Raw genomic sequence first — 133,540 nt, 5'->3', positions numbered from 1 at the left:
TGCCAGGCGGAGGGATGTGCTCCTCTTGAAAGTTTTCCCTACTTTAACTATTTCCTGCTGTTTTGATTCAATTCTTTCTCTCTGTCCAATTTCTTATATCCCCCATAAGTCGATTGCGCCCTGCTACGTGCCAGGAGCCTTTCCAGGAAGGAACTGGAGACACACGGGTGCCTGTCATTGTGTTCATAGACCACACAGAGTGAAAAATGCATAGTGTGTTAAGTAGTCATAACTGCTATAGAGAAAAATATATCCAAAGAGAATTAAAAAATATGGGAGGCTAGTAATTTTCAATGTTAATTAGGTGAGTAAGGGAGGGTTTCACTGACAGGGTGACTGCATTCAAGATGTGATAAGGTGAAGGAGTCCTGTCCACACATATGAGGTGGGGGGTGAGAGACCTTTCAAGAACAGAAACAAAATGGAGAAACCCTGGGCTGTGCCTAAAGTGCTATGCCTGGCCATTTGACGAACAGGCAGACCTTTGTGGCTACAGCAGAGTGAAGGGAGGAAGAAGAGTAGCTGATTGACATGGAAGGCAATAGTGGTATATCAAACAGGGCTTTGTGCCACTGGGAGGACATCAGCCTATCCTCTGAAGATGAGAACCATTCTGGGGTTTTGAACTGGGCAGTGACATATTCTGACTTACAAGTTAACAGGGTCCCTCTGACTGCTAGGTAAGAATAGACAGCAAGGAGGAAGCAGGGAGCCTTGAAGAACAAAAGGAGGGGCCTCCCCAATAAATAGAACAATTATTGATGAAATTCATATGGATGCACCAAAAAACCGCAATAGCCAAAGCTCTTCTGAAAAAAAAAAGAAGGGAATGGAGGCATCACACTCCCAGACTTCAAACTATACTACAAAGCCATAATCATCAAAACTGCATGGTATTGGAACAAGAACAGACATACAGACAAATGGAATCGAATAGAAAATCCAGAAATAAACCCACGGATTTATGGTCAATTAATATTTGACAGGGCCTCCCCGGTGGCGCAGCGGTTGAGCGCTGGGTTGGAAGCTGCCCGCGGCCTCTGCGGCGCCGGTTCGATCCCCGGCTGCTCCCAGGCCACTGGAGGAGGGTCCCACATGGCGCGCAGACCTCTCCTGCCGCCCGCTGCTCCCCTCAGCAGTGTACTTCGGTCCTTCTGTCTGCTCTGCTCCCCGCTCTGGCTCTGGTGAATTCTCTCACCCTCCCACGCTTCTGACTGTACCCAGTGCATGTATAAACAAAACAAACAAACAAACCAGCAAACAAATAAAGCATGCCTCTATAAAAAAAAAAATTAAAAAAAACAAAAACAAAAACAATTAATATTTGACAAAGGAGCAAAGAATATGCACTGGAGCAAAGAAAGTTTGTGCAATAAATGGTGCTAGGAAAACTGGGTCGCTACATGCAAAAGAATAAAGATTGACCACTACCTCACACCATGCACAAAAACCAACTCAAAATGGATTAAAGAACTAGACATAAGACCTGAAACCATAAAATACATAGAAGAAAATATAGGCGAAACACTACATGACATGCACCTCAAAGACATCTTTACAGACACATCACCCAAAGCAGTGATAGTGAAGGCAAATATAAACAGCTGGGACTACATCAAATTAAAGGGCTTCTGCACAGCAAAAGAGACAATAACCAAAACAAAGAGAAACCCCACTGACTGGGAGAAAATTTTTGCACACAACACTAACAATAAAGACTGATCACAAAAATCTACAAAGAGCTGATGAGACTCAACAAAAACAATGAAAATAATCCAGTCAAAAAATGGGCAGAAGAGCTAAAAAGAAACTTCTCGGAAGAAGAAATGCAAATGGCCAACAGGTAGATGAAAAAATGTTCAACATCACCTGTATTCAGGGAAATGCAAATCAAAACTACCATGAGATACCATCTTACACCAGTGAGAATGGCATATATTAAAAAAAACTAGCAACAACAAATGTTGGCGTGGTTGTAGAGAAAAAGGAACTCTCCTGCACTGCTGGTGGGAGTGCAAACTGGTCCAACCACTATGGAGAGCTGTGTGGAGATTTCTTGACCTACTAAACATAGAGCTTCCATATGATCCAGCAATTCCACTCCTAGGTATTTACCCAAAGGACACAGAAACATTAATTCCAAAGACCACCTGCACCCCTATGTTTATAGCAGCACTATTTACAGTAGCTAAGCTATGGAAGCAACCCAAATGCCCAAAAATAGATGACTGGATCAAGAAGATGTGGTACATTTACACAATGGAATATTACTCAGCAATCAAAAAAGATAAACACATGCAGTTTGCAGCAACATGGATGGAGTTAGAAGGGATCATGCTCAGTGAAATAAGTCAGAAAGAAAAAGAAAAATACCAGATGGTCTCACTCATAGCAGGAATTTAGAAAATCTAAATAAGAGACCAGGAAAAAGACTAATCAATACAAAGTAAAAATCAAAATCAACAAGCAACTATAAACCAGATACACACTGGGTGGGGGGGGCAGAGAAAGGAAGGACTAGAGTCAAAATAAGGGGGGAGGTGCAATTGTATGGGGAATATAACCAAAATGAAAATGCATACATTGTGCAAAGATGAAAAAAGATGTAAGAATTATATAAAATAAAATATTTAAATTAAAAAATAAATAAATAAAGTGTTTCGATTCTGGGTCCCCCTGGTGGCGCAGGCGGTTGAGCGCAGCGCTGTGAAGCTGTCCACAGCCTCTGCAGCGCGGGTTTTATCCTGGCCGGCGAACGAGAATTCCATATGGTGTGGCAGACGTCTCTGTCTCGCCAGCTGCTCCCCTCGGCAGTGTAATTCAGTAGATCTACCTGTTCTGCTCCCTGCTCTGTCTCTGGTGAATCCTCTCACCCTCCCCTGCATCTGGCCTGTACCCCGGTTCTTGTATGCATGAATAAATAAATCTTTTGAAAAAATAGTGTTTCGGTTCTACATATATTCTGAAGAACTTAAAAGGAATTGTTAATGGATAGAAAATAAGATGTGTGAGAACAGTTAAGAATGATGCTAATAGTTTTTGCCTTATTGATTCTAGATACAGTATCCAAGTATTCACTACATTATTCTTTCACCATTTCTGTATGTTTGAAGATTTTCAAATTAAAAAAAAAAAAAGTTTCCTTGCCCAAGGCAACATGCTAGGAAGTTGCCTAACAGGGATTTTAACCTTGCATATCTATCTCCCCATCCTTTTCTCTGTAGGCCTGTATGTCAAAACCTGTGCTAGAAAGTTTTGGGTGGTTTGAACAGGGAAATGGTATCTTTTATGCTTTTAAAAGATCTTTCTGGACAATGTATAGAACAGGTATCAGCAAAATAATGTACCAAATAGGACAGTTCTACTTTTGGATAGCAGGGAAAATCTGTGCTCCTCATAGCAATTTCATGCTTATTTAACTATTCCTCTCATTTGTGCATCATCTTCTAGAAGAAAGTTCCTTGACTGCATGACTGTGGTCTCCTTTACTCACTATTATAGTTAACAAAATGGTGAATTGCCTTTAGTTGGACTCAAAGAAACATTTTTATTTTATTTTTTTAAAGATTTATTTATTTTTATACAGGCCAGATGTGCGGGAGGGTGAGAGGATTCACCAGAAACAGAGCGGGGAACAGAACAGGCAGACTTAGGAAATACGCTGCTGAGGGGAACAGCAGGTGAGACAAGGAGAGGTCTGCCGCGCCATGTGGGATTCTCACTGGCTGGTGGGGATCGAACCCGCACTGCAGAGGCTGCCAACAACTTCACAGTGTGACGCTCAACTACCTGTGCCACCAGGGAAGCCCGAAACAGATATGTTTAAAAGGTGATTTGGCAGTATGTATCACAATGTAAAATGAGCATAATAGTTAACTCACCAATTCCATTCCAAGGAATATAACTCAAAGCATTTTCACATATATGCAAACAGAAGTCCATCCAGGGGTGTTCACTGCCATATTTGTAATGGTGACAAATTGGAAACAGATGACCAGCAAAAGGAGAAATGGTCAATTAGATGACAATACATTCATAATAGGAAATGCTGAAATAGGGTTCAATACTATGGAAAGAGAACAGGCTTTGGAGAGAGCCAGAATGAGAATCTTACCTTTACTACTTTCTAACATTATGACCTTGGGCAATTATCAAAAACCCTTTGGGCAAAACCTGTCTTAATTTGCTCATTTGTGAACTGGGGCTAAGAATAGCAACTTCTACTAAATGAAAAAAAATCAGAATTATATATATATAGATTATAAATGACTCTTTTTTTTTTTTTAAAGATTTTTTTTTTTTTTAATAGAGGCATGTTTTATTTATTTATTTATTTGTTTGTTTGTTTTGTTTATACATGCACCGGGTACAGTCAGAAGCGCGGGAGGGTGAGAGAATTCACCAGAGCCAGAGTGGGTTGCAGAACAGACAGAAGGACCGAAGTACACTGCTGAGGGGAGCAGCGGGCGGCAGAGGTCTGCGCGCCATGCGGGACCCTCCTCCGGTGGCCAGGGAGCAGCCGGGGATCGAACCGGCGCCCCAGAGGCCGCGAACAGCTTCGCAACCCAGCGCTCAACCGCTGCGCCACCGGGGAGGCCCTATAAATGACTCTTAATGAAAAGTTTGTGTAAAAGTGCGTATAGCTGTAAATAAAGATATGCATGTACATGTAAAGAGAAGGTCCTAGAAGAATGTGCAATAAACTCTGGGCAATGAGTAGAGAGCTGCAGTGAGTTCATGGGAAATTCACATGTTGCTATCTATATTGTTCTATATTAAATATTTTTTACATTTATTTATATTTAATATGTTCTATATTTAATTTTTACTTCAATGTATCATATTAATTGTATAGTTAATACAGTTGTATAATTACTACAGGTAAAAAGGAGTAAGATAAAGGATATATGTATGAGATAAATCTACTGTGACAAGATTTTTTTCCCGATTACCATATCAACATAGGTCCCACTAGATATACATTTTTTTTAACATTTTATTTATTTATTTATTTATTCATTAAAGATGTTTATTTATTTATATAAGCACTGGGCACAGTCAGAAGCGCGGGAGGTGAGAATTCACCAGGGTCAGAGCAGAGAGCAGCAGAGCAGGCAGACTGATGCACACGGCTGAGGGGAGCAGCGGGCACCATGTGGGACCCTCACCGGTGGTGGGGGATCAAACCAGCGCCGCAGAGGCTGCGGGTAGCTTGCAACCCAGCGCTTAACCACTGCGCCACTGGGGAGGCCCTACACATTTTTTACAAGGTGAAATGCAGTTAGTATTCCCTGAGCAAGAGTGGGACTTCATTTCCTCCCCTTGAACCTGAGAGAACCTTTGTAGCTGCTTAGACCAATAAAACGTGGTAGAAGTAAAACTGTTTGATTTTAAGCCTAGGTCATAAAAAGAGATAGTTTCCACTTGACTCAAAGACACATGCTTGGAACCCAGCCACCATGTTACTAGGCCACATGAAGAGGTCATCTGTATGCGTATTCTGGCTAACAGTGCCAGCTAAGCTCCAAGCTGACAGCCACCATCAGATGTATGAGTAACTCTTCCCATGATTCCTGTTTTCAGCCTTTGAGTCTTTTAGCTGAGTGTAGACAGCAAGGAGCTGAGATACAGTATTCCTACTGTGGTCAGCTTGAATCCCACAGAAACCGCTGAAAAACTTCACATTTTATATTTATACATATAAGATGTATATATACTTTGAAAATGGGATAGTTTATATTGTTTCACTTGCCACTTAAGAATATATCACAGGGCCTCCTCTGGTGGCGCAGTGGTTGAGCGCTGGGCTGCGAGGCTACCCGCAGCCTCTACAGTGCCGGTTGGTTCCCCGGCCGCCGGCGAGGGTCCCACAAAAAAATAAAAAATTTAAAAAATAAGAATATATCACAAATACCTTTCCTTGTCAAGAGATGCCTTAACACAGCAGCATTTTTTTTTTAAGATTTATTTTATTCATGCATACAAGAACCAGGTACAAGCCAGATGCGCGGGAGGGTGGGAGGATTCACCAGAGACAGAGGGGGATGGGGGAAGAACAGGCAGACTGACTAAAATACACTGCTGAGGGGAGCAGCGGGAGAGACAGGAGAGTTCTGCTGCGCCAAGTGGGGATCTCCGCGTCAGGCAGGTATCCAACCCGCGCTTCCTGGAGAGGTTGCGGCCAGCTTCATAGCGCTGTGCTCAACAGCCTGCGCCACCAGGGGAGGCCCACACAGCAGCATTTTTTATGGCTTGATCACATATTACATACTAAAACGAAACCTTACTTTTGGACATTTGGAATGCAGCAAACTTCTTCCTATTAGAATCATCGTTCCAGGGTCTCCCTGGTGGCGCAGGCGGTTGAGCGCCGCACTGTGAAGCTGGCCGCAGCCTCTGCAGCGCCAGTTCGATCCTGGCCGGCCAGCGAGGGTCCCACGCGGAGCGGCAGTGCTCTCCTGTCTCGCCCGCTGCTCCCCTCAGCAGTATATTTAAGTCACTCTGTCTGTTCTGTTCCCCACTCTGTCTGTTCTGTTCCCCACTCTGTCTGTGGTGAATCCTCTCACCCTCCCGCACATCTAGCCTGTACCCCAGTTCTTGTATAAATAAATAAAAAAAAATCTTTAAAAAAAAAATCATCGTTCCAAAAAACATATGTGAACATGTTTTTATCCACAGTCTTACAAGTTTTGGCTTGATTTTAAAATGTTTTCTAGAAATTGCCACTGAAGATAGTATTATCCTCAGTACAATACATGTTTGATAGCGTAATATTGAAAGTAAGTAGGATCTATGCCCTTAGGAAACTCACCTTTGGGGGAGGGGAAGACAGGTGAACAAATAAACATTAACACATGGCATTCCAATATACTGCACTTGCATTCTTGTACTTGATGTGTCTTCATTCTCTAACTTGCAAATCCACTAATTCTATAGAAGACTGTTTCCCTTTTATTAATTGGAGAGAATTTATTATATGTAAACTAAAGTGAGAGCTTCTAATTGATATTTATTTCACTTGCCAAAAAATACATTTTGGGTCTTTTGCTAACATAGAGAGATGTTTTACCCAAAGAAGTTAAATAAGTACACTGGATTACAGTATACTTTTAAGTTGCTAATATATAAAATTTGTGACCCTACAATATATTACTTGGTACTACTAATTTCACTCCAAATTAACTTGGGGCTTTATAGCATTTGATTGCACCTGATTTAGATATATGCTGAGTGAAAATGATGCTGAAAATCATGTAATATACACAAATACATGCAAGAAGCAAAAACTAAATGAGAGCCTGCCACACACAAGATATCTTGAACATAAGTACATAAACAACTTGTGTGTAGGTGGAAATGGTTTGGGTTATCTATGGGCTTGCACAGGGAGTCAGGAGGCTTCCTGACATCACCGACATCACACAAGTCATTTCAACTGCTGTGCAGCAGCAACTTGAGTAAGTCCCCGTGGCTCGCTCTATGCATACTTGACAAAACGTCTTAGAAGGTACTGGAAATCACAATGGTATTCCCTGTAGTGTTTGAAGAAACTGCAGCAAGGCAGTTATATTCAACCTTGTCCAGTGAAGGAGAAATGGGCGGCGAAGCTGGTCGCGGAGAGGGAAGTAAACGTCCGGCGTGGTGGCCCAACAGGCTACAGCCTTCGAGCGCAGGCAGATATTCTCGGCGTTTGGATCCGACCACCCAGTCAGCGGCGGGGAAACAAGCCTTTATCCACTCCTCAATCGTCAGGCGGTCTTCTCCGTGCCCGACATTCGGGTACAGAGGAATGAGGAGTCCACGGAAAACACTGGTTGAAAATTCCGGTTAAAAACGTCCCGGCGGGCGGAGCTGGCAGGAGGAAGCCGGAAGAGCTGCCCTGCACACCGCCACAAACCCTCTCCTCGGCGGCCTGCCGCGACAGTCGGGGCTGGCCGTGCTCCGGTCAGATTCAGGGTTGGCGCATTGGGTTGCACAGCAGCTGCCACCTAAGAGCGCCACTACTCAGCGATTGTGCGACCCGGGCGACCGCGGGCCGACCCCGGGCCGGAAATGACGCAACAGCGCCGAGCACTTCCGGAGTGCGGAGACGGCTCCTCCGGGCGAAGCAACGCGGGCCTTGACCGGCGTCGGCCCGCAACCTCTGCCGCCGCTGCACCTGGGTCCGATCTCTGGCCCGGCCCGACCCGGACTGGCCCACCCGGGCTCAGCGGCCGCCGGGTCGCGACTCCCGGTGAGTGCTCGGCGCGAGTCCGGGCCTTGTTTACCCTGGCGGGCCGGGGGAGGGAGTGGGTTCTCCGCGCGCCTCCTAGCCGGGCCGGGGCTCCGCCTTCATCGCCGCCCGCGAGGCCCGGGGTTCCCCGGCCACCCGTAGTCGGTCTCGGGTCTCACCGTCGTCCCAGGCGCGGAGAGGCAGCTAAAGGCTGCGGTCGGTGCGGGCTGGCACCCGGCGTCTCTCCTTTCCCCCTCCACCCGCTGCCTTTTCAGCTCGCGGAGAGGTCGGAGGCCAGAGCCTCTGACCGACTGGCGCCGGCGCATCTAGGCCCTTCGCTGCCGGGTACGCCTGGGGAACGCACCGCCTTTGGGACTCCCCACTCGAGTCATCTTTGGGAGCTCTCAAAGTGCCGCCCGCGCGGTTAGTTAACGCCCGCTTGTGGAGGGTCCCCCAGCGCGTGGGCTCCAGGTCCTCGAGGTTATCCCGACACTTCGCAAAGGACTTGGGGCCCGGGAGCTGCGCTGCTGCCTCGTCGGACGTTGTGCTAGTTGCGAGACAGTAGGCAGCATTCTCTGATGACTTCACTTCAGTGGTGATCGTTGCTCTGGCCCATAGAACTCTGTGCCACAATGGACATATTCTGTACTTTGCTGTTAAGTAGGGCAGCCACCTGCCACACGTCGAGCATTTGACTTGTGACTGAAAAAACAAATTTTAAACTTTATATAACTTTTTAAATTAAGTTTTAAATTCACAAGTCGAGAGTGGCTACCATGTTAGATAGGACAGAAAGGATATGGAAACTGAGTTGCTGATTTATGTTTATGGTTAGGTAGTTTTCTGAGACGATCAGTATCATTCATTAGTGGAGTAAATAAACATCATCGTAATTAAATGTCTGTGTTTTGCCGTTAATCAGTTTTAAGCCGAGAAATCTTCAGCTTGGGTCCTTTACCTCAGGGTGGGTTCTTCTGAACAAGTGATTTTGGCTCTGGAGAAAGGTGATTTCTGTTATTCCTTTCCTGTCTAGGATGTAGGAATGACGTTTAACATTTAAAGAAAATCAAGGCATTGCCGTCATTTCTTCTAATCAGGCAATAACATACCGGCCCTTTGGAGCAGTGTCCACACTTTTTCAAGTAGAATAGAGATACTTCGAAAAGATTAAATACTAAGTATTTATTAAAATCTAATCCACAGCACCCAGTAAGTACAGTATTTTAATTTTTGGATGGGAGGCTGAAGTTCTCCCTTGCTTCTTGAATATTTTTTTGTTGAGAAAGCCTGTGTCTGTGGTCAGCTGCTTAACCCAAATCCTCAGGAGAAATCCTTAGAATATGAAAAACATACCCATTCTTGTGATTCTGGGCATAGCTAGCTGTGTGGATAGTATCAGGTTCTTGGGGTGGAGAGGAAGGAGTTGTTGGGGAGTTATGAATTCCCAGAGGAGATGGATCTGGTGGAAATATGACTGGACTCTACTGGTTCCCAGCAGCTTGGTTCTCGGTAAGTTACATAACCTATTTTGAACTCTAATTTCCTCTTTTGTTGAGGGATTGATAGCCACTTTGTAAGGTTGTGAAGGTTTAATGAGAAATCTATCTTGAAATTGGCTCTTGTTGAATGACAACTATTTTTTTTTAAGATGTATTTATTTATGCATATAAGAACTGGGGTATAAGCCAGAGGTGCGGGGTTGGGGTGATGTTGAGAGGATTCACCAGAGAGAGTGGGGAGCAGAACAGGCAAATGTACTGAAATACACTGCTGAGGGGAACAGCAGGGCAGAAAGGAGAGGTCTGCTTGACCATGTGGGTTGTTCCCTTGCTGGGGATCGAACTTGCGCTGCAGTGGCTGGCAGTAGCTTGATAGTGCTGTCTTTAACCCCTGTGCATATTATTGGTAATGCTATTTTGTAGATGAGAGCAACATTCATAGATTCTGTTTGCCCATGAAACAGTGTCTTAAATTAACAAACAGTTAAAAGAAAAAAGGTTTAAAATAATCAATTACTCTTTTACTATTTTGAAAATAATTTTCTACAATTATTGCTTGAGCTTTAATTTTCATTTAGTTTATATTTGCCTGTCTGTTTTCAAGTATTTTTTTAAAGATTTATTTATTTATGCATACAAGAATTGGAGTACAGGCCAGAGGTGTGGAAGGTGAGAGAATTCACCAGAGACAGAGTGAGGAACAGAACAGGCAGACTGACTGAAATATACTGCTGAGGGTAGCAGCGGGCAAGACAGGAGAGGTCTGGCATGCCATGTGGGTATCTCCCCAGCCGGCAGGGATCGAACTCGAGCTGCAGAGGCTGCAGAAAGCTTCCCAGCGCTGCGCTCAATCGCCTGTGCCACCAGGGAGGTTGGGTATCCATTTCTATTATCACACTCTATCTAGTACCCTAGGTTAAATTATTGTCACCTGTTTAGTTTGAATACTTTCTTGTTTTAGGGTGCTACTTGTGAATATAATTTTGACATGGATTTCTATGGGACTTACAGTGATGTTGTATTGCTGCTTATAATTTAAAAATGCTGCTTCTTTTTCAAAATTTATAAAAGCAGGGCTCCCATTTCAAAATACATAAATAGATATCTTTCTTTTCATTTTAGATGGAAATCATATGACGTAGAATATTTGGGTGACATCTTCCTGAAAGATTTCCAAGAATAACAGGTATTTTTTTTTTTAATTTAAAGATAATTTTTTCTCCTGAAGGAAAGTTACTTAAGTTCATTTGTGATTAAATGGTTCTACCAAACAAAACAATTTCTGAGAAGTCCAACTGAAAATATATTGCTGTGACCTCACTAACATGACTTTTTTAAAATTTGAGCATTTATAGTTGACATCAAATTTGGATTCAGTGATATTTTTATTATATCATTTTACAGTGGCTCTGTAATCCTTTATTCTAGTTGCATATTTAGTACATACTATTTATCTTTATTTTAATGTTTTAAAGAAAGCAATTATCTTTTTCAAATAAACTTATATTTATTGTTGTGTTTAATGCAGGTTTGTTTCTGTAATTTTTTTCCCCACACCATTCAATCCAAATATTCTTAATTTCTAAGGTCCTGTTAATTTTTAGATTTAAGTCACTATTTGATACTGTTCTTGCAAATTATCACTTGAAATAGTACTTATACAGAGAAGTAAATGGGTACTTGTGAAATCTCTGAGATGAAGTTAGGACCTTTTGACTATTTTGCTTCCTCAGCTAGTGTTCTCTTTTCATGTATATGTAATTGAGTAGCACTTTGATCTGTGAATATTTTTCAGTAGCTGGATCCATTTAAACACTTGTTTCTTCAGCTTAAATAGATTCTGGTTTTCCTTAGCCTTGATCCTGCTAAGGCCAAATAGCTGTAGTTTTCTGTTTGGTCAATTTCTTTTACCTCTAAGTACTCCTTTTAAAAAATGATCAGTACCACCCTTTCAAACTGAAAAATCAGTTAACTTTTCAGATTCTAGGCGAAGAATATTGAAGTGCTCTGTGGCTTTTCTTTTTTCTTCACTAACTACACACTGTTTTCTAGATATTTGAGGGTAATGTCTGTGAAACAGTGGATTCTTTTCCTAGATGTTATATTGGGAAGACTAATGTCCCTATTTTTGAACAGTTTTACCACTCTGGGGCATGATGAGCAAAGAGATTTTAAACTTTGGTAAATAAGCCTTTAGGTTACTTTCCCAGTGGGCGGCTATGGGGATTTGCTTCTTTCTTAAGGACTCTGACAGGAAGGACATGTCCATGGAATTTTTTTTCAAAGATTTATTTATTTATGCATACAAGAGCTGGGGTGTAGGGCAGAGGTACAGGGGTGTGAGGATTCACCAGAGACAGAGTGGGGAGCTGAACAGGCAGATCTACTGAAATACACTGCGGAGGGAAGCAGCATTGCAAGATAGGAGAGGTCTGCTGTGCCATGTGGGTCAGCTCCCTGGCCTGGTATCTAACTTATGCTGCAGTGGCTGCGGATCGCTTCATAGTGTTAAGACTTAGCCCCTTGCCACCAGGGCCACCAGGGAGGCCCAGTCCATGGAATTTGATTCCTTGAGGTGGACCAGACAACCTTATTCTTTCATGCCAGCCTCTTTGTGTGTAGTTAACCATTGTCAGCCACTTCTACCACTCCAGAAAAGGATTTCACTTTGATAAGCCTGGGCAGAGATGATGATGAAGTTTCTTAAATGAGACCAGAGTTAGAATAGACAATAGTGGAGGTATCCTTGATTCCTGAATAGCTTATATTATAATTTCTCATAGTGAAAGTAACACTTACTTTTTTCTTTTCCTTCCTTAGAAGACAAAAACACTAATGCATTTGAAAAAGTGGTAATATTTGGGGAGAGGGGAAAAAACTGCTTTCTTGATCTGCAACTTGACTGGATGCTAAGATGTCTGTGGACATGAATAGCCAGGGATCTGACAGCAATGAAGAGGACTATGATCCAAATTGTGAGGAGGAGGAGGAGGAGGAAGAGGATGAGGACCCTGGGGACATAGAGGACTATTATGTGGGAGTAGCCAGCGATGTGGAACAGCAGGGTGCTGATGCCTTTGACCCTGAGGAGTACCAGTTTACCTGCTTGACCTACAAGGAGTCCGAGAGTGCCCTCAACGAGCATATGACCAGCTTAGCCTCTGTCCTAAAGGTGAGCAGTGCTATCACTTCCCCATGTAACCTTCCCAATTTAAATGTAAATGTAAATACAAGCTGTTGTTAACTAATGTCTCCTCTAGACTACTGAATGGCCCTGTAACTTGAAACCAAATTTAAGAATAAGTTGTACCATTTGGACATTTTTTTTTTTTTTAAGATTTATTTATTTATGCATACAAGAGCTGGGGCACGGGCCAGAGATGCAGGGGAGTGAGAGGATTCACCAGAGACAGAGTGGGGAACAAAACACAGGCAGAATGACAGAAATACACTGCTGAGGGGAGTAGCTGGCGAGACAGAAGAGGTCTTCTTCGCCATGTGGGTTTCTCCCTGGCCGGCAGGGGATTGAACTCATGCTGCAGACGCTGTGGATTGCTTCATAGTGCGGTGCTTAACCCCTTGCACCACCAGGGAGGCCCATTTGGACATATTTGATACATCTTCTTTGTTTTCTAATATATGTGTATCTAAGGCCTTCAGATTCCCAAATTGCTAAAAATTAGAAAGGAGGGATGGGGTGATTTCAGAAAAGAGAGATCAGAAGTATATAGAACAGAACTGCGTAAATTAGCACTTGTTTCAGAAAGTGGGTCTTAAGGAACTTTATGAGGTAAGATACGACAAGCATCAGAATCACCATCTTCTGCACAACCATGTGTGACTGGTAAATGTCCTGAGAGTACCCAGATCCCCCTGGTTCTTCCTGAATAATCATAGCCGTTCAGGGCTAATGAACTCATTTGTTTTATTTTTTTATTTTTTTTTTTTAATTAATTTATTTGTTTGTTTGTTTGTTTATACATGCACTGGGTACAGTCAGAAGCGCGGGAGGGTGAGAGAATTCACCAGAGCCAGAGCGGGGAGCAGAACAGGCAGAAGGACCGAAGTACACTGCTGAGGGGAGCAGCGGGCGGCAGGAGAGGTCTGCGCGCCATGTGGGACCCTCCTCCGGTGGGCGGGGAGCAGCCGGGGATCGAACCGGCGCCGCAGAGGCTGCAGGGAGCTTCACAACCCAGCGCTCAACCGCTGCGCCACCGGGGAGGCCCATGAACTCATTTGTTTTATACATTGATAACTAATACCTAGTGTTGAGAGGAATTTTAGTAATAAGAATAAAGTAAGTTCACAGAACTTGTATTTCACTGATTTTGGAGGGTGTTTATAATGGAAATTTTAAAGAATTAACAAAGTTGGACATTCCAGTAAGAATCCTATTTTTAATACTTTAGTGTACTTTTCAATGTCTTGCACCTCAGGCCAGTTATTGTCCTCACTATATATATATTTTTTCTACTATGTAGTATTATACTAGTGCAGAGTATATATACTCACACAATATGCTATGTGCGGTGAATATTTTTACAGTCATTTAGACAGTTTCCCAGCATGTTTCGTTCTCTTCTAACTCTGGCCATTATGTGAAAGTGGGGACATTCCTTTTACTGATTTCAATAAAAAAGACCTTCCTTCAGAAACCATTTGGATTTTTTCTGTTCAAATCGAAGGTCAGGGGCACATAGACATTATTTCAACAAATAATTTTCTTGTTGGTGTTTAAAGGGAAATAACTAAGGTGTTCCATGAATGATTTCTACAAAATTTGCTTTATTTACAGTTTAGGAATTTGTTTTTCCAGGTGGTCAGCAAAGGCTAACTAATACCTTGACTTTAGATCTACTCAAGCCTTTATTAGCTGGAAGTTGAAAGCTCAAACTTTTTTTTGTGACTCCTTGAAGTGACTGCAGACTTCCTCTCATGTGCTCAGTAGAACACTGAAAAATGGAGATCCTGTGGAATTTCTGGGTTTGGGATTTGTATACGATAATAAAGTAAAATCACTGGGACCCCTGCCTCCAGAGGGCATTTCCCTGTTAGAAGAGGCATCAGATCTCCTCACCATACATACCTTCCTCTGTGTAGTCAGTTTTTTTAATTTTAACTATTTGTCAGGTTGTTATTTAGAAGTAGAAGAGGAACTATCAAGTGTGTAAAATGTATTGGACAGTATTGATTGATTCAATTAATCAGAATGTTTCCATCTCTGCATAGGAATTCTCAGTTTGTCAAGCCCTCTGTGCTGACTTTCTACCTGCTGGAGAGAGTTCAGTGATCCAGGCACCTGTCTGTTCTTTTTTCAGAAGCTGTGTTAAAATATATGTAATAAAAAATTTACCATTCTAACTTATTAGACTGATACAGGGTCAGCCCTCCTCATCTCTCAGTGTCCTCGGGGCTCCTTCAAAGTATAGTCTAGCTTGTGTCTTCTCTGAACCTTGTCAAGACATCCTAGAACACAGTGTTTGTGCCCTCTTTTGGTTTCAGTGCTCAAACATATCCCATGAATTCTAGATCATATATGGCAGTCTTCTGACTAGTTTGTTGTTTTATCTTTTCAAGTTTTTTTGCATAATCTCTCCCAACAATATTGTCACTTCTTGGAGGGTAGAAACTACTTCATGCCTTATTTCCTCCATCGTTCTGATCATAGCGTTTCATATAGTAGGTATGGAATATTTGATTGGATACTTGATGTTAGTGGCTGATGCTGCTGGTGTGGCTAGATTCCCTAGTCCTTGATGTGTACCTCCTTCTCTACTGTCCTTATTCTGACCCTGATTATCATGATAGAGCAAAAAGAACTTGGAGGTGAAGGAGTAAAGAGATGGGAGAAAGTTGAAACGCAAGGAAAAGATTAAAGAGAAAATGGGGCAAAGAGCAAAATAATCCACAAAAATGTAGATAATGGTGGAAGATATCTTTTTACCCCTTCCTTAGACCTCTCTGAGTAGCATGTTAACACCATTCTTTTTCTGGTCTAGGCACAAGGATCTTGGCTTTTTGTTGCTACATATAAAGATCTCAGGAATTTGACCAAGAGGTTCGAGTACATTAGAAGTAATCACACACAATCTTCCTTTTCCAGGATGATTAAAAACTAACATTGTGTCTAGTTTTGTAATTTTTTGAGATGGGAGGTAATAAATGAAGTTCTGAATTTACAGAATGGTATTTACAGGTACTATAGGCTGCTTTGAAAGTGGAGATTACAAAAAAAAAAAAAAAGTGGAGATCAATAGTCATCACCCAGGTCACTCGTGATTTCCCACATTGGTCTGTTTGTACAACTCTGTGACATATTGAGATACTTAATTTAATATGACTTGGGTGCTATGTGGCTAGTAGAAAATATAACATTAATGCCTAAAGTTACATAGCCTTCTGAACAGCTGTCTGGACAACGCTTGAAGAGTGACTTGAATTTTCACTGATACTTAGGTCTTTGTTACCTGTTTTGTTTTGTGCTGGCCGTTGCCTATCGATAAGTCATAGTCTAACATAAAGTTAAAATCTTTTATTGCCTTTTGGAATGTATTGCTTTTGGGAAGAAGACTCTTAGGTATAAATATCCCAGTTGTCTGGGACACTGCCTTATGGTTTAGTAAAGGGTCCCTGGTGTCCAGCGGGTAACTTCCAGTATGTGTTCAGGAACCAATTCATAAAGTAAGATCATTAATTGAGAAAATCAAATCAAGGGTTAAGGGAGACAATAGAGTCCATGCTTGTCTGTTATTGCAGGAAACAACTATTGTTCAGATAATGGTGAAACACAAGCATTGTTTTAAAAATGAGCTATCATCCTACACAAATGGGAGTTGCTGCCAAGTTGGGCATATGTTGTAGAAAGGGAAAAATCTCTGAGAAAAAAGTATTCTTTGTGATTGTGTATGAATTTTTTAAAAGATTTATTTATTTATGCATATAAGAACTGGGGTACAGGCCAGAGGTGTAGGGTGTGAGAGGATTCACCAGAGACAGAGTGGGGAACAGAAAGGGTGGATTGACTGAAATACACTGCTGAGGGGAGCAGCAGGTAAGTCAGGAGAAGTCTGCTGCACCATGTGGGTCACCTCGCTGGCCAGGTATCCAACTTGTGCTGCAGTGGCGGCGGATAGCTCCACAGTGCTGCGGCTTAACCCCTTGCACCACTAGAAAGACCCCCGTGTATGAATCTTTAAAGAAACAAAACTAACTTTTTAATAAACTGTATTTTGTATGACACACAGAATATTTTTACTGTTGTTACAGAGGAGAGGCCCTTTCTAGTCATAACATGCATTTTTATTGCAAAATGTACAGTAGTTAGCCAAGAAGAATTTTGTCACCCAGTGAATCCTATTACGACTTGCATAAACTTATGAGGCATTTGCTGTCACACTGCTTAGGAGGACTCAGCCATGATAGAGTCCCAGACAGAGCCCATCGGCTTTCATTGGTGATGTGCTAGAGGTTTCCCTTATCATGTGCTCCTTCTCTCAGAAGCATGTAGGATTGTAGATAGGAGAGGTAGAATGTTGTTCAGGGCTCTACCCAATTGCTTAAGAGGGGAGGAAAAGACAATTGTTACCTCAGTTTGAAGGAAAAAATCTTGGGTTAGAGCTAGTCCCTGGAGCTATCTGAACTTTATATTGCCATAGGAGAACCTTAAAGATGGTGTAAAACAGTGTCAGTAACAGAGGACAGGACCCACAGTGGATAAGCATGGAGGAGGGAAAGTTACCTCCTGGGCTAGAGTCGGAGACTTAAGATGTATAGGTAAAAAGGAATAAAATGTGGAAGATTATGAGATAACTTTTCTACTTGAACAAAGGAATAGATTTCTAAAATTTCTTCAACACTGAACCGTGCTGCTTGGTTCTCAAGGCTGGTGTTTCCCAGGTAGAATTGGGGAACTATGCTGGTTATTTTGAGTGTTTTTTACTACAGTTCCTCTTGCTTATGAATTGCTGTGTTAAATGCAGTACAGCAGGGAAAATGTCCCCTAGAACACTCTATTCTGGCACCCATTTGCTTGAATTTGTTTTACAATATGATGTTTACTATTTAGCAAAATGTAACTGGAAGATCTCTTAAGATTCTTTTGTGGATCATTTTTCCCCTGTAGGGATGAACCATGAGTTTTTTACGGCTCCTGTCTCTTTATGTGCAGAAGTCTTTATAATCCTGGGTTCAGAGCAGCCTGTTTCTATGCATTTGTTACTTGTCATATGCTCAGTTGATGCTCTTAACACGGAAGACCTTATATTTAGCTTTTCACTTAAGTGACACCAAGTTTCTGGAAAATACTTTAATTTTACTTATCAAATCAACTTTCTTGTATTCTGGTACAGTGAATTTTAAGCCCATTTTATTTTTATGTATTCAGTAAGTAAAGGTCTGGTTTTTTGTTAATACTCATGGGGAAGTCTGTCAAAGCTGGGCCTAGCAAAACTGAGTGTGTACTGAGCAGCCTTCTATTTTTATGAGCTGATGTCAGGTTTCTTTGCATGCCTTTATATTCGTAGAATCTAGGGAGAATTCCTGTATTTCAAATGATTGTTGTTAGTGGGTGTGTTGACATATCTCATGATGCTTTAGTCTGAAAAGCTGATGTATTTTACTAATGTATAAATATATTTTTAAAGGCAAATGAGAAGTGTTCAGAGTGACATTGAGAATTGCCTAAGTACAAATAGTGCTAGAGTCATCTCTATCTTGCCAGCTTAGAAAGGTTATTGCCATCGTTGACTTTGTATGCTCACTGTGTACCTGGCACCACATATAACATGCTCATCAGCTTCCAGAAAAGAAACTCTTCATTCGATTCAGGGCCAACTTTCATTCTAGTTTTTTTGTTTTGTTTTCTTACTACCTTAGGAACCACATAAACTGTGTAATCAAGGAGTAATTCTAATCCTGAATTTATTTATATTTAACTTTCTAACATTAAGATGTTATAATAGTATTGTTTTAAAGATTTTATTTATTTATACAAGAACTGGGGTACAGGTCAGAGGCACCGGAGGGTGGGAGAATTCACCAGAGACACAGCAGAGAGCAGAACAGGCAGACGGACCAAAGACATTGCTGAGGGGAGCGGTGGACGAGGCAGGAGAGGTTTGCCATGCCATGTGGGTTTCTCCCTGGCTGGCTGGGAATCGAACCTGCACTGCAGAGGGTATGGACAGCTTCACAGCGCCGCATTCAACCTGCTGCGCCACCAGGGAGGCCCCTGTTATAATAGTATTTTTTTTAAAGATTTATTTACTTATGCATACAAGTACTGGGGTACAGGCCAGAGGTGTGGGGAGAGAGGATTCACCAGAGACAGAGTGGGGAACAGAAAAATTGGACTGACTGAAATATACTGCTGAGGGGAACAGCGGGTGAGTCAGAAGAGGTCTGCTGCGCCATGTGTGTCACCTCCCTGGCTGGGAATTGAACTCGTGCTCCAGTGGCTGTGGATAGCTTCATGCTGAGTCTTAACCCCTTGCGCCACCAGGGAGCCCCAAGATGTTATAATAGTATTAGAAAATATCATTGTTTATAATTCAGTTAACCTAAAATAAAAGTTTTCCTTTTTGCTTATTCCTTTGGGTCTTACCCATATTCATATTCATTACTGTGTTGTGATTCATTCATTCATTCTCGAATGTTTATTGAGCACCTGCTATGTGCTAGGCACTAGAAAAATAGCTATTTACAAAATAGAAAAAGATCCCTGGTCTAGTCAACATTTCATGTATTTATACATTTTGCGTTTTTCATGCATATTTCAAATACTTTTTCTTGTTTTTACTGCATTCTCATAAATTACTTTTCTTTTTTCAAAGATTTATTTATGTATGCATACAAGAGCTGGGGTACAGGCCAGAGGTGCAGGGGGTGAGAGGATTCACCAGAGGCAGAGTGGGGAACAGGCAGATTGACTGAAATACACTGCTGAGGGGAGCAGCAGGCAAGTCAAGAGAGGTCTGCTGTACCATGTGTGTAGCTCCCTGGCTGGGGATTGAACTCATGCTGCAGTGGCTGCGGATTGCTTCATAGGTTGCACCTTAACCCCTTGCGCCACCAGGGAGGCCCTCATAAATTACTTTAAATGGCTCCGTAGTACATCATCTTGATCTTGAACCATCTTTTGCTCAGGCCACCCCTTTGGGCAATTGGGTGAGTACTTGATGGCTATGGTGATACTGCTATGAGCATTTTCATGGATGTGGCCTTTGTTTCTATTGGGCATTGGTCATAACCTGGGTTAGTGGTCATATGATTGGGTTTCTGTCCCTTTTCTGCCATAGAATGTGAAGTTTGGCAAGTTCCTCAACATTTCTAAGCTTTAGTTTTCACATAAATAAAATAATGACGATAGCTTCCTTCACAGTATTGACTGAGATGGTAAATGTGAAGTGCCTAGAATAGGACCAAACAAATATGACTTAGTCATAGTAGAGCCAAATAGTGAGAATCCTGTTTACACACTGTTTGCTATGGCTACTTTTTAATTTTTTTAACATAACCTCAAGATTTTACTGTGTTCATAATAAACAAAAAATGGAAATTAGAACTGGATCACTTGGACCTTTCTCTTCTTACCTCCTCCCAGCTCAAAACATTTCCATCTCTTAATTAGTCAGCATTCTTTTAGATCTGCAGTTGGGTCAACACATTTAAGCCTCAGCACACTTCTGTAGTTTTAGACTTTTTCTGGAAAAAAATTGGCTTAGTCTGCCCACTCCAGAGCCATTGTGCTTCCTGTCATAACATTGCTTTTTCTGAGCACACAGAATCCTTGACCTTATTGTGATGCGTCACTTTGTGAGATTGATTTTCTGCACTTATTACAGAAAGTCTGGTAGGTTTTAGGAATGTTCATCATACTTGTGAAAGCATTATAGACACAGAAAGCGCTGTGTGGATCCTTGGACACATTCAGGATTGTACATCTTGAGTCATAGGAGTGGAGCCACATCAGGAAAAGTTCTGGGTGACATACTGCTAACTGATGCTTCTGAATGTGCATGTGGTAGGTGGGTCATATACTTTGGATTCTTTTGCATTCATCCAGAGCCAGTGGTGCCCTTCTCTTGGGACTCGCTGATAAGTAAAAATAATACAAAATGAAATTTGAACTGGAACCAGGAAAGGTTACAGGGGAATAAAGCTGGTCCGTTTTTTTTTTTTTTTTTAAAGGTTTATTTAATCATACAAGAACGGGGGTACAGGCCAGAGGTGTGGGGGGTGAGAGAATTCACCAGAGAGAGTGGAGAACAGAACAGGCAGATCCACTGAACTACACTGCTGAGCGGAGCAGCGGGTGAGACAGGAGAGGTCTGCTGCGCCATGTGGGTTGCTCCCTGGCCAGAGATCAAACTGCGGTTTGCTTCACAGGTTGTGTCTTAACCTCTGCGCCACCAGGGAGGCCCCACTGGTCTGTTTTACATTTGTGGTGGTGTTCATGAATGATCTTGTGCCTTCATGACAGACTGCTTAATGAAGTGCTTAGTTGATTTTAGGGTCCTTGTTATTGAGGTACTGTCTCATTTTTCTTTAACTTTGTCAAGTCTGTTCCATCTCTCTCTTTCTCTCACTCTGTCTTTGCCCCTCTGCCCCAAAGAGGAAAGAGTGGTAGTGAAAAATTTGAGGAAGGTACAGAATGAGACAGCAGGAAACTTCTCTGTTTGTTCTTCCTGAAATTTGTCTCACTGTGGCTTTATCTCTTAAACCGACACAAATTGTCAGAATCTGAAACTTATTTTATGTTCCATTTTCTTTAAACTATCATGAACCTTTACAGACATAAAATGGTTTTACTGTGATAACAACAAGTTATCAACCATAAATAGAGAAAATATAGGCAAGATGAGCAAGGTTTGTCTGGAGATTTCAACAGAAGAACAGAGCTGTCCTTATAATTTAAACTGGTCTCTATCTGGGAAAGTTGCTATCTTACTAGCAGTTTCTTTATGGGCTAGTACATATTCTACTCCCTTATTTCTTTTGTTGGCCCATAATTTAGGCTTTTATTGATTTCTTCGATGCTGTCACCATCATTTTCCAAAGTCCCTCTATAGCTAACCTCCTTTTATGAGAAATAGCTCCAATGCCATCATATTTGGCTTCCTGGATTCTCATAAGTGGTGATACCGCCATCTACTTTCACCCACTTCTCCCATGAAGTGTCCTGCCTGATTCCAAGGCAGAGTTGGACACTCTTGGCCTCTGTACTACTTTGTGCAAAATTCTTAGTAAATGCTTATGTTGATTGGAAATTGGTTGGTTGTAAGCCAGGACTTGAATTCTTTCACATAGAGTTCTACATTTTTTGTTGTTTGGATAACAGTACCTAGCAAAAAATACTTTTGATATATTTTGTTCTCAGTAAGTGCTGCAAAAGTTGAGAGTTTAACACCAAAGCTCTAATTCTGTATGTCCCCAGTTGTAGTTAGGTGACCGTTGTCAAAGGAATTCCATGAAGTCAGTTAACTTCTAAGTAGAATTAGTATATTCATAGCAGATACATTGTTCCCATCTTGGGGTATATGTCAGAATTAGTTTTGACAATTCTGATGCAAAAGTCTGAACTTCATGGAAGATTCAGAGGTAAGGCCTAGATATTTTATATTATATTTACGTGGAAGTACCAAAAAATTGTGTAATGATTGAGGTTATCATAGTGAGAGAGTAGCGTGTCCTTTCTTTGGCTGCTGCAAGAATGTGTCCTGGTTTTGTAACCAGGGTGTGAGTAGGATATAAATTGCCCAGCTGCACTTACAAGTTGGCTAGGTTTCCAGTAGCATGGATGTTTAAGTCTACTTCATATTTCACTGATTATCAAGATAAAATAGAGTTCTTATGTCCATTTTGATGAGTAGCTGTAAAATGACTAATTGTATCACCAACTATAACGTTGTGGAGTTTACAATACTGTAGTAAAACATGTCAAATCTTTTTTTGCTTGCTGATTAACCTTGGCTTCTAATTGAAGATGGTTGGCTACCCTCATATAACCTTTCTCTCATGTCCATTTGTTTTTATTTTGTTGTCAGATGTCTGTAGCAGCTTTATTTGCAATAGCCAAAAACTGGAAACAACCCAAAGATCCACAAACGAATGAGCAAATAAATAGTAGCATACCCTTAGAATACATACTTCTCAGAAATATATAAATAATGAACAGCTTGTATAAGCTTCGTGGATAAATCTCAAAATAAGTACTCCACATGAGGGGAAAATAGTAAATATGATTTTAATCATAAAGTTTTATATGATTATATAAAAATTTTAGAAAATGCTAGCTAATCTTTTTATTTATGTATGTATGTATGTATGTATGGATTTTTAAAGATTTATTTATTTATACAAGCACTGGGTACAGTCAGAAGCGCAGGAGGGTGAGAGAATTCACCAGAGCCAGAGCGGGAAATAGAACAGGCAGACTGATGAAACACACTGCTGTGGGGAGCAGCGGGCATGGCAGGAGAGGTCTGTCGTGCCATGTGGGACCCTCACCAGTGGCCGGGGATCGAACAGGTGCTGAAGAGGCTGCGGGCAGCTTTGCAACCGAGTGCTCAACCGCTGTGCCACCAGGGGAGACCCATAATCTTTTGTAAAAGGAAGTGAATTAATGGTTGTGAAGGGCTGGAGAGGGAAGATTATTATTTAAGAGCATGAAGTAAATATAAGGGTCTTCCTTCATTTAAGTACCCTGAAAATGAAAATAAAGATATATGTAAGTTATAAATTGGTAATAACAAAGGGGATGGGGAAGGGCTTGGCATGTTGGGACATTGCACGTGGAAGCTAGTTTGTTCTGAAGATTTTACAAGGACTGAAAGAGATAAATGTGCTGCAAATGGGAAAGATTAATTAGGTCTGTATGTAGAACAGTCAACCCTACCCCCAGAAGGTCTCTTGGTAAAATAATCTGCTTATTTTTTAAAAATAGAACAGCCTGGGTGGAAATAGGGCCTTTACAAGTGTGAGGGTTGACTGACCTCATTTGTCATTTTTGGGGTTCTGGATCTTGAGTAATAACTGTCTCTGATTGATCACCCTGAAGAAAGCCCTGTCAGTTGACAAGTTCTGTCCATGTACACAGAATAAGAATTTGTTTTCCCAAACCCACTGCTTTAAGAAATTATAGTAGTCTTATAAAATAAACCATTTTTAAGTATGCAGTCTAGTGGCATTTAGTATATTTACATTGTTGTGCTGTCATTATCGCCATCTAGGTTCAAAACATTTATTACCTTAGAAGTAAACTTGATGCCCATTAAGCATTTACTCTTCCCCCACCCCACCTACCCCTCGAAACCACAAATGTGTATAATATGTGACCTTTTATATCTTCCTGCTGTTATTTAGCATAGTGTTTTTAAATTTCTCTAAGTTGTAGCACATATCAGTACTTTTTTTGGTAACTTTTTTTTTTTTTTAAAGATTCATTTTATTTATTTATACAAGCACTGGGTGCAGTCAGAAGCGCGGGAGGGTGAGAGAATTCGCCAGAGCGGGGAGCAGAGCAGGCAGAAGGACTGAAGTACACGGCAGGAGAGGTCTGCGCGCCATGTGGGACCCTCCTCCGGTGGCCGGGGAGCAGCCAGGGTGCTGCAGAGGCTGCGGGCAGCTTTGCAACCCAGCACTCAACCACTGCGCCACCGGGGAGGCCCCCCCTTTTTTTTTGTGGGACCCTCACCGGTAGCCTGGGACCGAACCAGCGCTGCAGAGGCTGCGGGCAGCTTCGCAACCCAGTGCTCAACCGCTGCGCCACCAGGGGAGACCCTCGGTAACTTTTTTTTTTTTTAAAGATTTATTTATTTATTTATACAAGCACTGGGTACAGTCAGAAGCGCGGGTGGGTGAGAGAATTCACCAGAGCCAGAGCGGGGAACAGAACAGGCAGACTGACGAAGTTCACTGCTGAGGGGAGCAGCGGGCGGCAGGAGAGGTCTGTGCGCCATGTGGGACCCTCGCCCTGCAGCCGGGGATCGAACTGACACTGCAGAGGCTGCCGGCAGCTTCGCAGCCCAGCGTTCAACCGCTGCGCCACCAGGGAGGCCCTAGGTAACCATTTTTTAATGTGAATGGCTAACCAGGAATCACCTGACATTCGAGGAAAACATGCAAAAATGAAAGAGAAACAGAAAAATTGACCTTAGCTGAAACAGATCAATACATAATTTTATTTTTAAAAGTGTACTACTTAGAGCTCATGACATTGGCATCCATAAAACGAGATACCATCAGAAAGAAACAATCAGAAAATGAAAAAGAGATTATGAAAGTGAATTATAAGTTTGCCAAGTTAAAAAAAACTCTGTAGATAGATAAAGGGGGAAAAAAATCAAGCTCTCTTAATATAAAGCCGAAGCACAGGCAAAAAAAAAATATATATATATATATATATATATCACAAAAAAGAGATATAGAGGATCAATTTAGAGATCCAACATTTCTGGAATTTCTAGGAAATAAGAACAAAAAATTGAAGAGAGGAAAATCTTAAAAAGCATATGACAATGAGAATTTCTTGTAACTAAAAAGAGGGGGCAGTCTTCATATTGACAGTCTACCCTTTCCCAAAACAATAAAGATGCACTGCTGGAATTATTACTGTGAAGTTTCAGAAAAACAGGATTGAGAGAAAATCCTAACAATTTTCATGAAGATATACTGGGTTTTCTTGGGGAAAAATAAAAGGAAATCAGCTGTCTCATCACTAGTAGTGACAACTAGAAGACAATGAAGCAATTGTCTTTAAAATCCTGAGGAAAAATAGTTTTAAACATAGAATTCTGTCATTGCACAATGAATGCATATTCAGGTGTATAATGACATCCAAAACTTACTCCCTTATACCTTTTCTGAAGTAGTTACTTGAAGATGAAAATCAAAAAAAGAGGAAAATAAGGAATTTAAGAAATGGATGCGCTATAACCTAGTGGTCCAATGAAGAGTCCTATGTACCCTGTACAATAGGCTTAGAAAGCTGTCAACCCAAATTTGAATAGAATTTTGGTGGGATTCAAGGAAAAATTTCTTTATAGGAATAGGGTAGGTTCTAAACTAGAGGGAGAATGAAGAAGCTAGAAATTTGTTGGGATATGGTGAAGAAACCATAGAGCTGCTTACAAAGAGCAGGTGAATTTAAATTCCCATACAAAGCAGAAAAACAGAAAAAAATCAAAAGCCAAATATAAAGCAAACATATGGCACAAGTATAAGTAATTGGTGGCAACTGAATAATATGTATGTGCCTAATATGTTAATATTCTCCAGTGTCCAACGGCAGTGACATTGGAACCATAGGGAAGTAAATGCAATCCTGTCCTGTAAACAGTAATCTTAGAGTTATAAAGGTAATTGATAGAGAAACTGAAAATAGTGATTTAAATAAAAGTTGGGACTTGGAAACGAGGGATGTAGGAGATGGCTTAAGTAAGCTGAGTCTGGTGGAGCATTATGAACATACTCAGTATTGTTGGTAACAACCAGAAGAACCTAGACAAATGACTCATACAGATTTCTGCTGGATAGGAAGACTAGTGGGTGGGGAGCAGGGAGATTGGTGGCGGCGGAATGGAATGGAATGGTGGTTGGTGTTCCTTTCCATCAAAGTACTTTTTCCAAGCCATTTGATTATTTTGTTGACTGGTAAATGGGATAGGTCAAGAATTTGCTGATCCCTATAAACAAATGTTTCCTGAGTGTCTGCTGCTATTTTAACTTTCAGGTAGATGTTAGGAAATATGGGGGGAAAATAGTTTGATTTCTGTTGTAACAGAGATCTCTTTTCCTTTGGATTTTGTCCACTCCTTTTATAAAATGATGAGAAAGGAGGTATAAATAAACAAAACCTTTTCACTTCTTCATATTTCTTAAAAATTTAGTGAATTTTCATATCCACTAAAAGTACCACTTTATCTTGCTCTGAAAAACTGAAGTGACTTCTCCAGATGCCAGCCTGAACCCCTTCCTGTTGCTCCTCTCTCCCCCTAATCCCTTTGCCTGGTTTTTATCTCCTCACACCTCCTGTCAGCATCTCTGACTTTTCTGTACTCCTCAGAAGACCTCTTACCGCTCTCTCCTTTTCACTTTTTTAAACCTTCCTCAGAGAAACTGTATGTGGCCTCTCCTGCTGGATTGTGCATCCTCTGAGGGTTTGGAAGACCTTAATGCCTCCTTGGGCTCTGGAGTAGGGAGGGTATGGATGTGCAGTGACTTGAGAAGACACTGCAGGAGACAAGCAGAGGGTAGTCTTATCATGCAGAACCTAGTGCTGGCACAGGCACTGTTCTGGTGCTTGAGTATGGCAGAGAAGGAAATTGTATTTTAAAAAAATCTGCCCTCAAGGAACTTCCATTGATGGAGTTTTATATAAACAAAGGTTGCAAAAGCAGGGGTATATGTTTTGAGTGTGCTAAGGCTAGCAGGCAGTAGCTCAGCATTTGAAACATGCTGTTGGGGTCTGTGGCTTTGTCAGTAAGATGTGCTGGTCTGAGTTGTACCCCTGAAGAGAGGGTGGGACCTGGGTGGTACTGTCTAGATGATACTTGATACCACTCTTCCCATGCCTCCTCAAAATAGCATTATTTGAAATCCATCTTGGATAAGATAGGTTTATGACTATAAGAACATGATAGTAAACTTGGCTTTTAGTCTTGCTATGTTGCCCTCTGCATTTCTTTTGGCTGCAGTTAATTAGACCAGACCTTGGTTCACTGAAATGATAATTCATCTCCCTCTATGGCATACCCTTGGAAAACTATTGGAATCCTAGAATGGGCTGTAAACAGCCTTTTGTACTAAGTACTTCCCAGATGATTTTCACTGAAATGCACTCTCTAATATATGCTGACTGGGGTGTGCTTCTCAATGGGGTAGTGGGCAGTACGGGTACAGTAGACCTATTGATGTTGGAGCTAGGTGATCAGTACATGGATTTCATTATAATCTTCACTTTTGTGAAGGTCAAGGAATTATGACATTCATGTTTTCACTTTATTATATTTTTCATAAGTAATTTTTTACTTAGTGAAGTCTTTGGAGGTTTTTTTGGCATTGATTTTAATCATCAGAGACCATAACAGGGTTGAATTAAGGTTAGACTAGAGAAAAATCTTCAAATTTTTATTTTTTTTTCAAGATTTATTTACTTATACACACAAGAACTGGGGTACAGGCCAGCATTTTGGGGGGTGAGAGGACTCACCAGAGACAGAGTGGGGAACAGAACAGGCAGATTGACTGAAATACACTGCTGAGGGGAGCAGCGGGCGAGTCAGGAGAGGTCTGCTGTGCCGTGTGGGTTAGCTCCCTGGCCGGGGATCAAACTCTTGCTGCAGTGGCTGCAGATAACTTCGTAGGTTGCATCTTAACCCCTTGCGCCACCAGAGAGGTCCCAAATTTTTATTTTTTTAATCAGGTTTTTAAAAGCACATATAACGTGGGCTGCTTCAGTTACCATTGGCCTCCCTCATGGAAACCTGAAAAGAAAAACTGAAAGGAAGCAATGTTATGATCAGGTGCTAGAGAGTTGACCTTTTTGAGGCTGGGAATATGTAGGTGTGAAGCATAGGGAAAGTGGTTGCCCAACACTAAAATTAGACTTTAGGAGATAAACCATGAGAAAGGTCAGAGGCCCTCGGGAACCCCACTACCACTGCTGGCTGATTTTGCCCCATCTTAAGCTGGTGTTCATCTACTCCTTTGTACTTGAGCCTTGTTTCTTCCTCTTATCCTTTCATTGCCCTCTCACTTTCCTGCCAAGACTTGAATCCATCCATCTTGATCTCCTTAGGCAGTTTTCCTGTGTCATGTCCCTCTCTGCCCCAGACCCAAGAATCTGGCCCCACAGTTCTTTCCTTTCCTTCATCTCTGCTTTTTAGTGAATGACCACTAGTGTTTGTTAACAAATGTGACTGGACCACGAAGTGGCTTAACACAGGCTGAGGCATGGAGACCCATTCTTGTAGCCTTAAGAGATTTCAGGCAGTTGGCAAGTAAGAATTCTAAATAAAAATTGAAACTACCACCTGTATTTTTTCAGGCCGTTGATGCTCACTGCCATCAGCTGCATCCTCCCTATGGCACTGGTAAGTGTGGGAAGGGCTGGTGACAGTTTTGGTGGGCTGCTGGATTTCTTTTTTCTGGGGGAAAAAATCTGGGTTATTAACTTGTCTTTGAGGGCTGGACAACTTGAACCAGCTATAGGAGGCTAAAAACATGAAGAAGAAGCAGTGGACTATACTAATGGGTTTTCTTGGAAAACCGTTGTCAGGAGCAGAGGCTATTCATGTGTGCCTTGAACCATGTATAAAATTTGCATGTTCTGTATATTATTTTGAATAATAAACATATACTATCCAAGTGCTCTGGGAGGTCAAGTAGTAACTTTTAAATTTCCTGAAACTCTGACATTTTTCCCAATGATAGATGTTGGCTCTGTATTAGGAAGGGTAGTGAATGTCATATGTTCTTAATTTTTCCTTCAGTAGCAGGTATTTTAAGTTCTTTGTGGTCAGGTGATCACATATTGGAATGTTTATTCCAATGATTAATATAAAATTCTGATAGAGACTTGCTTGAATTTGGGGGAAGAGGGAAGGGCTTGGTAGAAACCAGAAACTTGTGGCTGGCACAAACTTCAGGTGGACTTGAGGACCTGCGGTTTCAGATATTATTTTAGCAGTCTGCTTTCTGCTTTGGAACCTAATGAAGGAAATCCACACAATACAGGTGAAACATAGAGCACAAGTCACAATATTGCTAAAGTTAAAACTGATAACCAAATGACTGCTTGAATTTCTTTATCTAAGCTCCTGAAGTCCTGTAGCGGTCTTCTTATAATGAAAGGATCAGAGGCCACACAATTCAAAAAATTTTATCACAGTGGTCTCCCTTCCTGGCCAGTAGTGAGAATGTTTCATTAGGTTAGCTAATGAAATAACTGAAGTTGTAGGCTTACTTGCTGTTAACCATGTCAGGAACTACTTGCTGGCAACAGTGGCTAAAGCATTCATAAATACTTCACTACATGTCTGAGAAAATCTTAGCATCCTTGGCCCGTATCCTGAATTTCCTCTTGGTCCCTATCCCCAGCCCTGCTTATGAAGCAGATAAGTGTAGCACACTAACTACATTCTTTGTTTAAACCTACACATGCATGCACAGAACCAGAAAGAACTCTCCAGGAGCTGTCTAGTCTTTTAGGTATCTGTTCACAAGTGATGATTGAGCACGTTTTGAAGACCTGTGTCAGGGAACTAACTTTTGAAGTCTGCCGCAGACACAGACTATAGAGGATGACAAAAAGTGTTTGCCTATGACCTTTGGAAAATAGTGATTGCCAGCAGCAGAGTCTTTTTTGACATGCTTATAGCTCAGTGCTTCCTGAAATAAAGATCTGGAAACCATCGGAGATTGTAAATGCAATGGCAAAACAAGGCTAAATCAGATTGATAATGAAGGGCACGTCCAGGGTAAATGACAACAGAGGTGAACCCTCAGTGCTTTCAAGCTAGAAAGGATGCTGCTCAGAACTCTTGACTGGTTGTGGGACAGGTTGGAGGGCAAAGGAAAGAGGGGGAAAAGGCAGGGCCTCTGATCTAACCTCATCTTTGACTCTGAAAACCTTTGGGCCACCCTAGACTTACAGGCACTTTGCAATCTGATGAAATTTATATACCTACTTGCCTCCTTTCCCCACTTTTATCAATCACAATCCCTCCTCCAACTCCTAGGAAAAATAAGAGGAATACTTATCTTTGGGGTATACATTCACACTAACCTAGACTTAGACATGTGAGATTGCTCATAGAGGCCAGGGTGTAAGAAGGCAGGCCTGAGAATTGTGCCCTGTGGAACTGTAACACTTAGGGATCTACAGACTGGGAGCAGAGCATCCAGTGGAACACCAAGAAGGACTTAAGCTGGGAGGTGGTTAGAGAGCCAGAGAGTGTTGTGAAGTCATCAGTATTATAGACTTGTGTGGAAACTGTATCTAATTATCCTGAAATTCCTATTATATAATCAGTTAACCTTTTAAAACTGTGAAGGACAGCTTTTCATTTTGAGATGTAAGTAAAGGTCATAGTGAACTATTTGATGCAATAATACGAGAGTTAACCCTTTACTGTGACACTTGTTTATGCAAGTTATGGCCATGTAATTAAATATGGCCGACTTTCCCTACCTAGTGCCTATGAAAAATTTAAAACAGAAAATTTAAAGAATTATACTGTGGGCATCCACCTACCTACCATCCACCTATCTACCATCCACCTACCTACCATCTAGATATACAGTTGCTAACATTTTGCTTCTTTGGCTTTATCATAACTTTTCATCAGTCAATTTTATCTTATTCAGCTTTGTTGAATCATTATTTACATTCCATTCAACTCATTTTCAAGTGTACCATTAGATAAATTTTAGATCCAAACTTCAGAGCATTTTCATTACCCACAAAGTTTTCTTGTGTTAATTTGTAATCAGTTCCCACTCCCAACCCCAGGCAACTACTGATTATCTTTTTGTCTCTATAGTTTCACCTTTTCTAGAAATTTCATATAAGTGAAATTATACAATATGTAATCCTTTGTATGGCTTCTTTCACTCAGCGTAATGGTTTTAGGTTCATCCATGTTATATCTTTTGTCATTACTGCTTTCCTGTTTATTGCCAAATAATAACTTTCTGTTTTATAGATATACCACATTTTGTTCATCCATTCATTCAATTGTTGATGGATATTTGCGTTTCCTTTTTTTTTTTTAAGATAGATTTATTTATTTATAGAATAACTGGGGTGTAGGCCAGAGGTACGGGGGATGAGACGATTTACCAGAGACAGAGTTGGGAGCCAAACAGGTGGATCTAGTGAAATACACTGCTGAGGGGAGCAGTGGGCGAGACAAGAGAGGTCTGCTGTGCCATATGTGCGTTAGCTCCCAGGCGTGGGATCCAACTCACGCAGCAGTGATAGCACTGAGACTTAACGCCTATGCCACCAGGGAGGTCCCCTGTTTCCAATTTTTGACTGTTATAAGAAATATGCTGCTATGACCACTCATGATCAGGGCTTTATATGGACATGTTTTTTCATTTCTCTCAGTTATAGATCTGGGAGTAGATTGCTAGGTCATAGCAATGGTAAGTGTGTGTTTAATGTTTTCAGAAACTGCCAGACTATTCACTGAAGTGACTTTACTGTTTTACATTCCCACTAGCATTAGATAAGTTTTGTAACTTTTTTTTTTTTATAGAGGCATGTTTTATTTATTTATTTTGTTTGTTTGTTTGCTTTGTTTATACATGCACTGGGTACAGTCAGAAGCGCGGGAGGGTGAGAGAATTCACCAGAGCCAGAGCGGGGAGCAGAGCAGGCAGAAGGACTGAAGTACACTGCTGAGGGGAGCAGCGGGCGGCAGGAGAGGTCTGCACGCCATGTGGGACCCTCCTCCGGTGGCTGGGGAGCAGCTGGGGATCGAACCGGCGCCGCAGAGGCCGCGGGCAGCTTCGCAACCCAGCGCTCAACCGCTGCGCCACCGGGGAGGCCCCTGTAACTTTTTTTTTTTATATACATTCCAGTTTCTCTGGCACTTGGCACTGTCTGTCTTTTGGATTATAATCATTCTAGTGAGTGTGAAGTGGTATCTTGTATTTCCCTAATGATTAAGGTTATAATAAATATTTTCTTGTACTTATTTGCTATTCATATATTATTTTTTTTTGGGTCAGGCATCTGTTCAAATCTTTTGCCCATTTTTAAAAACTTGGCTCTTTGCTCATTACGTTGTATGAGTTCTTAATATATTCTGAATCCTTTATCAAATACACGATTTGCAGTTATTTTTTCCACCATCTGTGGTTTGTCTCCTCTGTTTTCTTACTAATGTCTTTTGAAGAGTGTCTAATTTTGATGGGACTTCAGTTTATAAATGTTTTTCTTTCAGAATTGTGCTTTTGGTGTCTTATATAAGAAATCTTTGCCTAAACCAAGGTCACAGAAATTTTCTTCTAGAAGTTTTCAATTTTATTAATTTTTTTCCTAAAGATTTATTTTATTTATGCTTACAAGAACTGGGGTACAGGCCAGAGGTACGGGAGGTGAGAGGATTCACCATAGACAGAGTGGGGAACAGAATAGGCAGACTGCTGAGGGGAGCAGTGGGCAAGACAGGAGAGGTCTGCCTCGCCAAGTGGGTTTCTCCCTGGCTGGCAGGGGATAGAACTCATGCTGCAGTGGCTGTGGATAACTTCACCGTGCTGTGCTTGACCCCTGGCGCCACTAGGGAAGACCGAAGTTTTCAATTTTATATTTAAATTTGTGAACTCTATTGAGTTAATTTTTGTATGGTACAAAGTGTCTACATTCTGTGTTTCATGTCTTTGTTTCATGTGATGGTGTTCAGTTATTCCAGAACCATAAACTGTCCTACACTTGAATTGCTGTGGCATCTTTGTTGAAAATGAACCATGAATGTATGAGGTTACTTTTGAAGTCTGTTTCATTGGTCTGTATGACTGTCCTTAAGTCAGTATGTCCACTGTCTTAATTATTGTAGTTTTAATAGTAAGTCTTGAAGTCAGATAGTGTAACTATTAATTTGTACCAAAAGAAGATCTGTTTTGATTTTAATTTTGATTGTTGTGTTCAGTGAATAGCTGTGTTAACCTGGTATGGTAGCTATAACTATATGTAATAACCATTGGGTGTTTTAAATGTGTCCAGTTGGAATTGGTATGTATTATAATTATATATTTTTGTGATTGGGCTAAATGAAATATATATTAAAATTTTAGCTTTCATTTGTTTGCTGCCATCTAGAAATACATTTGATTTTTATGTATTGATCTTGTACTATAGGATTTTTTTATCTTGTATTTTATTACTACATTAAATTCATTTATTCTAGTAGTAGTATTGTAGATTAGTTTAAAAACTTCTGTGTAAAGAGTCATTTAGGCATAGAGACATTTGCTTCCTTCCCAGTTTTTTATTAGGTCTTTTACTTTGCCTTTTTTCCCTCCTTTCCTTGTTGCCCTACTAGGGCCTCTGATATAATGTTAATTAAGGAAATGGTGAAAGTGGTCATCCCCCCATTTTCCTGATCTTGGATTTATGTTTTTCGTCAGTATAGATGTCCTGTATTAGATTTCACTTTTCTTCCTAATTTGCTGAGAATTTTTATCTTGAAAGAATTTGGATTTTGTCTGATGAGTTTTCTACATCTGTTGAAATGATCATTTGTCACCGCCCTCTCCCCACAAGCCATCCCCTTCTTTTGTTAAGAGGTTTTTGCATGTTAGGTCAGTCTTAACATTCCTGGGATAAACTTTAACTTGATGCATCCTTTTTTTATATTAATGACTTAAAATTTGCTCAAATATTTGGATTGATTTTTGTGTCTATATTCATTTATGTATTTGTTAGATTTGTGTATCAGGGTTATGTTAGTCTTTCTTTTTTTTAAGATTTATTTATGCAGGGCCTCCCCAGTGGTGCAGTGGTTGAGCACTGGGTTGCGAAGCTGCTCGCAGCCTCTGCAGCGGCGCGCATTCAATCCCCGCCGCTGGCAAGGGTCCCACATGGCGCAACAGACCTCTCCTGCTGTGTCCACCGCTCCCCTCAGCAGTGTACTTCGTCAGTCTGTCTGTTCTGGTCTCCCGCTCTGGCTCTGGTGAATTTTCTCACCCTCCCGTGCTTCTGACTGTACCCCCCAGTGCTTGTATAAATAAATAAATAAATCTTTTTTTTAATGGATAAATAAATCCTAAAAAAAATTATTTATGCATACAAGAGCTGAGGTGTAGGCAAGAGGTATGGGGGGTGAGAAGATTCACAAGAGACAGAGTGGGGAGCAGAACAGGTGGTTTGACTGAAATACACTGCTGAGGGGAGCAGCAGGCAAGACAGGAGAAGTCTGCTGTGCCTTGTAGGTTAGCTATGGAGCTCATGCTGCAGTGGCTGTCAATAGCTTGATAGCTGAGACTTTAACCCCTGCACCACCAGGGAGGCCCAATTTTGTGAGAATTTTTGATCATGAATTCAATGTATTAAAAATGGAAGGCTATTCAATTTTTTTTTTTAATTTTGTGTTAGTTTCGGTTAAATATTTTTTTTTTTTTTATAGAGGCATGTTTTTATTTATTTATTTATTTATTTATTTGCTTGCTTGTTTTGTTTATACATGCACTGGGTACAGTCAGAAGCGCGGGAGGGTGAGAGAATTCACCAGAGCCAGAGCGGGGAGCAGAACAGGCAGAAGGACCGAAGTACACTGCTGAGGGGAGCAGCGGGCGGCAGGAGAGGTCTGCGCACCATGTGGGACCCTCCTCGGGTGGCCGGGGAGCAGCCGGGGATCGAACCGGCGCCGCCGAGGCCGCGGGCAGCTTCGCAACCCAGCGCTCAACCGCTGCGCCACCGGGGAGGCCCGGTTAAATATTTTTTCAAGGAACTTTCCAATTTCGCCTAAGATATCAAATTGCTTAGAGTTGTTCATAATTTTCCACTGTTTTCCTTTGAATATGTAAGATTTATAGGATTAATCTTTTACCTGGTTATTGGTAATTTGTATTTTTCAAAGTAATTGTTCTGAAGTTTTTATCAATTTTGTTGACCTTTTAAAAAATCAATTTTTGAATGATTGGTTTTCACTGTTCTATTTCTGTTTTATTTATATTCTTTTCACTTTGAGTATAGTCATCCTTCTAGCTTCTTATCATGAGCCCTTATATCATGATTTTTGGATCTTTCTTTCTTTTCTAGTATAAACGTTTACAATTGTAAATTTCGCCATAGGCATTATATTGGTTGCTATCATGTAACTCAAAACATTTGCTAATTTATCTTGTGACTTCTTTGACACACAGGTTGTATATATGTGTGTTCTTTAATTTCCAAATATTTGCTACAAAGAATGGCATTCTTTTTTTATATATATTTTTGCATCGTTTTTCATTTTTGCACAATGTATGCTTTTTCATCTTGGTTATAGTCCCCATACAACTCCCACCCCCCTTATTGTGACTATAATCCCTCCTACCTTCCTACACTCCCCCCTAGTGTGTCTCTGGCTTATAGTTGCTTGTTGATTTTGACTTTTACTTTATTATAATTAGTCTTTCTCCTGGTCCCTTATTTAGATTTTCTAAATTCCTGCTATGAGTGAGACCATCCAGTATTTTTCTTTTTCTTTCTGGCTTAATTTGCTGAGCATGATCCCTTCCAACTCCATCCATGTTGCTGCAAATTACAAGAGTTTATCTTTATTGGTTGCTGAGTAGTATTCCATTGTGTGCATGTACCACATCTTCTTGATCCTGTCATCTATTTTTGTGCATTTGGGTTGTTTCCATAGCTTAGCTATTGTAAATAGTGCTGCTATAAACATGGGGGTGCAGGTGCCCTTTGGAATTAATGTTTCTGTGTCCTTTGGGTAAATACCTAGGAGTGGAATTGCTGGGTCATAAAGAAGCTCCATCTTTAGCAGGATGAGGAATCTCCACACAGCTCTCCATAGTGGTTGGACCAGTTTGCACTGCCACCAGCAGTGCAGGAGAGTTCCTTTTTCTCCACATCCTCACCAACATTTGTTGTTGCTAGTTTTGCTAGAATTGCTAGTTGCTAGTGTTGCTAGAATCTCCTCCTCTAGAATTGCCATTCTCACTGGCGTAAGGTGGTATCTCATCGTAGTTTTGATTTGCATTTCCCTGATTGCAAGTGATGCTGAACATTTTTTCATGTGCCTGTTGCCTATTCGCCTTTCCTCTTTAGAGAAGGTCTTTTTTAGCTCTTCTGCCCATGGCATTCTTGACAGAGAACAGTAAGGGAACTATATGGACTCCAGGGGGACATGGTGCAAGGGTAGATCCTGATCACTTTTCTACTAAACCTTAAGGTTTGCCTTGTCAGCATCAGAGAACAGTAATGGGTTTTAAACAGGGTGAAATGGATGCTAGCAAGATGTAAGAACTCTGTAAGAATTGTCAGTTACTGTTACTATTGCGTGGAAGCCTCTGGAAATTTATCCTGAGGATTGTGGAGCTGGAGGGATACAGACAGTAGGTACTGGTGTATGAATATAGGATTCTTTTCCCTTGTCCAGTGAGGCTCTTCTGATGGGAATACTTAGGAAATGCAGAATTCCGAATGGTAAGGAAGAGTGAGGCAAAAGAAAAGGCCAAGGATCTTAGCTTGGAAGTGTGATGCCTCCAGAGAGGAAGTAGAAGAGCACATTTAGAGTACCTGAACAGGTTTTATAAGAGACTCATCACATGAGCCCAAGCGGGGTGTTAAGGCAGAGGGAATTTAAGTGTCAGATTCTACCAATAAGATATAAAGCTTGAGAAAAGTTTTTTGAATTTGGCAACAAGTGCATTTATATTGCTTGGTTTATGTGTATAAAGAATACTTTAGTATATCTTCTGTTAGCAATTCTGAACAGATTGAAATTCAGCAATGAAAGTCAATATATTGTCAAATTATGAATCAAATTGAATTAAAATAAGAAATAATCCATGGGTTTTTGACTTCTGATTTTGGTAGTTAGACTATTAAACTTTCTTCTTTTTTTTGTGGGACCCTCGCTGGTGGCTGGGGAATGACTCGGAGCTGCAGAGGCTGCAGGCAGCCTCGCAGCCCAGCACTCAACTGCTGCACCACCAGGGGAGGCCCCTAGGCTATTAAACTTTCTAAAGTATTATATATAAATTATCAAACATGATTCTTGAGAATAGAATGATTGGGAGTGGAGATAGGAAAACATCTTGTTTAATCTATATTTTAATTCATTGTAACGTCTCTTTGTTTTGTTTTCTCAAATTTTATACCTATGTGGTTTGAGGCATTATAACTATTCTTAACTCATAGTCTTATCAATGTTCAAAGTGACTCAAAGATATTACCAGTTTAGGGTTTGCAGTTTCTACAGGTGAGACTAGGCACATTGGAAATAATGACCCATACCCATTGAGAGAGCCCTTCTATGGCCTCTCAGATGGAAAAAATGGTAGGTTGTTTCTTTCTTAATGAGTAGAGACTCAGATTAATCTGGAATTACCTTAGTGCTCTAAATTTTTGGGTAAGAAATTTCCTAGTTTCTTGTTTCTAGTCTTCCACTGGTATTTCCAAAAATAGAGAAAGGACTCATAAATCAACAAGACTTATAATCTTATTATTTTTACCTCACAGGTCTGCAGATTTATCTCAAATATGACAAAGCTATATATGCTTCTTCTTGAGTCATTAGGTTTGTATTGTTAGTTGGTTGGTTTGCTCACTTTTCCAAGGTTGATTACCCATTTTCCTTTTGGAGGTTTGACCTTTTCATTATAAGTCCTTTTTGATAATACATGATACTGACTACTAACCAGTTGTAGTTTCTTGATCAAAACAGTTTGGCAAGAGTTCCTCTTGGCTCTGCTAAAAAGTTTTTTTTTCCTCCATAATTGAACACATACAGAAGAGTGGAAGACTTTGACTTCCTCGGTTGTGAATTGTTGATTCAGAATGGATTGCTGGGCTCCTTGAGCATTGAACACTAATAGGTATTATATTCTTAAGACAAGAATTTTATCTTAAATGTTTTAATGTCCATATCATTTGTCCTGGCCCTCCTGCTGAAGGTGGGTTAAGTATTGGCTGCTCCCCCAATCTGTTGCTGCCCACAAATTACCTGAAGTCACTTCCTCTAGGAAATTGGTGGGGGCTTGGGTGTACTGCCTTATTTTTCCTATGCTCTAAATCAGGGAGGAGATGACCTGCCTGCTTATAATACTTTAAAAAAAAATAAAGATTGATTGATTGATTTAGACAAGAACTGGGGTACAGGCCAGAGGTGCGGGGGGGTGGGGGAGGTGGAGGTGAGAGGATGCACCAGAAACAGAGTGGGAAGCAGAACAGGCAGACTGACTGAAATACACTGTTGAGGGGAGCAGTGGGCCAGTCAGGAGAGGTCTGCTGGCCAGGGATTAAACTCGTGCTGCAGAGGCTGTGGATAGCTTCACAGTCCTGTGCTTAACCCCTTGCACCACCAGGGAGGCCCTGATAATACTTTTTAGCATGAATTCTAGGCACGCCACTTCTGTGCTGCTTTTGCTCAGAGAACCTTTGGAACCTGACTTCCCTAAGGATCTTCCCTGGTGTCCTTTACTGGGTGAAGTGCATTGTTGCATAAGTTAATATCTCAGAATTCTTTCAGGTTTATAATGAATTATTAAGGGAAAGAATCACTGTGTCTATAATATACTATCAATATAATATGGGCAGTTCTGACATTCCCATTTGTGATGTGGGAATCACAGTAGTGCCTCCTGCAGAAGGCTGGTGGGAGGTGTGTACAGCTGAGACATGTGTGCTTACTGTCTTGTATATATTGATATATTGGTGGCTGTTGGCACTAAAAGAATAGATTCATACCACTTGCCTGTTCCTTTTATAAAGTGCTACATGCACCCTTCACATTTTCTTTTCTCCCCAGAATCTCCTCCTCTAGGATATTCTGAGTTACTCATCAGTGGACTTGTGGACTTAGACTGCTGTACATGGCTAGGACTCCTCTGTGTTTTTTTGGGTGGGGAGTGCCTTTACTGAGACCTTTAATAAAATTTTCAGTTTCAACAGAGGGCTGTGTTGTTTTCTATTAACTGCACCTGGTGTGCTAATTCTGAAGGTTTGTTGCTGCTATTGGTAATATTGAGATCAAGGAATCACCAGGTATAGTGTTAAAATTCTGTTTCTTCAGGAAGGTTCTAAAATTCCACAGATTAAAAATGAAATGATCAGTTTGTATTGAGTGTGCTTAATATATATATTGAATTCTGTGTTGAGTTAAATTCTGGATTATGTGGATTGGTGAGAGGCAACCTGACTCCAGTTCTTTAAAACTATCTATGAAAGTAAGGGGAAGTGACTGCTGTACATGGCTAGGACTCCTCTGTGTTTTCCGGGTGGGGAGTGCCTATGCTGAGACCTGGTAGACACTGCGTGGTGAAACATTTAGAAACCAGGACAGAAAGCAGTCGGGTGTAAGGCTGAGTAGGCCTAATTGAGTAAGAGATGACAGAAAAAGTTCCAACAAGGAACTCATCCAAAAATAGTGTCACTATAAAAAAAAAAAAAAAGTGTCACTATCATGTTTTTTAAAAAATATTTGTAATCAAAAGCTACATTCAAGCAGTTCTTAAGTATAAACTAAATGTTTTATTTATTTTCACTTTGTGATAGTGTTCTATTGTGGACAAATAGTTTTGATGCAGTTAGAAGAAATGTCAGCTATATAATTCAAGAGTCCAGGACCTAAAGTCTGTGGGCCTCAGTAAGAAAATATAGCAGTGTTACTTTGGCAGATGTTTCTTACCTTGCAGGGAAGGTAACTGAAGTCTCAGCCCTTACTGAAGTTCTTATTTTCTCCAGATGTACCTGGGTTATAGAACAGAAAGAAACTGCACAGTCTTTGATACTAATTCTGAATTAGGAATGACTTGAGTTCTAAGAACAGGGCTCATGTATTGGTCACTATATATTTTCTCCCCTGCAATTGTATCAGTGTAGCAGGTATGCTGTACCTTACAGGTCCTTGGTAGCTCCTATTGAAAGACTAACTCCACTGAACAGAGTACCGAATCCAGTGTATGATCTCTTCACTCCTAACCACAAGTGCTCTCCTCTTTTCTCCTTGATACAGTAGCACCCTCTTGCTGTGTGGTATTATCTGGGGAAGCCTTATGTAGGCCTCTAGACATATTGAGTGACATACCAGTCTTGACACTCAGGATATTCTGTTTTGTAAGTAGCTTACCTTCCTCCACCCCCATTTACAAAATGCCTCGAATATAACATATACATGCTATCTTGTGATTATCTTCTTTAACCTAACTTGAAATGTGAGCATCTTTCTTTTTCATTGAATTTACTTCTGCAACATCCTTTTCACTGGCTGCATAGTCGTCCATTTCATGGATCTGCCATGCATTATTTATCTAGTTCCTTTCTCTTGGACAATTATTTCTAATTTTTTGCTCTTGTAAATAACACTGTAGTGCACATATCTTTGAACATTACTGAAGAATTTACAAAAGTAGAATTGCTAACTTAAAGCACCTATTAAGGCTCTTTGATAACCATAACCAATTTGCCTTAAATGCCCCCTAAGAGAATATAAGGGCCAGAAAGATTGCCCACAGATTTTTTAATTATTCTTGCAGTAAAAAAAAAAAAAAAAAAAAAGGAGGGAGTTGGGGGAGTCTTGTTTGCAGGGTTTATATAGGAAAATACAAGATTGGACATTTTCTGCAAGTAACAGGTCTAATTAGAGGTGACTTCCCAAGTGTGTTGTCCGACAGCAGCTTGAGAGGTCATGTAGCCTATTCAGGAATCCATAGCTCTTTTGCTTAGTTTAGGCATTGGGTTATTTTCTGTGGATGGGGTGGTTTCAAATCAAACCAATTTATTGGAAGGGTTGTTGAGGAAAACAAAGAGAAAAATCAAGAGATCCATGAAACCCCTGATATTGTAAGAGGAACTTAAAAGAACAAAAAGTAGAACCATGGAAAAGAATTTGGAAATCAAGCCTGGGCCTGGTATAGACACAACTGTATACATTTCTCAAAATGTGGAGTACTCTGTAAGAAACTACAGTTATATATATATTTTTTTCTTTCTCCTTTCTAGGTATCTCATTCAGTTGCTAAACTTATATTAGTTAATTTCCACTGGCAAGTCACAGAGATATTGGACAGGTAAGGTGTTTGGGGGAGGAGAGAAGGCATCTCCCATACATAGCTCCTCTCTGCCCACCACCAGTGATGGAATCTGTCCTTACAATATGTATATTGTGTTTTTAAAACACTGGGTCATGTTGTTTATCCTTTTCCCCTCTCAATATATTGGGAACATTTCCTCATGTTTTCAACATTATAACCCATTTTTAATGCTGGCAAGTATTTCTTCACATAGATATTCTATACTTTTCCCAAACTCCTAATGTTGAACAGGGCATTTAGTGACAATTTGTGTGCCATTGTTAATTTTTAGCTAGTGCCTTTCTAAATAACTCTTGCCATCGTCTCTAGTTATTTCTTTTGTCTACATGAAGTGAGGAATGAAGCATAACATACATATTACCTTCAGAAAAGGTTTGCCAGTTTACTACCCACTTCCAGTACCAGAGCTCTCACCCCTCTGCAAGTCTGGCCTACACCCTAGTTCTTCTACGCAAAAATAAATAAAATCTTAAAAAAAAAATGCTAGTGTGAAAACTAGGAATAAAAAATAATTGAAGAAAGCATCCTGACTAGGTAAAATAAGGAAATCTTGTATATGAAGACACAATTGTTCCCTGCTCAGATTCTTGGTATCCCGGTAATGTATTTTACCTGGGCTTTAGGTAACACTTGTATTGCCACATGGTAATTGTTTTCGTTTAACTGATGTATTGTTGGTTTACATGTGTTTTTTTAAATGAGCTTTTTAAAAAAGATTTTATTTTATTTATTTATGCATGCAAGAACTGGCATGTGGGCCAGAGGTGCAGAGGGGCGGGAGGATTCACCGAAACAGAGTGGGAAGCAGAACAGGCAGATCTACTGAAATACACTGCTTTGAGGGGAGCAGCGGGCAAGACAAGAGAGGTTTGCTTTGCTATATGGGTTAGCTCCCTGGCCGGGGTTCAAAAACTCATGCTGCAGTGGCTGGCGATCGCTTGATAGTACTGAGACTTTTTACCCCTGCACCACCAGGGAGGCCTCAATTTGCATATTTTTATTTTTAAATTTATTTGTCATACCCCTTTCTGGAAAAGGATTAAATTTTTATTATAAAATACTTCCTTTTTAAAAGTAAGTGTGAAACAACTATGAACCAGAGACACACTTTGGGGTGGAGAGGGAGGGATTGGGGTCAAAATCGGGGGGGTTGCAATTGTATGGGGAATATAAAAAAAAAGTAAGTGTGAGGGCCTCCTCAGTGGCGCAGCGTATTGAGCGCAGCGCTGTGAAGCTGTCCACAGCCTCTGCAGCGTGGGTTCGATTTCCGGCCAGCCAGGGAGATTCCCACATGTCACAGCAGACCTCTCCTGTTGTGCCTGCTGCTCCCCTTAGCAGTGCTTTCCGTCTGTCTGCCTCTTCTGCTCCCCACTCTGGTGAATCCTCTCACCTCTGGCACCTCTGGCCTGTACCCCTGCTCTTGTATAAATAAAAAATAAATCTTAAAAAAAAAAGAAAGTGAGGTGGGGGGAAACAGACATAGGTTTTTTGTTGTTTTTTTTTAAAGATTTATTTATACAAGCACTGGGTACAGTCAGAAGTGCAGGAGGGTGAGAGAATTCGCCAGAGCTGGGAGCAGAGCAGGCAGAAGGACCGAAGTACACTGCTGAGGGGAGCAGTGGGCGGCAGGAGAGGTCTGCATGCCATGTGGGACCCTCCTCCAGTGGCCAGGGAGCAGCAGGGAATCGAACCGGAGCTGCAGAGGCTGCGGGCAGCTTCGCAACCCAGCGCTCCACCACTGCGCCACCGGGGAGGCCCCAGACAGACATAGGTTTTAAAGAATAAAGAGAATACCCAATTAGGAAACTCTCTGACCTTCATTCAGAGTTCCATGGTCATGGTCTCTGCTTGACCACAATTCCTCCTTCCTTTCTAACGGGATTGGTATTGATCATTTTCTTATTTATTCTAACTTATGTATCTTTCAGGTTTGTATGCTTTTAGAATTTTATAGACAGACATGGAATCATACTGTATATGTTTTTCAACTTTTTAAATTAACAAGTTTGCATATTTTGATATCCTATCCTCCTGTCAAAAGCCATTTGTGAGTTTTTAGTTTTTTGCTATTATAATAATGTAGCTCTGAAAACTCTTGTATGTAAAACTCCTAGTGTCACATAATTTTTTTAGGGTTAAGGCTAGAAAATAAATTGCTGGCCTATAACTTTACTAGATAATACCAAAGTGTTTTCGAATATGATTGCACCATACTGCATGCCCACCAGTGATGTTTGAATGTTCCTAACACTGTCAGACTCAAAGTTTTGCATTTTGTTGGTGGGTGTAAATGGTACTTGTCTTTTCATTTCAATGTCCCAGATTGTTAAGGAGGTTGAGCCTCTTTTCATATTTAATGGCCATTTGTGCTTCCTCTTCTGTGACATGCTCGTTAATGTCTTTTGCCCATTTTTAAAGTTACTTTATTTATTCAAATACACTTTTAGGAGTTTTTATTTTCTGTTTATCAGTCCTTTGCCAGTTAGGCCTGTGTTGAATTCACTTCAGTTTATAACTTAGTGACTTCACTTTATGGTGTCTTCTGATGAACTGAAATTCTTAAATGTAGCATAATTTGTCAGACTTTTCCTTGTCTTAAATCCTTCCCTATTCCTAAGACATAGAGATATGTGATGTCTATATTTTCAAAAAGGGTTTGAAGTAGATATGGTCCTGCATAAGTATTTTTCTTTACAGTTCAGTGCATTTGAAGTAGGGTTTTATTTTCATACCAGTTGAGAACTAAAAAAATTGAAAGGGAACAAAATATTTGTACCAAGGTAAAAGGAAGCCTGGTTCTATGAGAAGAAAATTAGACACAAAGACACTTCAGTATGACCGCAACACATGTTGATCTATCCTATTTTTGTTCAGAGGCAAAAATGTCTTCACTTTCTGATTCCCTTTATTTTGTTTTGTAGATACAAGTCTAATTCTGCACAACTCCTTGTTGAAGCTCAAGTTCAGCCCAATCCATCAAAACATGTAAGTGTCTCCTGCTTGAGCGAAGCTTCTCCTAATGTACCTGATTCTCGTGTGGTTTACAGTGTTACTGAAAGAGATCTTGTTTTGTTTATTATAGTTTAATATGCCCAAGGTATTTGTTCAACTGTATAACTAATTTCCATTTCCATTGTAGTTTGAAAAATTACCTCATCAATGAGGAGTAAATCACAGCCAGTGAATCAAGGCTCTCTCCAGCTTTGCCTTCCTCTGTGCTAACAGCCTGCACGCCATTCCTGAAGGGTTCCTTGGTGTTCTCAAGCTGGCTTTTTACTGCTTGTGCTTTCCCTGGCCTCTAATTTCCAGAGGCTATCTCTATTTATAGGAATGGAATTCACCTTTATAGACCCAGATGCAAGCTGCCTGTCATAAAACCTGTCTCCTATGATGACTCCTTTCCAAACATCTCTAGTTATATCTTTAACCCTTCACAAATACGTTGCTGTGATTCACTCGTAACTTTTCAATCCCCTATCAGACTATAAGTACCTTAAGAATAGGAACTGTGTCTTACAATGCATGGCAGGTTTCAGTGTACCAAGGAGTTCAACAAATATTTGCTGAATGAACGAGGGTCATGTCAAAAAACTCTCAGGAGGGAGAATTAAGGCTCTGATCACCATATAACGTTTGTAGCCTCTAAGGGGTAAAAGTTTCAGGGACATACTGGATGAATATGAGAACATAGTCTTTTTCCTCAAATTGTTTTTTTGTATTCCTAGGAACTAACAAAAAGCTTGTGTAAACTTGTAGTGGACTTTTCTGTTGGTTTGTAGTTTTGACTGGATTTCTTTGTGAGTTTGTGTACCTTGGAATTCATAATTTAAAGTTACGTGTTCGTATCCTAGAAGAGTTTCTTCCCTAGTAGGACTCTTTCTCATCCTCTAGATCGATTGTATGTCACATCTTTTTGATATGGTAAGGATGAACTTGGTAAAAGCCATATTTTGTGTTTGGGGCATATTGATATGGGAAAACCACTGTCCTTGACAAGTAAAACTGTACTTTGAGCTATTAGAGGCTATTACATGCTCAGCCTGTAAGAACCTTTGTGACCAGGTTTTGAGAGACAACCCTGTGCTGTGCTGAATGGTGGCAATTTACAAAAGAAACTCAGTAGCTATTAAAAGAAGTTGGACTGTATGATTCTGTTGCCAATTCTGAAATCCTGAGCTTTTCAGCCTGACAGTTTTATAAGTCACTGTAAATTCTCATTTCAGCCTTCTCTCTGCCTCTCAGAATCCTAGTGATTCTGTAATCCAGCCCTTCAGGAAGCCTTCCTGATAAATGCTCTGCTTAGAAATCTTAGGACTTGTAGAATCCACGCATTGCAGTGAGTTCTAACACTGTTACAGGGTCAGGATCCTCCCATGCCTGTTATGGCTCTGCCTCTCTCTCCCCAGGTCCCCACAGCCCATCCCCCTCACCATTGTGCAGTGTGTATGCAGTTTGTACGGAAAGAAAACCTACTCTCTTTGGCCTGTCAGCACCAGTTTTGCCGCAGCTGCTGGGAACAGCACTGCTCAGTACTTGTCAAGGACGGCGTGGGTGTTGGTGAGTCTGTTGTAGAATTTGTAAAAAGTTGGCATGAAGTATTTATCTTCAGCTCTGTCCTTTTGGGTACTCAGGTCAACTGAGTGTTTTCTTCTGAGCCTGATTGAGTTTTTTATTTTTAGAACCATTGATTTTCCAAACACATCAGTCTGACCAGTGGCAAGGTTTCCCTAGCCTTCAGCAAAATTAGAATATTAAATCCTATTGTTGGAGCATATATATATATATATATATATATATATATATATATATATATATAAAATAGTGTAAGGGCAAGGCTACTTCTCTTACCTTTTGGGAGAAATGTTCTTTAAACTGCCTACCCTATCTCGTTCTTCAAGTGGCAGCCATAACTCTGAAACACCCAGAGCTTGCTGCTGTTTAGGTAACAGCACAAATCAAATTTGATGATCAGCTACAGGGTATTTATTATACTATGACTTGATAATAATACTAAATCAGCATCCCATTAATTGTATTTGCAAAATTCATTGTGTTGGTGATAATCACTTATATACAATGTCACAAAGCTAAATTGTTAATCAAGAACCCTATAGAATTTTTTAAATGATTTTATTTTTTAGTGGTACTACTTGTGATAAATATATAATTTGGGGTATTGTAGTTGTATCACCGTGAAAATATTAGTTTGTCTTTGAATAAATTGTTCCTTCAGGTGTCCCCATGTGAAATTAATTTGTGATTGAACTCTGGGCAAATAAATTACAGTCTGTCTTCTGGAATACTGATTTCCATTGGGTTGTATTTGTTCAACAGGAGTCTCTTGCATGGCTCAAGACTGCCCACTCCGAACACCAGAGGACTTTGTGTTTCCGTTGCTGCCCAATGAAGAATTGAGAGACAAATACAGGCGCTACCTCTTCAGGGACTATGTGGAGGTATGGCCAGTGTTTATTGTTGTGTCCTCTGTCTTCTTAGGCCTGCTTTCCGTAAGATGCGCACCACAATGACTATAGACTAGACTACCATAGGTGCTGTCATTTGAAGAAAGAGCTCCATGGCTCTAATAAAAATGTTAAATCAGTAGAGTGCTAGTGAAGAACACAGGCGCCCTGGAGTCTGTTGTGTGCATCCCAGGTCTGTTGCTTATCACCATCAACCCCTCTGAGCCTTGGGATTCTTTTATAGAATGGCCAGGCATCCCACCTTACACATAGTTATTTTAGCTATTCTGTGTCAGGGAATGAACACAGATCAGGGGTGATTACTCCTCGTGGCTCATTGGGTATTTCAGAACAGAGAAGGAATATTGCGTCTGGTGCAATTTGGAAATTTATCCAGGATTCCAGCACAGTCACTTTGGGGGTCTTTGCCTCTATTGGACTAGACCTGGTGGTCTAGTGGATGGGGCTTGCTTATTTCATGCAGCATAGTTTCCATCTTTTATGTCTATGCTTATTAGATTGAGTAATAGTTTGGGTCTTCTCGTGCACATGTGGCAGGATAAACAAAGTGCCTTGCTCCTTATATTGTTTGCTGCCTTTGGTAGATGCCTTATCATTGAGCTCCAGAGTCTTCTGCACAGCTGATTGGAATCTTTCTAAAGTCCCTATGCACTTTTTACCTCAGAGATACAGTTCTGTATTACATTTTGTAATTTAACCATACATCATTCTACTGAGTTGCTACATAGTTTAAGGTAAACATTCAAACGTCCTCTTTAGTATCTGGCTAATGTCCAGTCTTCATGGTATCCATCCTGAATTTCTATAGCTTCTTGATACAAATCATCAATTGAAAGAACAGAAGGCATTTAAGCACTCAGGGAGATCTAATTTGGAGGCAACAATTAGGGGATGTCTTCATTGTTTCCTCTTGATGTGTTCACAGAGTCACTACCAGCTCCAGCTATGCCCTGGTGCAGACTGCCCCATGGTTATCCGGGTACAGGAGCCCAGAGCTCGCCGAGTGCAGTGTAATCGGTGCAATGAGGTCTTCTGGTAAGAGTGAGTGTGGGTGCCGAGCAGTCCTGGGCTCGTGCTTTATCCTCCTCCAAAACACCACTGCTGTCCCTCTGAAGGTGGGGTTGGGAGCAACAAGGTCTTTGAGCCAGAAGAGCAGTTCTGCTCCAATCAGAGTTTGTACCTAGCACTGCCTGTTCCGTGAGGTGTTTAATAAAGCTTATTCTGGTGACAAGAGTGGCATAGATTCTTAGTATATATGTTATAGTTAATGCTACTAAAACTGGCTCAGAGTTTGTGTCTGGGTGTCCGTCTACCTATACAGATAATTCACATAATCCTATCTTTGAAAATTTGCAACTTTTGGCATTTTAATCTTTGTTTGGCCTTTCTTGGCTAATTCCTTTAAACTATCGTTCATGAAAGTAGTTACATCTACTTGGGTAAACATTTACCCTTGTTTAGGAAATATGACAGGAATAGTTAATATGTACTGAAGTCGTAGCAGGAAAAGGCACTATCTTTTTTACCTTTCTTCCCACAACTGTGCATGATTGCTACTGTTGTTACCCTTATGTTATAGGTGAGGAAATTGAGTACAAGGTAATGACAGAGCCTAATTGGGTTGTCTGTCCTCATCACACCTCCCTAGAAGATTCACGGTGGGGCTTCAGAGAAACAACATGGAAAATATGTGTGCACTTACGCCTGCCTTTCGTGACTTTGTTGGAAAGATCATAGTTGAGCATCACTAATAGAATTGCTACCCATCTTTTGCAATCCACATTGTGAACTTTCCCCCCTGGGCTATGTATTAGACTAACTGCCTGAGAGCCTTTACTATCTACAAAGAGGTGCTGGCTTGGACAAAAGGGAAATCCAAGCCACAGGAGCCTAAACCAGATGAGTGCTGAGGATTGTTTTGCTTATTTTAAGTTTCAAGTGTCATCAGGTCTATCACACCCCTACATGTTTCACAAATTCTGGTGTTTGTGCTTCCTGTGTGCAGATCTGGCTGGGAGGCAAACTGGGGCTCCCAAAAGTAGATCTCAGTCTTGCCTTGGGTCTGAGCCAAAGTATCCTTTTCAGAGCACCTCACCATGCCCTTTGAGAGACTGGGTTCTGAATTTGAAATCCTTTCAGGGAGGGTTGACAACACATAGATATTTCAAACAGAAGTAATGAATTTGGGTTTATTAAGAGTATGTCTTAGAAGAGCTTAGATTGAAGAGGAGGTCTCACAGTATTTGAGTGTAATTCTGGGTAAGTAAAGATTCCAAAGGCCTTGAGAGGTGACTACCTCTTTGAACAGCTCTAATTCAGGACTTGTTCACTTGGACAGAAGGAAAATGAAAAACATTAGGACCCTGAGTTAACAATTATTTTGAATGTTTTTCTTTTTTGATTTTAAGTTTCAAGTGTCGTCAGATGTATCACGCCCCCACAGACTGCGCCACAATCCGGAAATGGCTCACGAAGTGTGCAGACGACTCTGAAACAGCCAACTACATTAGTGCTCACACTAAAGACGTAAGGACTATATCTTACCTGTCATGGAAATGCCCGCGTTAGTGCTACCCAGGGCCTGGCCTGGGAGATTTGCCATCTGAGAACAGAACACCCAGGGTCCCAAACCCACTGCTGAGGGCTACAAGCCCTTGCTCTGATTTGGTAGACTTTGAAGTGTTTTCTCACAGTATGCATTGGGCGCATTTATTTTCATAAAATGCTGAAATGTCTGGAAAACTTTGGCCCATAGCAGAACTAATTAGGAGGAAAATAGGTTTTATTAAGTGCTTTCAGGCTTTAATCCCCCTGGGAGGGTAGTGGTTGATAGGGTAGCCACACCTAATAAATTGCAAGGTATAATGCAAGTCCAGGCCTGCCCAATTCTCATTGTGAAACTTTCCAGTGGAAAGCATGGTCCACAGTCTGTTGAATTCTGAATGACTCAGTACCCAAGGGTATAATCTGTGCCAGTCATGCACTAAGTTGTTAGACTTTCAAGGACAGCTGTGACCATGACATCATTAAACATAGTCCACATGTGGCAAAGGGAGAACATAGCATCACACTTCTGCATTGCTGCCTGGAATTGCCAGCATCTCAAATGAAAGCCAGTGAACTATAGTGATTGTTTCCTTGCCATCTTCTGGAAACTAAAGTCCAGGCAAGATGGCCAGGACTTAGTCCAGTGTGGCAGCTTGTAACTGCCTTGACATTCCTTCCAAGTAGGCAGGCTTTCTGCTGACTCAGCGTGTGTTTAATCTGAGTAGCCTCCTGGCAGGGACAGATGGTGGAAGACTTAGTGCGGCTCAGCTGGTGGTTGGAGTGTTTCAGAACCAAACATGCTGACCTCATTTCCTTGAATTACTGTTCCAGCCTCAGCGACCTGCCACATTTAAGTGAGATGCTCCTCCCCAGAGGTGCTCGCACGATGAGCTGCTGGGCACGGGTGCCAGGAGCTTTGTGTAATTTGTCTTAGAACCGGCCTGATGGTGCGTGAGCCTAACGGCGCCCTTCTGTCTCCTCAGTGTCCCAAGTGCAACATCTGCATTGAGAAGAATGGAGGCTGCAATCACATGGTGAGCAGAGGCCTGTACCCTTTGCATGTGTGACATGGAACCTTTGGTCAGCGTGCTCTTAACATGTTCTCTTCTGTTTCCCTCTGACAGCAATGCTCAAAGTGTAAACACGGTGAGTCCCAGGCTTGGTGCACAGGAGCCAGTGGCACGGTGTGTTTCTTGTGATTGGGTCTCCGTTGCTTGTTTAGTCAGTACTTTTTAGTGAAATGACAAAGCAGAGGAGAGCCTCAGTCACATATAGTCATGATAAGCAGCATAAAGCAACTATTTATTATTTTTTGATTCCTCCCACTGCCATCTTGCTGACACATATAATCAGAAGTCAAGTTTGGAATGACTCTTAGACCTGATGATCCTCAGTCATCCGAAATGTTAGCTTGCTTTTTAATTTTTGCCAAGGTAGGTAAGTAGCATGGGGCTTATCTATGGTACCTTACATTAGTTTTTAGAGCAGCCAGTACGTGGTCTTACTGGAGGTTATGAAACAATAGTTTTCCTTTGGAGTTATAGTTTCCAGAGGGGGTTTGTTTTGGCTTCTCAAGACCTCCTTCATCGGTTAGAAATAATTACATAGACAGAACCTATTGGTTTTGCTTTCCTTCCCGCCAAATTAAGTGAAGAAACAAAATTCCTTCAAGTAGAAAGTGTATCCAAATAGGTCTCCTATGTAGCTGCTTAGATGCTGACCAGGAGACCATGAGAGTTTCTCCTGGTAAGGGCCTGTCTAATGCTATTCTTGTGTTTTGCAGGGATTCACTCTAGTCAGAGTGGACATGGCAAGTTCTTAGAGGGGAGCACTCTGAAGTGTAGATAGGTCAAGTGTAGTGGCATATTTCCTCATTTCCACTCTCTCTTTCTGTGTATGTGCGAGGGATGGTACCGTTCACTTACACCATCAGGCAGTTTAAAGAGAAATGACAAAGTGAACGTGCCCCAACACCCCAGTGCGTTCCTAGTACCTGAGAAGTCCCCTGTGTTCTTCCCCAGTCAGAGTCTCCCTGTCCCTTGCCACTTTTAGAGTTAATTGCCATCCCTTGCATTGCTGCATAGTTTTACCACCTACATGGACAGCCCTGAGCAGGGACTTCTTATTTAAAACAGTGGTAAGCATAGTGTGGTTGACTCAGGAGAGCGCAGTATTGCCGTTATTCAGTGAAGTTTCCCACAAGAAGAGAAGTAAATGACTGCGTTGGGTCTCTGGGTTTGGCTTTAGCTTCCTTGAGTTCTGCATGGGCCCCTTTTGGGAAGTCAGCCAAGTTATGAGAATAAATTTTGGAAAGTAATGTTTACCACTGTTGGGGTCTCTAGCAGAGACAGAGTATTGCTGTACCAGTGCTGGCTCTCTCTCCTTTCAACCACAGTAGTTGTTTGGATATATGGCATCCTCTGGGGATCTTTATATTTCCCTCTTTGCTTTCTCAGTGTGGAATTAGAGTCATAATTCTGAGTATGAGCTACATGCTGTATGAGTATAAAGCTGTAGATTTTTTAGAAATATACTCTTTTTTTTTTAAACAGGATAAACAACGATGTTGTATTTTATTTTATTTTATTTTTTTAAGATTTATTTATTTATTTATACAAGCACTGGGTACAGTCAGAAGCGCAAGAGGGTGAGAGAATTCACCAGAGCCAGAGCGGGGAGCAGAACAGGCAGAAGGACCGAAGTACACTGCTGAGGGGAGCAGCGGGCAGCAGGAGAGGTCTGCGCGCCATGTGGGACCCTCACCCAATGGCCGGGGACCGAACCGGCGCTGCAGAGGCTGCGGGTAGCTTCGCAACCCAGCGCTCAACCGCTGCACCACCAGGGAGGCCCTAGAAATATACTCTTTAAAAAAAGAAGAAAAAGGGGTAAAGCCATTAATCCCAGATTTATGCACAACAATCTTCCTAGGCCAGATGTTGTAAAGGTTGGGGATTGTCAGGAAAGCAAATGTGTTTTCTGAATGACCAGATGGGTTACAGTTGGACAAGTTCCTGCTTGTCACAGTGGCACTGCCCCAGCAGGCCAGTATCTTTGTTAAATTAAAAAGGTACAACAATAGGTACAAAATGTCTGTGAGAATATCTGTAGACTGAGAACACGAGATTAACAAGGATAGTTACAGGGACAGCAGAATGTAGCAGGGAGGTGAGGTGCACAGCACATTCCCTCTGAAAAGAAGCAGCCTTGGGAAGTTCTGCTCAGGTGACTCCCCAACCCCCGCCCAACTCCTGGAGCAGGATCTGTCTGTCCACTGCTTTGCCGTTGCCTATGCCTTTGCCTATTGTGCGCTTGTCTTGTGGGTATCAATGACTTTCTTTTCTGTGCAGACTTCTGCTGGATGTGTCTAGGAGATTGGAAGACCCATGGCAGTGAGTACTATGAGTGCAGTCGGTACAAAGAGAATCCCGACATTGTCAACCAGAGCCAGCAAGCCCAAGCCAGGGAAGCCCTAAAGAAGTACTTATTCTACTTTGAGAGGGTAAGTGTCCTCTCCTGCAATCCTTCTTAAGGGTGAGTTTCTTCCACTTGGCCTACTGGATTGTAATTGCCAGTGACTGGTAGCCAGAGCCAGTGCATATATACAGAAGTCAAGGAATAGGGCTTCTGCAATGGCCATGGGTGCTGCCTCTATAGATAGGACTTTTGGCCTCCATCGGGAACCAGAGGCAACAAGAAAGGGTGAGGCACTGATCTTGTTTGAACAGTGGAGTAAAGGACCATCACAGTCTTTTCTATCGAATATCATCTTAATATAGTCATGCCTTGCAGCAACATAAAGACTGCCAACAGAGGACTCTCTTATATAGTAGTGTGCCCAAAATTCCTATTGCCCAGTGATGTCATAGTGTTTTATGAAGGCAGCAGCCACACGCATCATGTGTTTGCTCTGCTCCTGATAGCATCATTTTTCCCTTGTGCTTGATTTAATTTTGTTTTCCCTATGCATATAAAATTGACTGATAAATGTTGTATTCACAAGAGGATGAAATCCCCTGACGCATGTCTCAGAACATATCCCCTTCATTTTTTTTAAAGATTTATTTTATTTATTTATGCAAACAAGAACTGGGGTCCAGGCCAGAGTTGTGGGGAGGTGAGAGGATTCACCAGAGACAGAGTGGGGAGCAGAACAGATTGATCTACTGAAATACACTGCTGAGGGGAGCAGTGGGCAAGACAGGAGAGGTCTGCTATGCCATGTAGGTTAGCTCCCTGGCTGGGGATTGAACTCATGCCACAGTGGCTGGTGATAACTTGATAGAACTGAGACTTTAACCTCTGTGCCACCAGGGAGACCCACAGATCCCCATTGTTAAGTGATGCCTGACTATAGTCAGGTTTAGAGTTTATTTCTTCCCAGGGACCCTTTTAGAAACTCACAGAGCATGGCACATTTTCTGAGAATAGTACATCAATGTGTATGTATCTTTGCTTAGTCCTCAGGACTAGTGCCCTTTTGCCTTGAAGGGATAGATTATCTGGCAGGGAGGGACCTCCCTGATATCCTAGGGGTAAAGCTCAGTGCTACCACTGAGAAGGCCCACCAGGATAGCCCAAGGGACAGCCTGAGTTTGTTCCCTGGCCAGGGAGCTAACCCACATGGAGCAGCAGACCTCTTCTGTTTTTTGCCCATTGCTCCCCTCAGCAGTGTATTTCAGTTGATCTGCCTATTCTGCTCCCTACACTCTCTGGTAAATTCTCTCACCCCTGCCCCTCTGGCCTATACCCCAGTTCTTCTACGCAGAAATAAATAAAACCTTAAAAAATAATAATAATAATCTGGCAGGCAGAAAGCTCTTCAGCACAGGGCTAAAGGTGTAGAATGAAGTCTCCCTTCTGCACTCTCCAGGACACACAGTCCCCATTAAGTTATATGAGGCTGTGCCCATTCCCTGCCTGCCAGGATATTTATTCAGCACTGCTGTGTGCACCTCTGTACCTTCTTGGGATTCCTGCAGCTTTCTCTTTCCTCTGTGCCCTGTAGTGGGAAAACCACAACAAGAGCTTGCAGCTGGAGGCACAGACATACCAGCGGATTCATGAGAAAATTCAGGAGAGGGTCATGAATAATCTGGGGACATGGATCGACTGGCAGTACCTACAGAATGCTGCCAAGCTCTTGGCCAAGGTCTGTAACCACCTCACTGTTCTGAGCCGCGGTCCAGTGCCTAGCCCTGTCAGGTCTCTGAGGGTGGGAGGCACTATAGAGGGTAAGGGGATTCAGCCCTGATTCCCTGTGCAGCCCTGCATGCTTCTGCTTATTGTTCCACAATTCCCTGGACTGTCTTCTGTGGGCACAGTCATCTTGTGGGTGTCCAGGGGATTTCCAGGAAGAATATTCCATTGTCTCTCCCTGCAGGGGAAGGAGCTACAGGGAAAACTAGAGCCCTTTTTTTCTTTTGTCCCATCCATGCATCACTCAAAGGAAAATAAGAGATTGTCTTTGGACAAGTATTGAGATAGATGTGTGGACTCTGATGTCCGACTCAAGAGGGAAGAGCCATTGAGGCAGCTGCTGGTAATAAATCAAAGTTTGAAAAAGGAACTGTGGGTTTTCTGTGGCCATTTTTGTTTCTGTTTTCCCCATGTTGTCCCCCAATTCATTCTTTCTTTGGCTTGGCCTCATTTCTTTCAGGCCCATATCTGTAGAACCAGGCTAATTTGCATGGTGGGGTAAGAATTGTAGAAGCCACCAAGATATCTGGCATACATTAATGTCACAAAGGTCCCTTTTTTCCTCCTATTTCAGTGTCGATACACCCTGCAGTACACCTACCCATATGCGTACTACATGGAGTCTGGACCCAGGAAGAAGCTGGTAAGGCAAAGCTATTCTCTACTCTGCCCTCTTAGCTTCAGTGGTGCCCTTGTCTACAGAACTTTGCAGGAGAGCAGGTATCAGACCCTGATTGTGGAGAGCGCAAAAATCAGAATAAAGCTGTCAGTTGTAACGTTTCATTTCTCCTTTAGGCATCTCTAAAATAGATGATATTGGCATTTTGTTTAACAGTCAAGCAGGTATTAAAGTTCCTAAACAAACGCATTTATAGGGCGACTGCTGCAAAGGTCTGTAGCCATCAGAAGGCCAGCACCCATGTTTTGGGAGGATGTCCATGCATGATCCTAAATTATAGAGAGTTGATTTTTTTTCACATCAGTTTATTGTTGGAGCTGTCATTTACTAGACTGGTAAATACCATTTTTTAACAGTTGCATAGATGTTCCTTTATATAATCGTACCATCGTTGAGGATATTGTTTCTAATTTTAACTATTATTACAATAAGACGTTTAGGAACATCTTTGTGTATAAAGCATAAATACACAGAGTATTAAGTTGAATGATTTGTGTATTTTAGGACTCTTGATTGTAGAAGTGCTAAAACACCAGAAATGTTTGCTTCTGAACACTTGAAGTTCTTTGAAGATGCCTTTGTTTTTGCAGCCTCTGTTCCCTGCATGTTGGGAGCATTCTAATCAGTGGCTGTTCTTGGGAGTGGAAGTGGATTTGACCTTGTCATTTGACTGTACTCTTTGGGTAGCCTTTTATTTTTTTTTTTTTTTTTTTTTTTTTTTTTTAAGATTTATTTATTTATTTATACAAGCACTGGGTACAGTCAGAAGCGCGGGAGGGTGAGAGAATTCACCAGAGCCAGAGCGGGGAGCAGAGCAGGCAGAGGGACCGAAGTACACTGCTGAGGGGAGCAGCGGGCGGCAGGAGAGGTCTGCGCGCCATGTGGGACCCTCCTCCAGTGGCCGGGGAGCAGCCGGGGATCGAACCGGCGCTGCAGAGGCCGCGCGCAGTTTCGCAACCCAGCGCTCAACCGCTGCGCCACCAGGGAGGCCCTGGGTAGCCTTTTAAATGGATACTGGCTCTGGGCATAGAGGCTAGCACTGTGCTCTGAGGACAGTTAAGGGTTGTCTGTGGCTCATGCGAGCCTGAGGTGCTGCGTCTGCCCCTCCATCTGCAGGCCCTGCCCCGGCTGCAGCCCCCTCTCCTTTTGACCCTCCTGCTCTACCCATACAGTTTGAATACCAGCAGGCTCAGCTGGAGGCTGAGATTGAGAACCTGTCATGGAAGGTGGAGCGTGCAGACAGCTATGACAGAGGGGTAAGTGCCTGCTACCCTCTTGGACCCTCTAATGCAGGTGAGGGAGAGCTCACATGCTAGGCGGCATGTGGTTTGTTGGCATGTGGACTGGAAACTGCTGCTGAGAAGGGTGGGGAGGGTAGTGCTTTTGGTGCCTCAAAGCTCGTGATGTGGTGGGCATGGCTTTGACTGTTCCCTGTTGTGGTACTTGGCCATGCAAGCAGCCATCTTGCTTCCCTGGTACAGGACTTAGAGAACCAGATGCACATAGCAGAACAGCGGAGGAGAACCCTGTTGAAGGATTTCCATGACACCTAGATTGAATCAAGAATGTGCCGGAGTGAGGAAGATGTGGCTGCGAGGTCTCCCGACTGCCATACTGCATGCTGCAGGCTCTGCCTTTCACGACCCAGGCAACGGCCAGGGCCCCACTCCTGAGAGACACTGGCCACACACCTCTTAGTTGATTTCTGTTTTCTTCTCATCTTTTTGTTTTTTGTTTCTACCAGGGTAGAGGCCATGTTGAATTGGCATCTTTTCAGGACTTTATTCCCCCTGGATGGTTGGGAGGGAGGGAAAGATTTTCTGAATGACTATTAATAGCATTAGATCATTACAACTTATATAATTTTCAATGGTTGTACAATTATACAAAAACGTGGCAAACAAACCATAGAATTACACAGAACCCTTTTTAAAAATAAATTGGCATTGGAGTGTTTTACCCTCTAGCTATTTTACTTAGAACGTAACATATGCCACCCACCTTCCCTGCCTCAGGATGTCTACTGCAAGAGGGCCCCAGCGTGGTCTCTGGTTTCCAGAGTCTCATGTGTTTGGCCACAGCAGGAGTCCCACAGGAAGAGCATGGGTGGCAGATGGCGGGGAATTGAAGTCGCCTATGTAACAGGCATGGCGCCTAGGGAATCGCATCATACTTCCTGCCTGGTCTTTGTAGATGCTTGTGGTCGGGTAGACCCGCCATGCACTGGCAGTCGAGGAGACAGTACAGTGAGCCACAGGACAGGGTCTTGCCTTGACGTGTCGTCGTCCCTGGTGGCATGTGTATTTGTGGGCTCATGTTCATTCTTGAAAGTGAGGTTTACCTGGGTGTCTGGCTCCACAGCATAGCATAGGGGAGCTTGTGGCCCTCCAGACCAGAGGACATGAGTTCAACAGTGTTTCCTTTTGTTTCCTAAGGATAGAGATCCACTTTTAAAGGGAATTGTTCCTCAAAATAAATTTGTTTTATCTTGGTCCCTTCTTTCATGCCAGTGGTGTAACCCTGACCGGGGTCCCATGTGGCCACAGCTGATATTGTCCTGCTCTGTCCTCTGGTGAACTTCAGGGGCAGAGTCCAGCATGGCCCTCCTGAGGGCACTGGTCTTCCTGGCTCAGGGTCCAGGTTTGCACAAGTTGTTTTCCTGTTTCCTGGAATGTATCCAGTGACTGCTGTGGGGGTGGGGTACTCTGCCCACTTTCCTGGTCCAGGCTATTGGAGGACACCACCCTTCGGGTCTGGGAATTTGAGGTCAGGAGGGTGCTTGGTTTGTGCTCTCAACCCCTATACTGGCCAGGGAAGAGGGCGGGTTTTTGCACAAAGGAATGCAAAGGAGCAAGTGTTTTGAGTGTCTACTGCTGTCCTGAACCTAGTCCTGTGGGCCTTTGAAAAGCTACATCTGTGATTCCTGGGGTTTCTCTGGCTTTTGTTCAGTGCCTCCACTCTGAGGCTGACAGAGCTGTCTGTACTTGACAGGGCCTCCTTGATCTCCCGGAAGAGTTGCTAGGGAGATCTATGAATATTATGTTGAAAATTCTTTGATACTCAGACATTTTCACCTCCAGTGAGCGATTCCCCAGGTACCATGTAAGCTGTAAAACTGAATCACTCTTGAAAACAGAGGACACCTGTGGTTCTTGGGGTCATGAGGCTCATGGTTGGCTGCAGGCTCCCTTTACCTCCCCATTGGGTTTTATCTCTTCCTGTCATCTCCAGCAAGGGAGGGGTTGTGGGGTGAATTGGGAAAACAGTTAGGATTGTAGCAGATAAGTCTGGAACTGGATAGTGCAGAGCCAGTTGTGAACGAGGAGAGTACTTGCTGCAGGACCTAGGGCTGGAGTGTGACGCTGTGTTGGCACATGGAAGATCCTCGCATCTGAAGCCTTTACCTCTTCTCTCCATCAAGTCATTTTTGTGTCACTGCCATGACACAGGACCTGAGTTGCAGCCCTGCACTTTAAGTCACACCCTGGGCATCGTTGGGCCTTTTTTGGACTTTACACTTACTACATAGTGCGCTTGATTCATTTGTGGCCCCAGCCACTGGCACTGCAGGAGGTTCTGTGCCCAGACTGCAGCCTGCAGCCCTGACAGAGGTTCCTTTTGTGCCCCCCAGTGGCTGTCCTTTGTTAACATCATCAGGAAGATGAAAAAAATCTGGCAGAATTTTTCTGCCCTACAAAGGATAAAGACAAAGGAAGGCACAGTGTTTTCATGAATTTACGAGATAACTGTTTTTCTTCAAAGAAAAGATTAATAGAGGCAATGTCATCTGCTCAAAGTTGAGTGGTTTATTCAAAATAAACTGAAATTTTCTGATTATAAGCATGTGTGTATAGTCTTTCTTCAGAGGATCCAAGTAGTCTCCTGAGCCAATGCCCCAGGGGGTTCTGGCCAAATAGCACCAAACAAGGGCCTTCCTATTGGCCAGCCTCTCCTCCAGAGGGTTGTGAAGGCCCCTTTGGCTTGACTGCTCTACCTTTCTGGCTTTCTGGGGAGGGGGCTGCTTTGGAGGGAAGTAGAATATCCTGATGCTTTTGGCTGTCCTCTCAGACCCTGGGTGCAGGCCAAACCATTCCTTACCACAAACAGATCCCAAAATTGTGGTAAGGTACTGATCTGAATACAGTCCTTGCTGAAATCCTAAGCCCCTCATTTGAAACACCCCTGGGTCACTTCAAAGCAGATGTGAGAACACAGAGACTATGGAGTATGGCAGTGGGAGGGTTGGGGAGTGAGATGTGACTTCACAGGGGCCCTGAGAGCTATGAAGAGGACTCTAGATAGAAGCTGGTAGTGTCTGCAGTTTAACCCCAAGGCTTGAGGACAGCAAATGGCATTGGGTTTCAGTTGGACTTCCACATTTGCTGTGTCAGGAGTGGCTACACCTTCAATGATTAGCCCAGGGGTGAAGCCTTCAAAGCTATGGGCAGCATGCACAGGGCAGTCATAGAGGTTCCAGACACTGCTGGTCTGAACTCCACAGCTGTTCCTCTTTGGACCTTAGTTAGATGTGCCAAACCCCATGTCTGGCACCTAAGCATACAGTGGTGCCAAAGATACATAACTTTACCCTCTAGGAGTCTCCGTATCATGAGGGACACAGATGGAATTGATCACTAGAGAATATTTTCACTGGAGCAAAGGGTCATTGCTACCGGCCAGTGAGCAGGGGCACCACAGCCTTGATGGTCTTAACAAATAAGAGAAAATAGCACTTGCTGGCAAAATCAGAAGTAGGGATTCTCTACATAGCCCTCCCCTCCCACATAGCAATCTAAGCATTGCCTGTGCACTGGGTTCTATTTCAAGCACTGAGGACATAGCCATGGATCTTGCCTTCTTAGACCAGTTTCTGTCACCACAAGACAATCTCTTAACAGTGACTGAGCATATATCCACTTAGTCATCCCGTCTGAATTAGGTGCTGTTGTATGCACATCACATAAACTATTCAAAATGTGGTCGCCATGGGCCTCCCTGGTGGCGCAAGGCGTTAAGACTCAACCTATGAAGTTTGCAACCACTGCAGCACGAGTTCGATCCCCGGCCTGCCAGGGAGCTACCCACATGGTGCAGCAGACCTCTCCTGACTCGCCTGCTGCTCCTCTCAGCAGTGTACTTCAGTCTGCCTGTTCTGTTTCCCCACTCTGTCTCTGGTGAATCCTCTTACCCCCCACACCTCTGGCCTGTGCCCCAGCTCTTGTATGCATAAATAAATAAATCTTTAAAAAAAAAAATGTGGTCACCAATGCCCTGCTAGTAAATAGCAAAATAATAATATATTCACTGTTAGCAACTGGATGGTAATACAGATGAGAACACCCGTTCAGCATAAAGCCTAGATTTGACTGCATCAGCAAAATAGGTCAGAAGTAGGAGGGGACTGCCACCACCCCCCACCACCACCCCCGACCCCCGAAATGAGCCAGGCTGAGTGATGAGAGGTTTTAGGCATCAAAATGGCCCGCGGCTTCAAAAGGTGCAGGAATTAGGATGTGGTTGTGAACTTCCCAGAGGCAGCAGCAGGTGGAGCAGAACTGGGGGTGAGGCAGTCCACTTCCCTCCTTGTTTCCTACCTGCTAGCTTTCTGGCCTCCAGTGCTGAGTTAGCAGAGCAGTAACAGCGTACAGTGGCAGATATACCTCAGTGGACACAGGTTATAGAAATGTGGGGGAATAGAGTTCACAAAAATAAGGAACATCTTGTGGGGATCTATATAAAATTTTTAAAAGACAGAGAAAAAGGTAGCAGCATTCATGGATACCAGAAAACCATGATATCCTTGGTAAGATTATGATTTAGTTGGTATTTACCATATTTCAGAAAGTTAGGAGATTCATATAATTTTGTAAAAAATTTACTTGTTTCTACTCTTGTGTGTTGTACTCAAAAATTGAGACTTCTGACCTAATGAGTGAATTAAAGACAAGCTACAGAAAATCCCAGTACTCCTAAATTGATGACTGGATTTTCATCTAAATCGGAAACATTTCTTTTTCAGCAATTCCATTTCTTTGGGAATTCAGAGAGAAGGGGTGAGGTTCTTGCTGCTGATGTCTTTACCTCCATGCAGGAGTCCTGGCTCCAGCATCCCAGCCTTGGCTGAGCCACAACAGCTCCAGCTGACACCTGCTCTCCCTCCCCCCAAGAAAATGCCCAGAACTTCTGTATTTGTTGCAACAGGTGATCCCTAAGGATGACTAGATGAATGAATACACCCATGTGCTTGGTCACTAGTAAAACCTACCTCTGTGTAGAATCTTTGAGTAAAGTAGATAGACTTGCCCTAAGATCAGAAAACACAGACTGCTTTTCTGGGAGAGCAGGTTGTAACATGATATTGAGAAGCCACAGTTGGGACTTGACTTCAGTGGGTGTTGCTCTTGTCTGCGCGTCCACCTGGGGTTTGGGCTTGTGCTCTGGGGCCTGCACATCTCTGCTTGGGCATAACCCAGCCCCAAAAGGGCAAGGAGACTGAAAATGAAAATAACCAGGCTCTGGCAGTTGGCCACTGTTCTGTCCCCCCACATCCACACTTAGCAATAATTTGATCTTTCTCTGAGGTGATGGTGTCTCGGTTATGGAAAAGTTCCATTCCACTCTTTACCTGTGCCAGCTCTGAGGCAAGGTGTGTTTCTGTGTATCTGATCACCTGCTGCATTCCTGTGGGTTAGTTAAGGGTCTGACTTTCCCTGGTGCCGGCTGAGGTTTCTCCAGGAAGCCCGCCTGTCTGCAGACTGGAGCCCACCGTCCCACAACAGACAGCGTCTTCCTAAAACCTGGCTCGGGCGGGCCACCCTGGGAGGTCCAGACCGGCAGCAGAGCTGGCCTCCAACGTGTTCTTGGCCTCTGGCGAGTGTCAGTACCGGTCCCACAGCATTCATGCGCAGTCATCGGCTTCGGAGGCGCCCCCAAACCTCCGCAGTATTAAGTCATCTTTTGGCGCTGCCTCCTTGCTGCCACCCTGCTCCCGGGAGCAAGAAAATGCAGGCCACATTTTTCCGGGAGGAAGGAAGGGTGTCTTAATAGGGCCACGGAGAAGTTACCAACGTTTGGTTGGTTGGTTTTTTAACGGAGCTGCTACTGTCTGCATCTCCACTTGGGGGGCTCGGCTTCTGCCCTGGGGAGTGTCCATCTCCGCCCAGCGATAAGCCAGCTGGGGAAGAGGAACCAGGGCGGGCCAGAGCCCCGGGCGCAGAGACTGAGACGCGGCGCGGCGCGGGAGCTCCCGGCCGGCGCAGCATCCGAGGCGCCGTCTCCGGGCGAAGGCGGCGCGCGCGGCCCGGGCCGCGGTTGTCCGGGCGACGGCGCGGCGCGGGCATCCCCGCCGCCCCTCCCCTGAGCGCGCGCGCGACCTGGGGCGCCATGGCTGCGGCGGCGGCGGCAACCCCGCGGCCCGAGGCCGGCGCGGCCCGCGAGGCCAGGAGTCCGCCATGGGTGCCGCGCGAGCACGACCGGGCCCGGGCAGCGGCCGGGCTGGGCGACTGCGAGGACGCGCCGGTGCGGCCGCTGTGCAAGCCCCGCGGCATCTGCTCGCGCGCGTACTTCCTGGTGCTGATGGTGTTCGTGCACCTGTACCTGGGCAACGTGCTGGCGCTGCTGCTCTTCGTGCACTACAGCAACGGCGATGAGAGCAGCGACCCCGGGCCCCAGCGCCGCGCCCAGAGCCCCGGGCCCGCGCCAGCCTTGGGTCCCCTCGCCCGGCTCGAGGGCATCAAGGTGAGGGCCCCCGCCTCTCCCCGCGCCGGGCCCGGCCCCGCCGAGCGGGTGCTTGGGCGCGCATTCCTGGGGCTGAGCAGCTCCGGGCCCGCGGCGCGCACATCCTCCCCCGGCCCGGGGGCTCTGTCCCCCCACCCGGGCGGCGCGGCCTGCACCCAAGCTGCCCCGCTGCGCCCCTTTCTCATAGGTGGGGCACGAGCGTAAGGTCCAGCTGGTCGCCGACAGGGATCACTTCATCCGAACCCTCAGCCTCAAGCCGCTGCTCTTCGGTAAGTCTGCTGGGCGCTCCTGGGTAGGGCCGGGGGCTGGTTCGCTGGCAGCCTTGAGGCGCATTCTGACCACGTGACTTCTGTTTTGAAAATGGCTGCCTCAAAGTAGCCCTTTCTTTTTCCACCCAGATGTTTTCCACAATGAAGTACCAACATTCACCTCCCGTAATAGGGTAATAAGGTGACCTTTCCACAACCCCCTCTTGGGCCCCTGCTCTCTGCTGCTGATCCTTCCATCAGCGGGCCGCGCAGTATGGCCCAGAAGCTGATGTCTAAACAGAGTGTTGAAATTGTGAACCCGCCCTGCCACCACTGATTCTGTCACATTCCAGAATAGGGAGAGGAAGAGAGAGAGGCTCTCTAGCTGATCTCAGGGCAGGGAGGGATATTCCCCAAATGGACCCTGTCATCTGATGAGAAGCAGACTGTTTAAATGCTCCCACGCCTGCCCCCAGGGCACCAGTGTGTTACCCGTACTCCGGTATCCTTCTCAGACTGGAGTCTTCCTAAAACCTGGCTCCAGCAGGCCACCCTGGGCCTGTGTCAGTACCGATCCTACCCTTAAGGGTCTGACTTAACAGCTGTTCAGCTGTAGCAGACAAAGTCTTCCAGGGTGACCTCATTTGGTGCCTGCATCATAGCTCACATTTTTCTGAGCTCTTGTTATGTGCTGGCTTCATGGGACCTTTTCATTTAATTCTTACAACCCCTCTGTGAGGTGGGCTAATGTCAGAGTGAGGCGGGAGAGCTAACTTTAGACCCCAGGCCGCCTGCCTGTAGAGCCTGCCCTCTAAACGCCAACATGTTAGCTGTGAAGACTGAAATCCTTCAGAGACCACCAGTGTCGAAAACGTGATCCTTGCCCCAGATAGGTTTGCCCACCCTAGCCCTGGGGACCCAGACTTTTCATCTGCAGACCCTGAACTGGTTCTGGCTGCTAGGGCATGGAGGGGGAAGGGAACTTTAAGAAGTGGCCTCCGAACCAAAGAACACTTGCTGTTACCCCTGAGATATCTATAATCCCTGAACTCCTGAGAGTGATCAATCTCATGTGCATGCTGTTACCCATACTCTGGGGTTATATGTTACCTCAGTCCTGTTGTGGGAGTGACCTTAAAAGGTTATTATAATTTATTACTATTACTATTATAAAGTTGAAGTCTGTACCAAGCACTATTTGAAGTGCTGGGAAAACAGCACTGAACAAGAGGAAGAAAAGAACAAGCACCAAAATCTGAAATGGACATTTGAATGAGGAGATAGACAATAAACAAATATACTTGTTTCAGATGGTGATAAATGATTGTAGACAAGTAAGGCAGAATTTCAGCTGGGGTTGAAACTCTTAAAAAGGTGACTAAGGTGGACCTCTCTGAGAAAGGTATTTGAGCACAGACCTGTAGGAGGTGTGAGATCAAGCCAGTTGGCCGTCAGGAAAAAGAGAACACTCTTACCACTTGACTGCTACACTGCAGTGAACAGACTCATCTGTCCTCCCATCAGCCTTGTTGGGACTGTATGTATTAATTCAGAAAATATTAGGTTAAGTGAACCATGAGGCCAAAATCCTCCTACTGTGCAGCTTATTTTATCCAAGTCCTAAAAAGCAGAGAATGAGAAACCCAGAGTCACCAAGAGGAAATTATGGGAGGCAGAAGAGATTTGACAACTGCCCCCATTAAATTGTCAGATGGGTGTCTGTTTCCACCGATAGATTACAAAAGGCATTTTTGAATTGGGCATTTAGAGTTGGGCAGCTGCAGCAAGAGCTTCCCGCTTGTGGTCCTTCCTCCAAAATGCTTGCATATGAATCTGTTGTTTTTACCCAGAAAGTCCGGGGGCTTGCTGCTTGGTGAAATGAAGTGAGATGATTGAAGAAGAGATGAGTGTTTTAGTCCCATTGTAAGAGAGGAAACCCAGGGAGAGTTTGTTCAAGGAGGGGCAGTTCCCAAATGCTCTGGGTGAATCCGAATACAGAAGCCTCACCCCTCGAGGGAGCCGAGTCTATTTCTGTGCCTGTCCATCTGACCACTGGTCGCTATCCACTGTCACCCTAAGGAGGCAGGCAGAGGCTGAGGAAAGGCATGTAGTGGGGGTTCTGCCACCTGTACTCTGCTGCTCTTGGCTCCAAACTTGTGACCCTCCAGCCTTGGGCACCCAAGGTGCCAGGGTTTGAGGAGTGAGTATTCTGGATGTGCACTGGGCCAAGCGGATTGGGTTCTAGCCCAGGGGCCTCCGTCTTCAACATCCCCTCTCCCTTTGGGAAACAATTTCTGTTTCCCATCTTTGTCTCTAAGGACAGATGGGACCTGGGTTCCTGGCAAATACCCGCATGACTATAGTGGGCATTTCCAAAGAATTGGACCATCTGAAGAAGACTGCATCCTGCCCAGGGGAAATGGCTTTCTTTCATGTAGTTCATTTCTCCCTCCAGCCCTCCCCAACCCACTCATTCTCTCTTCAAACCGCAGATCAGATCTCATCTTTCCCTGCCTTAAACGTCCAAGATTTCCCATTTTACTTCTAAGTCTCATTTGGTGCCCCAAGGCCCTCTCACCTCTAAGACCTCATTCCTGCCACCCCCTGTCACTCCCTGCTGATTCTTAGCTCAGTGCTGTCTCAGATCTGGCTCTTCCCATAGTGAGTACCTTCAGCTTCATCAGGCCTCTGCAGACACCCCATCCTCAGAGGCTGCTCTGGACCTCAAACTGGTATTAAGAGTTTCCGAGCGCTCGGTTGCATCAACCAGCTGGGTTTTCTTCTCAGCACTTAGCATCATTGGAAATTATTGTCTCGATTTTATTTGTGTCTTTTGCATCTCTCAAGATGAACTGCGGGGCCTGATTTGTTCTGGCCAGAGTCTTGTCTACTGCTGATAATTGTTGGCAGGCTGGAGGGGCTTATTGGGCACCTCCTCTACTTCAGCAGCTGTCTCCTTGCTCCTGGTGGCCTCCACTGCCTCTCTGTGCAGGTGCCTCCTGACTTGGGACCCTCTCCAGGAGCAGCATGCTGGTGGCACTTCCAGTGGGCCAGCAAGAGTGTTAGTTCATTTTCTTTTTTAAAAAAGATTTATTTATTTATACAAGAGCTGCGGTACAGATCAGAGGCATGGGGGCGGGAGAGGACTCACAGGAGAGGTCTGTCACGCCATGTGGGTTGCTCCCTGGCTGGCCAGGAATCGAACCCACACACTGCAGAGGCTGCGGACAGCTTCACAGTGCTGCCCTCAACCCGCTGCCCCACCAGCGTGGCCCCTGAGTTCATTTTCTTAACCATTTGAGGTAAATGCATAATTTGACATCAGTACACAAAACAATTTATATTAAAATCATGACCTCTTTATTACAGAGTTTCCAAATACTTCCTCTTACAGCTTAAGAAAACAGGCAGCTACTTAAGACCTCTGTGCTCTGGATAAAGATGGAAGGCTCAGAAATAGGGAAAGAATTTTAGTGTGCCTAACAGGTCAGGTTTTTAGTTAAGGCAATTTAATGTAGCTTCCTGCAAGGAACCCCCCCCTCTGTCCTTCTGTGCCTGTTCCTTGGCAGAACTGTGGACTCAGTAAAGGTCAGGCAGGTGTAACTGAGTCTGCCTGAGGCTTGACAAGCAGCATCCTGCTCAGGGCGAGCATAACCGAGGCTTTATGCCTGCCCTGAGACTCAGCGTGGGATGCCGAGGTGTAGGGCAGTAGCTAGGCTGTCATCCCAGGCCTGGGGAGAAGAATAAGGCATTCTTGCCCCCAGCACACACAACTGCTAGGGAGCTGGCCAGCCTTTGTCCAGGCAGAGCACTGCCGGCTCAGGAAGGGTCCCCTAGCTGTGACCATGGAATGGGCTTCCACCCTGCTCACCCACTCCTAAGCCAGCCTGGGGCCTTCTCTGGACTCTGGCCTGTAAATCTCCATGGGGGTTTTGGGAGGTTACATGTGTTCAGGGGAGCACACACCCTGTGTGGCAACTACAGCCCCTGCCTGCGTTAGCCCCTATTCTGGGCACCGGTGGTGGTGCCACCTGCGCATGGCCAGCTGCAGATTTCGGTGGCTCTGGCTCCAAGGATAGGCTGTGGTTACCAGCAGCCGGTGGTCCTGCACCTCCCCACTCAGCACATAGGTCCCAGCATGCCTTCCACGAAGAAGGTTGTGCACACATGTGGCATCCAGCCGCAGCCAGCGTCGCAGAGTTGGCACCAGCTCCTCAAGGGGCAGTGGGCCTGCCTTAAGCACCTCTAGCCGAGAGTCCAGATCGCGGTCTGAGGGGCTGGAGGATGACCCGTTGCGCCAGGAAAGCCGAACTTTCACCGCTGAATGGGGTGAAAGAGGCTGGAGATGAGTACCATGGGAATGCCCCTCCCTGTGGGCTCCCCCTACTGAACCAAACCCTCTTGTCTGAGGCTCTGCCCTTGTGATCCTTGTCCTAGAAAACAGCTGTTCTCCTGGATGCCACTCTTCTTAGCAGATTGTTTTGTTGTTTTAGCAACACCCCACACTTATTAAAAGAATTTTTTTTCAGTTCTAACCAGGCATAGCATTTAGGTATATCCTGTCCCATTTGTCCCGGCACCAAGCTAAGGGGGAGGCCCTTGTAAGGGGGGCTCACCAAAGTCGTTGGTACAGAGCGTGTCCAGCACCTCCCTGGATGAGCGGGCCTCCTGCAACTCGCAGTCCTTGCAGCTGGCACGTGGCACTGTGGGGAGGAGGGGCCTAGTGAGGCTCCCAGTGGGCCCCAAGTGTGTGGGGGGGAGTCATCAGCACTGGTCCCCTCAGCTCTCCCCTCCTTTTTTACCGTTTTTGAGGAAGGCAGCTGCTGTGGCTGGTCCCTTCCCCTCCTGAGAGACCATTTGGCTGAACCCCGTGGGAAGTGACGTGAAAGGGTTCAGCTGATGGTCCCTGTGGCTGCCCAGGGGGCAGAGCGAGGGCAAAACCTACAAGTCATTCAGAGACTCACGTGAACGGCCGGGGCGGGAGCCGTTGGAGATGGCTGCGACACAGAGGCCGTGACCGGTAGGGAAGCGCTCACAGTGCAGGATGGCTGGCCAGGGGTAACCGTAGCAGGCCATGATGGGGGCACAGCTGGCTTGCACAGCCTCACACAGACTGCGGCACGGGTAGATGACCCTGCAGGGGAAAGGGTTGGATCAGTGGGGTGCTTTGGACCAGGGCTCATGGCTGGGCTTTGAGCGTTCCTAATACTGAGGCACGGCCAGTAACTCCACAGTTGCTGGGCAACGATGCCCTGGTCACCTAGCAACGGCCCTGCTGCCTGGCTTTCTGCATGCTGGAATCTCCACTCTCAGCCCTGCTCTACTCTCATACCCACTCCCAGCACTTATGTCTTCTATCTCCTCACCTCTCTTCCCCGTGCCTAGGCTGCTTTCCAGTGCACCTCCCTCTCCAGCTCCACAGAACAGACGTGCCTGGGGGAGGGCGGGAGAGGCCCTGCTTTCTGGACCTTTGCTCCTGAGCTTAGAGGGAGAAAGGCCTGTAGGACACTGGACTCGCCAAGGCTGGTGTTGATAAAGAGTACAGGACAGGTGCTTGGATTCTGAAAGAACCCCTTTTTTGGGCCTTCCTGGTGGCTCAGGTGTTAAAATCTCAGCTCTGTGAAGCTATCACCAGCCACTGCAGCATGAGTTCGATCCCCAGCCAGGGATCTAACCCACATGGCACAGCAGACCTCTCCTGCCTCACCTGCTTCTCCTCTCAGCAGTGTGTTTCAGTTGATCCACCTGTTCTGCTCCCCACTCTGTCTTTGGTGAATCTTCTCACCCCCCCCATCACCGGCCTGTACCCCAGTTCTTGTATGCATAAATAAATAAATCTTAAAAACAAAGAAAGAAAGAAACTTTTTGCCACTACTGGCATGGTCACCCTGAGGCTCTGGCAATGGCCCTCACTCTGTAAAGAGGAATTGAAGAATGTGTTCACTGCATAGGTTAGGCTAGGGAGGAGGCGTCGGCCTTGCTATCTCTAGACTGTCTGGGAGAAAAAGCCTCCCAGTTGATCCGGAGCTCCTGCCACCCCCAGCCTAAAGCAACCTCCCCATTTGTCCTACCTTGAAATTCAAGAGCCCTGATGATTTGTGGGTCCAGACCAAGCGTGCTCACCGCCGGGGGTCCCCTGACTATTGTCTCCTCTGTCCCCTGGGACCTGTCCCCTCTGCCAGGAATACTAACGAAACGATCCTTCACCTTCTGTCCCACCCCGTCAGCACCCAGCACTGACAGGTGCACAGTGCCAGAGACTCCCCTACCCCCTCCCCGTACCTGGGAGCCTCAGCCCTACCTGTCAAGGCACACAGGTGCAAAGAGGGAGCCGAGAAAGAGGCGGGCGTCAGGGTGGCATTCCCGGGCTAGCAGGGGCAGCCAGCTGACTGATTGTTGGATGGCTTCTCCTGTGGTGTCATGGTCCAGCAGGTTGGGCAGCCGCATCTCTGTGTATCCAATGTCATGGCACAGTGCCATGGTGGGGGGGATGGGCGTGCACCGTGTGGGGCCCCAGGGAACCCCTGCCCCAGCATCACCCCACAGCACCACCAGAACCACCAACAGCCACAGCCCTTGATCCATCACCTGCTTCTCGGACTTGGTCTTAGTGGGCTGAGACTGAGGGCTTTATAGGTCTGTATCCACATACCACATACCCCAGGAGCCAATTTTTGCCCCTCAGGTGTTTGGACCCATCTGGGTAGGCTCCAGCCCGCTGGCCTGGGCTATTTGCATTTGATTAGCACTTGGCAGGGGATTGTAGAGGTTGGCCTTGCGCCTGGGCCTGTGGATAACTGGATAACCTTATAAACAGCACCTAATAAACTGAAGAAACCTGGGCCTGTGTTTTCTTTTCTTAATCTGGCTTACTTTTCTTCCTTACTTATTTTTTTAAGCTATCAGGAGGTGATTCTCTTGATTAGCAACTGGTGTAGCCCATTGTCCAGCAGCACGGCCCCCACCCCTACTCCGTGGGTAGCTCACACCCTTCCAGAGCTACCCAGGTTGGTGTTAAGCAGGCCAGGGGTGGCAGCCTTTGTCTTGCCCTCAGTCATCACATCTGGGTCACCTCCCTGTGGATCTGACTCTTGTCCTGAGTGTGAAGCCTGGAGTACAACAGCCTGGGTGACCCAGGGCAAGTCACTAATCTCTTCCTGCTTGGCTTGCCTCTTGGATAGGATGGAAAATTAATGGGACCTATCTTCCGAGGATAAGTATACAGAGAAAGGAGTTGATGATGTGCTTAGGATAGCACCTCACACAGACTGCTACTAAAGTGTGATCCGCTGTAATCACTTAAAAAAATAGCTGTATTACTATCACTTTTTGAAACTGGCTCAGAATGGCCATTTTAAAACTGGCTCAGTCTTGACAGTGCCTGGAGCTTCCTTCTGGGAGTATAATCGGGAAGTGGCTGATCTCTCTGCAGGTTTATGACAGTTACAGTGGCAGCATGGCCCATTCTCTGATCAGTTCCTGTGTGGACCTCTTGGTCCCACCTGAGGAAGTCCGGTCTCCCAGGAATGAGGGCATGAAGCAGGGCCCAGGCTTCTGCTCTGAAAGTGCCTGGGACCAGTGTGATGTGGGCTCTCTGGGTATGCGGCTGGTATGCAGCTCTACCAAGCTACTTGCAGAGATGAGTGTGGGGACCTCCAAGCACTGAAGTCCATCCTGAGGCCCGACTGATCTTTACTCAGGGCCTTCGCGCACTGCTCTGAGTGTACTGCAGTGGACATTTGCTTACAAAGGATTGGGGAAGCAGGTCCCGGCGTCTGCCTCAGTGATGTCGTGGGAAGGTTATAAAGATGAATTGATGCTGGCAAAGCAGTTATTCTTCAACCAGGCTTCAATCAAGGTTATAAGGAAGGTGCAAAAGTCATTATAAAGAGCCTCCCCAGTGGCGCAGCGGGTTGAGCGCAGCACTGTGAAGCTGTCCACAGCCTCTGCAGCGCAGGTTCGATTCCCTGGCCGGCCAGGGAGATTCCCACATGGCGCAGCAGACCTCTCCTGTCTTGCCCGCTACTCCCCTCAGCAGTGTACTTCGGTCGATCTGCCTGTTCTGTTCCCTGCTCTGTCTCTGGTGAATCCTCTCACCCTCCCACACCTCTGGCCTATACCCCAGCTCTTGTATAAATAAAATAAATCTTTAAAAAAAAGTCATTATAAACTATGGACAACTCAGGGGGACTCTGAGAAACTATGCAGTCATACAAGGGGAAATCTAAAATCAGAAAAAGTAGATGTGGCTCTGTGAAGAAGTGCTTTGCTCTCCTGGAGTCACCTTCATGATGGTAGTTCGGCTTTAATCAGTAAAATAAATATTCTTCTGGATGCAGTTGGCCAGTGTGAAGAGTATGTGCTCAAACATCTGAAATCAATCACTCCGCAACCCCATGTAATAGATTTATTGGACTCCATTCAAGATATGGACCTTTGTCATGTAGTTCCAGCTGAGAGAAAGATTGGTGAAGCTAGAGATGAAAGACTCTGTGAAAATAATGCTGAGTTTAACAAAAGCTGTAGAGAGAGTCTTAGTGGGGTAGATTGTTGTTCATCTTTAGAATGTTGTAGAACACAGGAGCATGCACATTCTGAAAACCCAAGCCTCACTTGGATTTTAGAACAGACAGACAATTCAGTGAAACAGCTGGGTCTATCAGTAGAGGTATTACAGCATCTCAGACCACTATAAAAAGTATCTTCACTTCTAATGAAAATAATATTCAGAACATTCCTTAGATCATTCTGTTTCTTAACATGCTAGCCAAAAATTGTACTTGTTTCTACATTGAACATTTCACTACAGGGTTAGCCTTCATGGGAGTTTGAAATGTCTTCAATATTAACACTATTAAATGTAATAACTCTTTGTTACTGAAAATTTTTATGTAGTTTAAGATACACTTACGTCTTTGTGTTTTTCATTTTCATTATGACAGTGTATCATTGTCATTTTCAAATTTCTGATCAACACGAGGTTTTTTCAGCGCTCAACCGCTGCGCCACCGGGGAGGCCCAAGAAATTATTTTTAAAGATTTATTTATTTATATAAGCACTGGGTACAGTCAGAAGCGCTGGAGGGTGAGAGGATTCACCAGAGCCAGAGCGGGGAACAGAACAGGCAGACTGACGTAATACACTGCAGAGGGGAGCAGTGGGCGCTGCAGGAGAGGTCTGCGCGCCATGTGGGACCCTTGCCGGCAGCCGGGGATCGAACCAGAGCTGCAGAGGCCGTGGGCAGCTTCGCAGCCCAGCGCTCAACCGCTGCACCACCAGGGGAGGCCTGAAACTGAAGAAATGTTAAACAGAATACTAGAAATTGATACTAGTTTCCCATTGATTAAAAGAAACAGCATACTGTTTCAGGAAAAATACAAAATATGTATTTCATGCTCAAGTACCTACTTAGGCCTTCCAAGTATTCAGGAATTAGTACTGTTGATCTAACAAAGTGCCAGATTATTTCTAAACTGCAGTTTTGTTTTATATTTATACAAGAATAAAACACTCAAATGACTGATTTCTAAAAAACAAAACAAAGGATTGGGGAAGCAAAGAACACCTAGGGCGTCTTCTCAGAGGCCAGCATCTGACAAAAACCTGAGTGACCCCCACTGACCTTAGAGTCGGGGCAACTCAGCCCACTCTGTGGGCTGCATGATGACCCATGGTCAGCCATATGGTCAGCACCCGTTCATGTAGGAGAGTACACGGCAAGGGTTGGCCTAAAGCATTGAGTGTCTCGCATTGTTTTTACTGGAACGATGCTGAAAAGCAAGAATCGAGCCACCATCCCCTTTACTTTAAGAATATACATTGGGCCTCCCTGGTGGTGCAGGGGTTGAGCGCTGGGCTGTGAAGCTGCCCGCAGCCCCTGCAGCACCGGTTCGATCCATGGCCTCCAGTGAGGGTCCCACATGGTCCTCCTGCTTCCCTCAGCAGTGTACTTCGTCAGTCTGCCTGCTCTGCTCTCCCCTCTGGCTCTGGTGAATTCTCTAACCCTCCTGTGCTTCTGACTGTACCCAGTGCTTGTATAAATAAATAAATAAATCTTTAAAAAAAAAAAAATTGGAGGCTAACCTTCAAGTACATGCTTCGGTTCCACCCTAAGGTGAATTAACCCATGGCCTGCTTAGACCTGGCTCACCTCCCAAACTCTCCTAGAAAATGTGTTCTCTCAGCTTCAAAGAGAGAGGCCCCATGTTTTAAACATTGGCCAACATCTGCATAAGAACCCAGCCTTGGTGTCAGGATCCAGAGCAGATATAAAGGGGTGTATGAAGTTCTCCTGACATGGTGGCTACCGGGGGACGGGGCATACCCATGAGCCCTCAAAGAGGAGACACTGGATGCACCAGTGCTCTGGCTCCATCCTTGGCCTCACCCGCGTCCTCTTCTGACAGAAATCCCTGGCTTCCTGAGTGATGAGGAGTGTCGGCTTATCATCCACTTGGCACAGATGAAGGGGTTACAGCGCAGCCAGATCCTGCCCACAGAAGAGTACGAAGAGGCCATGGGCACAATGCAGGTCAGCCAGGTGGACCTCTTCCGGCTGCTGGATCAGAACCGTGATGGTCGCCTACAGCTCCGTGAGGTTGGGATCTTGGTGCCCGTACTAGGCACAGGGTGGGGGTGTCCAGAATTGTCTTTCTGGTGACCAGGTCATTTGTCTAGCTCAGCCCCAGCCCCAAGAGTCAGATGCCACCCCAGGTCAGCTTGGGCATATGTAGATCCGAGGTCCCTTTACTTCTTGGAGAGCTATTACTGTGTTGGGAACCCCAGAAGGTGGCACCAGGGGGATGGTGCCATTTCTTGTCACATTACCAGGGTGGTGTACTGTCTGAGATCTGGATTTCTTGCTATTGTGGCTGGGAGCCCCAAAGAACTCATGTTGGATGGGGTGGCGGCTCTGAGGTGGCTAGAAGTCTCCATCTCTCTTTGCATGCTCCTGATACTCAGGATTCCAAGGGAGGTCTTAGTGGCGTGTGGGGTCCCTGGCATACACAGAGTGCTCTACTGAGTCTGGTCTTCCTGAGGTGCCTGGTGGTTAGTGGTCATACCCTAGTCAGGTCACCCCCTGGTGCCGATTACCTCATCATACCCAGGCCTTGGCTTATCCCACCTCACCTGTGGTATCTGTCTCCCGCTAGCCAACAATGATCACCATGGGGGTCACACTTCCAGTAGCACTGGGAGTGCCCATGACCTTCAGTTCTTTGATGGCTCTCCTGGTCTTCTCCCTAGATGCCTCTAGACCTTCTACCTACCCTCATTTCAGCTCAGGGGACTTCGACTCTATCCTGTGTGCTTGTTTATGTCCTATCATCTGAACCCTTAGCTCTATAGCAAGAACTGGGCAGCTGTCTGTGTTTTTGTGACATTCCGTCATCGGGGTCACCCCAGTGAGAGACCATCTTGTGCTTCAGGTCCTGGCCCAGACTCGCCTGGGGAATGGACGGTGGATGACTCCAGAGAACATTCAGGAGATGTACTCTGCAATCAAGGCTGACCCAGATGGTGATGGTGAGCTCACATCCTGCCACAATTCTGTCCCTGTGAACTTCCTGTCCCCAGGCCAGGTAGCCTGAGATGAGGAGATGAGGACTAGCCTTGCCCTCACCCCAGGGAGATACAGGAGCCAGACCTTCCCATTCCCCTTGGTGCCATCTAGAGAGCAGTTCTCAGAGACACTTTGACCTCATCAGACCTACAAGAAGTAGGGTTGCTGGGTGTCAGAGAGCAGCAGCAAAGAGAGAGTAAGGCCAGCTTGACTAAGCTGTTCACCCCGCTCTATCCGCCTCTCCCCAGCAAGACACGGGATGCACCTCAGCAGACAGCCTCCCTGCTCTAACCCATGTCTCCCTTGCCTCCTCCTTGCCCACCTGAAATTATGCTAACTGGAGGAAGGTTTGGGCAGGGAAGCTGTCGTGTTACTCCTGTGGTAATAACACTAGGAGGTTTCCAAGGTATAGTTATCATCCTCACACCCAATTAGAAAGATAGTACGAATTGGACTCAGAATGAACTTGGGCCTGGTGAAAAGAGAGCAGAGAATCTGGTTGGAGGAACATCTTGCTGCTACTGTCCCCATGTACAGAGCTGGTAACAGGCTCAACACACTGTACACCTGAGTGAGCCCCATGCTCAAAGAAATCTAGGCCAAAGGGTGGAGGGTGGCATCCTTGAGTCAGCAGGGAACATGGAACAAAGACATCAGCTAGTCTTTTAGTACCCCTGAAAGGTAGAGCCGTTGCTTTGTGGGTTGAACAGGAACAGAGGGCAAGTGTTCTCATTTGAGAGCATGGCCTGGCTTCCTCTGCTGAGGGAGACTGGTAACCCAGTGGCAGGGGCCAGGTATATTCCAGTCTGGATAGAACCTGGTGTCATAAGGGAACCCCTAGGAACCAGCCCCAGTTTACATTCTGTAGTGTGGAAGGCCCTGGACAAAACCCAGCTCCCATTGCTCTGTTTCTTCACCCTCTACAGGACAGGACCGGAGGATGGCCACCACACTCTATAGAGCCAGGCTGGAGGACCAGGGGCAGTTCTTGACCGAGGGTTCTGGCCACATGACTCAAGCTTCCTTTGGAGCTCTGGCCAATATAGTAGTGGTTGGGCTCCTTCCTTTGGGGGGCCAAATCAGGGTTTAAACTGAGGAAATCAACTTCTCTGGGCCTTCCTATAGGGCCTGATATTACAGAATCCAGTTTCATGTGACCCAGAAGTCCAGATGGGGAGCAGGTGCACATGCCCCCCCAGTGCCTAAAGCCAGGAACTACTGGCCCCTTTGGGGTAGGTAGGAAGGTGCAGCCTGCCACGGGGGCTTCCCAGTGAGCTTGGTGGGCATTGATGGTGGGTGCCCTGTGCAGGAGTGCTGAGCCTGCAGGAGTTCTCCAACATGGACCTTCGGGATTTCCACAAGTACATGAGGAACCACAAGGCGGAGTCCAGTGAGCTGGTTCGAAACAGCCACCACACATGGCTCTACCAGGGTGAAGGGGCCCACTACGTCATGCGAGCCATACGCCAGAGGTGAGCCCCTGAAGCTGTCCTCCATGGTGCAGAGCCCCCACAGAAGTCCTTGACTGGAGCCCAGAGGACAGAATTGATTAGCCAACTCAGGGCTGTGAGACAAGGATAGAATCCATTCAAAGACAGGCAATTAACGAAGGCAAATGAACCCTAATTGTGGGCAAACAGTACACATTTGGGATTAGAAATAGATGTTTGTTTTCTGCTAATTAGAGAAATGAACTGTTATCTCTGTCAACAGGACCCTTTGCTCCTGAGCAGCCAGGGGTTTTAGATAATCTCCTTCTTTGGAGGAGTGCCCCCCAAATTAATGAAAATCTCATTTTCCCCACCCAGTGGACATCATGAGTAACTCCTTCCTACTCCTATAGGGCCAGCGAGGGGCGTCTTAGGGGGCTTTCAGAGGCAGGAGCAGAGCTTGTGGTAGGCCCAGAGCCTACTTGGCTGGCTCCTTCAGGGTACCACCATGGGTGGGGTTGCTCAGTTGAATGCTCACTACTCCCCAGGGTGCTGCGCCTCACCCGCTTGTCACCTGAGATCGTGGAGCTCAGTGAGCCGCTGCAGGTTGTGCGGTATGGTGAGGGAGGCCACTACCATGCCCACGTGGACAGCGGGCCTGTGTACCCAGAGACCATCTGCTCCCATACCAAGCTGGTAGCCAACGAGTCTGTGCCCTTCGAGACCTCCTGCCGGCAAGTACCTCTCATCTGCCTTCAACTCCATAACAGGCATCCCCATGATGACACAAGTACAGTCATGCCCTGTGGGCACAGTTCTTGGCATGGGGCCAGGAGGGAGCTCTGGGCAGTCTGGTCAAGGACACCCCTGTCTTTCCCCTTGGACTGTCTACCAAGTGACAGTAAAGTGGTGGCCATCATGTCTTAGTGGCCAGACTAAGGTACCCACAGATGCTGAAACCTGTCTCCAGAGCTCTGAGGCAAGGGAAGGCTGGATCCCCAGATCTTTCTGCCCATTTCCCTGTGTGCTGAACCTGCTTCCACTAATGGAGGACTCAGCCTTTCCCTTTGAAGCTGTGTCCCCCTCCTCTGCCAAGGTGCACAGGCAGGTCTCGCTTGTTGGTGTGGCTGCTCTGGCTCAGCCCTTAAGAGTACAAACTGCATGAACTTGCTGCTCTGCTAGCCAATCTTTCCCAGCTGGCCCTGGTCAGGGCCACATCATTTAGCCAAGTGTACTTGTGATCTTGGCCACAAAAACATTGACTGGGCTTGTCAAAGGGCTGGCTAGGAGCATCTTAGCACTGTTGTCACTGACCCTAGTCTGCCCCTCTGGCCCTTGGGAACCTGGGCAGCTTATCCTGCCCACAGGATACTGGGAACGCCTGCAACTGGGGACCTGCTCAACAGCCCCCCTGCCTTTCAGCTACATGACTGTGCTGTTTTATTTGAACAACGTCACCGGTGGAGGTGAGACTGTCTTCCCTGTAGCAGACAACAGAACCTATGATGAAATGGTAAGGGCCAACTGGGCTCTTCCTGTGGTGGGATGGCAGGGCCTGGGACAAATTAGTACCACTTCCTCCAGACCTGGGGTGAGGGTCCCCGGAGCACATCTGACTGGTTTCCCTCTGGCCAACTTTGGCTTCCTGGCCTTGGTTCCTGGCAATACAATGGGGCAGCATGAAAACCTCGCCACCCTGCTGCCCACAGAGTCTGATTCAGGATGACGTCGACCTCCGTGACACACGGAGGCACTGTGACAAGGGGAACCTACGTGTCAAGCCCCGGCAGGGCACAGCAGTCTTCTGGTACAACTACCTGCCTGATGGACAGGGTAAGGGCCTATGGCCAAGCCAGGTGTACCCGGAGGGAAGTTTCCCATTACTCAGCCCCATCCTTGTCACCCTGATGGGCTGTTTATGGCCACCCTACAAATGGTTTTCTACCCCTAGTGCTTCCCAAAGACCATCCTCAGTGACTTTAGCAGCCTACACTTGTGCGGCCTCCTGGGCTGTCATCACCCTTGTGATCCCCTGGTGATAGTCTTCTGGTTCACTGGGGCTGGGATCATAGCTCCCTCATCACCCCAGGTGAGGAAGGGTTTGTGGACAGTCCTGGCAGCAAGCAAGCAGGGTGCAGAGTTCCAGTGTTGTTGGTCAGGTATTAGCTGGAGAGAAACGCTGAGCCCCCAGGGAGGCCAGGGGCCAGGTAATGCTACTGAAGGTGTGCACAGCTGGTTGCGCCGGGCCATGCCCTGTGTTAGGAATGCATGAAGTCAAGCTCAGGTCAGGCCATTGGGTCCCTGTCCTTGCTCACACCATCTTCCTCTCCTAGGTTGGGTGGGCGACGTGGACGACTACTCCTTGCACGGGGGCTGTCTGGTTACGCGGGGCACCAAGTGGATCGCCAACAACTGGATCAATGTGGATCCCAGCAAGGCACGGCAGGCCCTGTACCAGCAGGAGATGGCTCGCCTGGCCCGCGAAGGGGGCGCGGACTCGCAGTCGGAGTGGGCCCTGGACCGGGCCTACCGCGATGCGCGCGTGGAGCTCTGAGGGGCGCGAGGGCCCGGCCGGCCCCGAACCCCGGGAGGGGCGTCTGCGCCCGAGGCGGGTGGGCGGGGGAGGGGCCTGCCGTCCCCTAGGCCAGCTCCAGGCCCAGGGCCTGGCCGCTATCTTGTCCCACGCCCAACTCCAGCGCGGAGAGGACGCAGCCCTATATTCATATATTTATTGTGTACAGACCCTGCTGCCCCATTAAATAAAAATCACACGGCTTTGAGCCGCTGGGCCGAGAAGCTCGGGTGGGCGGGAGGGGGCCGGGGCCGGAGCCGGCGGATCCGCGAGGTCACGTGAGGGGCGGGGCGGGGAGACCCCTGCCAATCACGAGCTGGGGTGCGAGGGGCGAAGGGTCGTCATTGGCCGTCGGCAGGGAGACCCGGGCTCGGCTACCTGTTGCTAAGGGCTCCCGGGAGCGGCGCGCGGCGCGGGGCAGGCTCGTTCTCGCGAGAGCGGAGCAGCCTGTCCGGCCGTGGCTGTGGCGGCGGCTCCGGGGCGACATGGACGCTCACGAGGACTACGTTTGGCCGCGGGCTACCTCGGAGCTCATCCTTCTGCCGGTCACGGGCCTGGAGTGCGTGGGCGACCGGCTGTTGGCGGGTGAGGTTTGGCTTTAGGCGCGCGCTGGCCGGTGCAGACGCCGCGCCCGCCTGGGGTGGGCCGTAAGGACAAAGGGATGCCCCGAGGAGGAGGGCGGGCGGCGGGCGGGGGCCGGACAGGGGGTGCGGGGAGCCCAGTAGATGGCGGGAATGGGGCCGGGTCGGAGGGGCCCAAGGGACAAAAAGCTGATATGGCCGCCGAGGTCCTTCACGAACTGCAGCCGCTATGGAAAGGGCGGTTGTGCCCGCGGGAAGGTGCGGGGAATGGGAAGGAGGGGCGTGTGGCCCCACCGAGGTGCTGGCGGGGAGCGGGTGGGGGGGCGCCCTCCCCTAGCCGGAGGGGGAGGGGGAAGGGTGGAGGGGTACCCCCCGGCTGGGGGGCCCAGAGGTGTGGTCTTTCGGGGGGGTGGGGCCGGCAATCGCGGAGGTGTGGCCTCGGGGTGGGGGGCGGGTGAAGTACCTTTCTGCAAGGTGGATATGGAAGATTCTTTGAAGAGGATGGAATCGCGGGAAACCAGGGATGAGACTTTGCAGTGCTTGGGGAAGAGAGGGTTGAGGACCCCCCCCCCCAAGGTTGTGGGGTCCAGGTGATCCTATGTCAGTGCCTCTCCAAGGAGTGTCCTGTCGAGCAGCACAGGCCAGCCCTGGGGAGTGAGAGGCCTGATAGCGTTTCTGAGTTTCTTGAGGGTTCCTGAGGCAGTCACACCTTGAGTGAGCTGCTCCCAGTCCTACCAGAGGCAGGGATGTGTGTGTGTGTGTGTGTGTGTGTGTGTAGGAATATCCCAGTTTTGATCTGGTATGGAGACTCGGGAACGCTAGGATCTCAGGGTTTCTGTTCTGCTAAACTCCTAAGACCCCTGGGGGGAGGGGGCAAGCTAAGCAGAAACCCAAAGAAACACCAGAGTGAACAGGAGAAGAAAAGGATTGCGTTCTTGGCAGAGGGTAAGCATACCAAGGGCCTTGACGCTGGGAGATTTTGTTACTTTGGGATAAGGAGGGAAGTTTTGTGAGGCTGGAGTAGGGGCGGGGCTTGGGAGAAGCAGCTGGAGAAATGAACACAGGCATATCATTTTAGGCCTTGATATGACTATGCATCAAGGCGGTGGGAGGCACTGTTGAACAGTTTTAAGCAGGGGAATGATTTGGGTAATTAATTGTAAGTTAAAAAACTCTCAGTGAAATCACCTGCTCCTGTGACTTGCAAAGTGACTTTTCTAGTGCTTCATTTCTCAAATTCCATGTGTGTGCATTTAAACTTTGAATTCCCAGTCATGTTCTCCTGTGAGTTCCAGGCTTAAATAGGTGCCTACAAATTGAAATACTCTTAACACTTTCAGTGGTCCTCCCGAGCTCACAAGGTGGAACACCAGCCCCTCAGGTGCCCAAGCCTCACTCCCCATATCAGCCAGTCTGGTTGATTTTGACTTAATATATGCGACACCTCTCTATTTTTCTACCTTTATTGCCATCATTCAAGGCCATGCACTTATGTCTCCCTGACCCCCCACTATAGCATTGTCTGTAGCCAATCCTTGTGTCCTTCATTTCCTATTCTATCCAGGCTTGCTGTTTTCCCTGCCAAGAAAGGCTCATTTCCCGCTTGTCCCCTGCCTGCTCTTCCTCTGGCTAATTGCTAACATGCCTTTGGGGAGACCTCCCCTGACACTCTCCCATTCTGTTTAGAGTAGACCAGGGCCTCTCAGCTGGGCACTGGTGACATTTTGGATCAGGTACTTCTGTGTATGAAGGGTTGTTTGTGCATTTTTGCACTGTAGATGTTTAGCAGTATCCCTAGTCCCCACTCTACCAATAGTAGGTGCCCAGTGTGACAACTGAGAAATGTCTGCAAACTGATTCTCAGCCTTTGGCTAATAGCAAGTGTGAAAAATGCCTGCAGCCACTGCTAAATATATACATATATATTTTTTTTAAAGATTTAAAAAAAATAAAGATTTATTTTTATTTATGCAAGAGCCAGGGTACAGTCCAGATGTGCAGGAGGGTGAGAGGATTCACCAGAGACAGAGCGGGGAACAGAACAGGCAGACTGACGAAATACACTGCTGAGGGGAGCAGCGGGTGAGGCAGGAGAGGTCTGCCTCACCATGTGGGTTGTTGCTCCAAGGCCGGCGGGATCGAACCGGCGTGGCAGAGCCTGAGGACAGCTTCACAGCGCTGCTGCTTAACCACTGCTGCTTAACCGCTGAGCTTAAATGCCGAGCTTAACCGCCTGCGCCACCAGGGAGGCCCCCGCTGCTAAATATCTTATGGTGGGGAAGCTGCTCCTTGCTGAGAGCTAGTGGAATAGACTTTCCCATTTTATTTTTTTCCCTACCCCTAATCCCTCTCCCATTTTATTTTAAAGCAGCCTATATGTTCTTTCCTGGAATTTACCAAAATTAAAATGGTGTAGTTTACTTGTGTGATGATATTTAGTGTTTGTCTAATCCATAGGAGCATAGTCTGTGCTTGTTTTATTCACTAATCCAGCATATAGTTTTTTGGTTTATAATCAATACTGAACACATTTATAAAATATTGATTGAGATTGCTAGGACTAGCATGAGGGGCAATTATTATCATCTCAGGTTAACAGGTTACATTGTATAGCAAAGCAACCCTGGGGGGAATATTTATAAAATCTTTAGAAAATGAAGTCCACAGAATCTGGAGACAGAATTTGTGGGAAATTAAGAAGAGAAAGCTGTGTGCTCCTTGGTTTGGGGCTGGGGGATGGACAGAGGGTGGTAATGGTCATTTGGTATGGGGCATCTAGAGAAATTGAAGATGAGGTAGTAGAGTGGGAGGTGCCTATGGGGCAGCCAGAAGGCATCTGAGGGTCCATTTCTGGAGACATCTGGGTTGATATGGGTGAGTTCTGTTGCTGCCCAGAAAGCATGTGCGTAGTTATGTTGAAGGAGGTGCTGGACAAGCCTCAGGGAGCACCAGTATGTAGAGGAGGCACTGAGGAAAGGGGAGGAGAAAAATTAGGAGAATATGTATCTTAGAAGAGAAAAAGTGTTTCCTTGGCCTATACTTATGCCTTTGTGGCTTGCCAGACTTTATACCCTTGATGTCTGTATCTCATCTCCTCCTCCCGAGGGTGTGATGTGCTGCTGCTCGGCTGGGGCTAAGTCTAGACTTCCATACCCTGGGGGAGGCTCCAGCTGGCCAATAACAGGGCCAAGGTCTCCAGCCTAAGCCTCTACCATTAAAGTGTGGGCTGCTTCTTTTAGTTCTCATCCATAATGAGCACACTCACATCTTATGAGATACAGGGAAGACTCACTGGAAATCAGGAGGGGTTCTGCTGCCACCCCAAGGTAGAAAGATTACTTTAGTGGGATACCCTCTTTGCTGGTTGGGGTGGCAGAGGCTTAAGTGGAAGAATGCAAGTAGAGGTAGACGAGGCTAAGGATTTGGGATCTAGAGTTGAGAGGATTCTTCTCTGAAGCATGACAGGTTAGGTGAGTCTGAGGAATTCATGATTGACTTGAATGTCAGGAGAGACTGATGAGGGGATTTGAAAATCTAGCTGAAACTGAGACCTACGATTTTCAAATCTTTAGGATTGTGTGTCCTAATACATTCAAAGGTATGCTGAGAATTTGCCCTGTTCCCTGTCTCTTCTCTCATGATGTCTTACATATCAATGTTAGATGAGGAGTTCTGGCCTCCCTGGTGGCGCAGTGGGTTGAGCGCAGCGCTGTGAAGCTGTCCACGGCCTCTGCAGCATGGTTTTGATTCCCAGCCGGCCAGGGAGATTCCCACATGCCACAGCAGACCTTTCCTGTCTTGCCTGCTGCTCCCCTCAGCAGTGTACATTGGTCCATCGGCCTGTTCTGCCCCCCACTCTGTCTCTGGTGAATCCTCTCACCCTCCTATGCCTCTGGCCTGTACCCCAGCTCTTGTATAAAAATAAATCTTAAGGGCCTCCCCGGTGGCGCAGCGGTTGAGCGCTGGGTTGCAAAGCTGCCCGCGGCCTCTGCGGCGCCGGTACGATCCCCGGCTGCTCCCCGGCCACCAGAGGAGGGTCCCACATGGCACGCAGACCTCTCCTGCCGCCCGCTGCTCCCCTCAGCAGTGTACTTCGGTCCTTCTGCCTGCTCTGCTCCCCGCTCTGGCTCTGGTGAATTCTCTCACCCTCCCGCGCTTCTGACTGTTACCCAGTGCATGTATAAACAAAACAAACAAACAAGTATAATAAATAAATAAATAAAAACATGCCTCTTAAAAAAAAAAAATCTTTAAAAAAAAATAGATGAGGGGTTCTGATAGGACTTTTTTGCCTTTCTCTAGGTGAGGGGCCAGATGTCCTGGTGTACAGCTTGGATTTTGGAGGACATCTGCGGATGATGAAGCGAGTGCAGAACCTGCTTGGCCACTACCTTATCCATGGGTTCCGGGTTCGACCAGAGCCCAATGGAGACACTGACATAGAGGCTATGGTGGCTGTGTTTGGGAGCAAGGGACTCCGAATTGTGAAAATTAACTGGGGGCAGGGCCGCTTCCGGGAGCTCTGGCGCTCTGGCCTGTGGAACATGTCTGACTGGATCTGGGATGCACGTTGGCTTGAGGGGAACATGGCCTTGGCTCTGGGCCACAACTCAGTGGTGCTATATGACCCTGTGGTAGGGTGTATCCTACAGGAGGTGCCCTGCACAGACAGATGCACCCTCTCCTCAGCCTGTCTGATCGGAGACACCTGGAAGGAGTTAACCATAGTAGCTGGTGCTGTTTCCAACCAACTTCTGGTCTGGTACCCAGCAACTGGTTTAACAGACAAACCTGTGGCCCCTGACCGAAGGGTCAGTGGGCATGTGGGTGTCATCTTCAGCATGTCATACCTGGAAAGTAAGGGCTTGCTGGCCACGGCTTCAGAAGATCGAAGTGTTCGCATCTGGAAGGTGGGTGATCTACGAGTGCCTGGGGGTCGGGTGCAGAATATTGGGCACTGCTTTGGGCACAGTGCCCGTGTGTGGCAGGTCAAGCTCCTAGAGAATTACCTTATCAGTGCAGGAGAGGACTGTGTCTGCTTGGTATGGAGCCACGAAGGTGAGATCCTCCAGGCCTTCCGGGGCCACCAGGGCCGTGGGATCCGGGCCATAGCTGCCCATGAGAGACAGGCCTGGGTGATCACTGGGGGCGATGACTCAGGCATCCGGCTGTGGCATCTGGTAGGACGTGGGTATCCAGGTTCGGGGGTCTCTGCTCTTTCCTTCAAATCCCGTAGCAGGCCAGGTGCCCTCAAGGCTGTGACACTGGCTGGCTCATGGCGACTTCTGGCGGTGACTGACACAGGGTCGTTGTACCTCTATGATCTCGAGGTCAAATGCTGGGAGCAGCTGCTGGAGGACAAGCGCTTTCAGTCCTACTGCCTCCTAGAGGCAGCCCCTGGCCCTGAGGGCTTTGGACTGTGTGCCATGGCCAACGGGGAGGGGTGTGTCAAAGTTGTCCCCATCAACACGCCAACTGCAGCCGTGGACCTGACCCTGTTCCCTGGGAAGGTGCACAGCCTGAGTTGGGCCCTGCGTGGCTATGAGGAGCTGCTTTTGCTGGCATCAGGCCCTGGTGGGGTGGTGGCTTGCCTGGAGATCTCAGCTGCGCCCTCTGGCAAGGCCATCTTTGTCAAGGAACGTTGCCGGTACCTGCTACCTCCAAGCAAGCAGAGATGGCACACATGCAGTGCCTTCCTACCCCCTGGTGACTTCCTGGTATGCGGGGACCGCCGCGGCTCTGTGTTGTTGTTCCCCTCTAGACCAGGTCTGCTCAAGGATCTTGGCATTGGAGGCAAAGCTGGGGCTGGTACTGGAGCACTTGGAGTGGGGAGTGGTAGTGCAGAGGGTGAGGATGCCTTGGCTGAGTGGGGCCCTGTATCCACCCTTCCTTCGCTGCATGGGAAGCAGGGTGTCACCTCAGTCACCTGCCACAGTGGCTATGTATACACTACAGGTCGTGATGGCACCTACTACCAGCTCTTTGTGCGAAGCGGCCAGCTCCACCCAGTCCTAAGGCAGAAGTCCTGTCGAGGCATGAACTGGGTGGCTGGGCTCCGCATTATGGCCGATGGGAGCATGGTCATCTTGGGTTTCCATGCCAATGAATTTGTTGTGTGGAGCCCCAGGTCGCATGAAAAGCTGCACATCATCAACTGTGGTGGAGGGCATCGGTCCTGGGCCTTCTCTGATACTGAGGCAGCTATGGCCTTTGCCTACCTCAAGGATGGGGACGTCATGCTGTACCGGGCTCTGGGTGGTTGCACCCGACCACATGTGATTCTCCGGGAGAGTCTGCATGGTCGCGAGATCACTTGTGTAAAGCGTGTGGGCACTATCACCCTGGGGCCTGAATATGGGGTGCCCAGCCTTATGCAGCCTGACCACTTGGAGCCCGGCAGCGAAGGACCCGGCCTGACTGACATTGTGATCACGTGCAGTGAGGACACAACTGTCTGTGTCCTGGCGCTCCCTACAGCCACTGGCTCGGCTCATGCGCTTACTGCTGTCTGTAACCATATTTCTTCTGTGCGTGCACTGGCTGTGTGGGGTGTTGGCACCCTTGGTAGCTCTCAGGATCCTCGGCCAGGCCTTACTGCTCATGTGGTATCTGCTGGGGGCCGGGCTGAGATGCACTGCTTCAGTATCATGGTCACTCCAGACCCCTGCACCCCAAGCCGCCTCGCCTGCCACGTCATGCACCTTTCATCCCACCGGCTAGATGAGTACTGGGACCGGCAGCGCAATCGGCACCGGATGGTCAAGGTGGACCCAGAGACCAGGTGATGTGCGCTGCCTGCCTGGGGCTTGAGGTGGGCACTTGGGGGGTGGGGCAAGCCTCTTACAGCTACTCCCAGGCTCCCCCTGATGGCTCTGTGTTGTCTCTGCAGGTACATGTCCCTGGCAGTGTGTGAGCTTGACCGGCCTGGCCTTGGCCCCCTTGTGGCTGCTGCCTGTAGTGACGGAGCCGTGAGGTGAGAACACAGTGCCTGGGGACCAGGAGACATAAGGTTGTTTAGAATGGGTTCTGAACTCCTCCTGTGCCCCCAGGCTCTTTCTTTTACAGGATTCTGGGCGGAGGCTGCAGCTCTTAGCTGAAACTTTCCACCACAAGCGGTGTGTCCTCAAGGTCCACTCATTTACTCATGAAGCACCCAACCAGCGTCGGTGAGGAGAGCTATGTGATGGTCCAGCATGGGTTGGGTGGGGGCTCTTGTTCTTTTTCTCTCACTGACCTAGCTGCCTTTTTTCTGGCTCCCAGGAGGATGTTTCTGTGCAGCGCAGCCACTGATGGCAGCTTGGCCTTCTGGGATCTCACCACTATACTGGATCATAGCTCTACTGCCTTGGAGCCTCCAGCTGATCCTGGACTTCCCTATCGTGAGTGGCTAGCATGCAACTGTCTTTCCCCTCCCACCTCTCACTTTGCCCTCACCTGTGTGGCACACTAAGCCCTGACAACCATCTTCTCCCTCCAGAGCTGGGCACCCCCTGCCTGACCCTCCAGGCTCACAGCTGTGGAGTCAACAGCCTGCATTCCTTGCCCACACGTGAGGGCCACCTAGTAGCCAGTGGCAGTGAAGACGGCTCCCTTCACATCTTTGTGCTTGCTGTGGAGATGCCAGAGCTGGAAGAGGCTGTAGGGGGTGCTGAGCTGGTGCCCCAGTTGCATGTGCTAGAGGAATACTCTGTTCCCTGTGCACATGCTGCCCATGTGACAGGCCTCAAGATCCTAAGTCCAAGCCTCATGGTTTCAGCCTCCATTGACCAACGGCTGACCTTTTGGCGTCTGGGGCATGGTGAACCCACCTTCATGAACAGTACAGTGTACCATGTACCAGACGTGGCTGACATGGACTGCTGGCCTGTGAGCCCCGAATTTGGCCACCGCTGTGCTCTTGGGGGCCAGGGGCTTGAGGTTTACAATTGGTATGACTGAGGTATCCTGTGGCAGCTGGCATCCTGGGCATGGGTCCTGCTCGTGGACAGAGGAGCAGGAGTAACTGACTGTGCCTGTGCCCATCATGCTTTAAGGGAGGAGGAGGCAGCTGCAGGTCCCTGATTTCAGGGCAGGAGCTGGAGGTGAGTAGAGTGCTGCCTAGCCAACCAAGAATACGTCCCATCCCCTAGTTAGGACCAAGCTTTGAAACAAGCAATTTATTTTGGTTCCAGGTCTCTAGCAAAATCTGTGGGGTTTTTATTTTCCCTCAGTTGATGACTTTGTGGCTACTCCCAGATACTGGGGCCTCTGTGGCCTTAGATGTGGCTCAGTGGAGGTAGACCCAGCAGGGCCAGGCCAGTGTGGAGCACTTCACGCACAGCTTGTAGAAGCTGCAGACGGGCAAACATTTGACCAAACAGGTGTGGTTGAGGCTCCTGGAGAAGAAAAGTACCCTGCTGGTCTCATCCCTTTGCTTCCCCCCGCACCCCACCCCCTTCCTTCTGCTGTGTGCTTGCTTACCCCTAGGATGTGTACACGGTTATAGTATGAGCTGAAATCCATGCTGAGCTGCACCAAGAACTTGCACACCTAGAGAGAGAAACTGAGTTACTGGCCTGTCTCTTTGTTGTTGTGCTCCAGACCATAATAAAGACTAGAACATGCAGTGTTTGTTCTGGTTTTCTCTGCCTCACCATCTCTGTGCGTGTAGTAACGTGGCGCCCTGGGGCTGTGCAGGCCAGGGCTGCTGTCTGGTTCAGCAGGTCTGGGAAGGGGAGGACACTGTTGAAGAGCAGCAACCACTCACCCTGTGGGGAGAAGGGTGCTGGGAGGGAAGAGTTCACGTCTCCTGCATGTACTAGCTGCCCGCGAGGGGCACTTACCTCGTCATGCAGCAATGAGAAGTCCAGGCTGCTCACGGGTGGAAAAGAAGGGTAGAGACCTTGTTCCGTGCTGTGCTTGTAACTCTCAAAGAGTGTGGCGAGACGAGCACAGTTATACATGACAAAGGTGCCGCTCTTAGTGCCCTTTGTGGAAATGCTGCTGTCAGCCAGGGCCAGGAGGAGCTAGGGAAGGGAGGCATAGCTGCAGGAAGGGAGGACAGCCACCATGCACCAAGCCACCTGCCCTGGTCCTGTGGGGCGCCTTGGCTCACCTGACTCTGTGGGGCAGTGCTGAGCATCTCAAATTTGATGGTTGCCACAGAGAGAACCCTGAAGATTTCTGTCCATGCTGGGTCTGAGGGAGTATAGGTAGGTGGGTCATTCTTTGGGCAGGGGTGCAAATGACCTGCCCCCACCCAAATTAGAGCCAGGTCTCCCAGGCACACCTTGCGCTATGTCCATGCCATGCTTCAGTGCTGAGGCTTTACACACCTGGGCGTGTCGGAGCCTGCATTTTGGAAAAGAATGAGAGAAGGGGGGCCTCCCTGGTGGCGCAAGGGGTTGTTTCAGCACTATGAAGCTATCACCAGGCACTGCAGCACGAGTTTAATCCCCAGCCAGAGAGCTACCCACATGGCTCAGCAGACCTCTCCTCGCCTGCTGTTCCCCTCAGCAATGCATTTCAATCAGTCCGCCTGTTCTCTCCCCACCCCCACCCCCGCCACACACACACATACCTCTGGCCTACATCCCAAATCTTGTGTGCATAAATAAATAATTTTTTTTTTTTTTTTAAAGAGAAGGGACAGGGGTCAGGGCCCCCCACCCCCACCTCAGCTACCCGGGCTTGGTGGCCTGCCTTCCAGCTCACTTACTCATAGTACTCAGGGGCAGTCAGGGTACCAGGTGCATGAGGTACTTTCACTGGACCACAAACCACGTGCTTCTGTCAGGAAGATAACAGTGGCTCAGCCAGGTAGTGATAGTCTCCACAATAAACCCCCCACCACAAGGGCCTCCCTCATGGTGCATGCGTTAAGTCTCAGCACTATCAAGCTATTGCCAATCACTGCTGCACGAGTTCAATCCCTCACCAGGGAGCTACCCACATGGCACAGCAGACCTGTCTCGCCAGCTGCTCCCCTCAGCAGTGTATTTCAGTAGATCCACCTATTCTGCTCCCCACTCTGTCTCTGGTGACTCCTCTCACCCCTGCCCTCCACCTCTGGCCTGTACCCCAGTTCTTGTATGCATAAATAAATCTCAAAAAAAAAAAAAAACCAAACATGGGCCTCCCCAGTGGCGCAGCGGTTGAGCGCTGGGTTGTGAAGCTGCCCGCAGCCTCTGCAGCGCCAGTTCGATCCCCGGCTACTCCCCGGCCACCAGAGGAGGGTCCCGCATGGCGTGCAGACCTCTCCTGCCACCCGCTGCTCCCCTCAGCAGTGTACTTCGGTCCTTCTGCCTGCTCTGCTCCCCACTCTGACTCTGGTGAATTCTCTTACCCTCCCGCGCTTCTGACTGTACCCAGTGCTTGTATTAAAAAAAAAAAAAAATCTAATAAATAAATCTTTAAAAAAAAAAAAAAAGAAGAAAAAAAAACCCAAACCTCTACCCACCTTAAGGAACCTAAGTCAGGTGCTTGAACTTTATCATCAGGTTTAGGGCCTCCCTCCTAATTTCAGTCCCTCATCCCTCAGAACATGTCCAGCCTGTTCAATCTCTTCCATGTCCTCTGGGTTGTGCCTTCAGAGCCTGCCCTCTCCTAGGCCTCTGTACCTGCTGCATGTGTCCATTCACCAAACCTAACATTTCACCCATGGTCAAGTGTCACCTAGACTGGCTGCTAAGATCCCTTGGATGGGTTTTCAAGGGCACTCTGAAGTTGGACTGGGGACTCCGCCATCTCTAACCGACCTGTATGAGAGGAGCCTGGTCATCTAGCTTCCACCAAAGCAAGTCCAACTTTTGTTGCTGGAACTCCTCCTCACAGTTCACCACATGAACAACCATGCAGCTGTCTGTACCAGCATCTGGGGCTGCAGCCTATGGGGAATGAGGACAGTCACTGCAGGGAAACTTTTACAGATGCCTAAGGGATGAGGAGTCAGTCACTAACCAGGCCTTGGGAGGTGTCCTCATGCCAGTGCTGCACAGCCTCCTGCAGTTCAGCCAGCACAGAGAGCAGATCCTCAGTTACTGCAGAGAATGTAGGGCCCTGAGGCTAGGTGGGCGCCCAGACGCCCCACTTTCTTTCAGGCCCTGCTAAGCAAGAGGTCTTACCCAGACAATTCGTCAGGCTGGGGTCATAGCCAACTGTGCGTCCTCGTTCTTCTACCAGTTCTTTCAGACACACACTGCCCAGGGCACCTGGGGGCAAGGTTCCGCTGTCGCGGGCAGGGCTAAGCTCTGCAAGTGCTCGGGTCCTCAGGGCTTCAGAAGCAAACCTCTTCGAGGTAGTGGGCCAGTCCACCCGCAGTTGCTGCAGGAAGGTCACCATGCAAGGGTCCCGCACAGCGGGCACAAGGCGCACACACACCCTGCGAAGCGAAAGCAGCCACCTCAGCCTGGGCCAGCCCACCCTACCCTCTCTAGCCCCCAGGCCAATTTTAAAGGGCCGCGGGTTCTCGGCCTGCAACTGCCCCGCGTCCCTGCTCACCCGTGAGCGTTCAGCGCTCGCGCCAGGTGGTCGGCCACAAGCACAGCACGCAGTTGGCTCAGGCTGAGCACGCTGGGAGCGCCGCGCAGCGCCGGGCAGTGCAGGACGACGCGCGAGCACTGAGCAGAGGGCGCGGCGGGCGCGGCGGGCGCGGCGTAGGCGGTTACCGCGCCGAGGACGCGCTCGAAAACAGCGGGCCGCTGCAGCTGGAGCGCCAGGCCCGCGGGGGTCGGCGCGCAACGCAGCACCGGGGCCACGCCGGGGCCCTGCAGGGCGGCCACCGCTCGGACCACGCGCTCGGGCACCTGTGGGTGGACAAGGGGGTGAACGGGATCTCAGTGACCCCCGCCCACGTCTCCCCGGCTCCCGCCTACCTGTCCGTCCCCGAAGCGCGCCTGGAGCGCGCGCCGCGGCGCTAGGAAGTCTCGAGCGCGCAGGTGGCGGGCGCGAGTCTCCTTGTACCACACTGGGCCGCCAGGCCCGAGAGCCGCATTCAGGGCCCCCAGCGTCTCCTCAACCCCAAGGCGCCTCGTCGCCATGGCGACCGGAAGGAGAGAGCGGAACCGGAAGCAATGTCGGGAGACCGAATTTCCGGGAGGCCGGAAGAGCGGGGCGGGGACTTGGCGGCGTTCCCTGAGTGGACAGGTGCGCCAGAGCCCCGCTAGCAGCAGTCAACCTATGACCCCCGCCCCGCCCTCCCCCCGCAGGGCCCTCCAGCTCTGCTCCGACTGGAGTCCCATTCCCGGGGCTACTGTTCTTTCCGAGCCATCCGCTTCAACAAACAGGGAAAGCGTCCTCGCGATCACCTGATCGTGGGGCTCAGAGGGGGCCCTCTCTTCCTCGAAGTCTTATATAGCTTGTGATGTTTCATTTCCCGCATTTTACACGTGATAAAGACACCAAAAATTCTGAGTGAATTGTTACTGAAATAGAGCAGCTAACTTTAAGGCCACTTTCACAACCTACTAAAAAATTTTAAAAGTCGTGTCCTGGGCCTCCCTGGTGGTGCAAGGGGTTAAGCACCGCACTGCGAAGCAATCCACAGCCTCTGCAGCACGAGTTCAATCCCCGCCGGCCAGGGAGCTACCCACATGGCGCAGCAGACCTCGCCTGACTCTCCCACTGCTCCCCTCAGAAGTATATTTTGGTCAGTCTACCTGTTCTGTTCCCCACTCTGTCTCTGGTGGATCCTCTCACCCTCCCCCACCTCTGGCCTGTACCCCAGCTCTTGTATGCATAAATAAATCTTTAAAAAAAAATAAAGAGTGTCCTGGGTCTTTAGGTTATTTGTAAGCATTTCCTCCTTTGAGGTATGGGTCATCTTTATTCCCGATTAGTGCCCACTCTGATGTAACTGCTGCTTTCTTCTCTTGGGGAATTAGAACATGAGAGTTTCCAGAATTGCCAGCTTTCAATGCTTCTCCTTTAACCCGGTGTACTTTAACAGGGATCCTCCCGCTTCCTGGTCTAGGCAAGGAGCCATTATGGGCCAACTAAACAATGTGACTATGGAAAGCCCCAGCTAAAGGACAGCTCTTGGTCGGAATATCTCACTCCTCTACTAGCGCTTGCAGAAAGCACTTCTGGCCCATGAAGACTCCCAACTGCTTTCACTTTAGTGTAATTCAAATCCCCTTTTTCTTTCTTTTAATGGAGATTAAATTTGAGGTATCAGAGCACAAACCCAGCATCTCTGCCCTGGAGCAGTGAGTACTCAGCAGCTCAGAAAGAGGGGTGAATCCTAGGGACAGGAAAATCTTGGCAAGACCCCTTTCTGAATTAGGACTGCAAGGCCCTACTGGGAGGCTCCGAAAGAGCACTGGGCGGACACGACATTCCCGATGGCTTCTTGGGTGCCCACTCAACGGGAGTGATCGTGTCATTCCAAAGCGCTTTCCATATCGCAGGCTTAACACCCGGGAAAAGCTGTTAATAGGGTCAGAAGCCCGAGGCCGACCTGGGGACTTCAGCTACTTTCGGTACCAGAAGACGGTTGGGGTGGTTTTTCCCCAGGAAGTGAAGGGCTATCTTTAGCGAGCTGCAGGCTGGGGCGGCCCTATGGGACTCACCGCCACTGCAGCCTTATTCGGAGGCCCGTCAGCCCTCCCTCGCCAATGCTACCCCGGTATTCAGAGATGGCCACCGCCCCGGCTCACCGACGTTCGCACCCGTCACTTCCAGCCTGAGGGCGCACCTGAGAGGGATGGAGACCAGAGCGACCCAATGAAGTATGTCTGGGGGATCAGGACTAGCCCACCCCATCTCGGCCGGGACGCTGCTCAGGCAGGAGAGCAGGGAACGAAATCCAAGCGCAGCTGGAATGCTCTGGAGACAACAGCTGCTTTTGGGATTCCGTTGCCCGCTGTCCAGCCATGGGGGGCGGGGGTACCGGAGGGAGGGTCGCTCGTCCTGGGGCCAGAACAGAAACCCCCACTCCCACGAGGCGGACACAGGATTAGGCGGTGAAACCGAGTCTAGTGGGAACGAGGCGCTCACCTGGGTCCCAAAACAATAGGAGGGGCGGTGGGACCTCCCCTGGGACCGGGTCCCGATCCGGATTAGATCCGCCGGGCAGGATTAGTCCTGTTGGTTGGTCACACGCAGCCAGGGCCACTGAAGCGGTGACGGTGGCGGGGCGGGCTTCGGGATCAGCCAAGAGGGAAGCGCACCCATGGGGTCGGAGAGGAAGTAAACCCGCGCGCCCGCCTCAGGGACACCCTCGCACCCCGGGCCCTTTGTCCGATGACGCTGCCAGCGCCCGGAGCGCAATGGGCCCAATGGGCCCACACGGCGGCGGCCCGACCCCCTGGAATCCACTGCGACCGTCCTCGGCTGTGCCGAGCCTCCCGCCCGCTGGTAGTAGACGCCACAACGGCCCCCCGAGGCCACAAGGTGGGCGCGCGGAGATGCCCGAACCCGGTACGGGCGCCAGCGACTCTCGTGCCAGTAGGCCCTCCGATTCGGCTGGAGACGGGGGGCGGGAAATTCTCGGGACGCAAGCTGATTGAGTGAGGACAGGGCGATGCTCCGGCCGCCGCCTAGTTCAGTGTCTGGTCCGGTTCGGCCCGGTCGGTCCCACCGGAACGGAGCTACAAGTCCCCCACCACGGCGTCCCCTTCCGCTTGCTCTGACTGCGGACTTGGAGCCATTTTAAGGAGCAGCCACCCGGACACGCCCACTCGCGCTCCTAAGAGGCCAATCCACGCGCGGCCACGCCCCACGCGACGCGCGGAGGCGACGCCAACGGTCGCGCGGGTGACGGTTAGGGAGGGGCGTGATTCGGCGGCGAGCTGGGGAAACTCGACCCACCCGCCCCGCCCCCGGAACCTGACGCCCCAAAGGCTGGGATTAGGGGCTTGGAGACTGGCACCACGCCCTGGCCAGGTGTTCGGGACTGCACCAGGTGCGCGGCTGCCCCGCCCCCGGCCCCGTGAGCCCTGCGTAATGGCTGAGAGTCGGGGGCCCAGGTCGCGGCTGGGGCCCAGGCAGTGCCCTGAGGTCGGCCCGGCCACCAGGTGTCCGGCTCCCCCAGGACGGTCTGCGGGGGCCCAGGGCGGGCCGGGCGGCAGGTGCAGACATCAGAGCCGCGCTGGGGGACGCGCCCTCCTGGGACTTAAAGCGCCGGCCTGCTCCTGCGCCCGCGCCCGCGCCCGGGCTAGCGAGCTGCTCCTTGCCCTCCGGGACGCAGGGGGGCACTGCAGCTGCGCGGCGCTGGGCTCCGCTACAACCCCTTTGACCCTGCGCCGCTCCCGCTGCGCGCTGGTCAGCCATGGCTGCTGCTCTCCGGCTCCGCGGCTTGTTCCGATCGCGACCCACGTTGCGCTGTCGGCCCTCGGAGATGCTATGGTGAGCCCGGAGTCAGGGTCCTTGGCCATCCCGCCTTTTACGGCCGGCGACCTCCGGCCTCATTCCTCTGGCCCTCTAGACCCTGACCACAGCCCTCCGCAGGGTGCCACGGCGTGGGCATCGGCTCACGCCCGCCGATGATGAGCTCTATCAGCGGACGCGCATCTCTATGCTGCAGCGCGAGTCCCCGCACGCCATGTACATCGACAGCTACAACAACTGCGGCTTCACGATCAACGGGAATCGCGTGTTTGGGCCCTGCGCGCTGCTTCCGAACTCAATGGTGCAGTGGAACGTGAGCCCTCCCTTGCGAGCAAACCGGGGCCCAGAGTCACAGGCCGCCCTCCTTTGATTTCATCCCGGGCATACATTCCCCTGTTGTTGAACAGGTGAGGGGGTTGTGGGCAAAACAGCTTGGGTCGTTTTAACCTGCTTGTTCCCCATACAGGTAGGATCCCACCAGGATATTACCGAAGAGAGCTTCTCCCTCTTCTGGATGCTAGAGCCTGGAATAGGTATCAAAGGAGAGGAGGGATGGCGTGCTCTAAACCCCAGAAATCCACCCCCACCCGACTCGACCTGTCTGTAGATTAGATTAGCCATGCTCATCCTTCCCTAGAAATTGTGGTGGTGGGCACTGGAGACCGGACTGAGCGGCTGCAATCCCAGGTGCTGCAAGCCATGAGGCAGAGGGGCATCGCTTTGGAGGTGCAGGACACGGTAAGTTCACCAACTCCCAGGGAGGGGAGCCTATACCTAGCCCTACCCAAATTAATGGTAGCTTTCTTTTTGCAGCCCAATGCATGTGCCACTTTCAACTTCCTGTGTCACGAAGGCCGAGTGACAGGAGCTGCTCTCATTCCCCCACTGGGAGGGACTATGCTTACACCTCTGGCCCAAGATTCAGAATGCGCCAACAGGACCTGAGTGTGCCTTTTCAAGGAAGAACGGGGCACATTTTGCAGCGCCCAGGGGTCCCCAACACTTTCACTAGTCCCTTCCCTTTGGCACTATAACATTAGTCTTTCGCAAACTAATACTTGATCCACTTCACCCATTTTGTACTAGGTGTGTTGCTGGCCAGGGGCTGCTCTCTTAATGAACTTTTCGTAGGGGCTGTGAAGAAATCAAAGGGGTCATTTTTTCATCTAGGCTACTTGGGACTCCCTTGGCTTCTTTGAAGCCAAGAGGCTGTATGTGCATTTGCTCCAAACTGCAGATCTTTCTACTTTAGCACATGAAGATTTGAGGAGGGACCTCAGAATTTTCTCCACAAAATCCTTTGTGGAGATTCATGCTAGAGAATAAGTATATACGTCTTAATTTGGTCCTGTGTGACCAAGCTTGGGGGTAGCAGGAGGCACTGAGGATTACAGTCTAAAGCCTTGTTCTGTGATTTCAGTGTGAACCTAGACTTGGGGAACCAGAGCTGTTCAGAATTGGCTTGTGAGTTCTGGGACTTTTTGAACCTAAAAACCTTAACCTCAGGGCCCGAGGGTTCCCCTGTTATTAAGGGTGTTACATGCATCTGTGATGGTGGCAGCCACAGAGCCTTGCCTTCCCCTTATCCTAAAAAAAAAGTCAAGCATCACATTTTTTTCAAACTTTTATTGAAAAACCAGGGGGTGTGTGTGTGTGTGTGTGTGCGCGCGCGTGCTGTATCCCTTTTCAGAAAAGCCGTTTCTCATACCTGTAGACAGAAGGACCAGCTATGAGGTGAGGGCAGGAGAAAAGGCATGGCAGACACCACCCAGGGACAGAGGGGTAGAAGAGGGTCGGTTACTTACGAATGGAGGCCGTGGACACCACCTTCTACCTGAGCTGAGGATGTTCTCTTCTCAAACTTGAGTTCCCCAGAATACATCATGGCTCTGAAGAGAGGCAGATGTCAGATGTAGCTAACTGACCCTGGACCAAGCTGGCTCCTCATGTCCCAGCGCCCCAACCTTACCGGACTTGTGTCAAACTCTTGGCACCAATGTCCTGGCATGAGTGCTGGATGCCGGCAATCAGGTAGGGAACAAATTTGTGGATGGACCCTTTGTCTTGCACAGCCCCAGACACCCCCTGAGCTACTTTGATTTTGTCAGCTTCACTGCAGGGAGAGGCAAAAAACAAAAAAAGAGGTAAGATCAAAACACAGATGGTCAGGGCAAGGATAGATTGACATAATTGACCTTGCTGTCCCACCTGAAATATCGGTTCTGGCTGCTGAGATGTTTGTCCATGGCATCGAGAGACCCCATTCCACGGTATTTCTTTAGGCGAATCCCATCAGAGAAGAAATATTCTCCAGGGGCCTCAGTGGTAGCAGCCAGGAGGGAGCCCATCATGACTATGAACAGACAGAATGCTGGGGGCAGAACCTGTGTGGCAATGGAGGAGTCCCCCCAGTCTCAGGGTACTGGGCCTCACCTGTGGAGGCCCCAAGGGCCAAAGCTTTGGCAATGTGGCCCACGTTTTGGATTCCTCCGTCAGCGATGACAGGAACACCAAAACGCCGTGCATATTCTGACACCTTATATACTGCTGTTGCTTGGGGCCGTCCACAGGCCAGCACTGTTGAAAGATGAACAGATGGATGGGTGGAGTCAGTGTGGATAGACAAGGGCCCTGCGGCTACAACTCAGCACCTAGGAGCTCTCAGCTACAACTGCACCAGAACTGCAGCCTGGCTGAGGGTGGGTCATGTTTGGATGGCTGCTGGCCCATCTGCCTTGAACAAGACAAACAGCTGTGATGGCCTCCACTCGCCCTTGCGTGTGCACGTGCATGTATGCATGGCCCAGAGCAGCCTCAGGCACATGCAGTCAGCAGCCGGGAAAGCCCCGCCCAGCTGCTAGGTGGCACCGTGCAGTTAGTACCCAGAGACCCACCCTTTTTCTCCCTGTTTGGTGGGCAGCTCAGACAAGATCAGGACAGTGTTCTGTGGAAGTGGGGTTCACAGATGGTTCTTGAGCTGTGCCTACACTGCAGGAGATATGGGCAGAGCAGGGCCTACCTGGAGGAGGTGCCACCCTATAAGCACCCCAGGAAAAGTAGGGAGCTGTGTTCTTGAGCAGCCCCCAAAACCATGGTCTGTCATTGTTTGCCTGCCCACCCATCAGCACCACAAACCCCGGGAGCTACAGCTACAGTCAACCAAGCCAGCCGGGCAGTGGGCAGCTGGGCCGGGCCGCTGGGCCGGGCCGAACTTACTATAGCAGCCCGTGACAGTAGAAGGGCATTTGGGGCTGTGGGACTTTATGTCTGGAGGGATCTTGGGAGCCGCTAAATAAAAAAACAGACCAGAGTTTAGAGAGGGCGCAGAGCAGGAGCAAGGAGGCCAGGCTAGGCAAGGGGAGTGGCAGGTGAGGAATGACGAGAGCTCGTCTTGCTTCTGGGCAAGTCACCCATCCAGAGGGGCCCGTTTGGCCCAGGGGCTGCCCCTTTGGAAGACTTAATATAGTTCCCATAAGAGCTCTTGGCTCTAGGGCACGTAGGGCTCAAAGCCCTGACAAAGGATCTTACCTTCCTGAGTGATACAGATGGAACCACTGCCCATGCCCACACGCAAAGCATCTACACCAGCATCAATGAGGTTCTTGGCCTGAGCAGCTGTGACCACTGCAGTGAGAAGAGGGAAATGATCACATGAAGGTCTAGGTGGGAACCTAGCTTCCTCACACTTTCCCCACATCCTTCAGAGCCCAGTCTTGTCTCACCATTTCCTCCGATAACTTGGAGACTGGGGTATTTCTCTTTGATGTACTTGATCATGTTGATCTGAAAAATGGAGTTTCCCTGGGAAGAGTCCTAGGCAGGGAAGACGTTCCAATGAGACTGGTATGGCAATTACACCCACCATCCCACCCTGCCTGTGTGTCAACTCACCAAAACTACTACGTCTACACCAGCCTGCGCTAATAAGTCTAGTCGATACTTGTCATCCTCATGAGTGCCAATAGCTGCTCCACATAGCAGCTGCTTTTTGGCATCTTTAGAGGCCAGTGGGTAATCACGGTTCTTCTTCAGGTCTGTCCGGGCAATGATGGCCACCAGCTCATCGTCTTCATTTACAATGGGCAACTTTCCTGGGGGCAGGACATGAATCAGGACCCTGGTCTTTCTTGGTTGCTTGACAATTCCTACCTCTAGAACTTACCTTTTTTGCTGCGCTGCAGAATTTCATTTGCTTCCTTCAATGTGATGCCTGCAGGGGCTACCACCAAGTCTTCTCTCTTTGTCATGATCTAAGAAGGAGAGGAGCTGTAAGGCAGGGCCAATCAGAGAGCAGACCTCTCAACAGACTGCCTTAACTCAAGGTGAGTTTCCAAGGACCACCATATTCATGTAACCACATCCAAACCACCTTCCTCAAGGGAAGCCACAAGTTTCTGTAGCAATCTGGTGGCAAGAGAGTTGAGTAGAAAGGACAACATGGTACGCATTACACTGCGGAGAAAAAGAGGGCCATGCTGGAGCTGCAACTAGACATTAAAAGAGGATGCTGACATTGGTCCTTTATATTTCCCACTAGGGGCTGGGATTTGCGGCAGCAAAAAACAGTATGCACTAGCAAATATTGGCACAAAGTCTTTGTTAAGGAAAGGATGTGGAAATTTCATGGAGCGGTTAGAAAGCTGGAAGGGTATTCATCTTTGCTAGAAAGCAGAGGCCCTCAGAGATGTCATTCAGCCAACAAAAACCTTCCTGTCATTAACCTGGACTACCAGAGTTTGGTTTTGCTCTGCTAGTAACACCCACCTCTTCCAAACAACGATCGTGCTCCTCCTCCTTGAGAAAATCAATATCCCTTGAGGAGATGATGCCCACCAGACGGCTCCCCATCCGGCCCGTGTCAGTGATGGGTATACCACAGAAGCCATGTCGGGCCTTAGCTTCAAACACATCCCGCACTCGATCCCTGGGGCTGAGGACCACAGGGTCCGTGATGAATCCCTGTTCATATTTCTGGAAATGATAGAAAGAAAGGGTGTTTCTGAACCACTTTCATCAGGCTCTTGGCATGAAGTCCGAGTCTGTGCCAACTTCCCCTTCAGCACTGCCACAAGACCAATGCACACCCAACACTTCAAACCCTAGGGTTAGGAGACATGGGTGGCTGTCAGCACTGTCCACCTGATGCTCTTCTATTGCCTTATGACAAAGGGTATTGGATCTTATCAGGAATTCACAGTAGGAAGAAATGATCCTAAATTAGGAGCAGAAAAATTCCTTGCTCCCGTCCCACTCAATGTAATTCCCAGGAACTCTTGAACACAATCCATGCCCGTCTGACCTTCACTTTCCGAACTTCATTGGCCTGGAATTCAGGTGTACAGTTATGGTGAATGAAGCCAATACCACCAGTAAGCTGCAAGATAAATGGACAGAAAAGAGTTGACAAAGAATAAGAGAAGCATGATTGTATGCCTTTGAAAAGAGAGCTGGGCCTCTGCCCTCACACCCTGAGGAGCTCACCGCCATTGCTATGGCCATCCCAGCCTCTGTGACTGTGTCCATGGGTGAAGAAACCAGTGGAGTCTTCAGAGTGATCTTTTTGGTCAGAGCAGAAGTCAGGTCCTGGAAAATAAAGCCAACTAATATGGGAAAGAATTATATATATTGCAGGGTGATGTCAGTTATCCCACAAAACAGGTGGCACCCTGTATTACTTGCATGCCAGCAAGACCATTCCACAGAATCCACCCCCAAGCCCAATCTGGTGAGGTAGCCCAGAGACCAGGGGACAGCAGCATTCCTGGCCATACTCACCACCTGGTCTGCAGTGAAGTCGATGTACCCAGGGAGAATGAGAAAGTCACTATGGGGGAGGGGAGCGAATTGAGAGTAAGGCTCAGGCTTAGCGCAGCCTGAGAGTCCATCCTCAAAAATCACCTCATAAGGCATTTGGGCAGAGTGGCACTAGCCCATGTGTCACAGGCAGGGCAAAGGACAAAGTCGTGACGGGGGCAGGGGACCGTTTCTGCCACCTAGCTGTCATCGGCACCCTTGGCACCGACAATTCCATGTGCACAGAGAATGAAGTTTCAAGCCTGAAATCCCAAGCACTAAGATGCCTCCTCCATCCCACCCTTCAGTTCTGTAAAACGAACCGCAGAGATGTGCGGGGAATTTGCGGTAACTCTAGCCACGCCCGCACCCGTGCAGGCTCAATGGGGGCCCCATCCGCCCTGCCAGCCCATCGCACCGCCCCTCCTCGCCCAGGTGAGCCCGTTAGGCCCGCACTTGTAGGTGAGGCCGTCCCCGCAGTTGAACAGCTGCTGTGCGGTGAGCCCGTCGTCTGGCACGTAGGACGTGCCCCCGCTAATCAGGTAGTCGGCCATGGCCGGAACCGGGAAGAGCCGCGTGTCTCCGAGGACCGCGCCGCAGAGGCCTCTGCCGCCTGGGCCGCGCCAATATAAACCCGCGGATTAGCGTCACTGCGTCCTACGCGTCGCTGACGTCAGGACGCAGCGCGCATGGGCGGTGCCTCCACCCCCGGGGCGGGGCTGCCTAGAGGGGAAGCGCATGCGCACAAGACACCCTAGCCATTTCACCGGGGAATTGGTTTCTGGTTGCTGCCCCTTCTGCACCTTAGCCCGTTTCAATTAATCTAAGTGATTGTGTTTCCACTGTCCCGCCAGACTCCTCCCAAATAAAGAGGCGTTGTTCACTAGCATGTTGAAAAGACGTGCTTGTCATTCTTAATAAACAACTAGATTAAGAATACATAAGAGAAACAGAGTGGTATCTTTATATGATACACAAGTGTATGTTACAAGAATTCCATCAGGCACAGGAGCCTCAGGTTTAAGGCCTCAATGTTAGGCCGGAAAAAAAAAAAAGGCATGGTAAAGTTTTTACTTTAACATCTAAAATGTCACTTGTCATAAAGGAGGGTGTAATAGAAATTGTCTTTAATAAATCATAATTAAAGTTCCCCTCATTTTCCTTCCATTAAGATGCTAAGTTTCTGTCTCAGCATGAAGAAAGAAAAGACCGCGGCTCCCCTGTAGTCAGCGAAGTCTGCCAGTGAGAGTGGAAGCCAGCTGGGGAAGATTCCATGGAGGGGCCATCCATCATTAATTCCACCTTTCTGAAGGAAGGGAAGGGGCCACATGTCTCCTAACAGTCCAAGCCCTTTCCTCAGATTCAAGACAAAAAAACAAAAAAGTCTGCCAGCAACTTTCTAGGACATCTGGCTCTCAGGAAATCCAGAGCCCCCATGGGCTGAGGAGTCTACCGCAGCAGGTTTATGAAGATGCATGGGGCAAGTTTCCTTTTACATTTTAAACAGAAGCAGCCTGAAAGGCTTCGTAACTACACCAATAAAAAAGAAAAGAAAAAATGGAGGCCTCTTCTTTAGTGTGAAAATAAGTCCTTTTTTCCTGGATGGTCTCCTTTGCACCATGGCTGAGGGATTTCAGTGCATGGTGTTTGCACTGGCCACAGCAATGGCCTCCTGAATTTCTCGTATCACCAGGATCCGAGTGAGCATCTGTCCCATCTGCTCTCTGCTGATAGGTTGAACTGAGTACCAGATTGGGCTGTTGGGGGCCACCACCGGCTCAGGCGTCAGGTAAAAGGTGTCATTCCGGCCTTTCACACTCTGGGGGCTGAAGAATACATTGGTAAAAGCAGGGTAAAACTACCACAATCTCAACTCTCCCACCCTCAATTTTCCAGATATATGCTGCCTACAAACACTGCAAAGGCAGTAACTCTTGAAGGTGTGGTGGCACTGCTACTTAATTCCAAGCAGTCAACACATTATTACCTTTAAGACTTCCTTTGGGGTCACTGCAAATGCCAGCAATAAGCAGCCTTCCTTCTGCTTCTCCTTCATATACTGCCACCTTCAAGCTAATCATCTGCCCAGGGTTTACCTGCCTTGATTCCAGACAAATCCCACCTGGAACCAACCACTGCCCAGAAGTCACTAGCAGACTTCTTCGTCTGTTCACTTGGTTTCTTCTACCCAATGCAATGGTAAGTTTTTAAATTCTACCAGAGGGACTCCATCTGCTCTCCCATAGGAAGTTCAGCTATAATGCTCGGGGGTCCTTACCTGCACTAACCTTGACGGGGTGCCTTCAATGTTATGCTGTACCTCTCAAGTACAGAGCACATGCCATCTTATGTTATTCATTCATCCAGTCAAGATGTGTCAAAGGACTACTGTGTGCTAGGTGTGTACTAAGTGTGAATGGTACACAAATGAGTACGACTCAACGACCCCTACACCTCACAAAGCTTACAGAAAAGAGGGAGACAGACAGCAACTGAACAGTTATACAAATACACACAAAATGAAAAAATGTGTTAAGTGCTACAGAGGAAAAACCCAAGGGAACAGGAAGAGAATCTGGAATCTGATAAAGTCGTGTTTGAGAAGAGGGAAGGACAGGAGCTAAGCAGTCAAATGATGCATGCGTGGGGATGGTGGGGGGGGGGGGGGGGCGGAAACTTTCCCTACAGGGAGACACTGTGCCAACACCTTGAGGAAGGAAAAGCATGATGCCTGAGTGGAGAGAGGCCAGTGTGGCTAGAGAACCAAGAGCTACATGAATATGAGGTTAGTAAGAGGGAGTACATGAAGGCCTTATTTGCAACATTATGATTACTGTCCCTTCTCTGCAAAGTAAAGGAAAACCAATGATGGTTACCATCTAGCTAACATGGCATGACCTATAACATACAGAGCTTACTCTGGAATTGTCATGAAGATGACATGCAAACTGCTGGGACCAGAGAGAATAAAAGCTAGGGTAAAGATTCCTCCCTAGGTTGATGGTGCTAGTGACAAAAGGTCAAGGCCAAGAAAATGTCGGGCTATGCATGTGTGATAGAGGCAGGCTTTCTACATATTCCTCTCTACCTTCATGTGACCCTTAGGGAACCCTTTTATACTCACGGTGCAAGGGACATATCATGCTTGGGGAAAAACAGTAAGACTGCTTCTGTATTTAGCTTTTTTGAAGTGTTTTTACTCGGACTGGAACTAGAGAACACACATACACATAACAAGCATCCTCACCATTTAAAGAGGTAGAAATCATACAGCTTGATGGGACATCTCAGTGGATTTTCTGGATTTTCCGTCTGTTCTGCATACATGTCATCTGTAACTATAAAACACACACACAGACCACAGACATGGCATCAAACTGCCTTTTCAGGCCCACAATAGGAACCTTGGAATACAAGCTATCCTACTCCAACCAGGAAATATTGGGAAGCAAAAGAATGTGAGGCATGGGCAGTGACGATGAAGGGAAAAGGAAGCTATCTTTTCTGAGGCATTTCTGTGTCTAGCAGTTTGAAACTTTTGAACAGAGAATTCCTATGTAACAAATCCCAACCTTCACAATCATCACTACCTCCCCATGCCACCCTAGAACACAAAGGTAAGTAGCATCTGTTTCTGCAGCCCCTGTTACTTCCCTTACCTTTCTGTCCAGTCTGATGTATCCCAAGTGCCTTCAGGTACCGAATACTCGTGCTTTTATCCTTAGGATTAGAGGGGTTCTTCTTTGTCTGACGCAATACCTTGGAGAAGGCCAATTTCATGTGCTGGTCCACGGTCTTCAAAAGGAAGTACCTGCACCACAAGCAAAAGCAAAGCAAAGGGAGGGGTGCCAGGAGGAGACCATGACTTCCCCTCTGCATTCAGTGCTTTGGAGGAGCTGCTACCCACATTCCCAGCATCTGGGCAGGTCTACCCCAAACACACTGTCTAGTGTAAGAGCCACATCAAGATGGTGGGGGTCTGGCAAAGATGTCTGCCTCATTGGTCACCACACAAAACACAAATGGGGCCAAAGGCTTTCAGTAGCCCAAAGGTTCTTAAGTATGTGTTAATGAAATTCAGAAGTTCACCTGGAGACTCTACACCCTCTTCACTGGGCAGATGCCAGCAATGGCTAAGCATGAAGCCTCTAGAACACTTACTTGGTGTTAAAGAACATGAGGGTGGTCAGCAGGGTGGAAGGGGAGTGAGCCCCAAGCTGCTTGCACTCCCACAGCATCTCCTCAGTCACGTGGCTGGGCAGGACATAGCCTAGGAGGAATAGAGTACTGCTACAACAAGAGGATGACAGGTAGTCCCTCCAAGGTTCAGGATGAGAGGTATGAGGCACAAGGATCATATAGGAATACAAATTTAACGAGAGAAGTCTCCTTAGGGAATGGCAGAATCCTTTGGCAAGCTTGCTTAAAACACAAATAGCTGGGTCCCAGCCCAAGTTTATGGGGTAGGACCTGACAATATGCACATATGAACTTCTAATAAATTCCTAAGACCACACTTTGATAACCACTGCCATACATAAAAGTTCTTCCTCTTACCTGATGTTACTACTTCTAATCCCAGGTTAACATGGGGCAAAAGGAAAGCCTGCAGAAGAATGACATACTTTATACTATAAATCAAATTCTACACACGTTTGGAAAGTGGGTTCAGAGCTTTCATAATACTTTCAAAGATGTGTAGGGCCCAAAAACTGGTATACACGCCCATCTGCCCTTGCTAATAAACATTCTCTCATGTCTTCTATTTCTAGAAGGAAAGCCCATTCTTACTCCCTCTGAATCAAGGGCAGACTAAAATAAAGAACTATTACAGGTTTCTCCCTGAAAGCAGTTTTTACTATATATGAACCTGGTTTATAAGTGAACTGCGAACTGGGCTGAGGTAAAAAAAGGCCAGTGATTTGATCAAGAGTCCTGAGCAGCCACATCTACTACACCAAAGACAACACTGGGAATAATCATCAAGCTCGCTTCATCTTCTCATTCAACAGTAAATGTGCAAGTGTTTCAGCATTCTCCAGGAAGGCAATGAGTGCCACTTCCTAAAAGCAGGGGATGAAACATTCCATCCAATACATTTCTTTTTTTTTTTTTTGTATAGAGGCATGTTTGTTTATTTGTTTATTTGTTTATTTATTTATTTTGTTTGTTTGTTTATACAAGCACTGGGTACAGTCAGAAGCGCGGGAGGGTGAGAGAATTCACCAGAGCCAGAGCGGGGAGCAGCGGGCGGCAGGAGAGGTCTGTGTGCCATGTGGGACCCTCCTCCGGTGGCCAGGGAGCAGCTGGGGATCGAACCAGCGCCGCAGAGGCCACGGGCAGCTTCGCAACCCAGCGCTCAACCGCTGCGCCACCGGGGAGGCCCCCATCCAATACATTTCTCATCTCTCTTCTTGCCAAAGATGGTCCTCTGGCTCCATCAGTGTACTTTCATCTCTTTAGGACAGTTGTTCTTCTACCTTTTTTTTTTTTTTGGTGGGACCCTCGCCGGCAGCCGGGGAATGAACCGGCACTGCAGAGGCTGCGGGCAGCCTTGCAGCCCAGCGCTCAACCACTGCGCCACCAGGGGAGGCCCCTTCCTCTACTTTTGTGTTTTGTAGTTCAGTGGGAACAAGATAAGCTTCCTTGCTCTTAGTCACGTCTGAAGCAGGATGAGTGGCAGAAGACAACCCTCCTTAGGGAAGAACAGCAGGTATAACTTGGCATACCCTTTTTCTCCAGGCTCACTCAGCTATCTGCTATCACTTCACTAACTTTAATCATTGCTTGACTACACAAGGTAAAAATGAAATTTAATGCCTGAAAAACAGAATTCCTGAGAGAAGTTCCCAGGACTTCTGGGAGAAGAGAATACAGATGGAGACATAGAAAAGCTCTCTTCTGGACTGAATTGCAATCATCAAAATGATTTATTTTTAAATTTTTTAGAACTGCCCAGTGAAAAGTCTAGAAACAATGACTAGTCTAGGGAAAATGAGCCCCCTTAGCATCTAAACTGTGGTAATGAAATACCATTTACCATAAAAAGAAGAAAGGCTCCATGGAGAATTGAGATTCCACGCTGGAACAGGAAATGTCCAAGATGAGCCTCAAACATTTTGACAAACCAGAAATCAGGGCAGTATGGTCATATCAAAAGAACTTAAGAGCCAATCTTAAGAAGTTCCAAATGGTCAAAGATTTGCTTAACATAAACATAATGCAATATACCAAATCATACTAAAGGGTACAAATAAATTAGCTCACTCTGATTCTTAAAAACCAACTAACTTGTCATCATTGGTGAAACAACTCATTACTGTGACAACTGATAAACAAAGGAGAAAAACAAATCCTCCTCCTGCCTCTTCTGTATTTCTGGGAATTCAAAGAGTTGACAAAGGAAAATTTCTCCTATCATTTCAGTTAATGGAGAAATAACAACATTAGAATACCATCACTTGCAACTCTCAGTGAACTAATGGATCTAGACATTGCAGGCATCTGATTGAAATAAATATCTATGTTGTAACCTTGCCAAAAAGAAAACACACATCCACAGTAAGAAAAGCAAAATAAGCAAACTAAAAACCCCACAAAATCTGATCAAGTATTTATAAAGAGCTACCAAACATAAAAACAGGGGACAGAAAAACATGTTAAACCACATCAAGTGGATGCAGTCAGCAAAAATTAGTGCAACATTTAAAAGGCTAGTTTCTTCCACAAATAAATTGCAAGAAATAAAATCAAGAGGGAAATTAAAGAATAAAGATTACTATTACAAGGTGTATCAGTAATTTCAATGTAAAGACTTTATCTGCACCATGACTAGGATAAACAAAATTATGACATTAGATAATTGGAAAACAAAAAAGGGGGCCTGCTTGGTGGCACAAGGGGTTAAGATACAGCACTATGAAGCTACCCAAGCCACTGCAGCTCCAGCTAGCCAGGGAGCTAAACCACATGGCGTAGCAGCTCTCTCCTGTCTCGCTCACTGCTCTCCTCAGCAGTGTCTATCAGTCTGCCTGTTCTGTTCCCCGCTCTGTCTCTGGTGAATCCTCTCACCCCTCCGCACCTCTGGGCTGTACTCCAGTTCTTGTATGCATAAATAATCTTTAAAAAAAAAAAAAAGGAAATTTAGATGACATATAATTATGCTATTTACCCTTTTTTTTTGAAAAGAAAAAAAAAAAAAAGGTATGCTAGTGGCATTATGGTATGTAGATCATACAAATTAAAATATTTACAAAGCGGGGCCTCCCTGGTGGCACAGTGGTTGAGCACTGGGTTGTGAAGCTGCCCGCAGCCTCTGCAGTGCCGGTTCGATCTGCGGCCACCAGTGAGGGTCCCACATGGCGTGCAGACCTCTCCTGCCGCCTGCTGCTCCCCTCAGCAGTGTATTTAATCTGTCTGCCTGTTCTGCTCCCCACTCTGGCTCTGGTGAATTCTCTCACCCTCCTGCGCTTCTGACTATACCCAGTGCTTGTATAAATAAATAAATAAATCTTAAAAAAAAAATTTATAAAGTGTTTGGGATTTACTTCAAAATAGTATGTGGGCATGGAGGAAATAGGTGAGTATAAACATAAAAAAAATTTGCCATGGTGAGTGGGTACATGGGAGTATCATTAAGCTACTGTTTTCTTTTATAGATGCTCAAAATTTCCATAGTAAAAACTTCCAAGAAGCAAATTTTGCATTGGCACACTTTGCTTAAAAATTGGTAAATCATGTAAAGAGAGATTCATTCACTCAAGTCCTTGTTCTAATGACAGAGAAGGCTCCCTAATGCTCAATACTTCAATCCCTTATAATATGTACTTTATTACTCATAAATTTGACTATACATTGTGTCCCCAATTAGACTGTTAGCTCTATTTTATTCACTACTACATTACATTATCTACACCTGGAATACCACCTGGCATATAGTAGATACTCAAAAGTATTTGTCCAATAACTTTTTTAAAAGATTAAGCATATGTGGGCCTCCCTGGTGGCACAGGTGGTTGAGTACCACACTGTGAAGCTGTCCACAGCCCCTGCAGTACCGGTTCCATCCCTGCTGGCCTCGGAGCAACCCACATGGTGAACAGACGTTTCCTGTCTCGCCTTCTGCTCCCCTCAGCAGTGTATTTCGTCAGTCTGCCTGTTCTGTTCCCCACTCTGTCTCTGGTGAATCCTCTCACCCTCCTGCGCATCTGGCCTGTGCCCCGGCTCTTGTATTAAAAAAAAAAAAAAAAAAAAGGTTAAGCATATAACTGTATAGTGACTGATGTTAACTAGATCATTTCTAATATGTATGCATTCTGAACCACTGCGGTACACTTGAACTAGTATGTTATGTTACATACAGCAATTTAAAAAAAATAGGTCACAGGCCTCCCTGGTGGTGCAATGGGTTAAGTTGCAGCACTATGAAGCTATCTGCAGCCACTGCAGGACGAGTTCAATCCCTGGCCAGGGAAGTGGCCCAATGGCTCAGCAGAACTCTCCTGTCTTGACTGCTGCTCCCCTCAGCAGTGTATTTCGGTAGATCCACCTGTTCTGCTCCCCACTGTCTCTGGTAAATCCTTTCATCCCTACACCTCTGGCCTACACCCCAGCTCTTATATGCATAAATAAATAAAAATAAATCTTACCCAAAAAAGTCAAATTTATCATTTTTTTTTCTTTCATAGATTATGCTTTTGGTGCTATACCTAAAAAAAAAAAAATCACCGCCAAACCCAAGGTAACCTAGATTTTCTCATACATTACCTTGTAAGTTTTATAGTTTTGCCTTTTATACATTTAGGTTTCAGGTTCATTTTTGAGTTAATTTTGTAAAGAGTGTAAGGTCTGTATCTGGATTTTTAAAATGTGGATGTTTGGTTGTTCTAGCATCATTTGTTGAAAAGAGTTATCCTTTTTCTATTGAATTGTCTTTGTTCCTTTGTCCAAAAAAAAAAAAAAGCTGTATCTGTTTGGCTCTATTTTCTGCAATCTATTCTGTTCCATCGAGCCTTCTATTCTTCCACCAAAAACCTGCACACAGTATGCCAGCTTCATCCATTAGTTGCCAAAACTTGGAAGCAGGCAAGATATTCTTCAACAGGTGAACAGATAAGCTGTAGTATATCCTTAAATAACATATTATTCAGCAATAAAAAATAATGAGTTACCAAGAAACATTAAGTGCATATTACTAAGTGAAAGAAAACAATCTGAAAAGACTACAGGCTACAATTCCAACTACATGGTATTCTGGAAAAGATAAAACCATGGAGATAATAAAAAGATCTGTGTTAACTAGGGACTCAGGGAGGGATGAAGGGATGCACAGGTGAAACACAATGGATTTTAGAGCAGCAAAACTACTATATAATACTTTGTAAATACATGACATAGGTTTGCTGAAACCCACACAATATATAACAAAGAGTGAATCCTAAGGTAAATTATACTTTAATTAATAATAATGTATCAATATTGGCTCATGAATTCTAACAAATATATCAGATTAATGTAAGATACCAGGAATAGGGGAAACTGTGTGAGATATGTGGGAATTCTCTAGTACCTCCCAATGCTCAATTTTTCTATAAACCTAAAACTGCTCTTTAAAAAAAAGGAAACCAACAACTCCCCCACTCCTCCGCCCAACCAAGATACTCTATTGCAAAATTCATGTTCTTTCCAACACAACATGCTGCCCCAGATGTTACCCATAGGTAAAGCAAATGTTATGTTCTATAGATATACGCCATATATTCAAACCTGAAATCTAACATGAATAACCTACAGGTGAAACAGTTCCTAGTTCTTAATTTTTGCAATATTCTAGTTTCAATCAATGTATTTTTAGGTAAAAATAAATAGTAACTACCTCACTCACACACTGCATGCCCCATCTCCTTTGTACACTGAGAACAACTGGCTCTTCTATCTGGTGAGCAGTGCCCCTTCCATAGGAGGTCAAGCAGCACAGAGGTTGATGTTGGGGCTTGAGATTTACACCTTCTTTACCCACATGTGGTGTCATAGCCAGTCCACACAATCTTTTTAAAACCCAGGTAAGAAAGACATTCAAGGACAAGGAAGACTCTTACCAAGTGGAGTGACCCGGGGCTGAACATCCTTTAGAACTTCATGTAGCCACTCCGTGAATCGAACATAATAAAGATCGGAGAAAATGTCATCAACCCGCCCATTTTCAAAAAGATACTAAAAGAAAAACAATAGAAGTTGTTGGTAGACTTTCAAAGAAAATAAACTTGTTTCTCTACCAGTACCATCACCTCTCCCCACTCATTCATTTCCCTTTAACATGCCTATGTCAGGTCAAAACTGTCCAGCGAGTGACATTTCCATAATGTAGTTCACATCATGTGGACCAACTTTTTAGAACAATTCTGAGAATTCAGTCAATAAGGCAGATTTTGTGAGTGTTATTTCTGTGGGATAGACTTCTTAATAGATACGGTGTAAGTTAAGTAAGTATTTTAAAGTATTTTAACTTTTAGGGCTCAGTTTCCTTGTCTGTAAATGGAGATGACTGTGTGTGCTGCTTTCCAGTACTGGGGAGAGCATGGATGAGACAGGTAAAGAAATCACCCAGTGCCCTGGATAACGAGAAAGAGGAACAAACTGGAAGACAAGATTTTTCTTAGTCTTAGGACACCCAACAAGGTAAATTCCAAATTAGTTCTTTTCTATCATACTGTGAATTTCTTCATGAGAGCATTCAAACACTAAGAAATTAATCTCTGCTCTCCTAAGCTGTCAGTCCAAAGTAAGTTTCTGTTATGCTTTCATCTTAGCTATCCAAAAAAAATCTAACCACAGTTGTATATTCTAATAATGATTTTGTATTGATGTAGAAACAAAGATAAGTTGTATTTTAATATCAAATGTTCTGGATAAATAACCTTTTTTTTTTAAAGATTTATTTATTTATTATTTATACAAGCACTGGGTACAGTCAGAAGCGCGGGAGGGTGACAGAATTCACCAGAGCCAGAGCGGGGAGCAGAGCAGGCAGAAGGACCGAAGTACACTGCTAAGGGGAGCAGCGGGCGGCAGGAGAGGCCTGCGCGCCATGTAGGACCCTCCTCCGGTGGCCGGGGAGCAGCCGGGGATCGAACCGGCACTGCAGAGGCTGTGGGCAGCTTTGCAACCCAGCGCTCAACTGCCGCGACACTGGGGAGGCCCTGGATAAATAACTTTTCTACAAACCACATGTTCAACAAAAAGTTAAGAAATGATATGTGATTTTAATAAAAGGATATAAAGTAATACAATTAACTTTTACAGAAGTTTTTCTAGGTGGCAGAATTAATAAAAATTGTTTATTTTCTAAAATGAACATAAGTTCTTAGGAATTCTGACAACCCACAACAAAAGCAGGTCCTTAAATAAATAATGTAGTTTCAAGGTGGGCCGGGAGATTTCCCCTCCCCCCATCACTGTTATAATGAAACAATTTTGAATAAAACATTTTTTGAGTACCTGTTTATACAGCTGAAAGAGGACATCCTTATTACAGCCATTTGCTTGTCATTTTACTGTTCCTGTGAAAAACTATTTCTTACCTTTTGAATACACAGGAAAATATAGTAGAGCACATCTGGATCATATGGTTCACCTTCTCCATTTCGAGCTTCCCGTGTCATTAGACAGAGTCCATAATTCAACTCAGCCACAGCAGAAGAGATGAGATCTTCCTGGAATCGAAGCAGTTGGCGCCCTGCAACACAAACCCTAAAGGTGAATGGGGATCCTGGCAACAGTCATCTCTTTTCTGGGTGTTCATAACCCTAAAAGGAGGACTCAGAGCAAACACTGCTGATCAGAATGCTGGGATGAAAACAGTCACTTGTATCTATGATCAGAACTGGCTTATACAAGTTTCCTTCCATAAACCTCCGTACCCTCAAATCCCCAAAAATATTAGGCCCAAGAAAAGAACCACCAACCCCACAACAAATCTACCTTTTGTAATATGGAGAAGTATACGAGCATAATACTAAGAGAAAGGGGGCCTCCCTTGGTGGCGCAGTGGTTGAACGCTGGGCTGCAAGGCTGCCCGTAGCCTCTGCAGCGCCGGTTCGATCCCCAGCCGCCGGCGAGGGTCCCACATGGCGCGCAGACCTCTCCTGCTGCGCCCACTGCTCCCCTCATCAGTGTATTTCGTCAGTCTGCCTGTTCTGTTCCCCGCTCTGGCGAGTTCTCTCACCCTCTCGTGCTTCTGACTGTACCCAGTGCTTGTATAAATAAATAAATAAATCTTAAAAAAAAAAGAGAGAGAGAGAAAAGACCTTGGGCATATTCACTGATAAAATTTCTCTCCTTCCAGAAATTGAGCTGCCCAAATCTGCTAGGTTGACTTCAGAAATCCATGTGCAAAAACGCATGGTCTTGGGCAAACCCCACAAATCTTGTTCATTTGCAGGTCAGGCCTACTTGTTGCTTGTCTTCAATTAAACATGGTGCTCCCTAGACCTCAGTTAACTTCTGCCATTCTGAACTCCTGCTGATTCAGTGCTGATGTACTATAGAAAGAGTCCACCCAACTCCCCGCCCCACCCAAACACTCACTTCCAATGGGTGCCAGTCTGTTCTGAGCATCCTTCTCTAGCTCAGCATTCTTGGTCTGGGCCCAGTTTTTCCATACTTCAAGCCCTTCTTCTGGCTTCAGAGAATTTGGAAGCAGAAGTTCTGGAGAAGGTTGTGGTTGTGACTGTGGTTCAACTTCAGCAACCTGTACAGTTTGAGCCTATGAGGGGGAAACCATTAAAATATGTCAATACTGTTTTACATCAGACCCTTTGGCAAAAATGTCAGACAAAAATGTCACTTGTAGTTCTTCTACTTTCAAGAACCTCCGAAGTTAATAGCTCTTACCCCGGGGACAGGAAAGGCTGGTGAAGTGTTTCTCAGCCTTGGCTATACTTGGCTATACTTCTGAATCTCTGACTTAAAAATACCAGTACCTGGGTATTTTTACCCAGAACCTCTTTTTAAATAGGCAGAACCTCTTTTTAAATAGGCAGAGGCATCAGTCTTTTTAAAACTTTTCATCATAAAAAGGCAATTCTAATGTCTAGTCACTCTTGAGAACTACTGGCCCACACTATAATGGGTTAAACTACTGGCTCATCAAACTGTAATGTGTAAACAAACCACTTGGGGATTTTATTAAAGTACAGATGCTGATGTGAGAGGTCTCAGAGGATAGCACCTGAACTTCTGCCTTTCTAACAAACTCCCAAGGAGGAAAGTGGTCTGCAGACCACACTAGAGGAGTGAATGTTAAACCTGATTGCACTTTAAAATGAACCAGGTTGGGCCTCCCCGGTGGCATAGCGGTTGAGCGCTGGGTTGCAGAGCTGCCCGCGGCCTCCGCGGCGCCGGTTCGATCCCCGGCTGCTCCCTGGCCACCAGAGGAGGGTCCCACCTCTCCTGCCGCCCGCTGCTCCCCTCAACAGTGTACTTCGGGCCTTCTGCCTGCTCTGCTCCCCGCTCTGGCTCTGGTGAATTCTCTCACCCTCCCGTGCTTCTGACTGTACCCAGTGCTTGTATAAATAAATAAATCTTTTAAAAAAAAAATAAAATAAAATGAACCAGGTTGCATTCATTCATTTGTTTGGGAGCATGAGGAGCTGCTTTTACAAATTGTCCTAGCCTGAGTCTTAGTTCCAGAGTTCTGATTTCACTGGTCTAAGGTGGAAGCCTGCCGTCAGTATTTTAAAAATGTTCCCAGGTGATTCTAATGTCATGTTTGAAAATTAATGTTTAGAGAATGAAAGGTACAACATACAAGTTGTGTCCTCCTACCTGTCATTGTAAGATAAAAGGCAAGATAAATGGCTCTACCTCTACGGTTTCTCTAGCTATATATAAGGCTCCATTTTTCTTCATGTTTCTTCTCTATAATACTGCTGTGGCTGGAAAGGACATTTTCTGAAGGCAGGAGGGACTGCTCTACCTTCCTGCCTCCAAAGGAAGAGTGGTCCCATCTTCAAAGGTACTTACAGCCAAGTGATGTAGGCAAAGGGGCAGAGATTATTCAAGAGCCTCGATCATAATGCACATCAGGTGGCACAGATACCAAACACAAGTTCCTGTGTCTCATACACCTGTCTATAATCTGAACAAATTCCCTTGAGCAATTCTCCATGCCAGGGCATAACCAAAATGCCCAAGGAAGGTCAAATCACTCAAACTGAAGGCAAAAGTATTTATATATAACATATGAGTTCACTTATCAACAAATAAAAACTACTCTATTAGCTCTGATAAGATATATTAAACAAGGAGATAAAGCAATACCAATTCTAGGCCCCTAAATGTCAACTCTGGGACTCCATTTTAGACCTACTTCTCAATTCAACTGCCATTCTCCCTGTTCATTCTCACCTGCTTTCCTGGTTTGGATTTACATGTTTGCAGAAATTTCTAACTATGCACCTCCCACCTATACCTCCTTTTAATACACCCAATGGGTGCTATGCATCTCCAACCAAACATCTCACAACTTCAAACTTCAGAACTTATCACCTTCCCTGTCCAGAACTACTTTCCTCAGAGTCCCCTCCCTACCTCATTTAATAGCAACACCATTATCCAAGCTGGAAATCTAGGAGTCTGACTAGACAAGCAGACGGGGCCAGAAAATGTGGGGAAGGGCTGCTCTACTGGGTTTAGCCAGGCCCCTTTCATTGCGTACCTCCACCTACTAAATGTAACAATCCCAAGCATCTTAACCAGAATTCTTCCACATGATCCAATTGTGGGTACAGGTGGCAGTGCTTCCACTCAGACTGAAAATAACCGATGTAAGAAGGATCTTGTGCACTATGGCATAGTTTTCCCTATTTGCAATAGAGCTCTTGAATTATAAGGTAGAAGTGACGTAATCTAATACTTTAGGAAAACCATTCTTGCTGATCTATGGACAGTGGATTGAAGGGAAAAAAGAAGCAGGGACTAAGGACCTGGATTAAGACATTCTGAGAAATTTGGTGGTAGAACCAACATGGCTTGATGAACTGGCCATGAGCAACAAGGGAAAAAAGACTCAAGTCTGATGCTACGGTTTCTGGCTTAAACGATGTTTGATGATGGTGCCACTTTCTGAAATGGGGTAAGCTTTTGATAGTGGTTATGATGCTAATGAAGAGCTGAGGTATTGTCAATAAAGTAAATGATAACAATGTCCAAAGGGGGAAAGGTATTATCTAGTGATAAAGATCTGTGTGTCAATTTGGCACAGGGATTAAGATATGGGATCCAGAGCCAGTCTGTCCAGGGTTGATTGCCAAATTTGCTACTTGCTAGTGATGGCTTTAGCAAGGTCATTTAATCTCTGTGACTCAGTTCCCTTATTTGTAAAAATGGAGATTATATTAAACACCTTATAAGGTTGGTGTGAGAATTAAATGACTAAATATCTTTAGTAATCAGAACAGTGGTTGTTGGCAGATAGTGGCTGTGATTATCATCTTTAGGTGAAGCCATGGTCATCTAGAAGATGCTGAAAATCATAACAATAAGCTGAAATTCCTTAGGGAGAACAGAGTGCTAGTACTGAGCTTTAAGGAGCATCAACACATACTGTTCAGTTACAGGAGGAGGAAGTAAACACCAGCAAAGTCTCCTGCAAAGGAAAAAGAATCAGTATGGTAGCATGAAAAATAGGAGTGTATGATGACATGCAAGCCCAGGGTAAAGGGTTTCAAGAGCAGGTGTGGTTTGCCATGTCATGTGTTGTTTTAAGTGAGATAAAACCAGACATGTCTGTTGAATCTGGTCACCTCGGACCTTGACAAGAACAGACTCAGTTGTGAACTGAAAACTAGTTAGTCAGTGGAATCAGTTTGTATAGCCAATGCTTTTGAGAACTCTGGGAATCAAGCTGAGTGGAAAGACCAGGGCAACAGCTAGAGATGGATGGTGAGGTCAAGGGAGGACAGTTTTACCATGAATCTGGTTTTAAAGGCAGAAATAAAAGAGCTTTCATAAAAGGCATGCCAGGTAAAGGAAAACACCTTGTGATCAGCTCTCTTTAGAGTTCAACTCATGTCAATTATCTTCCCCATAGGCAGTGAGTGCGCCAAGGGCAGAGAATATGTTATTCATCTCTGCTCTGCAACATTTAAGCATAGAGCCCGATAAGGAGGGTACATGGATGTATATGGTATAAATCCATATACATAAATCCATCCATCTTTTCCCGATTGCTGAATGTTCTCCCCCTATTTTCTTTTTCTGGTAATAGTACTTGACTTAAGTTCCTATAAGAAATTTCCCACAGGAGATACAGCCTGTGAAGAACATGGGCCTACTAAAAGAACTCCAGAAAAGATCTGCTGGAGGGCCCAGATTTGTAAATTACAAAGGCCAGTAAGAACCAAAATAGGGGCCTCCCCGGTGGCGCAGCAGTTGAGCGCTGGGTTGCGAAACTGCGCGCGGTCTCTGCGGCGCCGGTTCGATCCCCGGCTGCTCCCCGGCCACCAGAGGAGGGTCCCACATGGCGTGCAGACCTCTCCTGCCGCCCGCTGCTCCCCTCAGCAGTGTACTTCGGTCCTTCTGCCTGCTCTGCTCCCCGCTCTGGCTCTGGTGAATTCTCTCACCCTCCCGCGCTTCTGACTGTACCCAGTGCATGTATAAACAAAAACAAACAAACAAACCAGCAAACAAATAAATAAAGCATGCCTCTATAAAAAAAAAAAAAAAAAAAAAAAAAGAACCAAAATAGGCCCAACCTGCAATTGGACCATCAGGCCAAAGAGAGTAGAGGGGAGGCCTGATGATCTCCTTCCCTGTGAGCAAAAGCCCCATTACAAGTCTCCTAGCTGAGGGCCTCCCAGGTGGCGCAGCGGTTGAGCGCTGGGTTGCGAAGCTGCCCGCAGCCTCTGCAGCGCCGGTTCGATCCCCGGCTGCTCCCCGGCCACCAGAGGAGGGTCCCACATGGCGCGCAGACCTCTCCTGCCGCCCGCTGCTCCCCTCAGCAGTGTACTTCGGTCCTTCTGCCTGCTCTGCTCCTCGCTCTGGCTCTGGTGAATTCTCTCACCCTCCCGCACTTCTGACTGTACCCAGTGCTTGTATAAATAAATAAATAAAAACCTTTAAAAAAAAAAAAAAAAAAAAAAAAAACAAGTCTCCTAGCTGGTTTCTCCTACATACAATCAATTCTATATACCTGTACTGATCTCCCCTGGAGTCGCATATCTTACGATTCTGGAAAATTTTGCTAGCATAGATAAGAATAAACTCAATACCTTGAGTTAGGAGGAGAATCTCTTTGCTCCCTATACTAATGACTCCTCTCATGTTGCCCTAGGCCATGTCCCTTATGTACATCCCTGGATCTATAGTCATGCTGCTCCATTCTTCTCTATTTAAGCCATAAACCAGACAGCAAATGCCACTTTTCCCATAAAGAAGTCTGTGCTGACTTTTTAACCTAGAATGGTTTATGGCTTCTCAACTTGTCTTTGTGTATGTGTAGCTTAATTATGCTGCTTTATAAATAATCCAAATAACTAGAAATCATGTTCTTACTCCTAATCTATGAGTTACCTGATAAGCAATGACTATTTTGATCTACTTCTAGACCTGCCAGTTACGTATTTAATAGGTCCTTAACAAAGACAACGGATACAGTATGTTGATGTATACCTGCCTTTATGAAAGCAACTGGTTAGCCTCTGCTTACTCAGTCACTTATGGACTGAGTTTCTGAATGTGGTCTCTCTTCTAATGCTGTCTTGTTTGTGCCAGCTCCCTTACATGCATTCCCAGGAGCCCTTGCCCTGAGACACTGCCTTCATCATCCCATGAGACCAGAGGCCCTATATTCACTCCAAAGGTCTGCTAAACAAGGGACCACAAAGTTTACTAATATTCTTAAGATAAATCTATCTACATCTCTGTGATAGCCTTAAGGTGTTAACAATTAAAAAAGACAGAAAGCCAAGCAATTTTAAAGTTAAAATTACTTTTGCAACTTTTCTGTAAATCTAAAATTATTTCAAATAAGAAAGTTTAAAAAAATTTCAACATAGGACCCCAACAGAAAACTCAATTAACTAAGGATTATTTTGACTATTTTCAAGGAGTACTGGGAAATCCTAATGCATAAGTGGCTTATTCAAGACCCCTAAAAGTGATCACAGGCCCAACAGGAGTTATTTTAGATTTTCAAATTCATCTACATTGTGTCCACAGATGACAACTAAAGAAGAAACAACTTCATAGCCTCTCCAGTGGGCTGAATTTACAGCCTGTGGCCTAAACTGTAAGAATTCCTCTAGATTCATTCATTTGTGATGCAGAAAGCTCACTGGATGTAGATAATTCTTGAGGTATCCCATTAGTCTCTACATAGAATTTTACCCTTACTAAACAGAAATGAGTAATACCCCAGGTATATACCCCGAAAACAGTTGTTGGTCATTTCATTTACCTCCAGGTACTATGACAGAACTCCTGCCTTCAGTTGTACAGCTTCACTGCTGCTTCTGTGCCTCCACCCCCACCCCAACTAAAATATTAAACATTAAGTTACTTCAAGACCAACATGATTGCCGTAAATAAGCCAGAGGTGCCAGAGGTTGCCAGGCAAGTTCTATGTTGCACTGGGTCCTAAGGGAGCAAGCTGCCCAAAGGTAAGATTCACTTACAGAACAAGTAACCTGAAGCTGTTGCTGTTGCTGTTGCTGTGGTGGTGGTGTCTGTTCCTGGGGAGTTTGTTGTTGCGGCTGCTGTTGGGGGTCCCATATATGGACAGTCTGAGCTGTATTCTGGTATGTGCCTGCCACGGCCTGCACAGCCACTGGAATGTGGATGTTGCCATTCATGAACTGTGCTGGAAAGAGAGAGTTTGCAAGGGTCTGCACTACCTCTTCATGGGAGTTTTTCACTACAGACGTGGTGCCCACCATCTTCTCCTTGTCATCCTCCAGCTTTACAGCTGCCAGGGCTGTGGGTGAGCCACTGACGTGAACTGTGTTGTAGGCTTCCTGGGGAATGGCAATGTGGGTAATGCTCTGCTGCTGAGGGTCCCCCCGGGGCTGGGCAGAATAAACAGGGATGGTCCAGGTTTCTCCTGTAGGGCTAGTAATGGTCCCAGTGGCACTGTATAGGTGGGCACTGTCTACTGTCAGTAAGTCTGGCCTCAAAGACACGTAACTCTGCTGCTGGCCCTGTGGAATGGCCAGCACGGTGGCCACTGGTTGCCCTGAGATGGCGTAGGACACAGTGATAGGCAGGTCCACTTTGCGCTTCTTCACTGGCTGGAGGACACTGGCTGTTCCAACCCGCCGCTCCCCTTCCCGGGGTGAGCCCTGCTGGGACGGTGGTGGGGAAAGGGCACCCACGGTCTGGATTTGGATCTGCTGACCCCCAGCAAGAGACTGGCCAGCCACCAGCTGAGCCTGGATTTGTTGATGTGGGATGTGCTCCTCTGGGATCTCTGTAGCTTGAATCTGCTGGGCCGCCTGTACGTGTTGCACCTGGATCTGGGCCGCCTGCAGCTGTGAGGGGCTGGGGTTCTGCAGAGATGGGGTCTGGATGGAGGGGGCTGCAGGCTGTGGTGCTTGGCCTTGGATCTGCACCTGGACCTGGATGGGCTGTTCAGTAGGCTGGTGAACAGTGAGCTGCGGTGAGAGTTGCTGAGCCAAGACCTGCTGCGGAGACTGCTGTACCTGCACCTGTACCTGTGACAACAAGATTCATCGTGAGTGAAATCAGGCAACATTAAAAATCTACACACAAAGGGAAGAAGAGACCTCGGGCACAGGCATTGAATAATACAAAGAAGAGGGGTTGGCTGCCAGACCCAAGGCTTCTGAGGAGGTCACAATCCCTAAATTATATGTAAAATTCTCTACCATCACATTGCAGGGCAACAAATACGCACCCAAAAGTAAGCTTGACTATCAAATGGGGCCTATCACAACATTAGGGTTTTTTTTTTAAGATTTATTTTTATTTATTTATGCACAGAAGAACTGGGGTGTAGACCAGAGGTGCGGAGGGTGAGAGTATTCACCAGAGACAGACGAGGATGCAAAACAGGCAGATCTACTGAAATACACTGCTAAGGGGAGCAGCAGGCAAGACAAGAGAGATCTACTGTGCCATAAGTGGGTGAGCTCCCTGGCCAGGGACTGAACTCAGGAAGCAGTGGTAATAGCATGAAAGCACTTAGACTTAACCCCAATGCCACCTGGGAGGCCCCAGTTTTCAAGTTTTTTTTATCTCAGGACACTCAAAAAAAAATTATTGAGAACCTAAAAGAGCTTTTGTACAGTTACCAGTATTTACTACATTAGACATTAAAGTTAGGAACCTTAACCACAAAAATTGAATATTTAAAAGTAACAAAGCAATTATATGTTAATATGTTCTTATGAAAAGCAACTATTTGTGGGACCTCCTTGGTGGCACAAGGGGTTAAGACAAAGCACTATGAAGCTATCTGCAGATACTGCGACATAAGTTTGATCCCCAGCCAGGAAGGCAGACATGGCACAGCAGACCTCTTCTGTCTCGCCTGCTGCTCCCCACAGCAGTGTATTTCAGTACATCTGTCTGTTCTGCTCCCACTGTTGCTGGTGAATCCCCTCACCCCCTGCATCTCTGGCCTGCACCTCGGCTCTTGTATGCATAAATAAATAAATCTTCAAAAAAAAAAAAAAAAGCCAAAAACAAGTATTTGCTCAAACAAAACACTTATAAGCTATCCTGTTTTACATTTTTGCAAATACCTTTAGTGGCTAACTTAATTGAAGACAGTTGGAGATCTGCCTCTGCATTTAACCTGTTGTACTATCATACATCACATTTTGCCTTTGCAAAACTCAACTGTATATTCATGAGAATGAAAAAGGCAAATAATATCTAATAGTATTATAATAAAAATAGAACTTTAATACTGAGGAACTCAGAGAGTACTGGGGGCTCCCAGTCCCTAAACTATCCTTTAAGAACTACTGCTGTGCAGCTAAATACACAGTATGTTTTACAATTATTACTACTTGCTAAAACACAAAATTTTAAAAATCTAGTTATTATCACTGAATTGTAGCTCATATGCTTCATGCTTTATTGGATTTTTCTTAGGAACCATTAATGAACACTCAAGTTTCCAAGTGACACAAGTAGCTCCTAAATTAGCAGAAACACTAAGAATCAAAAACTAGGGCATCTACTTCCTCACTCCAGAAAAAATAAGTACAAATAATTTTATGTCATTTTCTATTACAAAGCAGTAAGAATTTTAAATTAGGGGAGTAAGAGTTAAAGAATTTTCTGATAGGGGCTGCCCGGTGGCGCAGCGGTTGAGTGCTTGGCTGCGAAGCTGCCCGCAGCCTCTGCAGCCCTGGTTCGTTCCCCGGCTGCCAATGAGGGTCCCACATGGTGCGACAGACCTCTCCTGCCACGCCCGCTGCTCCCCTCAGCAGTGTATTTCGTCAGTCTGCCTGTTCTGTTCCCTGCTGTTTCTGGTGAATCCTCTCATCCTCCTGTGAATCTTGCCAGGTGTTGGGTCTCCTTCCGGACAAAAGTAATGGAATCTTTTTCTTTCTTTCTTTCTTTTTTTAAGATTTATTTATTTATTTATACAAGAAGCAGGGTACAAGCTAGATTCGTGGGAGGGTGAGAGGATTCACCAGAGACAGAGCAGGGAACAGAACAGAACAGACTGGATGACGAATACACTCTGAGGGGAGCAGTGTGAGCAACAGGAGAGGTTCGCCGCACCATGTGGGACCCTCGCCGGCCGGCCAGGATCGAACCTGCACGGCAGAGGCTGCGGACAGCTTCCCAGAGCTGCGCTTAACCACCTGTGTCACCAGGGGAGGCCCTAGTTCATAGATATTACCCTTTAAATAAAGACTATTAAATTTCATTTGAACTTAAGAGGAAACAAAACTGAAGTTAATTGAAGCAACTGCTAAACATCAGGTAAGTATTTCACAATAAAATACTTCCTAAAAGATTCCCCTAAGTGGGGGAAAAAAGGGAAAAACCCAAAAATCTAGAAAGGTATTCAGAGGTTGGTATTGTACTTTATGAATTCTGTTTCTATTCTATATTGTGAAACTTAAGCCAATTGTTTAAAAAACTGTCACAGTGATATCTAAACAAACAAAAAGAGCAGCTTGAAAACTTGAGGTCTAGCGGTTAAGGTGTTTCTCAAGAGACACAAAACTAAGAGATACAAGACATTCCTAAGCCTAGTACATTCTAGAAAAGTAATACAACAAGGGAGGGGAACCTTTCTCGGGAAATGAAATTGGTTTTATTGATTCAAAAAACAGTTTCTTCTAGAAGGCACTCATAAATCACAATGTATTTTAGTTCCTTTAAAAAAAAATATTTTCGGGCCTCCGTGGTAGCACTAGGGGTTAAGCACTGCAGTATGAAGCAATCCACAGCCTCTGCAGCTCCCCGGCCGGCCAGGGAGCAACCCACATTGAGCAGCAGACCTCTTCTGTTTAGCCCACTGCTCCCCTCAGCAGTGTGTTTCAGCCAGTCTGCCTGTTCTGTTCCCCACTCTGCCGCTGGTGAATCCTCTCACCTCCCGCATCTCTGGCCTGTACCAAGCTTTTATATGCATAAATAAGTAAATCTAAAAAAAATAAAAATTTTAAACAATTATTTTCTTACATTGTTTTTCATTTTTGGACAGTATTTGATTTCTCCCCTCAGGTATAGTCCATAATTCTTCCACCACCATGCACCCATGACCCATCTCCACAGTCTTCTATTCTTTCCCGCCCCTACCCCGGCTGTATGCCTCAGATCTATGGTCAGATAGCAATTTCTGTGTAAAATTTTCCTGACCTGTTTGTTTGGTTTCTCTATATCCCACATATAAGTGAAACCATCCAATATTTATTTTTTTTCCTTCTGACTTATTTTGCTTAACATCAACCCTTCTAGCTCTATCCATTTGCCATAAATAGCATGAGTTTTATCTTTTCTGATTCCTGAGTAGTATTCCATTGTGTATATACCACATCTTGGCCCATTCAATATTTTGGGGTATTTAGGAGTTTTAGTTACTTTCACATATGAATCATTTTCTCATTCAACTTCCCTTTCCCTTTTCTAGTTTTTAACTCCTTCCTCCCACCCCCGCCCCCAACACAAGAGGTATACTTAAAATAGCTATACTTCTGGGCTCCTGATCACATTATATGCACAGTGCTAGTTACTTTTTTATTAAGCACTCTGACTTTTCAACTTGAAAAGACTACTTTCTACATGTTCTGTGCAGTCATCAAACTGGGATTAGATCTCAATTCTGTCAATTCTGAGTCCGATCTATCATTTCTTTTATTGTCATGATTTCTTTCCCAGATCCTTTGTTTCACTTAGTATTAAGTTTTTCAGAAATTAAGTCTGAATGTGTTCCAGTTAAGCAGCTGCAGGTTTTTTTTTTCCATGAGATTTATTTATATATGCATACAAGAGCTGGGGTATAGGCCAGAGGTGCGGGAGGTGAGAGGATTCACCAGAGACAGAGTGGGAAACAACAGGCAGATTGACAGAAGTATACTGCTGAGGGGTCAGGAGAGGTCTGCTGCACCATGTGGGTTGCTCCCTGGCCAGCTGGGGATCGAACTCGTGTTGTGGAGGTTGCGGATAGCTTCACAGATCAACCCCTTGCGCCACCAGGGAGGCCCAGCAGCTGCAGTTTCAACCTAGGAGTTTATTAGAAAGGCAAATTCTCTGGAAACAAGAACACTATGCTAAAGAAGAGATAATTGCATCCCCATTTTCACAGAAGAACTATTTACAATAGTCAAGATATGGAAACAATCAACAGAGAATGGACAAAAGAAGATTTGGAATACATAAATGTATGCGTATAAGCATATATATACATGCACAGAACGGAATATTATTCAATGACAAAAAAGGAGAAAATCCTGCCATCTGCAACAACATGGATGGACATTTAGAGCATTAAGTTAAGTGAATTAACTTAGAGACTGTACAGTCTCACATACGTGAAATTTTCCTAAAAACAAGGTAACAAAAACAACCTCATAGAAAAGAGGTCAAATTTGTGGCTACCAGAGGTAGGTGGGGAGGAAGAATTGGATGAAGATGGTCAAAAGGTACAAACTTTCAGTAATAAAATAAATAAGGGCTAGGAATATAATGTACAACTTGATGACTGATTAATACTACTGAATAGTAAATGTGAAAGTTAAGAGAGTAAGTGTGCCTCCCTGGTGGCGCAGGGGTTAGGATGCAACCTATGAAGCTGTCTGCAGCCTCTACAGCGAGAATTTGATTCCCGGCCAGTCAGGGAGCAACTCATACGGTGCAGCAGACCTCTCCTGCCTCACCCGCGTCTCCCCTCAGCAGTGTACTTCATTCAATCTGCCTATTCTGTTCCCCACTCTGTCTCTAGTGAATCCTCACCCCACTACACCCCCCACACACACACTTCTGGCCTGTACCCCAGCTCTTGTATGCATAAATAAATAAATCTTTAAAAAAAAAGTTAAGAGAATAAGTCGTAAGAGTTCTCAACACAAGAAAAGATGTATTTGTCATTTTGGGGGGGGGGGGGGTAGGGTTTGACTCCCGGCCGGCCAGGGAAATTCCCATATGGCTTGCAGACCTCTCCTGTCTCACCTGCTGCTCCCCTCAGCAGTGTGTTTCAGTCAATCTGTATGTTCTGTTCCCCACTTTGTCTCTGGTGAATCCTCTCACTGCCCACATCTCTGGCCTGTATTCCCATTCTTGTATGCATAAATAAATCTTTAAAAATAAAAAAATAAATAAAATATGGCCTCCCCGGTGGCGCAGTGGTTGAGCGCTGGGTTGCGAAGCTGCCCGTGGCCTCTGCGGCGCCGGTTCGATCCCCGGCTGCTCCCAGGCCACCGGAGGGTCCCACATGGCGCGCAGACCTCTCCTGCCGCCCGCTGCTCCCCTCAGCAGTGTACTTCGGTCCTTCTGCCTGCTCTGCTCCCCGCTCTGGCTCTGGTGAATTCTTTCACCCTCCCGCGCTTCTGACTGTACCCAGTGCATGAATAAACAAAAAACAAACAAACAATAAATAAAATAAAAAATAAAAAAATAAAAACATGCCTCTACTAAATAAAATAAATAAATAAATAAATAAATAATTAGAATAGCTGGGGCAGACTAAGCTTGTGTTTGTCTAAAGTCTGGCAATTCTGTGAGGGGTCCAGGGACTATCCTGGCATGGAAGAAATATGCACCAGCAAGAGGAAGAGGAAAGGAAGTTGGGATGACATGATTTAGAGCTGTACTTTGAGAGCTTGTTTGGAGGTTCTAGCAGGGGAGCGCAGCTACTCGTATACCCTCGACCGAAGACCGGTCTGTCTCTATTCGGGGAAGGCCGTCCTCTTCGAGCGCGCAGCTTCGGGAGGGACGCACACGGAGCGGTGAGGGAGGAAGGGGACACCCGCCCTAGCCAGCCAGATCAGCCGAATCAACCCTGGCGATCAATGGGGTGACAGATGTCGCAGCCAGATCGCCCTCACATCCTAGAGCTGTACTTTGAGCCACTGCAAACTACCTTCTAGCAGCAGAAGTTGAGAACTGCCGCTCCCTAAAGTATCCTTTACTTAGTGGTACCGAATTAACCAGAGACAGAGTGGGGAGCAGAACAGGCAGATCTACTGAAATACACTGCTGAGGGGAACAGCAGGTGAGACAGGAAGGGTCTGCTGTGCCATGTGGGTAGCTCCCTGGAGGGCCGAAGATCAAATTCACGCTGCAGTGGCTGTGGATAGCTTCACAGTGCTGTGCTTAACCCCTTGCGCCACCAGGAAGACCCAACACTTTAATTTTTTAATTCAAAAGTCATTCCTATTAAATTTAAAAAATTCAAGCTTTCCTCAGCACCCCAGGCTCAAACCCAATTACTATTTCACAATTTACTATTACTGTTCAAGGACTACTACTTTCTACATATATTAAAAATCAGATACAAAGCCAGTTTCGACACTCAACAATCTGTCAAAGTACATAGATATACTTTGCTCTTAAAGCTGCACAGGCCAACACACTAAACTATACCATTATCTGCCATTTCCCTTAACGAAGGAGGGCTTGTTTCTAGTATTACTGTAAGCAATGCGGCTATAAATAATTCTTATGTACATATATCTACGGACATAAATACAAGGTGAAAGGTACATGCACTTAAATATTTAAGAACTACTGATAATTTCACTTCCACAAAAGTTACACTAGTTTATCATTTATCCTCTCATACCCTTACTGCTCTGATATAAATTTTATAAATATTTTCCTGTTTATTTTATTTTTAAAGATTTATTTATTTATACAAGTACTGGGGTACAGGCCAGAGACTCGGGAGGGTGAGAGAATTCACCAGAGACAGAGCAGGGTGCAGAACAGGGAGAAGGACCAAAGTACACTGCTGAGGGGAGCAGCAGGCAAGAAAAGAGAGGTCTGCCTCACCATGTGGGAATCTTCCTGGCCGGCTGGGAATCAAACTGGTGCTGCAGAGGCTGCAGACAGCTTCATAGCGCTGCGCTCAACCTGCTGCGCCACCGGGGAGGCCCCTGTTTATTTGTTGTTGTTGTTGGGTTTTTTTTAATTATTTATTTATTTATACAATCACTGGGTACAGTCAGAGCTGCGGGAGGGTGAGAGAATTCAGCAGAGCCAGAGCAGAGAGTAGAACAGCCAGAGTGACTAAGTACATTGCTGAGGGGAGCAGCGGGCGGCAGGAGAGATTTGCGTGCCATGTGGGACACTCACCCAGCCACCAGGGATCAAACCGGCGCTGCAGAGGCTGCGGGCAGCTTCGCAGCCCAGCGCTCAACCTCTGCGCCACCGGGGAGGCCCCCCTGTTTATTTGTTTAAAGATTTAAACAAGTTGGCTAAAGTGTAGATCCATAGGGGGAAAAATGAACATTGACAATGAAAAAATGAAAAAAGAACACTGACAATTATTATTGACTTAATTCTCAAACTTGCTGATAAAGGTAATGTACAGGTAATGATCTTTGGGCTATAAGTAAAATACGTTTTATGCAGGGGTTTCCCCAAGTCTTGACAGTTATTTCAAGGATTTTTCCAGGGCAAAAAAGATTGAGGAAAGTAAGTTCAGAGTTTACACCATTCCTTAGAATGGCTTTCTAAAACAACCTAAAATTACAAAATATTCTACTCTGCCTTTGAACATTTATGTCTTGAATTAAAATGTCTTGAACATATGGCCTCCCCGGTGGCGCAGCAGTTGAGCGCTGGGTTGCGAAGCTGCCCGCGGCCTCTGCGGCACCGGTTCGATCCCCGGCTGCTCCCCGGCCACCGGAGGAGGGTCCCACATGGTGCGCAGACCTCTCCTGCCGCCCGCTGCTCCCCTCAGCAGTGTACTTCGGTCCTTCTGCCTGCTCTGCTCCCCGCTCTGGCTCTGGTGAATTCTCTCACCCTCCCGCGCTTCTGACTGTACCCAGTGCATGTATAAACAAAACAAACAAACAAACCAGCAAACAAACAAATAAATAAAGCATGCCTCTATAAAAAAAAAAAAAAAATGTCTTGAACATAATGTTTCAAACAGTGCGTCAAAAATCAAATCCCATTTAATATTATGACAAAGAAGGTCCATGTTGTAAAATTTCTTAAACCAAAAAGACAGTATTCTTTATTCTACCTTTCTTGTATCCTTCCTTCCTTACAAAGACTGGAATAAACAAAGACTGCATCCCTCCATGTGCCATACACTTTCCTATTATCTCATTCAGCATTACCCCCTATTTGATATCAAAGATATCAGGGCTAAAAAGACTAAGGTCACATCAACAAGAAAAAGGTCAAGCCAAATTTAAAATGAAGAATGCAACTCCAGAGTCTATGTTCTTCCAATATACCTGCCTATACTCCCGAGGGGTAGGGGAATCATAGTCAAATCTATCTCACCAGATTCACCTCTCCACTCTCCTACCCCTCCATCACGTTCCACTTCCTTTTCTAGTCTCCTTGTAAAAAAAAGCATCAAAGACAAAATGAAATGCAATCACAAAGACAGTAGCAAGAAAGCAGTATTTGTAACTGGAAGAGACTGTATTATTAATTTCTCCTTTCAGTGAGTTTATTATCAATTAGCATGATTTCTTAATCTTATAAGTAGCAAATGCAACCTAGAAATCTACAGGCCACCTGAATCATGGAACCACACAACTAAGTGATTATAACTAAAATATGTCCACCTTTCCATTTTAAAACAAGTCCCATGCTTTTAGTAATGATATAACATCTATGTTCTTGATCTGCCCAGGATGACATAGACAGAAGGGAAGCTTTCAGTTATACATGGCTGTGCCACATTCAAATCCAGTTCAAAGAAGACCTCTGATTCCTATACTGTTCATTTCTCCAAAACAAATGGCAAGTATCTGTGGTATTTTCAGTTTCCAATGGTGCAAATTTTTTTAATCTGTATTAACTATGAAAGCCTTTGTGTTAAAGAAAATGTTTCAAACAAACAATATTCCTCATAGTGAAAATAACCTCTAAAATCTGTATATGGATGTGATGTTCCTAATAACCAAAACACTGACAGCAAATAAGGTCTACTAAATAAGCTTTATCTTAACATTTTCCTTTTACCTGAACCTGCTGTGGCTGCTGAACCTGGATCTGCTGTTCTTGCTGGGTTTGTGGCTGAACACTGGTGGTGACGGGACAGGCAAGTTCAAGCAAAGACCCAGCCACTTCAGTGCTGTCTGTATAAATGCAGTTCCCACCCTGTTGGTAAACCATGGTAGTGGTAGCCGTCTGCTGGAACTCCTGAAGGGCTTCTGGCCCCTTAGAGGCTAATGAGTCTAGAAATTCCTTCATCCTGTGTTGCGGGACAGACCGCGCCTTCACTCGGATGTACTCTTCAAAGGAGATGGTGTTCTCCAAAGAATTATTCATATTGCAGAGTCCTTAAGGTTCCTAAAAATAAATGGACAGAAGTCAAAATTATGCTATTGTTTTTATATTTTGAAATGCACAGAGCAATCACTCTTGCATCAGAATGGAATTTTCAGGGCAGCTGTATACATCTGGAATTCAAAGTAAAGCTTTATTAGAACACCTCATTTTTTCAATTTATGGCATTTCAAAATTGTTTCCATTTTCTTAAATAAAACAATCACACTGAAAACAAAATAAAGGCATGCATCATAGTACTAGATGAAACAGGCTGAAAACACACTCTCCATCCAGCACGAGGCCAATTCCATCTTCTCCGCAGAGCCAAGCAGTAAACTAGACAGAAATAAAATCACATGCAAAAATGCTCTGTGACCATCTGAAGAGTGTAGCAAGGAAGCAAAGAACAGAGATTCCCACTAACACCTTTTATTTCCACAGCCAACTATGTCCTACAGTGAAGGGACAGGTATGTCACCAACCTGTTGCAAAATCCGAGAAGGAATTTGTTCTTCACTCCCATCCGAAACACCTAAAACCCACTTGGTCATATACGGCTCATCTTCTTTTGTAGCACAGCTTATGAGTTTAGAACATAAATTTTGGAGACAGATTGCCTGGGTTGAAACCCAGTTCAATTTCTCCTTAGCTGTATAACCCTGGACAAATTAATCTTATTTTTCTCATCTATAAAATGGGGATAAAATAGCTTTTACCTCCCAGAGTTGACATGAGGATTAGCTATATGTAAAGCACTTGGAAAAGTACTTGACACAGACAGTGCTACATCAATGCTAACTAACATTACTGAAATAATTGGGGGGAGGAGTGGAACAGTGCCTTAAATAACTAGATCATGACAAAAATTCAAAAATCAATTCTGCAAGTTTTTCACTGAGGTATTTACCTTAAAAATTAATAAGCAAGGGTGGTTAGTAACTCTCAATTACCTGGGGGACAATCTTACAATCTATTGACCACTAGTGCTCTGCTGCTGTCACACCATTCTCTCTTGATCAGTACCACCTCCAGAATAAAGAAGTAGCAGGATAAGAGAGTAACACAAACCAAGTGAAACTTTTTTGCCAAAAAGGACTCTCAGTAAATCTCAAGTGTCTAGAAAAGTGATTTGTTTCCATGAGCCACCAGGCTAGAAATATCAGTCTCTTATTGGCTTTCACTAGGCTCTGTTTAGTGTTAAAGATATATAGGTAATTATTCCACCTCTCCCAACTGGCTCTAACAACACCGTGCCATGTCCTTTCTCACCTGCTGCTCTCCTCAGCAGTGTATTTCAGTAGATCCACTTGTTCTGCTCCCTACTCTGTCTCTCACCCCCCCACACACACCTCTGGCCTACACACACACCCCCTCTTCTTGTATGCATAAATAAACAAAATAAATCTTGAAAAAAAAAAAAAACAAATAGAACAACACTGCGCCATGGTCCTTTCTGAATGGCTGACAAATGGTAGGTGCTTCACATGTACCTGTTGCATTTGGAATTTAATGTGTAACAAGCAGAAGCATGACCCTTTGCTCTTGTAACAACTATGATTTACAACCTATGTGTTATGCTTTTCCCTAGTAATTGGTTAATTTATAGTGGGGGGGAGGGAGCTACATATCCATGACAAGAGTGAAATTAAAGAAAAAGTATGATTCTTACTGCCATTAATTCATAGACACCAGCAATATTTCAGTGGGATGCTGTATAAGTATAGTATACAAATTTATATTCATCTACTTTTGAACAGAACAGACAGGAATAAATCTTTAACAATGCACATAATAGGGCCTCCCTGGTGGCGCAGGCAGTTGACCGCCGCACTGTGAAGCTGTTCACAGCCTCTGCAGCGCGGGTTCGATCCCAGCCAGCCGGCAAGAATCCCACATGGTGAGGCAGACCTCTCCTGTCTTGCCCGCTGCTCCCCTCGGCAGTGTGTTTCAGTCAGTCTGTTCTGTTCCCCACTGTCACATTCCCATGCATCTGGCCTGTACCCCAGCACTTGTATAAATAAAAAATAAATCTTTAAAAAAAAATGCACATAATACATTATAAATCTATTTCTTCATAAAGAAAGAACACCATATATACCTTATTCTATCTAAAACCAAAATTTCTGGGCCACTGCTCTCAGGAGAATCTCCACTTCTCATAAAACCCCAAGCATAGGGCCTCCCAGGTGGCGCAGTGGTTGAGCGCTGGGTTGCAAAGCTGCCCGCAGCCTCTGCAGCCCTGGTTCAATCCCGGGCTGCTCCCCGGCCACCGGAGGAGGGTCCCACATGGCGCACAGACCTCTCCTGCCGCCCGCTGCTCCCCTCTGCAGTGTACTTCGGTCCTTCTGCCTGCTCTGCTCCCCGTTCTGGCTTTGGTGAATTCTCTCACCCTCCCGCGCTTCTGACTGTACCCAGTGCTTGTATGTATCAATCAATCAATCAATCAATAAATCTTTAAAAACAAAAAAACAAAAAAAACCCCAAGCACAATAGAGTGTAGAGCATAGCAAGCTCAGGCCAGGAAGTGCAAGGTAAACCCATCCAAGGCTAATAGCCTCTTGTCCTCTGAAATTTAATTCTTGTTCCTTTTGCACTTCTCTTCTGATGATTTCCCTTGTCCAGCACTCCCTTCTCTCTGCTACAGGAGCTTTTATTTATTTATTTGGAAAGATTTATCGATTTATGCATACAAGAACTGGGGTACAGGCCAGAGGTGTGGGAAGTGAGAGGATTCACCAAAGACAGAGTGGGGAGCAGAACAGGCAGATCTACTGAAATACATTGCTGAGGGGAGCAGCAGGCGAGGCAGGAGAGGTCTGCTGCGCCATGTGGGTCTCCTCCCTGGTGCTTCAGTGGCTATGGATAGCTTCATAGGCTGTGTCTTAACCCTGCTACAGGGGCTTTTAGAGTAGAAAGTTAGGAGGTCTGCTACAAGACGTCAAGATTAAGCTATTCATGATGTTATGATACATGAGTAAGAACAGCATAAGATCAAGCACACTATCCCTACATTACATATTCAGGTAAGGCCACTCCAGTGTAGATGACCCACAACCGACCACATTGGCACAGAATGTGTCAATTAAGTGCATTACTGCTGGAATTCCCTTCAGAAGGTTATGTCTGGGGAAGAAAAAAAAAGACAGCATCTTTCAAAATACAGACTCAGTAAGTTCAGAACATGTGACTCTATACCTAATTACACATACCCTTCTGCTCAAAAGGGGACAAAAGAGCAATTACATGAACACCCATTAACCAATTCTCTACCATGATGGTATATCAGTTTTTACCTCTCATAACTAAAAAGCAGAGGTCAACTGAAATTTCCATTTTTCAAAAATTTACCTTCACAATTAGTGGCAATCCCATAAAACAGAGGGACTGCTTGAAGCTTAAAGATTGCCTATGCTATAATCCTAGCTATGTGCCAAAGTTAAAAAAAAAAAAAAAATACAGAGAACCATTCGGCAAAAACACAGTCTTAGATCTGGTGTCTAAACAAACAGAAATACAGAAACACTCCAAATTAAGTTGATGAAACTAAAAAACCTTCATTTAAATGCCACTTGGTAAAGGAAGTTCCTTGACTCTCCTAGTGACCTTATTTCTCTTTGCTCTTTCAAGTTCAGTAATTCAAGAGGTTAAAGCCTTATCTGAAATCTAATGCATAAAGGAGAACTGCACCAACACTTCTTCCTAGAAATCAGCTTTTTCCAATGCAGAATTCCACTTAGTATTTATTTGCTTTTTTGGGGGGAGGGTGGGGGAGGGGAAGGGGTAAAAACAATACATACATTTTTCCTAAGAAAAAAATGTTCAAACAGTATAGGAAGTTATAAAATGAAAAGTAAACACAGTTAAGCATCCTCAGATCTCTGGTTCTTGGTCTACCAATTTTATTTTTTTTTTTATTTTTTTTTTATTTTTTTTGGTCTACCAATTTTAAACACTGATTTCTCCTTTAAAAAGTGAGTTTAGGGCCTCCCCG

The 133,540-nt window shown here is 46.0% G+C and overlaps 7 protein-coding genes and 1 pseudogene across 12 annotated transcripts; 5 read left to right on the top strand and 3 right to left on the bottom strand.

The window, feature by feature from the left end:
- Positions 1-12,625: 12,625 nt before the first annotated feature.
- ARIH2 (ariadne RBR E3 ubiquitin protein ligase 2) lies at positions 12,626-56,933 on the top strand (the record flags this gene model as incomplete). Its single annotated transcript, XM_084246750.1, is given in 16 exon segments — positions 12,626-12,883; positions 28,757-28,789; positions 28,791-28,802; positions 41,384-41,451; positions 44,397-44,460; positions 45,882-46,032; positions 46,810-46,931; positions 47,884-47,993; positions 49,367-49,484; positions 50,489-50,539; positions 50,630-50,651; positions 52,853-53,004; positions 54,511-54,654; positions 55,276-55,344; positions 56,553-56,636; positions 56,862-56,933. Coding segments are annotated over 16 exon segments (1,530 nt in total).
- Positions 56,934-62,763: 5,830 nt separating this feature from the next.
- On the top strand, positions 62,764-78,913 carry P4HTM (prolyl 4-hydroxylase, transmembrane; the record flags this gene model as incomplete). Its single annotated transcript, XM_084247402.1, has 9 exons — positions 62,764-63,117; positions 63,305-63,386; positions 73,773-73,963; positions 74,796-74,892; positions 76,239-76,401; positions 76,908-77,093; positions 77,782-77,872; positions 78,069-78,192; positions 78,693-78,913. The coding sequence occupies 9 exons, from the start codon at positions 62,764-62,766 to the stop codon at positions 78,911-78,913; spliced, it is 1,509 nt and encodes a 502-aa protein (XP_084103528.1).
- Positions 70,822-72,060, top strand: LOC311179363 (protein YAE1 homolog; annotated as a pseudogene). The gene is made up of 3 exons: positions 70,822-70,974; positions 71,098-71,292; positions 71,625-72,060. The product of its transcript is annotated as a protein YAE1 homolog (transcript).
- A 503-nt stretch (positions 78,914-79,416) lies between the features above and the next one.
- WDR6 (WD repeat domain 6) lies at positions 79,417-87,450 on the top strand (the record flags this gene model as incomplete). Its single annotated transcript, XM_084246840.1, has 6 exons — positions 79,417-79,516; positions 83,815-86,293; positions 86,402-86,485; positions 86,562-86,678; positions 86,773-86,891; positions 86,990-87,450. 6 exons carry the CDS (start codon positions 79,417-79,419, stop codon positions 87,448-87,450), a joined length of 3,360 nt encoding a protein of 1,119 aa, XP_084102966.1.
- Positions 87,451-87,767: 317 nt separating this feature from the next.
- Positions 87,768-91,640, bottom strand: DALRD3 (DALR anticodon binding domain containing 3; the record flags this gene model as incomplete). 2 transcript variants are annotated; one of them, XM_084247985.1, is made up of 12 exons in its annotated part: positions 87,768-87,887; positions 87,973-88,041; positions 88,146-88,259; positions 88,335-88,517; positions 88,607-88,689; positions 88,781-88,842; positions 89,210-89,280; positions 90,249-90,377; positions 90,451-90,530; positions 90,615-90,871; positions 90,991-91,295; positions 91,365-91,640. In XM_084247985.1, 12 exons carry the CDS (start codon positions 91,527-91,529, stop codon positions 87,768-87,770), a joined length of 1,638 nt encoding a protein of 545 aa, XP_084104111.1. The 2 variants fall into 2 exon arrangements, with proteins under 2 accessions (XP_084104111.1, XP_084104110.1); XM_084247984.1 differs by lacking the exon at positions 87,768-87,887 and having other exon boundaries at positions 87,992-88,041; positions 88,146-88,233; positions 91,365-91,529.
- A 3,119-nt stretch (positions 91,641-94,759) lies between these two features.
- Positions 94,760-95,763, top strand: NDUFAF3 (NADH:ubiquinone oxidoreductase complex assembly factor 3; the record flags this gene model as incomplete). The annotated part of the gene is made up of 5 exons (XM_084247762.1): positions 94,760-94,836; positions 94,939-95,131; positions 95,285-95,351; positions 95,456-95,556; positions 95,632-95,763. The coding sequence occupies 5 exons, from the start codon at positions 94,760-94,762 to the stop codon at positions 95,761-95,763; spliced, it is 570 nt and encodes a 189-aa protein (XP_084103888.1).
- Positions 95,764-96,432: 669 nt separating this feature from the next.
- Positions 96,433-101,171, bottom strand: IMPDH2 (inosine monophosphate dehydrogenase 2; the record flags this gene model as incomplete). 4 transcript variants are annotated; one of them, XM_084247592.1, is made up of 15 exons in its annotated part: positions 96,433-96,526; positions 96,624-96,707; positions 96,788-96,931; positions 97,027-97,171; positions 97,252-97,395; positions 98,035-98,106; positions 98,347-98,442; positions 98,541-98,631; positions 98,710-98,909; positions 98,981-99,068; positions 99,583-99,789; positions 100,118-100,192; positions 100,300-100,401; positions 100,594-100,642; positions 101,068-101,171. In XM_084247592.1, the coding sequence occupies 15 exons, from the start codon at positions 101,163-101,165 to the stop codon at positions 96,505-96,507; spliced, it is 1,617 nt and encodes a 538-aa protein (XP_084103718.1). In that variant the 3' UTR covers positions 96,433-96,504. The 4 variants fall into 4 exon arrangements, with proteins under 4 accessions (XP_084103718.1, XP_084103715.1, XP_084103716.1 ...); XM_084247589.1 differs by lacking the exon at positions 98,035-98,106 and having other exon boundaries at positions 101,068-101,165; XM_084247590.1 differs by lacking the exon at positions 100,118-100,192 and having other exon boundaries at positions 101,068-101,165.
- Positions 101,172-102,244: 1,073 nt separating this feature from the next.
- QRICH1 (glutamine rich 1) lies at positions 102,245-129,549 on the bottom strand (the record flags this gene model as incomplete). The annotated part of the gene is made up of 9 exons (XM_084247401.1): positions 102,245-102,437; positions 103,859-103,949; positions 104,271-104,422; positions 104,773-104,881; positions 110,709-110,823; positions 112,191-112,345; positions 113,197-113,374; positions 119,286-120,320; positions 129,241-129,549. The coding sequence occupies 9 exons, from the start codon at positions 129,547-129,549 to the stop codon at positions 102,245-102,247; spliced, it is 2,337 nt and encodes a 778-aa protein (XP_084103527.1).
- Positions 129,550-133,540: the final 3,991 nt, after the last annotated feature.

This window comes from Talpa europaea, assembly GCF_964194135.1.
Source record: "Talpa europaea genome assembly, chromosome: 11".
NCBI classification, from domain to species: Eukaryota; Metazoa; Chordata; class Mammalia; order Eulipotyphla; family Talpidae; genus Talpa; species Talpa europaea.
The sequence above is the reverse complement of the archived record's forward strand: the minus strand, read 5'-3'. Positions and strand labels throughout refer to the sequence as shown.